This window comes from Lissotriton vulgaris, chromosome 3_1, assembly GCF_964263255.1.
Source record: "Lissotriton vulgaris chromosome 3_1, aLisVul1.2, whole genome shotgun sequence".
Classification (NCBI taxonomy): domain Eukaryota; kingdom Metazoa; phylum Chordata; class Amphibia; order Caudata; family Salamandridae; genus Lissotriton; species Lissotriton vulgaris.
This window is the reverse complement of record NC_141689.1, coordinates 1,328,988,476-1,329,132,654: the sequence shown is the minus strand read 5'-3', so window position 1 is coordinate 1,329,132,654 and position 144,179 is coordinate 1,328,988,476.

The window sequence follows — 144,179 nt, the reverse complement described above, 5'->3', positions numbered from 1 at the left end:
TGCGAGTAAATATTTTGTTATAAATGAATCCTTATTGATAAACATTGTCTGCGCCATCTTGCGTTTTGTCCAATGCCACAATTTTGTCGTGCACGGCAGCCATTTTAGATGCCTTGACCAGGGCCACTCTCTGCACGCCGCCGATTCTCAGCATGGCTCCCCACCCTCGCACGCATCTCCCCCACGCAATGGTCACCCCCGCTCTCTCTCTCATGCATGGGCCATATACTTCCCCCCATCTGCGCTGCTCTTCTCTGAGAATCACACCCTGTGCCCGCCCAACACCTCCCTTTCACCCTATTCACTACCGCACCCTCTGACACTCCTCTTCCTCTGTGTCCGATTGTCCAGGCCGGACCTAGGCTATCACCTAGCCCTGCGAATGTAGTTTATGGCCCCAGCTGTAGAGTATCCAGACATGCCAACCCTCCCGATTCAGGCGTGAGACTACTGATTTCAGTGCTAGTCTTTCGCTTCCCGATTCCTGCAAGGAAAAACCCGGGGGCATATTACCAACAACTAGCGGTAATTTTTGTCTCTAACTTGTTTAGAGACAAAAATTATCGCCGCACATCGGCGAATTTTATCGCACATAAACCTTGCTATTAGCAAGGTTTTTCGCAAATGCGATAAAAAACGGCCGCAATGCATGAATATCGTTGAAAAGTCAGCGATATTCATGCATTATCCAGCAAATGCTCTTAGCCATGTTATCCACTTCCCATTGAACAAGCGCATGGTCTTTTAAAGATTTGTGAAAGTACTCGGGGCGGCGGTGTGTGTGTGCCCTCTTTCAGGAGTGGGCGGGGGGGCACTGCCAGCAATTTGCAGGCCAGGCAGTGTTCAACACGTGCATCACCCTTTCTCTGCCTGCTATTGCGCTCCATGCTTCGGAAAGGTAAGAAAAAGAACGTGCATTTGAGTTTGAAATGTCCGATCTTGTAGCAGTACACTTGCAAAGCCCACACATGACAATAACCCGATTCAAGGCCCCATTCACCCGATTTTTAAAAAAAATATAGTACTCCAAGACAGTTACATTTTAAAGCTTTATTAACATTTAAATATAACGAACGCAACAAAAACTGTAAATATATTTAACCATTTTTTGAAATTAACCAGAACTATAACGATAACAACAACAATAATATAACTTTTATGCCTAAATTACGCAAACATTTAGCTAATCTGCTAAAGGGGGGAGTCGCAATTTCTTTACAATAATCAATAATGAAAAATCCACATCAATAGGGTTGCCCGTTTTCTCGATGCAGCACTATAGTGCAATATACACAGCACCTGGGGTGTCAAGAGTGAACAGGTCTTTCTTTGTTCCTTAAGATGTTATCTCCGAGAATGCTGATGCATTGGTGTCTGTACACTTCTTTGTCAATTCTGTCAAGATGATAACTGCTTTATAAACAGACGATATCTTTGTTTAGTCATTAGTGTTAAGTGTGTCTGAAACTACAGTGCCCTTCTGGTTTTTTTTCTTCAGGCTCTACAGAGTTTTGTGTGTTGTTCTTTTGAGCGACAATTATTCCAGAGGTTTCAGGTTCACTTGTTTTGTCCTGCAGTGAGTTAACAGCTTTAGAGAGTTCATGTTTATTTGCTATGTCCTGCTGTTCGTCAAGTGCTTCAGAGACGTCAGCCTCATTTTTTATGTTTCAGTAGATCCTGGACCTGCACGGCCGCGCCCAAAATGGCGCCGGTGTAAATGGGACTCGTAACTGCTTGTTCTGTACTGGTTGCCCAACCTTGATATCACGAGATACATATGCAGTTTTGAAGCACATGGCGGAGGCTTGTCTGCTGTAGTGGGGCGCCCCTTTATCGTTTCAGTCGCCATTCCGCCCGCTTTTGCTACACTGTGCCTTTTCCGCCATTCAGCTGTTTAGCGTCCGCTCTTACGGCTACAGCGTCTCGCTCACCATGTAGTTGAGTTGCTCCCACTCTTGCGGTGCAGCGATAGGCGGCTGCCACAGGACTCTTAAAATGGCGGCCGGCTCTTCGGATTTGGGCCTGGTCCAGTAAAATGGCCCTGGGACACCTTGGAACTCGGACGCTTGTCTGCCAGGGCTTGGGTTCCATTCTCGAAAGCGTCCCCTCAGCCTTGAAGATTGTACAAAAGTCTTGGGGGCCCTCGACTCCCGCAGGCTTCCGGTGGGGAGCGGCTGCCATGATTGCTTGCGGAATGGCCACGACGGAGCTACGAGATGGTGGTGCTCTCATGGTGACGCCAGCTTCAGTCTGAAACATCCAGAAACAAGGTGGGGCTTTCATCGTTTGGGGAAAAAAAAATGTTTTAATCCAATGAAAAGTGTTATTTTTAGGTCACATGACCTAGTCTTACATAATTAGGAAAAGAAAAGTAAAATGAATCAATGAAAAGTTTTATTAACAAGTCACATGACCTGTTATGCTTACGTTACGCGCTGCGCGGCGTGCTCTGGATCGTTTCCGGGAAGCTGCGCCTTGCGCACCGGAGCACTTCCGGGTGCGCTAACGCGTCGCGTCATATGACGCATTACGCGACAATGCAGGTGCAGAATATAGTCAAAATGTCTCCACCAACCAGTGGTCGGAATACAACCCCTTTCAGCAGTCCAAAAAGTTCGGTCAAATCTTAAGAGCGGGAGCAACTCAACTACATGGTGAGCGAGACGTTGTAGTCGCAAGAGCGAGCGGTAAACAGCTGAATGGCGGAAGAGGCACAGAGTACCAAAAGCGGGCGGAATGGCAACTAAAACGGTAAAGGGGCGCCCTACGACAGCGTGTCTTCAGGTGAAATGGATTGTGGGACAAGGTCCAGAATGAAAGATTCTTCAAAAGGGAAAAAATTCCGCCGGACCCCGGGAGCCGGCCGCCTATGCCGGGGGCGATCTCAGGCCTCACCAGGGCAACACGACTTGGGGAGGGGGCAGGAGCCAAGCGCCCCCTCTCAGTCCGCGCCATCTCACCGCCCCTCGGGGGCCTCCGTCAAGCGGTTTAGGGAGGCACCGTATCACATTGTTTTCCAATGCAGTCAGGTCCACAAATGGACCCCACTTACTTTGAATAGTGAAGCTGCAGCAGGTGCAAATAAGGTTTAAACAGTGTTACAAGAGCTGCTTAGAACTCTGAAGTATGGCACTCTACAACCAGGACTTATGCCATGTATGTAAGGCAGTGACATGGAAGCAAGTCAGGGACAAAAAGCATGAACGAACATTCACGTATGAAAATCTTATTTGGAGAAGGGGTAGAATCCAAACGCCCCCTGCCAGTTCGCGCCACTACACCGTATGTGGAAAATCTGAAGCCATCATTCTACAAACTCTCAACGCTTGTTATCAGTGCATGAGTTTCATGCTCGATCGATTGAGCTAGCCGGATCGGGCAATAAAAAGTATAAAATAGTTATGTAAATAGTTATTTAATAAAATGTTTTACTCTGTTTCTTTGCTGGTGTGTTGTGTATATTTATAATATTTGCATAGGGTTTGCCGTTATTTTGGGCGGTGTGGGTGGCGGAGTCGAGCTGTTTTGCAGCCCTCATGGTGTGGAGCTCAGTTCATTTCACTATTTTCGTATTTCTCATGAAGGGTTATTCCTAATGTTTGTATTTTACCGAGGTCAAAAAGAGATCGAATTAGTGGTCTACTGATTTTGCTCGATTACTTTTATTTTTTTACACGATTTTTCACTATCTGCAAAGACTAAACAGAGTATTGCGACTTTGTGCTTGTTTGTAAATAGAGAATGATCCAAAGAGAACCAATTGTAAAACAGTAAATGCTTGGATAATAATCAATCAAATGGAGAGACAAGCAGGTACGACGGATTACAACAGGGGTAAAGGTCTGAGTTAATTACCGTTCACTATCTGCAAAGAGAGAGTACTACTAAGAGAAAAGAGGGGAAAGGGGGGGGGGGCAGCGTTCAAAGCACATCAGCGTGCATAAACACGAAAACGTTTTTACCTATCACGTACTTGACATTTGACAGCTTTTGATATTTGCTATTAAAAAACCATTGAAATTCACAGAAAAAACCATAGGTTATACTCCATATATAGTTAGGAATTTGCATTTACAAAACCTTGAAAATTCAATGAAAAAACCATTGGTTGTAGGCCATATTTAGTTAGGGATTTGCATTTAGAAAACCTTATTTTACTCGCATAAAATCATTGAAATTCCATATATAGTTATAAGCGCTAACTATATATCGCGCACCCGCAATCCACTGCTGATGATGTCACATATTACATCATTCATGACATGGTTAGTGACATCACTGATGACATCACTGATGACATCTCAAATGACATCACTGATGACATCACTGATAACATCTCATTTGACATGACTGATCACATCACTGATGATATCATTCATGTGATAATACCATGAACCTCTTCAGACTCTAATATAACCTTAGATACAATCAGTGTAAACAGACAGTCACTCATCCATGGAGTTACTCACACACCTAGTCAGTTATGCCAAAAATTAATCACACCTCCATTTTCTCAACTATACAGTTATACACACCTTACTTATTCAAACATATACTAACACATATTTACTTTACTCTCTTATACAATCTCTGATACATGTTCACAATGATCCATACAGCCACTCACACATTCACTAGCTCTTATGCACAGTTATTTATAGATGTCAACTCTCACATGTACTGTGTTTTACATATGTACTTAATTTGACATGTAGCACTGAGATATCCATTCACTCACTAATACACTCATGCACAGTCAACCGCCCATACAGCTGTTTCCACATGCAGTTTTGAATCTATACATATAGTGAATCAACTACTCACACATCTATGTACAGAGTCACACACCTCCCAGCCACCCATATACACACACTCAGTTTCCCATACAAATACTTGGACAACCAATCAATAACCCATACAGTTACTCATATAGCTACTGATCAACATATGCAGCAGTTTGTAGAACAACAGATATAATGATGCACAAATTAAAACAGTTTAGTCACTAACCCATGCACTCAGTGAGACACATTTAATCACTCACTCAATCAGTCAGTCATGCACCTAGTAAATCCTTCATCCAGACACTTATACATGCACTCATTCTTCAATATGTAAAACATGTTTTAACTTTACAGTGATGTCATCAGTGATGTCATTTGAGATGTCATCAGTGATGTCATCAGTGATGTCACTAACCATGTCATGAATGATGTAATATGTGACATCATCAGCAGTGGATTGCGGGTGCGCGATATATAGTTAGCGCTTATAACTATATATGGAATTTCAATGGTTTTATGCGAGTAAAATAAGGTTTTCTAAATGCAAATCCCTAACTATATATGGCCTACAACCAATGTTTTTTTCATTGAATTTTCAAGGTTTTGTAAATGCAAATTCCTAACTATATATGGAGTATAACCTATGGTTTTTTCTGTGAATATATATATATATATTACCTACTGGCGGTCGCCAGTAGGTATATATAGTTAGGATTTTTTCCCTATGGGATTTCTGAAAATTCTATGCCTAATAACTTTTGCGTTTGTGGACGGAATTGGCTGAAATTTTCAGGAAAATGGCACATTTTGTTTCTGAGCAGCCCTTGAAAATTTGGGGGGGTTTTGTGGAGGGGGGGCCGAGAAAAAAGGGGGGTCCCAAAACGCCTTTTTCCCATGTTAATTTCCATAGGGCGGTTGGACTCACTTTTAGCCCGAACGGCTGAATGGATTTTCACGAAACTTGGCAAAATTGTAGGGACTGTTAGCCCGATGTGCCTTTGCTAGGTCTCAATATATGTGCTTCAGTGGATTTTGAGAAATTAACGTTTAAATCAAGATATATATCTGTAACAGCGCTCCGGGCAGCGATCCGGTCCGCTTACTTTTCGCGTATCGGAACTTTGCGATGCGAAGCTGATTGGCCCTCCGGTGTCTGTCAACATTCTAAACAGTCCGGAGCGGCCGCCATCTTGTCTCTCGGTAGGATCGAGAGACAAGAGGAGGCCAAAACAAAGGGGGAAATTACCATAAGGGGGCATAGTAGATCCTCGTTGACCCCCTAGGTTTTATGTGGAGGTTTTAAAAGGGCCTAGGAGGGTCCAAAAAAAAAAAAAAAATTTTTTTTTTGCGTGGTAAGCGCCAAGTTCGCGAACCGGAAAGCGTTCTGGGCAGCGAACTTTATGGATAAAAGAATGAAAGACTTTTCTAATACTGTATGTTAATTGTTTGTTGTTTTTCTTGTTTTTTTTTGTTTTCTTTTTTTTAAAGTGTTTTTTTTATTTTGATTCTTTTTCATAATTTATTAAACTTTCTAACATTTCAGTGTCTGAAATGTCATTATTTTCTTGAAATATTGTTTGCAATCTGCGAGGTTGCAAAATGTCCTCATTTGCAAGGAGGACATCTACTGCTTGGACACATTGCAGCAGTTCATTATCCAAGCTTTCATCCATAAATTCCATGTCAATTTGTTCAATTAATTCCTGGCTGCTCTCTTGCAGGTCCATCTCAAAAGAAACTTGCTGCTCGCCTTCCATTTTGCCTGAAATTTGGATTAAAAAAATATATATTAGTAGAGATAGGGCACTGTTGGGATTAATTTTAGATAGGCAGTTTTTATCAGTGAATTTATCTTTGGGCAGTGTATAGTATCAGAGTGGAAATAGGACTATAAAAAAGTGTATGTGATTTAACCAAGACAAGCCTTACTCCATTCATAACTATAACAGAGAAGTCTATCTAAATACATTACTACTACAGAGGGATAGTGTATATCTAGCAGAAAAAGTCTACTATATTAAGTTATAGTGCACAATATATTAAATTATAACTTACCTTCACAAAGAAGTTGAAGTTTTTTGAAGCTATTGAAATAGGAGGTACAACAAGAAGTAGTAGTCAAAATGGCTGTGTTTCCTTCTCTCCCTTTATATATATACAGGTATATAACCAATCAAATGTCAGGTAATAAAAGTAGAAAATGAAAGTAACATTTTCATTGGTTGTCAATTCCAACAATTCAGATGTGTTTTGTGAAGTAATTTACCTCACGGTACTTGGAGAGGTCTACAGGCTAAATGGCTAAATGAAATTTCAATGAAATTTGTGAGAATGGAAGGGTTTGTTATGTAGTATGAGCTAATCTATATTTGGTGAGAGTGTCTCTAGTCGTTTTTCTGTAAATTACTTTCCCACCTTTTTTTAGGACCGCTTTCCGGAAAGCGGCCCGGTTAGCGAACCTTAAGCGTCACGGGAGTCCACCATTTTGTGTTTCGGTCGCATTAAGATACAAGATGGAGGGCAAATAATGTTTAGAATGGGTAGAAGGGGTCATGGTAGACTTATCTTGACCCCCTAGGTTTTCTGAGCGTGGCTGAGGAGGCTTATATGTGCGGAAAAAAAACATTTTTTTAAAAAATCCGCGAGGTTAGCTTTCGGTTAGCGAACCGGGTAGCGCTCCGGGGAGCGAATTTTGTGGAAAATTAGTGAAAAAAGTTAGAGAAAAATAATAATTGTGAGTGATCAGATGTAGGGTAGCTCTGAGAAGAGCTTTTGGGTTTATGGTACATTTAGGTACTTATAAGTAGGTACCAATGCAAAGTCTTAAATTCAGAATGAAAATTCTGTTGCCCTCATCTGAGAAGTGAACTCCATCTCCTCTGTAGATATCTTGCATGTAGTAACGCAAGTTATTGTTGTACAGAGAGCCCATTCCATGGTCTCTCATGTAAGCTGAAACAGATTTGTTTACATGCTTCCTCGCTTTCTCAATTTGTGGACAAAATTGGTTGGACCACCTCCATTTCTGTCTTTGGCATATATTGGAATATACCAAGGCAGTTTGAGGAAAAAGTGCCATTAATTGCTCAAAGGTGTCCTTTAAAAGCATTTCCAGACCTACCCCTGTCAAAGTGCCCAAATCATTACCTCCACAGTGCACTATTAACAGGTCAGGTTTTGGCAAATGCATAAAGGTTTTCACCAATGGTATCAATTGGTGACATTTTAATCCTCTTTGGCCCAACCGCTTAATTTTCACATCTTGTAAATTGAGGTTAGGTAAATTTCTGTTCTCAGCATACCTTTGAGCCCAGTGGATGTAACTATGTCCAACAATCCAGACCTTAAACATGGTGGGAGAAGGTTGTTCTGCAGTCAGATGAAGTGTGGTAATGAAAGGGCAGTTGAAACAGTAGGAGTTTCTAAAGAAAAAAAACTGTGGATTTACAATGCTAATGATTCATTAGCAGTGATTGGTGCATTTCCATTTCTGAAAACAGAAAGTTAGGGTGCATGGATGTGTTCTTTGAAACATGTAATTTGAATGGTCAAGGAAGAAACATTTAATGAAAGATTGCTCTGGATACGCAGGTGCACTGAGAGTTCAGAGTTCAATTGAAACATTGTTGTGTGAATTTGCAAACATGAGAGGTCTTCCAGGAGGTGGTTGCTATGGAAACAAGGCAGAGAGGGCAGAGGGGGGAAGGGTTTTGATTTGAAAAAAGTGAGGGAAGAGGTATGATTGGCTAATATGAGAGATATGTGAAATGAATATCTGTATTTCTGTGCTTTCAATAGCTGCAGCCTTTGGAGTGCATCCTTTTTCTTCTGCTGAAGACAATTTGGTGTATTTCTGAGACTGTTTTCAAAACTCAAAAAATATTTGCTAAGGTGAGAAAAGATTTATTTAATTTAGATAGAGAATAGTATGATTTAAGGAGAAAATGATGAAGAAAGCTGTGTTTTTAAAATGTGGTTTTGTCTCTAGTGATATACTAATAGAATTAGTTTCATAGAGAAATTGTAATTGCATATTTGGTGTAACATTCTGGCATGCAGTAACACAAGTTATTGTGGTACATGGAGCCCATTCCATGGTCTGTTATGTAAGCTGAAACAGATATGTTGTTTTTAAAAACGATTTAAGAAATCAATTACATTTCTGGATATGTACTGCTAGAGCTTCATAGGTTGTTTTGAGCCATATTTATAAGGTATTTGAGTGTCTAAGATGTTATGTTTTCCTTTTAAAATGTAAAGTGTTCCTCATGGGGCAAGTGTCTTGTAAATACGCTCCCACTTGTGCTTGGCAAATTTAGATTTTGATTATGGGAGTTACCTAGCCATGTTAATAGTGTCCCAAAAATGGTGCTAGGGCATTCCAGAAAACACTTTCATGTGTCTCAAGGACATTTTTAGTCATTTCTTCATGAATGCAGGTATACAATTGATTTATATGCTGTGTTTAAAAACGAATTTTGAAATCAATTAAATTTCAGGATATGTACTGTTAGAGCTTCATAGGTTGTTTGGGGTCATATTTAGAAGGCATTTTAGTGTCTTTGATGTTATTTTTCCCTTTTTAAATGGAAAGCGTTCCTCATGGGGCCCTGAGCAGTTCTTACCCATGTTATTTAATAGGAAGTGGATAACATGGCTAAGAGCATTTGCTGGAAAATGCATGAATATCGCTGACTTTTCTGCGATATTCATGCATTGCGGCCGTTTTTTTTCGCATTTGCGAGCAGTTCTTAGCCATGTTATCCAATGGGAGGTGGATAACATGGCTAAGAGCATTTGCTGGATAATGCATGAATATCGTTGACTTTTCAGCGATATTCATGCATTGCGGCTGTTTTTAATCGCATTTGTGATAAACAATTACATTTCTTGATATGTACTTTTAGAGCTTCATAGGTTGTTTGGGGTCATATTTAGAAGGCATTTTAGTGTTTTTGATGTTATGTTTACCTTTTTAAATGGAAAGCATTCCTCTTGGGGCAAGTGTCTTGTAAATACGCTCCCACTTGCGCTTGGCAAATTTAGATTTTGATTATGGGAGTTACCTAGCCATGTTAATAGTGTCCCAAAAATTGGGTTAGGGCATTCCAGAAAACACTTTCATGTGTCTCAAGGACATTTTTAGTCATTTCTTCATGAATGCAGGTATACAATTGATTTATATGCTGTGTTTAAAAACGAATTTTGAAATCAATTAAATTTCAGGATATGTACTGTTAGAGCTTCATAGGTTGTTTGGGGTCATATTTAGAAGGCATTTTAGTGTCTTTGATGTTATTTTTCCCTTTTTAAATGGAAAGCGTTCCTCATGGGGCCCTGAGCAGTTCTTAGCCATGTTATTTAATAGGAAGTGGATAACATGGCTAAGAGCATTTGCTGGAAAATGCATGAATATCGCTGATTTTTCAGCGATATTCATGCATTGCAGCCGTTTTTTTTCACATTTGCAAGCACTTCTTAGCCATGTTATCCAATGGGAGGTGGATAACATGGCTAAGAGCATTTGCTTCAAAGGTTGTTTGGGGTTATACACCATTTTTGGGAAATTATTAACATGCCTATCTAACTTCCATAATCAAAATCTAAATTTGCCAACCGCAGGTGGGAGCGTATTTACAATAAATTTGCACCATGAAGAACGTAAAATAGCATACTAGACACTCAAATGCCTTATAAATATGACCCAAAACATCTTATGAAGCACTAGTAGTGCATATTTCCAGAAATGTATTGGTTTTCATTTAATGATTTACTTCATTGGTAGGCCTTCACATGTTTTTTTACCTTGGTTTTTTTCAGTGAAAATGTTATCTGCAACCATGTGTTGGCCTCACCTCAAATAAACAAAACAGGTGATGGACTGAATGTGGATCAATGACACACATTCACCCCAGTCTAAAGATCTGGGCCTAAACAAATCTTTCGATAGGCTACATCTTATCGTCATCCTGAATTAATGATTTAAAATATTAGGGAGTGATTTATGAGTGTTGTATGCCTGTTTTGTACCATTGAGTGTCATTTTTGTGATGCAGTGCTGGTGGAAAACATTTGCTATGTTAAATAATTAGTAGGGCATTAAGTTTTAGATGACTGTTATTTATTTACTGTTTGGTAATAGTGGTTAATAACATTTTATATTATATTTTTCCACAGATTCAACTGCAGATTCTTTCATAGTTTGGAAAATGCCTACAAAAAACAGAATGAGAAAGGCGAGAAAACGTCAAAGACAGCAGGATGATGTTTAATTGCAGCAGTCCTCTTCCCCAAATACTTGTCAAAACAGCAAGAAAGGTCCGGGTAAGAGCACGAAATCATTCTTAAGAAATATTTGTAGTAAAAAAAGTTTTGCTCAAAAAAATGTTTCAGTTCACAAAAAGAAAAGTAATTTAAATGGAAAGGAGAGACCCATCACAAATGTTACTGGTAGAGGAAGAGATAACTCTGTGCATGATAGTAGAAGGAAACAACAGTTTAGGGACATTCGAAATCGAATGTTCCGTATTAGGATATTAGTTAATTTATTGAAAAATATTAAAAAGAAAGGCCAACAGAAAGCGGCATTTTATAAGAAGAAGAAAAATGTAGAGAAAATTATTGATCATGCTTTTGAAATTAAGCGAAAGTTGTTTATTTTGGTAATCAATAGAATTAGGAAACTAAGCAAGGTAATTTCTGATTTCAAAACAAAAAGTAGATGGAAGAGAGTAGTAAATCGTACTAACTTTTGTGAAGTTTTTTCCGGAGAATGGATGCATAGTTCAAGTTCTGAGGCATTTTTTAATGAGGAGACTTATTTTCAGGATAATGATTTGGTGCATGCAGTTGACATCAGTGGTCGAGCTTATGAAGTGAAGGATGGTTGTCCAGTTGAAAAAGAACAACTTGTGACAACAGAGACAGAAGAGGCGCTAAGTGATGAGGTTTTAGGAAGACGTCCTAAGGGTCCTGTGTACATTTGGAAGTGTAGTTCTATTTGCAGTGTGCAAAAGGTTTCCATCAATTTGCTTTGTGATTTTATACGGACATTTAATAAGAAAAGTTTGAAGCAGAAAATGAAGTTGTTGCAAGATTTAGATCCTTGCAGAGTGAGACAAATGACAGGTTTGCGTGGTCATTCACTGGCTTGTCTTTCCAGGAGAGTATGCCAGAGTGTTTTTCATCATTTCAGGATGCTAGCAGTGCATCATAATAAAGTGAGAAAATTAGTGAGAATGTTGTATTATGCTAAGAGTCCAGCAATTATGCTTAAACAATTATGTGCTGCTCTTTTGCATGGTTCTGAAATAGATGTGAAGAATATTTGTGAAGAAATTGAGTTTTGTTACTTTGGTAGTAAAGATGAGAATGTTCAAATTGACCCTGAAGTAGAGGGTAATGTGGAAGATAATGTACAGGTTTCCAGTACAGATAATTTTGAGAAGGAAATTGCCACGTTTCAGATGAAATCAAGTGAGAGGCCTAATTTCACTTGTGTATGTTGTCGACGCACTTATTATAAGAATCAGACTAAGGTAGTGGATTTATATGCAAAAAGTGAAAGGGAAAATAATAGTGAATGGAAGGATTTTGCCACATACTTGATGGTAGAAAATTATTTTGATTTGGGATCGGATCAACGTGTGTGTACTTATTGTTGTAATAAATTAAACCAAAACCAGATGCCTGCTAGGGCAGTTCATAATAATCTGGAATTGGTTGAGATTCCTTCTGAATTGAAGGATTTAAATACTTATGAATCTATTTTGATTCAAAGTATCCATCCCTTTCAGGCTATTGTAAGAATGGAGCCAAAGACAGGGAAGTTGCCTCCAGCAGATTTACAGAGAGGATTAAAGGGAAGAGTTGTTTATTTGCCTCTAGATTTGAACAAAAACATTAACACAATTGGAATAGAAAAAGTGGAAGAGGAACCTCTGGTTATCTTGGTTAATGGGGTTCCGACAAAGAATAAGAAAATATGGCAAGATTTAGTGGATGTTAGGAAAGTCAAAAAGGCAACAGTGTATTTGAAGAAAAATAATAAGTACTATAAGAATGTATATGTTGCAGAAGAGGAAGTAAGTGATGAAGAGGATAGCGATTTGTGTGCTGGCCAAATTGAGAAAGTAGAGGCCTCTAAAAGTGAAGAAATATATGAACATTATAGTGTTCATCCTTTGCATTCCAAGGAAGTCATGGGGAATGCTATTGAGTTGTTTCAAATGAAACAAGCCAAAGGGAGTCCCATTAGTGTTTGGGAGGAAAGTTTGGAAGCTCGGTGTTTCCCACAGCTATTTCCCACAGGTCAAGGAGGAAGATATGATGAGCGACCTCATCAAATTCCTGCGTCTGAATACCGGACTTTACGATTGTATGCAGAAGATCCTAGGTTTCGGCAATGCATTCCCTATTTGTTTCATCTCCTGTTTGAAAGCGATCTGTCTGGACTGTCATATGCAGTGAACCACATCTTAAAAAGTGGTATACAGATGCGAAACATCTCGGCAAGTGACTTTATGCATAAAGTCAATGTCCAAGACAGTATTTTGGATTCTCACTTAATTAATCTCATGGCGTGTCAGCGTGGTACTAATGAGTACTGGTACTGTCGTCATGGTGATTTAAAATGTATGCTGAGGAACTTAGGAACTCCAACATGGTTCCTCACTCTGAGCTGTGCCGAGTATGGCTGGGAAGACTTACTTGAATTTCTACGAGAGGCAAATGGAAATATTGAAAACATTGAATTCAAGACACCTGGAGAACTGTGTTCTTTGGATCCAGTGAATGTATGCAGGTACTTTAATCATAGATTTGAAGCTATGATGTCTTTCATCACAAATAAAAAGAATCCACCTCTTGGAGAGGTGTTGGATTTCTTCTGGAGAAAGGAGTACCAAGCAAGAGGTGCCCCTCATATACATATGTTGTTGTGGATCAAGGATGCACCTAAATTTGGAACAGATCCGGATGACTTAGTGATGAATTTCATCGAACAGTATTCTACGTGTGCTGTTCCAAACGCAACGGAGAAGAAAAGTCTAAGAGAACAAGTTCTACATTTCCAAAGCCATCGTTGTGGAAAGTACTGTCGTCGTAAATTCAGAAACAAGGACAAATTCTACACCAAATGTCGTTTCAACTTTCCACGACCGGTGATTTCTAAAGGAAGAGTGAACAGTTTGATGTCTTCGCTGCGACATAATGTGACGAGGAAATCACCCAAGAATACATACAATTTGAAAAGGAACGAAGAGTCCAAGTACATCAATGACTACAACCCAGTGATTTTGTCCATGTGGAATGCTAACATGGATATACAGTTTGTGGCTGACAACTGTATGGCTGTGGCTCGGTATGTGACATCTTACATCACCAAAAAAGAAAAGACCGAACTGAAGGATATGTGGGAGGACATTTCCCATGAAAAGAGCCTCAGCAAGAAGTTGTACAGTTTCAGTCTGAAGATGTTGTCGCATCGAGAAATCGGAGCTTACGAATGTTCTGATCGATTGTCTTCAGCAAGTCTCTATGCCAAATCCAGGAGTCTCGTTTGGGCGAGTCTTGGTCTTGCTGCAACGCGAAATCGAGTTCTAAAACCTGTCCGGGAAATTGAGTATTTGGCAGAAAAGGAACCAAACAGTACCGACATTTTGAAGACCAACATGTTGGATACATATTATCCAAATCGAAGCAGTCACCTTGAGAATGTTTGTCTATATGAGGTTCTCCAAAATTATATATTCAAGAGGAACATCAAAGAAGATATTGAGAAAGGAGTGTATGCTAATTTGAACAAATAAAACACCCCTTATCTTGAAAGAGAATTTTTTTTTTTTTCTTATTTTATTTATTTATTTATTTATTTATTTATTTATATATTTTTTTTTTTTTTTTTTTCTCTTTTACATTATTACCCTCTTTTAATTTTACCTTCTTTACCAACTTCCTGATTTACTTTACCATTTTATTTCCTTATTTTGGAATCTACTCGCACCCTGAGACCCAGTGACTCTACACACACCATTTATCACCTTAAAACACGTGTTGCTTAGATTCCAAGCTAAAGGTCTAACTAGATTTACTCCACACCCCAGGGGCTTTTTCAGAGGCTTATATACTTTCCTCAAATGTATTTTCGCGCATCAAGATGAGGAAGGAGTCGACCTCTTGTACTGAATTAAAGTTATGGGTTTTATTTTTCCAAACCACTCTCAAAAAGGCAGGAAACTTCATCTGTACCTGAGCCCCTAAACTCCTCAGATCGGGCATTCGACTCCCCAACTCCCACTGCCTTTGTGCTGTTATCTTCCCCACATCAGAACGAATCAGGTAGTTAGCTGAACCTAATTGTAGAGATTTTTCCTTCAGGGCTTTACTCAAAATCAACTCTTTAACCGAAAAGGATAAAAAATTCACCAAAATTTTTCTGGGCTCTGACCTCCCTGTGCGCTGCCTAAAAGGATCTCTATGGGCTCTTTGTATCTCTCTTTCAAGATCTATTTCTGGACTGTCTTTTAGGACGCCCTCTCTAAGGATTTTACATATAAAGGCTTTGACATCCCCATTTTCCAGCCCTTCCGGAATTTTTAAAAATTTCAGGTTGTTCCTTCTTGAGTGGATTTCTAATCTTTCCACATCCATCTGAAGGTCTCTATTTCGCGCTCTTAGTGTCTCAATGTCTCTTTGGTGTCTTTGTGAGGCTCCTTTTAAGAAACTGACGTCTTCCTCCAGCACCTCAGTGCGTTTGCTGATATCCACCAGTTTTTGCTCCAGACTGGCGCACTGATCATGAATGATTTTTTGGTTAGCCTCGGAAGTGTCAAATTTCTGATCCAGTTTTGTCAACAAATCCTCTCTAATACTTAAAAGAAGGGCCCCCACCTGTGACAAACCTGCGTCCGGGGTTGCCTCTAACGAACTTGCAGAAGATAGGTGACTGGCCTGGGTGGCCTGCGCTGACGTCTGACCAGAAGATCCTCCCTCTATTCTGATTTCATCTTCTTGCACTAGGCCTTCCTCAGACCTCTCCTGACTCTCTTGATTAGTCTCTTGATTTGTCGCATCCTCTAACTCTCCCAGTACCGTGTAGCTGTTTTTTAGAGTCACTGCGAAAGAAACACCTGGTATATCAGGAGAAGTATGATCCGATCCATCTCGGACACTTTGAGGGTCTATGGCTTTTGAGCCCTTTGATGTAGAATGACTAGAAGGCCCCGATGATCCTGATGAGCTGGGGCAGGGGGCACTCCCTCCCCCTAATGGGATGTCGACCACCTTCTCCATTATTTTAAAGTAAGCCTTTAAAGAGGGGGCAGGCTTAGGGACAGTCCCGCCGGTCTTTAATGACTTTAATGACTTCGACTTCTGCTTCTGCCTTTGTTTTTGCCTAGTCACTTCCCCCACGCTATTACTCCTACTACCCCTCTTTCTTCTTCCTATCGGGGAGATTGGGATGACACCTGTGGAGACAGCGACGGGTAGCTCAGCTCCCAACTTCTGTATTGTGGACCTTAACTGATACCTGTTCCGTACTGGAGGTTTGGAAGGGGGAAGCGGTGGTTGGGGAGGGGGAGGAGAGGAAAGAACTTTGAGGGATACGTTTGAGGGTATGTTTAAAGGCACCTAACTCTTTCCCTTATTATCTTTGATGGCAGTCTTGTGAGCGAGAGTGAGCTGATTCACAGGTATTGTGCTGACTTCAGTCTTGTTCTTCTTACCAGCCTCCCCCACCAAATTCTCTGGAAATGTAACTTCCTCCTCGTCTTGCCTGAGGAGAGTGAGCTGATTCACAGGTATTGTGCTGACTTCAGAGTCCATGCCCTTATCCTGTAGCAACCGCCGGAACTTACATACTGTCCCTCCACTGCTAAGTTTCAACACCACAATGCTCCTCTGGTGCCTCAGTATCTGTCCTCCCCTCTCTTCACTCCCCTCCTCCTCACCCTCCTCCTTTAAAGTGGCGCAATACACAAAGTTATTAGTTAATGGCGAGCCGAGGCTTACTCTTGCCAACAGCCGCCTAGCTTGCCTCCAAGCGTGAGCCCAATCCCTTGAGCCCTGCGCTGCCCCGCCGAAATACCTCCTCTCCTTTTGCGCTGAAAGATGAATACAGGGATCTCCAACTTCGCTGCCCGTCGGTCCAGAGTCCCAACGCCTGATCAAGCTCATTACAAACCTCGGTCGCCTTCACTTCCTGGTCCCGTCCCGTCACCGCCCCCGTCTTCGTTCTCACCGATCTCACCGCCCTCTGCTCCCCTGGGTCCTAGTGCCGGACGCTCTCTGGGCTGGTGTAAACGCCGCCGCTCTTCTTACTTGGTTTTTTTCCGTGAAATGGGGAGAAACAGAGAAGAACGTCCTCAAAAAAACCGCTCACCTTCATTTATACCTAATCCGCTCTGCTCTCACCGTTTTTTACGCCGCAGTCGCAGCCTTATTCCACAGGGAAACCACCTCCGAACCGGAGCTCCCACGGCAGACGTCAGCCTGCCGCCATGTTCCCCCGAGAGGTGTTTTATTTGTTCAAATTGGAAATAGTGGGGAACAGAGGGTAAGAGGGGATGATTTGACTAAACTATCTAGCCGTTGTCGCATATATATAGAAAAATATTTGTATATGGGATTCCACCCGGAAGTCTGGTGAGCTCCCGACTGGCGACAAGATCGCCATAGGAGTAAAGGGGGGGGTTCCTCAGGGGAGGGGGGGGAGAGGGAGGGGAGCAGGGGAAAAAAGTAAAATTAATCCTCATATTGGTTTGAAATCAATTCATGTTCAGGGAGGGACCCGGCTCAAACGCTTAAAGGGATCATAGAGAATTATGGCCGATACCATAAATAGCATAAAACTTATAAGCTGGAATGTTAACGGGTTAAGGGACAGGTCTAAAGCAAGAAGGGTTATAGATTTTTTGTTCAGATCAGGGGCACATATTTGTTTATTAGAAGAGACGCATGTAGAGAGGGAAGAATGTAGTCAAATATTCGGGAGATGTGGATGGGTCCAGGATATTATTTCCTCGGGACAGAGCGGCAGTACGCGGGGGTTGGCCGTGATTATTAGAGCAGGCTCAGGGATCAGGCTGATAAAACACGACACGGACATTTCAGGCAGATGGTTGATAGCCTCTCTGATGGTGGGAGGTTCCCCTTTGGTCTGTGCAGTATACTATGGCCCGAATCTAGATGCCCCGGGGGCTTTGATAAAACTCAAAACTAACTTAATAGAGACAACTGGCCCTATAATTGTAGGGGGAGATTTTAATCTTATTTTTGATAGAGATCTGGATAGAACATCGAGGGTGAAGTTTTCTCCCCCCAAAAAAAATAGCTTAGAACTTAAGAACATCATGAGGGATTTTAATTTGATGGACATTTGGAGATTTAAAAACCCAGGGGGAAGAGATTACTCTTTCTATAGTAGAAGATATGGGCACCATTCGAGGATAGACTTTTTCCTGGTAGATAAGAACCTCTCATCGGCAGTCGACTCTGTATCCTATGTCCCTGCAATTCTGTCAGACCACTCAATGGTGGAAATGGTAGTCAACATGACACAGAAAAAACTGCATAGGAGATGGACACTGGATCGGACGTTGCTGCTGGATGAAGGAGTGCGACAGGATTTAGTTACCCAGTCTGAAGAATTTTTCAGGGTCAATATAGGGTCAGCAAATAACCAAATTGTCTGGGAATCCTATAAAGCTTTCTCCCGAGGCTTATTAACAACCTGGATGATCAGGAGGAATAGACTGAGGAAAGAAAGAAGGGAAGCAAGGATCTCAAGAATCAAGCTTAAGGAACTGGAGTTACAGAGGGCAGCGGCAGAGGAGTCGGACAATAGGCAAATACTTCAGAGAGAGCTCGATTGTCTCCGAGCAGAATTTCAAGCAGAGTTGGACAAAGATCTAAAGGAAAAGTGGGACACTAGTAAATTACAACAGTTTGCTTATGGCGAGAAGTGTGGACGTCTCCTGGCATGGAAGGCCCGAGCCGATAGAACAAGAAACCAGATAGAAAGCTTGGTTTTATCGGGTACAGGGGAAAAAACTAACAAGGATGACTGTATCAGAGAAGAAGCAAAGAGATATATGCAGTCTCTTTATGGATCTAACTCCTCTGGGGATAAGCAACAAGCAGAATCCTGGTTTGCAAATGTCCAGCTCCCTAAGCTATCTGAAACTGATTGTTCTTATCTTGGCTCAGAAATCAAAGAAGGGGAAGTCAGGGCTCAGGTGTCGAAAATGGCTAAGGGCAAAGCCGCAGGCCCAGACGGGCTCCCAGTGGAGCTGTTTAAGACCGTTTTAGAGCAGATCATAGGGATTCTGACCTTATTATTTAACGAAGTCCTACTCAGGGGAGGACAGGTCCCCAGGTCATGGGCGGAGGCAACGGTTACATTATTGTTGAAGCCAAATAAGGATCCGAGCAGGATTGAGTCATACAGGTCCATTTCACTTCTTAATGTTGATTATAAAATATTCGCGGGGGTATTGGCCACGAGATTAGCAAAGGTAGTAAAAACTGTAGTACATTGCGACCAAAGGGGCTTCATCCCAGATAGGCAGCTCAATGAACTGACCTTTCAAGTGGTGGCTGCAATCGATGTAGCTCAAGAAAAGAAACTGCCTCTGACCATAGTAGCTGTAGACGCGGCGAAGGCATTCGACCAAGTTGACTGGAACTATTTGTGGTTGGCAATGGAAAAATTCGGCTTTCCGACGAACTATATAACAGCTATTAAGCTTTTATACTCAGACCCAACAGCAAAGGTCCTAGTAAATGGTTCTTTGACAGAGCAGTTTCATATTTCCCTAGGTACTCGTCAGGGATGTCCCTTATCCCCCCTTTTGTTTGACTTGTATATAGAGCCTTTCGTTTGTTTATTAAGAGCCGATCCTATAATTAAACCTTTTAAGATTGCGGAAGTGGAGTTTAAGTTAGCTTTGTACGCAGATGACCTGTTAATGTACACTATAAATCCGGATGTGGCAATCCCTAGACTATTAGATCTTGCAATGGGGTTTGGTAACATTTCGGGGTACGCTATCAATGCTGAAAAGACGGAAATAATGGAATGGAACCAGCAGTCTAGCTCGTTAGGGAAGAAGAATAAAATGAGGTACCTGGGAATCCACTTGGTTAATGAGATAGATGAAATCCCCAAAGCTAATCTAGAAAGGATCATCAAGGATACAATAGCTTTATTGCAACGCTGGTCGTCTCTGCCTTTAAACATATACGGGAGAGTGAATCTCCTGAAAATGATAGTGCTCCCTAAGGTCACTTTTCTATTTAATGCCATCCCATTATCCTTTCCAGCACCCTTAATTAAAAAGCTACAGGGAAAACTGGGCTCATTCATTTGGAATGCCAAAGGCCCTCGCATAGCGTGGAAGAAATTAAGAAGGGGTCTCAAGATGGGAGGACTCGCCTTTCCAGATTTAATGCTGTATTGCCACGCTTTTCATTTTAAGCATTTTAGAATTATGGCGGGTCATATGGACCAATCATCAATGGGGCTGCTATTTTCTGTACTGTTAAAGGAGGTTCCTCAGGGTTCCAGTTTTTTTCTTTATAAGTTTGGAGACCCAAAATTTTTTTAAAAAGTGAGGTTGAAGATCTTAAGGTCAGCCTTGAAAAATTGGGTATTCGTAAGGACTAAATTAAACATCACCTATTACGCACCACAGGCACCCATATGGGACTCACCAGGCCTCCCAGCCTGCCTTAATGATCAACTGTCACTACCTTTGAAACAGGCAGGGCTGCAGAGGTGGGGAGATCTGCAGGGAGATGGCCAACTCTTAAGCTGGGACGCATTGTACAATCTAACTAGGGGGGCCCTGACGCGGTTTAAATACTATCAATTGTCAGGCTGGTGGACAACGAGATCTTGGACACCTAATGATAATAACCCCCCTAACCCTAAATTTGATGCGGTAGCTAGAAGGGGTAAGTGGAAAAGCCAAATATCTTTTTGGTATTCGGCTATGTTAGAAGGGGATGATGTGACGGAGATTGAAATCAGTAAATTATGGTGTAACACTCTCACCCCGACTAATGGGCCTCTTTTGGATTCTTGGCGCGATTCCTTCAGGGTGTTGAATGCCATAATAAAGCTGGCTGCGTTGAAAAGGAATCATCTATTCACAATGTACAGGGTCTATATAACTCCGAAGAAATTGGCAAAATTTTCAAATATGAATTACAACTGCCCAAGGTGTGGCCTCTTGAAGGCCGACGATGTTCATATGTTTATGGATTGTCCTGATTTAACGGAATATTGGGGGAAGATAAAGGAATTTCTGGAAGAAGTCCTCTTAATGCCTATAGCACTCCCAAGGTTCACAGTCATGTTTGGGCTAGTGATGAACTATCAAGTTAATGATCTTTCCACCAAATTTGTATTTTTCATCATCCTTTTAGCAAGGCGCGAGATTTGCAGGGCTTGGAAAGATCCAATTCCCCCAACCTTTGCTAATTGCCTGAAGCAGATTATGTTGACTTGTAAATCAGATGTGGCATGCGATCCCAGAAGCTTGACGAATGTGTGGGCAGCCTTGGTGGCATGGCAAGATCGATGATTGGTTTTCCAATGATTTGTCTAGAGCCCTGCTGGTTCCCCGTACTCCTAAGTAGCAAAGGGCGCACACGGATCGGCGAAAGAAAAGGAGTTTGGAGGGGAAGGGAGTGGCTACTTGAGGGTGCGGGCAAACCAACTTGCATCAGGCCAAAACCAACGAGGGTCAGTACAGAATGGCCAGCAGTGCATGGAGGAGCCAGTGTCCCATCAAGAGTTCCATCTGTGATATATGAGGATTACCAAAAAAATTTAAAAAAAAAAAAAAAAAAGAGAAAGGAGTGTATGCTGTAATTGGAAGTGAGGGATGCCTGGTCAAGCAAAGAAAATGCCAATTAGTAAACCATCGAAAATTGAGTGGTGAATCTCCAGAAAAAAAGGAGTTTTTTTATTTAGCACTTTTGCAACTTTTCAAGCCTTGGCGTGCAGAAGAGGAACTGCTTGGAGATTTCCTCTGTTACGAAGACTCTTTCAATGCAGCCAAGGAGTCCATAGAATGTCCTGCTTTTTCTAAATATCAAGAAATGCTAACTTTGGAAATTGAGCAGGAAGCAACGATTGCAGCCGAGATTGCCAGAGACAGTTCTCAGGACAGTCAGAGTTCTGTTTCATTGAGTCAAGATCCACTTGGAGGACCTATTATCGAAAATGAAGCTGCCACTGCTATGAATGAAGTAGAAAGAGCCATGGCACATGCTCAGGAGGATTCAGTTAACTTAGAAGACTTGGAAAAACAACTCAACGTTGAGCAGAGGAAAATATATGATGAAGTTACCAAGGAAATTGAGCACGGATTAAGTCATGAGAAGAACAAGTGCTCATGTACATCGTTGAAGCCTGTCCGACTGTACGTGAGTGGAGAAGCGGGAACTGGAAAAAGTTTCCTCATTAAAGCAATCTCTTGTTATTTGCAGGAAAGGAGTGAGTCATCGCTGTCTTGTGTTGTCACCGCTCCTACTGGACTGGCAGCACATAACATTAAAGGTATTACTTTGCATCGTCTACTGATGCTGCCGGTGGAGCATGACAACAAATTACAATACAACAAGTTATCTGGAGATGCTTGCTGTGAAGTTTCAAGAGTCTTGAGGAAAATGAAACTACTTATCATTGACGAAGTAAGCATGGTTTCCAATGTCATGCTTGCCTTTGTGCATTTGAGAATGCAAGAAGTACTTAAAACTGAATATGATGTATTATTTGGTGGGAAACACATCATTGTTTTCGGAGATCTTCTGCAGCTGACACCAGTAAAAGGTCAACCTGTGTTCAAAATACTCACGCATGAAGATACCAGGAAGTGCCTAGGGAGCATTGGCAACGTCAATATATGGTTAAACTTCAATTATGCAGAACTGCATCAAAATATGCGTCAGGCAAAGGATGAAGATTACAAGAATATTCTACAAGATATTAGAATTGGAAAAGTGACTGAGCATGGGAAAGAAGCTTTAAATGCACGATTACTGTCAAATTTATATCCCAAACAAGAGATTGTGCCTGAGAATATTTTTCAGAAAATTACTGAGAAGAAATCCGGGATATGTCTCATGCCAACTCTTGCAGAATGTGCCATCTTCAACAACAAAATGTTGAATTTAGAAAAGCAAGAGATTGTGAAACTTGAAGCTATCGACAAATTAGAGCATATGGGATCAACAATTATTTTGTCAGACAATTTGAAATCAAAATTGGATTCATTAGAGAAGACTATATCTAAAACAGCGGGTTTTGAAAAGACTTTGAATGTGTGTTTAAATTGCCGAATCATTTTGAGAAGGAATTTACATGTAGAAAGAGGTCTGGTAAATGGATCAATGGGTAATGTTGTTGATTTTGAGAAATACAGAAATAGAGATGGAATAGAATTTTTAAGAATTACATTTGATGGCATTGAGGAAGTACAGCTAATTGGTCGTTGTTCTGCTAGGTTTTTGCTTGTTAAAGACTTATATGTTCGCCGTAAACAGTTTCCTGTTTGCTTGGCATATGCGGTGACAATCCATAAATCGCAAGGTTTAAGTGTAGACTGTGCATTGGTGAATATTGGCAGTTCTGTGTTCAAGGAGGGTATGGCATATGTGGCATTGTCACGAGTTAGAACTTTATCGGGATTGTACTTAATTGACTGTGATGTCACAAACATTTGTGCGGATCTAGATTGTGTTAAGGAATACAATAGGTTAAGAAGAGAGTATGCGCCACATTTGCCTCAATATCCTTTGTTTGAGAAACGTGTGGTAGGCCGCAAACGTAGAAATAGCAGTAATAGTAGGGAGGTTGTTGCAAAAAGACTAAAAGTCAATGAACCGAAAATTGTTAGCAGAAAGAAAGTGGATTCTGTTGAAGATGTTGTCGGTTTTCAATTTGAAAACAGTTCTGGTGTCAACTGCTATGCAAATGTAGTGGTTAATGTTCTCTTTTCACTAGAGAGTTTAAAAGAACAGATTCTGTTGAATTCAGAACAAATTTTATGCTGTTTGTTGAATTCTGTTTTCGAGAAATGTAGCACTGATCGAACAAAAGTAGAAAGTGTGTCTGAAGTTCGTTATCTGTTAGATGAATGTTCAGGTCAAACAGACTTCTCTGAAAATAATCAGCAAGATTGTCAGGAGTTTTTAATGTATATGCTTGATATATTGCAAGTTGAGGGTGTACATGTAGATCAACTGTTTGGGCTTTCTTATCAATGGCAGCATGACTGCGAGAATTGTAGGGTATCAAGTACTACTAGTGTAGACTCAGAAAGATTTATATATTTAACTTTGCCAGACAGTAAATCAGTCTCCTTTAATAAGCTAGTAAATGCAGCGGATCACAACATGGAGTGTAGCCAATGTAAATCTGAAATGATGTCAACATTACTTATACGTAGATATGGACAGTATGTCATTTTAATGATGCAACGATGTAGGCCTGATGGATCAAAATTGTCAACTTTAATAAAAAAATTTGTGGCTTCTCAGCTTTCAATATCAGGAAGGACTTTTGTAACTGTAGCAATTATCTATCACGATGGTCCTTCAACCTACTTCAGGACATTATACAGCTTATTTAAAGTCTCGAAACGGCTGGTCATTCTGCAATGATTCCATTGTAAGTTTAAAAAAAAAATTGCCGTTTGACCTTAAAAATTCTTACCTGGTGTTTTTAAAACCAAAATTTTAAAGAAAGAATCTCGAGATTTCCTGTGAAGAATTGGAAAAGGTTCATCAAGTTGAGGGAATGTAAGTCTGCAATGCTGTCTAGATTATTGGTCCAAAACTTTTAATTATAATGTTATTTTGTCAAATCCGACTATATAAACCTGATGCAAGTCAGTCTGCTTCATAGTAAGCAGTATCAGTGTCATAGGAAAAGGAGAACATGAGTGACAAAGAAGGGTAAGATATTAGTAGTCCAGGATTGTGAAAATTATCTTAAATGTTTTCTTTTTGAAAGTTGCGAATATAGAAAATGACGGGATTTGATTGGAAGAATTACAAGACTTGTGAATAGCTGCAACATGATTTGGCCAAGTGGAAACATGTGGTAGAATGTGAGAAGTCTTTTCTTGTATGTAGCATATTTTTCGAATCGTTGGAGGTTTTCTTTCAGAAAGTGGCGGGCTGACAATATTTATAGCACAACACAGTGGACGCTGTTCATAGGACATCCTTCGACGTCATTGAAAGTAAGTTAATTTTAAGGAGTTTTGAATTCAGATTTCTTATGTTGAATGGGTTTTTTAAACACAATCATTTTGATTGTGTTTTTTTTTCCCCGCTGTTACATGATGAATACCTTCAAGTCACTGATTTAAGTGAAATTTGATACATTCTGAGAACAGCAAAAATAAACCATTTAACATGTATAATTAATGTTTTGCTTTTTGTACTTATGATATACATTTAGAAATGTGAAGTAGATATGGAGAAACTGAGTCTTCTGTAAGTGTCAATTTTAATGCTTACAGTGCTGTATTTCTGGGTACTGTTTTTAAAAAAAAAAAAATGAATAGGCCTCACCTCAAAGAAAGCTCTTGAAAGCACACATCTTATTTGCATCCTGAAACAATCATTTAAAATGTTAGACACAATTTTATGATGGCTTTACATCTTTTTTGCGCTGCAATTGCATCACTATTGTGAGACATTAGCAGTGCAAAAAAAGCACCATGTTCCAAAATAGGCCTCAGTTCATCAACATCAAGATACAGTTTCTTTAAAATATATATCTTTAGGATTGTGTAGGGGACGTAGAGAAGCAGAGACTTCTGTAAATGTCCAAGTTGTTGAAAAACTGTTTGTTCTTGAACCTTTTCCCTTGTCTTTTCTAATTTTTAAATACATGTTTTAATATTTTTGGAAATGTTTGTTCTCTGTTTTACAGATTGAAAGTATGAAAAAATATTTTAAAAAGGTAACAAGAATTATAAGGTAAATGTTTTCTACTCTTTTTACCCGCAATGCACTGCTGATGATGTCACTGACACTATCTCTCATTTACTCTCTATAGCTGTCTTTCTTTTTACATTATTCTCTGTTTACTTCCCTTATACTAACTCTTCTTTTTTTTAAAAAAATATTTTTTTGGTTCGCTTCCAGTTCGCGAACCGGTCAGCGAACTTGAAGCGAACCAAAAGAAATAGAGCTTGCCAGAGTGATAAACATTCTAGCAATTTTATTTGAAAGGGGAGGTAGTTCTGAAAAGAACTTTTTTTTTTCTTCTTTTTGTTGTTTTATTTTTATTTTTTTTTTTCTGAACATTTTTTGATTTTTTTGTATTTTTAGAACAGTTTTATGTTTTTTTTGTGTTTTTTATGGAGGGGAAACAACAAAAAAACAGGCATTGAAAAGGGCTCAACAGGAGCAAAAAAAAAATTACTGCTTGGGTGCATTAGGGCACTTATGGTTTTCGAACACCATATTAATCAAGTTGACGCTCATGTTCCCGTACGACAGCATAGCACCACAATATATACAGGTAAACCTCATATGTTTAAAATTTGGTTGAATGTTTGGCACAGTTTCCTGTGCCTCTCTTCCTGTCAAAGACATTGTTGAGGTAGATCTGGCCACAGGAGTTGTCGGGGGATTGTCTTGTAGGTCCCTTAACTCAGCCCGGCTGTAGTTTAAGGGATGCCACCTGGTCATATGTCGATGCATAGTATAGTTGCCCATACTATATTTTTTCTCTGTGCCTCTAGACAATCTGTAATCACAGATGAGGCAGGTGGCATATTTAGCATTCACCTTCTTCTCCCCTGGAGGGATGGAAAAAAACTGCCAGATGAAACTTGTTTTTCTCTTAGAAACACGGGGCAACTCCGGGATAAATTCTGGTTGATCTCTATCCTCTTCTTCTTCTTCCTCCTCTTCCTCCTCTCTGTTGGAGGTAAATTGACTTGGTGGTCCTCTCTTCTTATGAGGAGGTGGAGGTGGTGGTGGGGGTGCACCAGCTGCAGCAAGTATGGAAGCCATTGCTGAACTCCAGGAAAATGGTCTTTCTCTCACCAAGATGAAAGTCAGAGTGAGGAAAGAAGGAGGGGTTTACATGATTTGGGAAAAGCAAAAGTTCTGAACCAATGAAAAGTGTTATTTTTAGGTCACATGACCTAGTCATACATCATTTGGAAACCAAAAGTGAAATGAACCAATGAAAAGTTTGATAAACAAGTCACATGACCTGTTCCGCTTACGTTACGCGGTGCGCGCCGCGTCCCGGATCGTTTCCGGTTCGCGGTCCGGAGCACTTCCGGGAGCGCTAACGCAGCGCGTCATTAGACGCATTACGCGACAACGTGATACGTCGCGCTTCCGCGACGCGTCACAGTTCCGCTAACGTAACGTTGACCGGTTCGCGGACTAGGTCGCGGCATCAAAATGAGCTAACGGAAAGCTTCCCGGTTCGCGAACTAGAAGCGAAGAAAAAAAATATTAAAAAAAAAATTATTAATAAACATCTAAAATATATTTTAAGATTTAAAGAAGAATACATTTTACAGCTACAGATGTTAGCTTTTAAAAAACCAATGAAATTCACAGAAAAAACCGTAGGTTATAGACCATATATAGTTAGGAATTTGCATTTACAAAACCTTGAAAATTCACTGAAAAAACCATAGGTTATAGACCATATATAGTTAGGGATTTGCATTTACAAAACCTTATTTTACTCGCATAAAACCATTGAAATTCCATATATAGTTAGTTGCGCTAGCTATATATCGCGCACCCGCAATCCACTGCTGATGATGTCACATATTACATCATTCATGACATGGTCAGTGACATCACTGATGACATCACTGATGACAACATCCAGTGACTGTATGTTTCTGTAAAGTGTAAATATGTCTTACATATTGAAGAATGAGTGGATGTATAAGTGTCTGGATGAAGGATTTAGTAGGTGCATGACTGACTGTATGAGTGAGTGATTAAATATGTCTCACTGAGTGCATGGGTTAGTGACTAAACTGTCTTAATTTGTGCATTATTATGTCTGTTGTTCTGTAAACTGCTGCATGTGTTGATAAGTAGCTATATGAGTAACTATATGGGTTATTGATTGGTAGCCCAGGTATTTGTATGGGAGACTGAGTGTGTGTGTGGGTGGCTGGGAGGTGTATGACTCTGTGCATAGATGTGTGAGCAGTTGATTCCCTAGGTGTATGGTTTCAAAAGTGCATGTGGAAACAGCTGTATGGGCGGTTGACTGTGTGCATGAGTGTATTGGTGAGTGAATGGATATCTCAGTGCTACATGTCAAAGTAAGTACATATGTAAAACACAGTACATGTGAGAGTTGACATATATAAATAACTGTGCATAAGAGCCAGTGAATGTGTGAGTGGCTGTATGGATCATTGTAAACTTGTATCAGGGATTGTATAAGAGAGTAAATATGTGTTAGTATATGTTTGAATAAGTAAAGTTTGTATAACTGTATAGTTGAGGAAATGGAGGTGCGATTGATTCTTTGCATGACTGACTAGGTGTGTGAGTAACTCCATGGATGAGTGACAGTCTGTGAGTGTCTGTTTACACTGATTGTATCTAAGGTTATATTAGAGTCTGAAGAGGTTCATCGTATTATCATATGAATGATATCATCAGTGATGTGATCAGTAATGTCAAATGAGATGTCATCAGTGATGTCATCAGTGATGTCATTTGAGATGTCATCAGTGATGTCATCAGTGATGTCACTGACCATGTCATGAATGATGTAATATGTGACATCATCAGCAGTGGATTGCGGGTGCGCGATATATAGTTAGCGCAACTAACTATATATGGAATTTCAATGGTTTTATGCGAGTAAAATAAGGTTTTGTAAATGCAAATCCCTAACTATATATGGTCTATAACCTATGGTTTTTTCAGTGAATATATATATATTTAAAAAATAGTGTAGGTGTTTAAAAATAAAATTCTAACTCCGGGGGGAGTAATAGTAGGGTAAGTGCTGGATAATGTAGGGGTAAAAATTACCATTCTAACTCCAGGGGGGTGTAATAGTAGGGTAAGTGCTGGATAGTTTAGGGGTAAAAATTACTATTCTAACTCCAGGGGGGTGTAATAGTAGGGTAAGTGCTGGATAGTGTAGGGGTAAAAAATACTATTCTAACTCCATGGGTGTGTAATAGTAGGGTAAGTGCTGGATAGTGTAGGGGTAAAAATTACTATTCTAACTCCAGGGGGGTGTAATAGTAGGGTAAGTGCTGGATAGTGTAGGGGTAAAATTACTATTCTAACTCCAGGGGGGTGTAATAGTAGGGTAAGTGTTGGATAGTGTAGGGTTAAAAATTACTATTCTAACTCCAGGGGGGTGTAATAGTAGATTAAGTGTTGCATAGTGTAGGGGTAAAAATTACTATTCTAACTCCAGGGGGTGTAATAGTAGGGTAGGTGCTGGATAGTGTAGGGGTAAAAATTACTATTCTAACTCCAGGGGGGTGTAATAGTAGGGTAAGTGTTGGATAGTGTAGGGGTAAAATTTACTTTTCTAACTCCAGGGGGGTGTAATAGTAGGGTAAGTGCTGGAAGTATAGGGGTAAAAATTACTTATATTTTTTATATTTATACCTTTTTTCAATAAATATTAAAATGACTTAAATTAATTTAATTAATTTATTTAAAGTACTTTTTTTATTAATAATTATTTTATCTTTAATATTTAATAAATTATTATTTTTTAAATAATTAAATAATTTTTTATAATTAAATAAATGTTTTAATATAATGACATACTTACCTATACTTACGTTGTAATGGCATGCGTTGTAATAGCATCTGCGATGTAATGTCATGCGTTGTAAAGGCATTCGTTGTAAAGGATCCTGCGTTGTAGTAGTTGTGTTGGAAAAGTAGTCCGTTGTAATAGTTGCGTTGTAACTTTTTTTCCCGAAACAAGCATCCTGGGACCGGTTTTGAGGTCATAACCCTCATCAGCCAGGCTATCTTGAATCCAGTGACAGAGTGAGCAAGGGACCCACATCTGGGCATACCCTGCCAACTTAGGGCGAACAAAGCGATACCAAAGGGGATGATGGATGAAGCGTTTGAGCAAATTAAACACTCACCCCCAGTCAACTGATCTGGGTTTAATCCATCATCATTCTTTAGCTCACTCCACCACACCAATTTAGACATGGCCATATGCAAATCATTCTGACCCTTTGCCTCATGGTTCGAGGACCACATAAAGAAACTTACGGGGGTTTGTTTTGCTACCCTAAAAACTCTACGTAGGTTCTTTCCTTTCCTACCGAAAGAAGCTAAAGAGACTGTCATTCGTGCCTTAGTTCTCTCTAGGTTGGATTACTCGAATGGACTGTTCTGCGGATTGCCGGCATACCTGATTCACCGCCTTCAGGTCATTCAGAACGCCGCCGCCAGACTTTTGTTTAATGCTCCTAGGCGTTCCAGTGCCCGTCCCCTGCTATGTGCTCTCCACTGGCTCCCGGTTGCCCACAGGATTTTGTTTAAAATTCTAGTGCTGGCCTACCGAGCTATTCATCAAACAGGCCCTGTCTATTTGAGGAAAAGGTTCTGTTTGTATGTCCCTAATCGCCCTCTGCGATCGGCCAACTTGTGCCAGATGTCCGTTCCCAAATTTAAATATTGCAGACTTGGCGGCCAATCAATCTCAGTAAGAGCAGCAAAATCCTGGAACGCCCTTCCTCTCCACTTAAAAACTGCATCGTCTCTCAGTGCTTTTAAGAAAGGACTAAAAACTCACCTTTTTAATATTAAAGTCTAAATTTTCTTTTTCTATTTCTGTTTCTAGATATTTGTCCTCTCCCATACTGTTCTGCCTTCATCGCACCAGGATACTATTTTTTTAGTAATAGAGCGCGCTATAAAAGCCTTTAATAATAATAATAATAATAATGGTAACAGTCCAGCCAGAACTGCCAAGCCATGTCTTTCCTGGACTGGAAAGAAGCATCCTGGGACCGGTTTCGGGTTCATAACCTTCATCCGCCAGGCTATCTTGAATCCAGTGGCAGAGTGAGCAAGGAGCCCACGTCTGGGCATACCCTGCCAATTTAGGGCGAACAAAGCAATGCCAGAGAGGATAATGGACGGAGCTTTTGACCAAATCAAACACTCACCCCAGGCAACTGTTCTGGGTTTAATCCATCATCATTCTTTAGCTCACTCTAACACCCCAGTTCAGACATGGCCATATGCAAATCAGGCTGAGCCTGTGCTCATGGGAACAGTCCAGCCCGAAATGCCAAGACATGTCTTCCCTGGACCAGAAACAAGCATCCTGAGACTGGTTTCGGGTTCATAACCCTCATCAGCCAGGCTATCTTGAATACAGTAGCAGAGTGAACAAGGGATCCACTTCTGGGCATACCCTGCAAACTTAGGGCGAACAAAGCAATACCAAAGGGGATGATGGACGGAACGTTTGAGCCAATCAAACACTCACCCCCAGTCAACTGATCTGGGTTTAATCCATCATCTTTCTTTAGCCCACTCCACCGAACCAGTTCAGACATGGCCATGTGCAAATCAGTCTGACCCTGTGCCTCATGGAAACAGTCCAGACCGAACTGCCAAGCCATGTCTTCCCTGGACCGGAAAGAAGCATCTTGGGACTGAATTCAGTTTCATAACCCTCATCAGCCAGTCTATCTTGAATTCAGTGGCAGAGTGAGCAAGGGATCCACTTCTGGGCATACCCTGCCAACTTAGGGCGAACAAAGCGATACCAAAGGGGATGATGGATGAAGCTTTTGAGCAAATTAAACACTCACCCCAAGTCAACTGATCTGAGTTTAATCCATTATCATTCTTTAGCTCACTCAACCACACCAATTTGGACATGGCCATATGCAAATCAGAATGACCCTGTGCCTCATGGGAACAGTCCAGCCCAAACTGCCAAGCCATGTCTTTCCTGGACCGGAAAGAAGCATCCTGGGACCGGTTTCGGGTTCATAACCCTCATCAGCCAGGCTATCTTGAATCCAGTGGCAGAGTGAGCAAGGGACCCACATCTGGGCATACACTGCCAACTTAGGGTGAACAAAGCGATACCAAATGGGATGATGGATGAAGCGTTTGAGCAAACCAAACACTCACGCCCAGTCAACTGTTCTGGGTTTAATCTATAATCATTCTTTAGATCACTCTACCACCCCAATTTAGACATGGCCATATGCAAATCAGTCTGACCTTGTGCCTCATGGGAACAGTCCAGCCCGAACTGCCAAGCCATGTCTGCCCTGGACCGGAAACAAGAATCCTGGGACCGGTTTCGGGTTCATAACCCTCATCGACCAGGCTATCTTGAATCCAGTGGCAGAGTGAGCAAGGGACCCACATCTGGGCATACCCTGCCAACTTAGGGCAAACAAAGCGATACCATAGGGGATGATGGACAGAGCGTTTGAGCATATCAAACACTCACCTCCAGTCAACTGATCTTGGTATAATCCATCATCATTATTTAGCTCACTCCACTATCCCAGTTCAGACATGGCCATATGCAAATCAGTCTGACCCTGTGCCTCATGGGAACAGTCCAGCCCTACCTGCCATGCCATGTCTTCCCTGGACCGGAAACAAGCGAAGAGGTAGCCCTGGCTCAAGCTAAACTTGCTTTAGGAAGAGAACAAAAATTGTGTGGCTTAGATGCCACTGGTGGCAGCAATATTCCTAGAGAGAAAGACAGGGCCTATGACAATAGCAACCTGACAAAGATTGTGCCCCCTACAAGGAAGGGGATGACATCCAGAAGTGGATAACTGCTCTTGAGAGAGCCTGCATGGTACAGCAGGTTCCTGAGGAACAGTGGGCAGCAATCTTATGGTACTCCTTTTCTGAGAAAGGGAGAGATAAGCTCCTCGCTGTCAGACATGAGGATGCTAAAAACTACAAAGTCCTTAAGAGTGCTCTAATAGATGGGTTTGGCGTAACCACTGAACAATACAGGTTAAGGTTCAGAGATACCCAGAAGACACAGACACAGGACTGGACTGATTTTGTAGATTGTGCTACTAAGGCTCTGGAGGGTTGGCTACATGGCAGCAAAGTACATAACTTCACAAGATTGTATAAGTTGATTATGAGGGAGCAGATCCTAAGTAATTGTCAGAACCAGCTCTTACACCAGCACCTGGTGGACTCAGATTTGACCTCTCCCCAAGAATTGGGAAAGAGGGCAGATAAATGGGTCAGAACCAGGATTAGGCCTAAGAATCAGGGCAATGACCAGAAGAAGGAGTCTACCAAGCCTCAAGATAACGGTGGGGATAAAAATAAAGAAAAGACTTCCCCAGGGCCCCAAAACTCCAAGGATGGGGGTGGGTCCCAAGACACTTCATCTATTCAGAAAAAGCCATACTGTCATGTTTGTAAACAGACTGGCCATTGGAAATCAGACAGCTGTTGTCAAAAGAATGGCAATAAAGAAAATATACCTCCAAAGCCAGCTCCAACACCTCCTGTTACTGTCAGCAGTAATCCCCCAGGAAGTGGGAGCACACCCAGGAATCTGGGTGGGTTTACTTTTGGAGCACAGGTTGACCCTGGCCTATCCAGGTCCCCATCCCCAAAAGATCTTGTTTATGAGACTGGCATGGGGTTTGCCAATTTCTCTGATTGCCCAAATACCTTGAGCAAATATAGACAAGAACCCATCATCAATGGTTTGAAAGTTGAGGCCTTTAGAGACACAGGGGCTAGCATCACCATGGTGGCTGACTATATAGTCCCCTCTAAGCAACTTTTACCTGGTGCCACATACCAGGTAACAAACATTGATGGAATACAAACCAATCATCCCATGGCAGTAGTAAGTCTCAGCTGGGGAGGTGTCACTGGCCCAAAGAGAGTGGCAGTGTCACCAAACTTGCCTGTAGACTGTCTACTAGGTAATGATTTGGAAATCTCAGCCTTTCTAGAATGGTAAATGCCAATGGAAAGGTTAGTGGGGCTGTAATGGCTACAGCCCCAATTCAAGATGTCCTTCCTGAAAAGGTTGGTAGGGCTGTGCAAGACTCAGCCCCATCTTTAGCTAACTCCCTTCCTGAAAAGATTAGCAGAGCTGTTATGATAACAGCACATACCCAAACTGAGTCTCCTCCTGAAAAGGTCGGTGGGGCTGTGATGGCCACAGCCCAAACTAAAACAGATATGTGTGTTGTGAAGCCTGAAATGATGGATCACTCCACCCAAACTGAGAGCATGGAGGAGGAAGAGAAATCTCCCCCTCACCAGACATTAGGACAGGATCAGCCTCCTCAGGGAACTGATCTTACCCCTGATGAAGAAACTGCCCCAGAGGTTGTTAGGCCTGGCCTGACAGAGACTCTAATGGCAGTGGACCCTTCGCAGGTGGGACCCAGTCTGGAGCAGGTAACCTACCCCTCTCTACCTTGCCTTAGTCAGCCCAGGGCTGCAGAGGACAAGAAGGACAGTGAGACCCCACAGGTCCCCTGTCAAATAAATCACCCCCATCAGCAGATTAGGGGCACTGAAACTAGTAGCCCTAGTAAGGTGAAAACTTTAAAAACTCCTGAGGGAGCCCCCTTAAAAGTAGTTAGGGACCTCCCACAGATGGATTCTGTTGGGCACAGCCAAACCTGGGACCCAAAGGGCCCAAACCTGAACTGTCCCTCCAGTAAGCCAAAACAAGGGACCCAGCCTCCAGCTTTAGGTAGCCAGAGGTTGACCCTGAGAGCACAGTGCAACTCAGTTGAAGAAAGAAAGGCACACATGGTGGAAGATAAGTGGAGGATGCTGAGCCCTAAATTAGTGGAGCCTCACTTCAATACTCCATATCAAAACCAGCCTTTTTCCTTGAATAAACACACCCAAGGTAGTGATTCCATATGGTGGAGACCCTCTAATACCCCAAGGGTGAGGGACTGCTTAGTGGACCATGAGAAGGGGGGTACCCATGCTAGTGAAGGTACTTCCTTATAAGGCCACTCAGGCAATATAGGCTTGCCTGGCCAAGGATAGCCTTATCTCCTTTCGTTTGGGGGGGTGTGTAGGAAGGTGGCTACCTGACTATGGTTACCCCAGATTTTTTGCCCTGTGTTTAGCTGGTTTTCGACTTAGTTGGCCTGGTTCCCTGCTAATCAGGGCCCCAGGCTATCTGCTCTCTCTGTAAAATGGATTCCATGTACCCTAGGTGCATAACTAGATTGGCTTGGGTCACCTTATCAGCCCCTGTACAGAGCACTATAGGTGCCCAGGGCATAGGTGCATCCAAGGCCTACCAGGGGCTGCAGCATATCTTTTGCCCCCCCTGGCTGGCTATCTAAAATTGACACAACTGGCTGATCACTCAGCTGGGGCAAGGTGGTGTAATCACCCCTTGCTTAGATATAGTATGCCTATATCTAAACCTATCTGGACACATATAAACCTATAAGCCACTCCTATGGCAGGCCTTAACAATCCTGGAGGCAGAGTGCTTGGTTTTATGTGAGATGGTGCTCTAGCATGAGCTGAGCCTGTCTGCAGCTGTCGGGACCAATTCCCTAAGCTGTTCCGGGATAATGCCATACCATATACTATTAAGTGCATTATAATCCTCGCGGTTATATGTTAACTTTGGTTTGGCTTTATCAAAACATGTTGTGTAAGGTGTCATACGATTTAGAATACTATCCCCTCGACAGTCCTGTCGACGGGGATAGCATTCCACCCCTCTAGAGGGAGACAACATGTTACTTTGCTAAAACGCGGTTGATTTTAAAAGAGCCTCAGATCCACAAAATGGATGCTTCTGCCACAGACAGGAGTCTGACCTCCTGCTGCTGACCGAAACTCAGCCGAGGAGGCCTGGACAAAGGCTTTCCTGTTGCAGGGAGGTGTCACTCCACCCCAGACAGGAGATAGTGGATTGTAGCAGGGAGGTTTGAAAGAAACCAGACACTGCCTGGGGAGCACAAGGCTTCCCCTTGCATAATCCGGTCAAACCGGTTCTGGGGCTCACCAGCCCCAGTCCCATCTCGACCTGGACAAAGGGAAAGGGGTGTAACCACACCCTTCCTGGGTCCTACCCATAGGAGGGGACCTAGCAGGTAATCCAGCCCCCTAGATTGGTATAAGAATGGGAGCTGTGCCAACGCACTCAGATTATCCTGATGAAACATAAGAAACAAAACTCTGAACCCTTCGACATCCTACTCGATGTAGAAGACTTAAGAATCTCCCTTGTGGTCAAGGAGTGACCACCCTGTGCATACAGGCACCATCCAGCACCTCGACATTTACTTTGTTGCATGTCCCGCCAGAACTCGAGCGACAGAGTCCTACAAGACCAAGTGAGCCTGCCTTGTAACAGCCCGATCCACAGTCCCTGCAAAGCTAAGACCCGTGGAGGTGACCAGAAGCGGGGACCCACCATCTTGGAAAGACCACGAGACGCTGACCGTGCAGCCCACGAGTGACCCTTGAAGCTGTACATCGGGTTTTGAGAAGCCCCAGCCCTGAGCCACTTTTGTACCGAAGCTCACCCCTCTACACTCACCGAGTACTGCGTGTGGCCCTTCTGCTTCTTTTGGCTCAACGCGTTGGCCCGGTCACTTGCCTGCTGGCTTGTGGCCCCTGTGCCGACAAACTACGAAATCTAACTTGTGATTCTGGTTGCTCCAGACTTGCAACCGCTCCTCTGAAAAGGAGCACCCACTCTGACCCTCCTGGTCCGAGTGAGAAGCAATCTTCCAGTCCTGCGTGGATTGCTCTTGCCAAGTGTTGTTTGCTCCAATCCTGAAGCCGACAGCGCTGACGGCGAGAGCTTTTGTGGGACAGCTCGTGATCTACTCCTGGAGGTCGCAGATGCCCTAGAGCCCACGTGGCAGTGGAGAGAAGCTCCTCAACAACCACCTGATTGCGCCCGACATTGCCTGGTTCCGTCCTGGTTCCACCCTGGTCACTGCTGAGTGACCCAGACTCTGTCCCCTATGCTTTCAGGTACTCTACAACTCTGATCCACCCTTGGATCACACCGGACACTTCTCCTTCACATCGCCTGCAGCATTTTCAGCTTCAAGCACCAACAACCTGCGTGACGAAACCCGACACAACTTCGACCCTATGCACCCGCTTCCTGTGGGTGAGGTAACTCAACAACGCCGGTGTTCCCACACTGGTACACACCTCTAGTGTATGTGTCTTAAATTTCTTCCTTCTAGGTTAAGCGGAAGTCTCCTTAATTAGTAACTTTAACTTTTACGCACCATTGACTTTGCATTGGTGCATGCTTGTGCTTTAAGCGCTGCACCCGAATCCCGCGGGCTTTTCCCGACTTCAGCATTGCTAGTCCCGACTGCTCCCAGAGATTCCCTAGGCCCTAGGCCTAACCACTGTTCAATTTGTATCTCTTATACCACTTTCTTAATATATGGTTTGAGTGGCCACCTGCCCTCATCCATAATTGTGCAACTTTCACATGTTATACTGTGCTTTTGTTTAAACGCTTGTGCCCCTTTTCTCATAAAGAGTACTGGGGATTATTCTAGTAATAAATACATATATTTTTATAATATATACTTGTGTGGTGTCCTTTCATTTGTTATTACAGGATTGGGATTGGTAAAACAGCTCGCTTAACACGTCCTCTTGAGTTTAGATTTTAAGGCTGCTTAGTCCATGCTACCTCTAGGATAGCTTGTCTATAAGGTTGACTTACAACCAGACACCATAAGGGATTGTTTGGACTGATACAAGGTGGTTCCAGAATTGGAAACATCATATATCAGGCCAACTTCTCACACATGTATTATGAACTTGGCAGATATTGATTTACTGATGGGAAATGTAGTCCCACAAGCTTTGTGGGCTAAAATTCGTTAGGAAGACCATGATCAAGCTTTAGGCGGTAATTGGGCTGCTATTACAGCCGCAGATGAAGGACAAATAGTTGGTGCAAAACCTGATGATTTGATTACGAAATTGCCCGGTAGAATAATAGCTCTTATGAAAAATATGATGCCCGCTGTACTGGGATAAGTTAGCAGCGTGCAAACAGAAGACAGATGAAAGTGTCTCCGATTTCTTTACTCGTTTTGAAGAAACTTTTATCGACCATAGTGGTCAGGATATGAGTACTGAAGGTGGACAACGATTATTCATAGATAAATTTGTCTTTAATCTGCTTCCAGAATTATCGCATAAATTGAAACAATCAGAGAGTTCATGGGCCGTTTCGTCCACTGCCCAGATATTAGCTACTGCTCAGTATTACGAGCATAGGGATAAAGAAGAAAAAGAAAAAGTGGAGAAGAAGACTAAAGACTTGAAAATGAAAATTATTCTCCAACAGGCTTATCCCCCTCGTTCTGCTCAGCCCCAATTACAACAGCCTCCACAGTTTCAGAGGTTGTCACAGAAGCCTATATCTTCAGTTCCGCGATTTCCATTGGGTCCTAATCAATGCGCCTATTGTAAAGAGGAAGGTCATTTTAAGAATAATTGTCTGGTTTTGTTGCAGCGTTATGGTGGATCATTACCACCACGGGGTCGTGGTGATTCTCGGTCAGTGCCCAGAGGTAGAGGGCGTGGTGCATTGTCTCAGGAACGACGTTCCTCTCCCCCTCAGGACACTACAAATTATTTTGATCACCGGAATTCCCAGTCTGCACAATATTACAATGATGACTATTTCACAGACAATGAAAATGCTGATTTTCATACTAGTTAGGACAGCCATAGGCAGAGTAAGGGAGTCGTATCAGTTCCAGTGGATCAGAATAGACCTTATGTTAATGTTGTAACATTAGGTATTACAGAACCATTTCTTTTGGATACTGGTGCAATGAGAAGTTCTATTATGCATTCCAAACTCCCTGGGGCACCTTTGTCTGGCTTAACGAATGTTTCTGTACGATTCTCTGGCGCCCCAGTTAGTAACCCTGTTTCCTGTCCTTTGCCTATTTCCATTGGTCCGTATGATTTAGAAGCTCCACTTCTTTTTACGACAGGTTGCGGAGAGAATCTATTGGGTTTGGACTGATTAAAACGCGTGCATGCCACATTGTATTGTTCTCCTTCTGGTGTACATCTTACTTTGGGGGATAAATTGACTTCTCCGATGTATGTATCTAAAGACCAACTACCGCTCGAATTGCGTTCACTTCCTGCTACGCTTTGGGCTATGGGTCCGAATGATGTTGGTTTGCTTCAAATTCCGCCTTATGTGATTACTGTTAAGTTGCCACGCATCCCTCAATACAAGATCTCTAATGATGGTGAGAGAGCTGTATTGGCTTTTGTTTATGACTTGGTTCAGAAGGGTGTGGTCGAAGAGACCAGAGAGAATATTTGCAATAGTCCTGTTCTGCCTGTTCTTAAGCGTACTGATCCCTCTCAGCCACCTGTGTATCGCTTTGTGATTGATCTCCGAGAGGTCAACAAAATTGTTGTCCCTCAGTTTCCTGTTGTCCCGGATATTACTGCTCTGCTCACTATGATTCCTGCTTCGGCAGCTTGGTTTTCGGTTATTGATCTCAAAAATGCTTTCTTTAGCATTCCTATTGCTGAGGAGAGTAGGGATCTCTTTGGCTTCTCTCTCGGAGGCCGAAGTTTCCGATTTAAACGTGCACCTCAAGGCTATTGTGAGAGTCCCTCCATCTATAGTCAGGCTCTAAAATCCCAGCTTGACACTTTGTCTTTACAACCAGGTGCTACTCTTATCCAATATGTGGATGACTTGTTAGTGGCTGCCGATTCAGAAGATGTCTGTAAAAATGAGACTGTGTTACTTCTGCAACATTTGTCTGATTTACACCATAAGGTGTCACCTTCTAAGTTACAATATTGTCGCCAAGAGGTTACCTATTTAGGTCATCTCTTGTCGAAGGAGGAAAGGCGATTGACCCCAGAACGTATCCATGCAATTGCGCGAATGTCTGTACCATCTACACAAAGAGAGGTACTTGCTTTCTTAGGCATTACCTCTTATTGTAGACAGTGGATTCTGAATTTTTCCTTAGTAGCTAAACCCTTGTTGGCACTTACTCTGAAAGATACGCCCCAACCTTTTCCTTGGACTGATGAATGTCTAAAGAGTTTTTCTGACTTACGCACTGCCTGGTGTTTTGCTCCTGTGTTAGGTACTCCAGATTACAGTAAGCCTTTCACACTCTATGTTCATGAAAGGGAAGGTTGTGCATTGTCAGTTTTCACACAACAATTTGGAGACAAACAAAGGCCATACGCCTATTTTTCGGCTACATTAGATCCAGTAGCCAAGGCATTACCTAGTTGTCTCAGAGCAACAGCGGCAGCAGCGATTTCCATTCGTCAATCTGCTGGATTGGTGTTGGATCATACTCTTAATGTTATGGTGCCACATGCAGTAGATACTCTTTTGAACAGGACAAAAACCCAGCACTTAACGAGTGCCCGTTTGTCTGGATATGAGTTGACACTTTTAGCTAGTCACATACATATCAAGAGATGTAATGTTCTGAATATAGCAATTTTGTTACCTATGTTTGGATGAGAAAAATGTACAATATCACCATGATTGTTTTCTTCGTACAGAAGAAGAAACTAAGAGTCAAATTGATTTAAAAGATACACCTCTTACGGATCCGGATGGAATCCTGTGGGTAGATGGGTCTTGTTTTAAGCTTCCTAATGGCGAGACGACAGCAGCTTATGCTGTTACAACTTTGCATACAGTAGTAGAAACCGCACGCATTTCACAGAATTCAGCGCAAGCTGCAGAGTTGATTGCATTAACGAGAGCAAGTGTGTTGGCGAAAGGGAAGAGAGTGACCGTCTATATAGATAGTCAATACGCTTTTGGTGTTGCCCATAGCTTCGGCCGTTTGTGGAAGGAAAGAGGATTCTTTACCTCCCACAGAACTAAAATACAGCATGGTCAGTTGGTTACTGACCTTCTTGAATCACTTGCTTTGCCTACTCAAGTAGCGATTGTGATGTGCAGTGCGCATAAAAAGATTACTGATGACGTGGGTCGAGGGAATGCATTCGCGGATGAAGTAGCGAGAGAAACAGCGAAAGATGTTGAAAGTCATATGTATGTTGCAGGCCCTGCAAGATGGGTCGTAGAGGGAGGTATGTGTGAAAACACAGTAGAACGTGTGAAAATGATTCAGAAGGAGGCAACTGAGAAAGAATTGAGTAAGTGGAGAGAGAGTACGGGAATGTTAGCCTGGACAAAGGCTTTCCTGTTGCAGGGAGGTGTCACTCCACCCCAGACAGGAGATAGTGGATTGTAGCAGGGAGGTTTGAAAGAAACCAGACACTGCCTGGGGAGCACAAGGCTTCCCCTTGCATAATCCGGTCAAACCGGTTCTGGGGCTCACCAGCCCCAGTCCCATCTCGACGTGGACAAAGGGAAAGGGGTGTAACCACACCCTTCCTGGGTCCTACCCATAGGAGGGGACCTAGCAGGTAATCCAGCCCCCTAGATTGGTATAAGAATGGGAGCTGTGCCAACGCACTCAGATTATCCTGATGAAACATAAGAAACGAAACTCTAAACCCTTCAACATCCTACTCGATGTAGAAGACTTAAGAATCTCCCTTGTGGTCAAGGAGTGACCACCCTGTGCATACAGGCACCATCCAGCACCTCGACATTTACTTTGTTGCAGTTCCCGCCAGAACTCGAGCGACAGAGTCCTACAAGACCAAGTGAGCCTGCCTTGTAACAGCCCGATCCACAGTCCCTGCAAAGCTGAGACCCGTGGAGGTGACCAGAAGCGGGGGCCCACCATCTTGGAAAGACCACGAGATGCTGACCGTGCAGCCCACGAGTGACCCTTGAAGCTGTACATCGGGTTTTGAGAAGCCCCAGCCCTGAGCCACTTTTGTACCGAAGCTCACCCCTCTACACTCACCGAGTGCTGCGTGGGGCCCTTCTGCTTCTTTTGGCTCAACGCGTTGGCCCGGTCATTTGCCTGCTGGCTTGTGGCCCCTGTGCCAACGAACTACGAAATCTAACTTGTGATTCTGGTTGCTCCAGACTTGCAACCGCTCCTCTGAAAAGGAGCACCCACTCTGACCCTCCTGGTCCGAGTGAGAAGCAATCTTCCAGTCCTGCGTGGATTGCTCTTGCCAAGTGTTGTTTGCTCCAATCCTGAAGCCGACAGCGCCGACGGCGAGAGTTTTTGTGGGACAGCTCGTGATCTACTCCTGGAGGTCGCAGATGCCCTAGAGCCCACGTGGCAGTGGAGAGAAGCTCCTCAACAACCACCTGATTGCGCCCGACATTGCCTGGTTCCGTCCTGGTTCCACCCTGGTCACTGCTGAGTGACCCAGACTCTGTCCCCTATGCTTTCAGGTACTCTACAACTCTGATCCACCCTTGGATCACACCGGACACTTCTCCTTCACATCGCCTGCAGCATTTTCAGCTTCAAGCACCAACAACCTGCGTGACGAAACCCAACACAACTTCGACCCTATGCACCCGCTTCCTGTGGGTGAGGTAACTCAACAACGCCGGTGTTCCCACACTGGTACACACCTCTAGTGTATGTGTCTTAAATTTCTTCCTTCTAGGTTAAGCGGAAGTCTCCTTAATTAGTAACTTTAACTTTTACGCACCATTGACTTTGCATTGGTGCATGCTTGTGCTTTAAGCGCTGCACCCGAATCCCGCGGGCTTTTCCCGACTTCAGCATTGCTAGTCCCGACTGCTCCCAGAGATTCCCTAGGCCCTAGGCCTAACCACTGTTCAATTTGTATCTCTTATACCACTTTCTTAATATATGGTTTGAGTGGCCACCTGCCCTCATCCATAATTGTGCAACTTTCATATGTTATACTGTGCTTTTGTTTAAACGCTTGTGCCCCTTTTCTCATAAAGAGTACTGGGGATTATTCTAGTAATAAATACATATATTTTTATAATATATACTTGTGTGGTGTCCTTTCATTTGTTATTACAGGATTGGGATTGGTAAAACAGCTCGCTTAACACGACCTCTTGAGTTTAGCTTTTAAGGCTGCTTAGTCCATGCTACCTCTAGGATAGCTTGTCTATAAGGTTGACTTACAACCAGACACCATAAGGGATTGTTTGGACTGATACAAGGTGGTTCCAGAATTGGAAACATCATATATCAGGCCAACTTCTCACACATGTATTATGAACTTGGCAGATATTGATTTACTGATGGGAAATGTAGTCCTACAAGCTTTATGGGCTAAAATTCTTTAGGAAGACCATGATCAAGCTTTAGAAGGTAATTGGGCTGCTATTACAGCCGCAGATGAAGGACAAATAGTTGGTGCAAAACCTGATGATTTGATTACGAAATTGCCTGGTAGAATAATAGCTCTTATGAAAAATATGATGCCCGCTGTACTGGGATAAGTTAGCAGCGTGCAAACAGAAGACGGATGAAAGTGTCTCCGATTTCTTTACTCGTTTTGAAGAAACTTTTATCGACCATAGTGGTCAGGATATGAGTACTGAAGGTGGACAACGATTATTCATAGATAAATTTGTCTTTAATCTGCTTCCAGAATTATCGCATAAATTGAAACAATCAGAGAGTTCATGGGCCGTTTCGTCCACTGCCCAGATATTAGCTACTGCTCAGTATTACGAGAATAGGGATAAAGAAGAAAAAGAAAAAGTGGAGAAGAAGACTAAAGACTTGAAAATGAAAATTCTTCTCCAACAGGCTTATCCCCCTCGATCTGCTCAGCCCCAATTACAAAAGCCTCCACAGTTTCAGAGGTTGTCACAGAAGCCTATATCTTCAGTTCCGCGATTTCCATTGGGTCCTAATCAATGCGCCTATTGTAAAGAGGAAGGTCATTTTAAGAATAATTGTCCGGTTTTGTTGCAGCGTTATGGTGGATCATTACCACCACGGGGTCGTGGTGATTCTAGGTCAGTGCCCAGAGGTAGAGGGCGTGGTGCATTGTCTCAGGAACGACGTTCCTCTCCCCCTCAGGACACTACAAATTATTTTGATCACCGGAATTCCCAGTCTGCACAATATTACAATGATGACTATTTCACAGACAATGAAAATGCTGATTTTCATACTAGTTAGGACAGCCATAGGCAGAGTAAGGGAGTCGTATCAGTTCCAGTGGATCAGAATGGACCTTATGTTAATGTTGTAACATTAGGTATTACAGAACCATTTCTTTTGGATACTGGTGCAATGAGAAGTTCTATTATGCATTCCAAACTCCCTGGGGCACCTTTGTCTGGCTTAACGAATGTTTCTGTACGATTCTCTGGCGCCCCAGTTAGTAACCCTGTTTCCTGTCCTTTGCCTATTTCCATTGGTCCGTATGATTTAGAAGCTCCACTTCTTTTTACGACAGGTTGCGGAGAGAATCTATTGGGTTTGGACTGATTAAGACGCGTGCATGCCACATTGTATTGTTCTCCTTCTGGTGTACATCTTACTTTGGGGGATAAATTGACTTCTCCGATGTATGTATCTAAAGACCAACTACCACTCGAATTGCGTTCACTTCCTGCTACGCTTTGGGCTACGGGTCCGAATGATGTTGGTTTGCTTCAAATTCCGCCTTATGTGATTACTGTTAAGTTGCCACGCATCCCTCAATACAAGATCTCTAATGATGGTGAGAGAGCTGTATTGGCTTTTGTTTATGACTTGGTTCAGAAGGGTGTGGTCGAAGAGACCAGAGAGAATGTTTGCAATAGTCCTGTTCTGCCTGTTCTTAAGCGTACTGATCCCTCTCAGCCACCTGTGTATCGTTTTGTGATTGATCTCCGAGAGGTCAACAAAATTGTTGTCCCTCAGTTTCCTGTTGTCCCGGATATTACTGCTCTGCTCACTATGATTCCTGCTTCGGCAGCTTGGTTTTCGGTTATTGATCTCAAAAATGCTTTCTTTAGCATTCCTATTGCTGAGGAGAGTAGGGATCTCTTTGGCTTCTCTCTCGGAGGCCGAAGTTTCCGATTTAAACATGCACCTCAAGGCTATTGTGAGAGTCCCTCCATCTATAGTCAGGCTCTAAAATCCCAGCTTGACACTTTGTCTTTACAACCAGGTGCTACTCTTATCCAATATGTGGATGACTTGTTAGTGGCTGCCGATTCAGAAGATGTCTGTAAAAATGAGACTGTGTTACTTCTGCAACATTTGTCTGATTTACACCATAAGGTGTCACCTTCTAAGTTACAATATTGTCGCCAAGAGGTTACCTATTTAGGTCATCTCTTGTCGAAGGAGGAAAGTCGATTGACCCCAGAACGTATCCATGCAATTGCGCGAATGTCTGTACCATCTACACAAAGAGAGGTACTTGCTTTCTTAGGCATTACCTCTTATTGTAGACAGTGGATTCTGAATTTTTCCTTACTAGCTAAACCCTTGTTGGCACTTACTCTGAAAGATACGCCCCAACCTTTTCCTTGGACTGATGAATGTCTAAAGAGTTTTTCTGACTTACGCACTGCCTGGTGTTCTGCTCCTGTGTTAGGTACTCCAGATTACAGTAAGCCTTTCACACTCTATGTTCATGAAAGGGAAGGTTGTGCATTGTCAGTTTTGACACAACAATTTGGAGACAAACAAAGGCCATACGCCTATTTTTCGGCTACATTAGATCCAGTAGCCAAGGCATTACCTAGTTGTCTCAGAGCAACAGCGGCAGCAGCGATTTCCATTCGTCAATCTGCTGGATTGGGGTTGGATCATACTCTTAATGTTATGGTGCCACATGCAGTAGATACTCTTTTGAACAGGACAAAAACCCAGCACTTAACGAGTGCCCGTTTGTCTGGATATGAGTTGACACTTTTAGCTAGTCACATACATATCAAGAGATGTAATGTTCTGAATATAGCAATTTTGTTACCTATGTTTGGATGAGAAAAATGTACAATATCACCATGATTGTTTTCTTCGTACAGAAGAAGAAACTAAGAGTCGAATTGATTTAAAAGATAAACCTCTTACGGATCCGGATGGAATCCTGTGGGTAGATGGGTCTTGTTTTAAGCTTCCTAATGGCGAGACGACAGCAGCTTATGCTGTTACAACTTTGCATACAGTAGTAGAAACCGCACGCATTTCACAGAATTCAGCGCAAGCTGCAGAGTTGATTGCATTACGAGAGCATGTGTGTTGGCGAAAGGGAAGAGAGTGACCGTTTATATAGATAGTCAATACGCTTTTGGTGTTGCCCAAAGCTTCGGCCGTTTGTGGAAGGAAAGAGGATTCTTTACCTCCCACGACACTAAAATACAGCATGGTCAGTTGGTTACTGACCTTCTTGAATCACTTGCTTTGCCTACTCAAGTAGCGATTGTGATGTGCAGTGCGCATAAAAAGATTACTGATGACGTGGGTCGAGGGAATGCATTCGCGGATGAAGTAGCGAGAGAAACAGCGAAAGATGTTGAAAGTCATATGTATGTTGCAGGCCCTGCAAGATGGGTCGTAGAGGGAGGTATGTGTGAAAACACAGTAGAACGTGTGAAAATGATTCAGAAGGAGGCAACTGAGAAAGAATTGAGTAAATGGAGAGAGAGTACGGGAATGTTAGACACGAAGGGATGTTGGAGCGATGGTTGTTACCAGATGCGTATGTACTACCTGTAGTTACTATGGCTCATGGACCAGCCCATATCAATGCCAAGGGTATATGTAAACTTCTGGCTCCAGTATGGCAGAATGAAGGTATTACAAAATGTGCAGAAAATGTGGTGAAGCATTGTATTGTTTGTTTGATGCACAATCCAGGAAAGGGAACCCCAACTCCAGCAGGTCATTTTGCTCCCCTTACGTATCCTTTTGAGGTACTGCAAATAGATTAGATCCACATGGAACGTTTCAACAATCTTAAGTATGTCCTGGTGGTGGTTTGCGCCTTTTCCAGATGGGTAGAGGCCTACCTTCTAAAGGACAATACTGCTTTGTCCACTGCCAAAGTTCTTTAAAAAAAAAAAAACCCCGAGGTTTGGTTTGCCGTGCATTGTCTGGAGTGACAATGGGAGTGAATTTGTAGGCCAAATTATGCAAAAGGTGTGTGTAGGTCTTGGTATTAGACAGAAATTCCATGCGGCAAACCATCCTCAGTCAGCGGGTTTGGTAGAGTGTTACAATGGCACTCTTAAGCTCAAGTTAGCAAAGATTCAGGACAGCACAGGCCTTTCCTGGCCTGATGCCTTGCCTTTGGCACTTCTCTCAACAAGAATGATTGTCCATTCTCGTTTGGGGCATAGCCCATATGAAATTGTTTTTGGGCGTCCAGCCAATATTTGGGGAGTCCCTCGACCCAAGAAATACTCGGACATTCCATATCCATTGTTGGTTGATTACCTTCATGACCTCACCGCTAAATTATGTGTTATTCGTCAACAGGTCCAAAACGTTTTGCCGGAGGCCTCCTCAGATCCAGGACACTCCATCCAACCTGGGGATTGGGTGTGTTTGAAGAATTTCCAGAGAAAAAAGAACTTGGAACCTCGTTGGGGCTGCCGAGACAGGTCCTGTTGACTACTCGTACAGCAGTGAAGGTTGTCGGGAGGAAAAACTGGATCCACGGCGTGCACTGCAAAAGAGTACCATTACCTTTACCTTATGACCAGTGGGTTCGAGAAGGTGTTGGTGATGGTGAATGTGAGAAAGTACCCAGATTTGTACCATTCAGTAGTACACGCCTGGATTGGACTAGTTGTGAAAAAGAAGACGACGACATTTTGCAGGAAGCTGTACCATCGAACTTGTGATTGAACACATCAGATCCAGAAACTTTGTTTAAAGATCAAACGATACCTGGCAAGACACGGTACAACCTAAGACGAAGGGTGACCGGGGACAATTGAACTCTGTGTTTTATAATTTTGTTTTTATTAAAAAGAAAACATTCCTTTTCCATTATCCATCAAGTTGCAGGGTCACGGTAGGAGTCTTAGGCTGTGACCTGAATAGTGACTAGGTCAACAGGACTTGCAGTGTCATAGGACGGCTAACAATCACAGCTAAGTGATTAAGGAAGATTATCGTGAGCAACACCTTTAGAGTAATGGATAAAGAAGTGAAAGGGGGTGATATTAAAATGATGAAAAGAAATCATTATAAAAAGTTATTGTTTAGTCGTTGTGGCGTAGCATTATGCATTTCAGTATGTTTATGTAGTTTATTAGCATGTGTAGGATGGATGTACACAGTATGCAGCTAACACCTGTTCCTACTTCTGTCTCTTTGATTTCCTCTACTACTATTTCTCCACACAAAATTTACTCACTCCCAGACCATGAGCAAATGAGGAGAATGGAATATCTCAACAATTCATTTATCCAGTTGTTACATCTGCATCAGTTGGTAGTAAATACTACTGATTGTTGGGTTTGTGGGCTCATGCCGCATAATACAGAGAGAGGAATGCCGTACTTAGTCCTTCCATTTTCATATGAAGGTTCTGCTTGGGCTTATCTGGCTATGTTTTTTAATGCATACCAGAACAAACTCCGATATCCTCCTGGTGGGTCCTATAATGGTGGAGTAGACTTTAGTCAGTCCTTTGATAAAGGGAATAGTAACCTTGGCAAAGATTGCTGATGTTGGTAAGATTCCCAGGGATGAGAAACAAGCATATGATGGGTGGAATGTGACTTGTTATATCACTAGTCTCACTGACAAGATTAAACAGAAACGATCTGCACCGATTTGGACTATACCCCATAAAGGTAATTTGTGTTTACAAATTAATGGCAAGAATACCAAAATTAAACAGACGAAGAGTAATTGCTCCCATACATATGTTTATACACCCTCGATTTCTTCACCGTTAGTGCCATCTCAAGGTACATATTTTATCTGCCACGACAGAGCTTATACATGGCTTCCCACATATTTCTCGGGAACATGTTATTTCGTTTTTCTTCTTCCCCCGACATATACTGCTTCTGCAGACCACCATAGAAAGAGACATGGTAGAGGGGTTGTTGATTCTGAAGACACAGCTGGACAAGAGGGAGGAGATTTTCTGAAAGGGTTTCTTCCCTTTTGGGGTCCAATGGTTAATAGCAGAAACATCAGACGCCTAGTTCGTGTGGTCGATGCTACCATAAATGTGACTTCTGGAGCATTGAATAATTTGACAGCTGAACTTCAGGCGGATCGTCTTATGACTTTACAAAACCGAATGGTTTTGGATATTGTCCTTGCAGATAGAGGAGGAGTCTGTAAATTAATTGGGTCTAGTTGCTGCGTTTACGTTCCTGATAATGCCCCTACAGTATACCAAGCCATCTCTAAGCTACATGTCATCTCTGAGTCTATTCATAAGGATACTGGAGATTGGTCTGTGATGGGATGGTTTTGGGGACGTCCACATGGGGATGGAAAGTGTTAACTTTCCTTGGAGCGGTTCTAGCGATCATCTTTTCTTGTTGCCTCTGTTTACAGTGTGGTCCAGCCATCTGTGGACTTTGTGCCACTGTATGCGTTCCAAAGCCAGTATCACAGAAAACAGAGAATATTAGGATGATGTTACAGCAACAACTCAATGACCTCATGACTATCGACATCGACTCAGACTAGCATGAGTTCTTTGTGCTTTGCCTGAGTATGGCAAAAGGAGGGTCTGAGGTTCTGTAGTTTTCGATTCCACCTCGTATCTAGCTGCCATTTTGTGCTTAGCCGCCAATTTGTGTTGCCTCACTCAGGCAGCATGGTGAACGCGGCGAACGCAGTGTTTTTGCTCTTTCAGCTGCTATGTGTCTCTCCTGTTAAAGAGTAACCCCTGTCCTTGATTACTAAACCAATGTCAGGGACTGGCCGAGTTCGTTAAAACCATGTCTAGACTGATTAATCCTTGTCTTACTCCACTGTTTGAGTCCCACCATTCTTCCTGACTTTATCTTATTTAACTGGCCTTCGCTATTCTCTTCGTGTATTCTCTTGTTACATAAACTATCCTTTGAAGCATTCAAACATGTTCTACCACCTGCAAATTGAATTACGGGTACTAGTGTTGATTAACTTGAGGGGAGGAGAACACACGGGGTCTGAAGACGGGTGTGTTTTAGACATTCGATAGCTTGTTTTCAACCTATTCCTATTCATCAGTTTTGTATGTTTTGGGAGTTGTCATTGTAAACATGTAAACTATAATAGACTGTGTGCCACAGAATTAAGTGGTAGTCTCCTGAGAATATACCAATTTGGTACTTCTTAGACAACTGTGCTTAGCTGCAGCTAATAAACTTGATTTTCTATGCCCAACAGAGTGTCTCGTGTCTCTGTCTGACAAGGCAGGTGAACCCGGAGATCTTAGGCGTGCCCTGCGCCGCACGGCCCATAAGGCCAGGTTCTTCAACCCTCATCAGCCAGGCTATCTTTAATCCAGTGGCAGAGTGAGCAAGGGACACATGTCTGGGCATACCCTGTAAAACTTAGGGCGAACAAAGCGATACCAAAGGGGATGAGGGACGAAGCATTTGAGCAAGTCAAACACTTACCCCCAGTCAACTGATATGGGTTTAATCCATCATCATTCTTTAGCTCATTCCACCACCCCAGTTCAGACATCGCCATATACAAATCAGTCTGACCCTGTGCCTCATGGGAACAGTCCAGCCCGAACTGCCAATCCATGTCTTCCCTGGACCGGAAACAAGCCTCCTGGAACCAGTTTTGGGCTCATAACCCTCATCAGCCAGGCTATCTTGAATCCAGTGGCAGAATGAGCAAGGGACCTACATCTGGGCATACCCTGCCAACTTAGGGCAAACAAAGCGATAACAAAGGGGATGATGGACGGAGCGTTTGAGCAAAACAAACACTCACCCCCAGTCAACTGTACTGGGTTTAATACATCATCATTCTTTAGCTCAATCCACCACCACAGTTCAGACATGGCCATATGCAAATCAGTCTGACCCTGTGCCTCATGGGAACAGTCCAGCCAGAACTGTCAAGCCATGTCTTCCCTGGACCAAAAACAAGCATCCTGGGACCGGTTTCGGGTTCATTACCCTCATCAGCAAGGCTATCTTGAATCTAGTGTCAGAGTGAGCAAGGGACACACGTCTGGGCATACCCTGCCAATTTATGGCTCACAAAGCGATCCCAAAGGGTATGATGGACGAAGTGTTTGAGCATATCAAACACTCACCCCCAGTCAACTGATCAGGGTTTAATCCATCATCATTCTTTAGCTCACTCCACAACCCCAGTTCAGACATAGCCATATGCAAATCAGTCTGACCCTGTGCCTCATGGGAACAGTCCAGCCCGAACTGCCAAGCCATTCATCATTTTTGTAAAGCCCGCTGATATTCTTCGGGATCTTGTTTGTGCTACATAAAACTTTATAAATAAATAAAAATAAATGTCTTCCCTGGACCGGAAACAAGCATCCTGGGACCGGTTTCGGGTTCATAACCCTCATCAGCCAGGATATATTGAATCCAGTGGCAGAGTGAGCAAAGGACTCACGTCTGGGCATACACTGCCATCTTAGGGCAAAGAAAGCAATACCAACGGGGTAGATGGATGGAGCGTTTGAGCAAATCAAACACTTACCCCCAGTCAACTGATCTGGGTTCAATCCATCAACATTCTTTAGCTCACTCTACCACCCAAGTTCAGACATGGCCATATGCAAATCAGTCTGACCCTGTGCCTCATGGGAACAGTCCAGCCCGAACTGCCAAGCCATTCATCATTTTTGTAAAGCCCGCTAATATTCTTCGGGATCTTGTTTGCGCTACATAAAACTTTATAAATAAATAAAAATAAATGTCTTCCCTGGACCGGAAACAAGCATCCTGGGACCGGTTTAGGGTTCATAACCCTCATCAGCCAGGATATCTTGAATCCAGTGGCAGAGTGAGCAAAGGACTCACGTCTGGGCATACACTGCCATCTTAGGGCAAAGAAAGCAATACCAAAGGGGTAGATGGATGGAGCGTTTGAGCAAATCAAACACTCACCCCCAGTCAACTGATCTGGGTTCAATCCATCAACATTCTTTAGCTCACTCTACCACCCAAGTTCAGACATGGCCATATGGAAATCATTCTGACCCTGTGCCTCATGGGAACAGTCCAGCCAGAACTGCCAGGCCATGTGTTCCCTGGCCTGGAAACAAGCATGCTGGGACGGGTTTCGGGTTCGTAACCCTCATCAGCCAGGCTATCTTGAATCCAGTGGCAGAATGAGCAAGGAACCCATTTCTGGGCATACCCTGCAAAACTTAGGGCGAACAAAGCGATACCAAAGGGGATGAGGGACGGAGCGATTGAGCAAGTCAAACACTTACCCCCAGTCAACTGATCTGGGTTTAATCCATCATAATTCTTTAGCTCACTCCACCACCCCAGTTCTGACATGGCCATATGCAAATCAGTGTGACCCTGTGCCTCATGGGAACAGTCCAGCCAACACTGCCAAGCCATGTCTTCCCTGGACCGGAAACAAGCATCCTGGGACCGGTTTTGTGTTCATAAACCTCATCAGCTAGGCTATCTTGAATCCAGTGGCAGAGTTATGTTATGTTATGTTATGTTATATTGGTATTGGTAGCGCGCACAACTACTCTTGAGTATCCTGGCGCAAAGCAGAATTAAACAGATGGTGAGAAAAGTGAATTAATAGGCCTGTTTAAAAAGGTAAGTTTTAATGAGCTTTTTAAAACATCTTAGGTCCTGAGTGTGACGCAGCTCTATGGGGAGGGCATTCCAGAGAATGGCTGCTTTAACTGAAAGAGACTGGCCCCCCATCCTAGCTCGACGGAAGCAGGGGATTACCATTAGTCGCTGGGCAGCTGACAGTAAAGATCGTTGAGGGATGTAGAAGGCCACTCTCTTCTTGATGTAGGAGGGGCCAAAGTCGTGTAAGGCTCTGTGTATTAGGAAAAGAGCCTTAAACTGTACCCTCTGGACCACCGGCAGCCAATGAAGCGAGCACATTTGTGATCTTATGCTGGTTCATTTAGAGATGCCGAGAAGAAGTCTTGCTGCAGCATTCTGAATAAGTTGTAACTTATTGACCAACTATGCCGGAATGCCAAGAAAGAGCACATTGGCATGGTCCAGTCGGGACAAGATGAGTACCCGGGCAACCATCTCCTTGGCTGGTTGAGGGAGCAAAGGAAAGAATCTGCCTAAGGACTTGAGGGTCCCGAAGCAGACGCCCGTGAGTCTTTTTATGTGCTCTGTGAACCTAAGGTCTTCACCAAACCAGATACCTAGATTCTTGGCTGGGCCGCCCTCAGATATAGGGCGGGGAAAATCTGAGGGCCACAAAGCTTCTGTAAATTGAGAGGGAAATTGCCCATATAATAAGATTTCTGATTTCCCCTCATTACATTTTAATTTTGCCTGGGCAAGCCATGTGAATATGGCGGCTAGGCATCTTTGTGCCGCTTCTGTATCAGCATTCAAGTCGTCCCAGGTGAACAGAAGCTGGGTGTCGTCAGCGTAGGACATAATCTTGGTGCCCAGTTCTTCGGCCAGGAAGATCAGGGGGGTCTTGTAGATGTTAAAAAGGAGCGGGCTCAGTGTGGAGCCCTGGGGGACCCCCGTCTGAACCTCTCTGGCCGAAGAAGAATAAAGGAGCACCCAGACTTGCTGGGAGCGGGAATTCAGAAAGGATTCCAGCCATGCCCACACTGACCCGGAGAGGCCGATGTGTGATAGTCTTGCCAGGAGAAGTTGGTGAGGTACCGTATCAAAGGCGGCAGAGAGGTTCAATAAAATCAGAGCCGCTCTGCCCTCCTTGTCCAAACATTCCCTGATGGCCAGAGTGAGCAAGGGACCCACGTCTGGTCATACCCTGCTAACTTACGGCGAACAAAGCGATATCATAGGGGCAGATGGATGGAGCCCATAAGCAAATCAAACACTCACCCCCCAGTCCACTGATCTGGGTTTAATCCATCAACATTTTTTAGCTCATTCCGCCACCCAAGTTCAGACATGGCCTATGCAAATCAGTCTGACCCTGTGCCTCATGGGAACAGTCCAGCCAGAACTGCCAAGCCATGTCTTCCCTGGACCGGAAACAAGCATCCTGGGATGGGTTTCGGGTTTGTAACCCTCATCAGCCAGGCTATCTTGAATCCAGTTGCAGAGTGAGCAAGGGACCCTTGTCTGTGCATACCCTGCAAACCTAGGGCGAACAAAGCGATACCAAAGGGGATGATGGACGGAGCAGTTGAACAAGTCAACACTCACCCCCAGTCAACTGATATGGGTTTAATCCATCATCATTCTTTACCTCACTCCACCACCCGAGTTCAGACATTGCCATATGCAAATCTGTCTGACCCTATGCCTCATGGGAACAGTCGAGCCTGAACTACCAAGCCACACCTTCCCTGGACCGGAAAAAACATCCTGGGACCAGTTTCGGGTTCATAACCCTTATCAGCCAGGATATCTTGAATCCAGTCGCACAGTGAGCAAGGGATCCACGTTTGGGCATACCCTGCCATCTTAGGGCGAACAAAGTGATACCAAAGGGGATAATGAACGGAGCGTTTGAGCAAATCAAACACTCACCCCCAGTCAACTGTTCTGGGTTTAATCCATCATCATTCTTTAGCTCGCTCTAACACCCAAGTTCAGAAATGGCAATATGCAAATCAGTCTGACCCTGTGCTTATGGGAACAGTCCAGCCCGAACTAATCCATATGCAAATCATTCTGACCCTGTGCCTCTTTGGATCAGTCCAGCCAGAACTGCCAAGCCATTTCTTCCCTGGACCAGAAACAAGCATACTGGGATGGGTTTCGGGTTTGTAACCCTCATCAGCCAGGCTATCTTGAATCCAGTGGCATAGTGAGGAAAGGACCCACGTCTGGGCATACCCTGCCAACTTAGGGCGAACAAAGTGTTACCAAAGGGGATAATGGACGGAGCATTTGAGCAAATCAAACACTCACCCCCAGGCAACTGTTCTGGGTTTAAACCATCATCATTCTTTAGCTCACTCTAACACCCCAGTTCAGACACGGCCATATGCGAATCAGTCTGACCCTGTGCTCATGGGAACAGTCCAGCCCGGACTGCCAAGGCATATCATCCCTGGACAAGAAACAAGCTTACAGGGACTAGTTTCGGGTTCATAACCCTCATCAGCAAGGCTATCTTGAATATAGTAGCAGAGTGAACAAGGGACCCACGTCTGGGCATACCTTGCCAACTTAGGGCGAACAAAGCAATTCCAAAGGGGATGATGGACGGAGCATTTGAGCATATCAAACACTCAGCCCAGTCAACTGATCTGGGTTTAATCCATCGTCATTCTTTAGCTCAATCCACCACCCCAGTTCAGACATGGCTTTATGCAATACAGTCTGACCCTGTGCCTAATGGTAACAGTCCAGCCCGAACTGTCAAGCCATTCATCATTTTTGTAAAGCGCCCTGATATTCTTCGGGATCTTGTTCGCGCTATATAAAACTTTATAAATAAATAAATAAATAAAAATAAATGTCTTCCCAGGACCGGAAACTAGCATCCTCGGAACGGTTTCGGGTTCATAACCCTCATCAGTCAGGATATCTTGAATCCAGTGGCAGAGTGAGCAAAGGACCCATGTCTGGGCATACCCTGCCAACTTAGGGCAAAGAAAGCGATACCAAAGGGGTAGATGGATGGAGCGTTTGAGCAAATCAAACACTCACCCTCTGTCAACTGATCTGGGTTTAATCCATCAACATTCTTTAGCTCACTCTACCTCCCAAGTTCAGACATGGCCATATGCAAATCATTCTGACCCCGTGCCTCATGGGAACAGTCCAGCTAGAACTGTGGCCATGTCTTCCCTGGACCGGAATCAAGCATCCTGGGACAGGTTTCGGGTTCGTAACCCTCATCAGCCAGGCTATCTTTAATCCAGTGGCAGAGTGAACAAGGGACCCATGTCTGGGCATACCCTGTAAAACTTAGGGCGAACAAAGCCATACAAAAAGGGGGTGAGGGACGGAGCATTTGAGCAAGTCAAACACTTACCCCCAGTCAACTGATATGGGTTTAATCCATCATCATTCTTTAGCTCACTCTACCACCCCAGTTCAGACATCGCCATTTACAAATCAGTCTGACCCTGTGCCTCAAGGGAACAGTGCCCGAACTGCCAGTCCATGTCTTCCCTGGACCGGAAACAAGCATCCTGGAACCAGTTTCGGGCTCATAACCCTCATCAGCCAGGCTATCTTGAATCCAGTGGCAGACTGAGCAAGGGATCTACGTCTGGGAATACCATGCCAACTTAGGGCGAACAAAGCGATAAGAAAGGAGATGATGGATGGAACTTTTGAGCAAATCAAACACTCACTCCCAGTCAACTGTACTGGGTTTAATCCATCATCATTCTTAACTAAATCTACAGCCCCAGTTCAGACATGGCCATATGCAAATCAGTCTGACCCTGTTCCTCATGGCAACAGTCCAGCCCGAACTGACAAGCCATGTCTTCCCTGGACCGGAAACAAGCATCCTGGGATGGGTTTCGGGTTCGTAACCCTCATCAGCCAGGCTATCTTGAATCCCGTGGCAGAGAGAGCAAGGGACCCACGTCTGGGCATACCATGCCAACTTAGGGCGAAGAAAGCGATACCAAAGGGGATGGTGGATGGAGCATTTCAGCAAATCAAACATTCACTCCCAGTCCACTGATCTGAGTTTAATCTATCTTCATTCTTTAACTCACTCCACCACACCAATTCATACATGGCCTTATGAAAATCAGTCTGAACCTGTGCCTCATGGGAACACTCAAGCCCGAATTGCCAAGCCATGTCTTCCCTGGACCAGAAACCAGGATCCTGGGACCGGTTTAGGGTTCGTATCCCTCATCAGCCAGGTTATCTTGAATCCAGTGGCAGAGTGAGATTGGACCCATGTCTGGGCCTAAACTGCAAAATTTATTGCGATCAAATCGATACCAAAGGGGATGAGGGATGGAGCATTTGAGCCAGTCAAACACTTACCCCCAGTCAACTGATATGGGTTTAATCCATCATCATTCTTTAGCTCACTCCACCACCCCACTTCAGACATCGCCATATACAAATCAGTCTGACCATGTTCCTCATGGGAACAGTCCAGCCCAAATTGCCAATTCATGTCTTCCCTGGACCGGAAACAAGCATCCTAGGACCAGTTTCGGGCTCATAACCCTCATCAGCCAGGCTATCTTGAATCCAGTGGCAGAGTGAGCTAGGGACCCACGTCTGGGCATACCCTGCCAACTTAGGATGAACAAAGCGATACCAAAGGAGATAAGGACAGAGCGTTTGAGCAAATCAAACACTTACATCCAGTCAACTGATCTGGGTTTAATACATCATCATTCTTATCTCCACCACACCAGTTCAGACATTGCAATATGCAAATCAGTCTGACCCTGTACCTCATGGGAACAGTCCAACCCGAACTGCCAAGACATGTCTTCCCTGGACCAGAAACAAGCATCCTGGGACCAGTTTCGGGTTCATAACCCTCATCAGCCAGGTTATCTTGAATCCAGTGGCAAAGTGAGCAAGGGACCCATGCCTGGGCATACCCTGCCAACTTAGGGCGAACAATGCGATACCAAAGGGTATGATGGATGGAGCATTTGAGCAAATCAAACACTCACCCCCAGTCAACTGTTCTGCGTTTAGTCCATCATCATTCTTTAGCACACTCTAACACCCCAGTTTAGACATGGCCATATGCAAATCAGTCTGACCCTGTGCTCATGGGAACAGTCCAGCCCGAACTGCCAAGCCATGTCTTCCCTGGACCAGAAACAAGCATCCTGGGACCAGTTTCGGGTTCATAACCCTCATCAGCCAGGCTATCTTGAAAACAGTAGCAGAGTGAGCAAGGGACCCACGTCTGGGCATACCATGCCAACTTAGGGCGAACAAAGCGATACCAAAGGGGATGATGGACGGAGCGTTTGAGCAAGTCAAACACTCACCCCCAGTCAACTAATATGGGTTTAATCCATCATCATTCTTTAGCTCAATCCACCACCCCAGTTCAGACATTGCCATATGTAAATCAGTCTGACCCTGTGCTCATGGGAACAGTCCAGCCCGAACTGCCAAGCCATGTCTTCCTTGGAGCAGAAACAAGCATACTGGGACCGGTTTTGGGTTCATAACCCTCATCAGCCAGGCTATCTTGAATACAGTAGCAGAGTGAACAAGGGACCCACGTCTGGGCATACCTAGCCCAATTAGGGGGACCAAAGCAATTCCAAAGGGGATGATGGACGGAGCGTTTGAGCATATCAAACACTCAGCCCAGTCAACTGATCTGGGTTTAATCCATCATCATTCTTTAGCTCACTCCACCACCTCAGTTCAGACATGGCTATATGCAAATCAGCCTGACCCTGTGCCTCATGGGAACAGTCCATCCCGAACTGCCATGCCATGTCTTCCCTCGACCAGAAACAAGCATCCTGGGACCAGTTTCGGGTTCATGACCCCGATCAGCCAGGCTATCTTGAATCCAGTGGCAGAGTGAGCAAGGGACCCACGTCTGGGCATACCCTGCCATCTTAGGGCGAACAAAGCGATACCAAAGGGGTAGATGGATGAAGCACTTGAGCAAATCAAACACTCACCCCAGTCAACTGTTCGGGTTTGATCCATCAACATTCTTTAGCTTATTCTACCACCCAAGTTCAAACATGACCATATGCAAATCATTCTGACCCTGTGCCTCATGGGAATAGTCCAGCCAGAACTGCCAAGCCATTTCCTCCCTGGACCGGAAACAAGCATCCTGGGACGGGTTTCAGGTTCATAACCCTCATCAGCCAGGCTACCTTGAATCCAGTGGCAGAGTGAGCAAGGGACACACGTCTGGGCATACCCTGCCAATTTAGGGCAAACAAAGTGTTACCAAAGGGGATAATGGACAGAGCGTTTGAGCAAATCAAACACTCACCCCCAGTCAACTGATATGGGTTTACTCCATCATCATTCTTTAGCTCACTCTAACATCCCAGTTCAGACATGGCCATATGTAAATCAGTCTGACCCTGTGCTCATGCGAACAGTCCAGCCCGAACTGCCAAGCCATGTCTTCCTTGGACCAGAAACAAGCATACTGGGACTGGTTTCGGGTTAATAACCCTCATCAGTCAGGCTATCTTGAATACAGTAGCAGAGTGAACAAGGGACCCACGTCTGGGCATACCTTGTCCAATTAGGGCGACCAAAGCAATTCCAAAGGGGATGTTGGACGGAGCGTTTGAGCATATCAAACACTCAGCCCAGTCAACTGATCTGGGTTTAATCCATCATCATTCTTTAGCTCACTCCACCACCCCAGTTCAGACATGGCCATATGCAAATCAGCCTGACCCTGTGCCTCATGGGAACAGTCCAGCCCGAACTGCCAAGCCATTCATCATTTTTGTAAAGCACGCTGATATTCCTTGGGATCTTGTTCGCGCTATATAAAACTTTATAAATAAATAAATAAAAATAAATGTCTCTCCTCATCCTGGGACCGGTTTCGGGTTCATAACCCTCATCAGCCAGGATGTCTTGAATCCAGTGGCAGAGAGAGCAAAGGACCCACATCTGGGCATACCCTGCCAACTTAGGGCAAAGAAAGCGATACCAAAGGGGATGATGGACGGAGCTTTTGAGCAAATCAAACACTCACCCCCAGTCAACTGATATGGGTTTAATCCATCATCATTCTTTAGCTCACTGCACCACCCCAGTTCAGACATTGCCATATGCAAATCTGTCTGAACCTATGCCTCATGGGAACAGTCCAGCCCAAACTGCCTTGCCATGCTTCTCTGGACCGGAAACAAGCATCCTGGGACCAGTTTCGGGTTCATAACCCTCATCAGCCAGGCTATCTTGAATCCAGTGGCACAGTGAGCAAGGGGCACACGTCTGGGCATACCCAGCCAACTTAGGGCGAACAAAGCGATAACAAAGGGGATGAGGGACGGAGCGTTTGAGCAAATAAAATACTCACCCCAGTCAACTGATCTGAGTTTAATCCATCATCATTCTTTAGCTCAATTCACCACCCCAGTCCAGACATGGCCATATGTAACTCAGTCTGACCCTGTGGCTCATGGGAACAGTCCAGCCCGAACTGCCAAGCCATGTCTACCCTGGACCAGAAACAAGCATCCTGGGAAAGCATCCTGGGACCGGGTTCGGTTTCATAACCCTCATCAGCCAGGCTATCTTAAATCCAGTGGCAGAGTGAGCAAGGGACCCATGTCTGGGCATACACTGCAAAACGTAGGGAGAACAAAGCGATACCAAAGGGGATGAGTGATGGAGCTTTTGAGCAAGTCAAACACTCACCCCCAGTCAACTTATATGGGTGTAATCCATCATCATTCTTTAGCTCACTCCACCACCCCAGTTCAGACATGGCCATATGCAAATCAGTCTGACCCTGTGCCTCATGGGAACAGTCGAGCCCGATATTCCAAGCCATGTTTTCCCTGGACCGGAAACAAGCATCCTGGGACGGGTTTCGGGTTCATAACCCTCATCAGCCAGGATATCTTGAATCCAGTGGCAGAGTGAGCAAGGGACCCTCTTCTGGGCATACCGTGCCAACTTTGGGCGAACAAAGCGATACCAAAGGGGATGATGGACGGAGAGTTTGAGAATATCAAACCCTTACCCCCAGTCAACTGATCTGGGTTTGATCCATCATCATTATTTAGCTCACTCCCCCAATCCAGTTCAGACATTTCTATATGCAAATCAATTTCTCAATGTACGAAAAACGTTGAGGGTTCAAAGACAGCACAGACAATAACTAAATTTACGAACAGTATATAGAAAAAGAATTAAAGTTCAAAAGCCCGCTCAACACCTCATCTGGATCCACCGATAAAATCCAGCAATATCCTTAATACGCACACAAAGAGTTGAGGGAGCGGCGATTCACCATAAAGCCAAAAAGGTTCACTGATGTGATTTCCAAAAATTGTCCTTTTATTAGTTGATTTTCAACAGAGATGATGAAATTCAGATAGATAGAAAATCTTCATACGAATCAAAGTGCAACATAAACAGCCGACGCGTTTCGTCCACAGACGGACATCATCAGGGCTGTAAATTGATAAATAATACATGTCAGATTTGAACAATCAAAAATCATAATACATCAAAAAAAAGGAGACAATAGGACACCTGCCTATATACCAATCTATTACACATAATTACATATTTAAGCAAATTAATAACACAAATATCTATACATTCCCGAGAACTCATCAAACGATAGTCATTATAAATAATCTATCATTATGCCTACCTCCTGTAAGAGCGAGTTTTTCAAAGAAGAAATCTTGACTTTGTATTCACAATATTCCAGTATAATGTAACCTGATTAAGAAATGTATTAATTTATTTATTTGAACATGAACTTGATATAAACATAATATTCAATATTACAAAGCATCGATGCCAAACATTTTGAAGAAAATGTATATATAGGTATATATAGTAATAAATATCTAATGAATCCTAATGAGATATAGGGTGATGTGCAATAATAATCTTCTACCTAAATAAAGTTCCTAGAACCCCTCCAAAATAGAAATGAGCATATATAATCTTCACTGAATAGCAACTCTTAAGAAATTTAACATCTGGTTCAATATTGCTTCTCACCTGCATTTAATACTAAATTAGTATATTGCCTGCGCTCCCCTTGAATCTTATTTCCCTTCTTGTAGACAAGTCCTTATTCTCATTTCACTGTGTGAATGCAGAAGAGAAAAGAGGGAGAGGGGGGTTATCTAATATTAGAATATAGCAAAATATTTTAACAGAAGGAGGCATAATTACAAATTCATCAACAGATGATCATATGAAACACCTAAAGAGAACATAGCAACAGCACAAAGGTAATATATATATAATATCTTCCCGCAAAGCGTGTATATGTATGAGGGCGGACAAATACCTATAGAATCTTATAATCTCACCAAGTTTCATGCTATCAAAAAAAGGGAGAACAGGAACAGAGAGAGGGCTATCCATCGAAACCTATTCACTAGATATGGCCCATAACAAAAAGATACAAACAGAAAATAAATAACCTCACCTAATGGTAATAGAATTTCAAAGACGAAAGTCCTGTTAAAATAAATGAAAAGATAAGATTTAGACATCCTATTAGCAAAAAGTATCTAGTTTAAATCGCCCAAAGACACCCATTAGCAATTATCCATTAGAAATCTATCTGTTCCTGTCAGCGCCTCACCTTGTAAATACGTAAATCCAATATCAAAAAGGGGAGTCTCGGTAGGTGGCGTCCGACGTCTTCGGCGACAACGTGCAATGTGACTGTGCACCTTGGCTGCCTTTAAATTACCATCTCACCAATCAAAACGTCGGAAATGTTCCTGCTCCTTTAAACAAACCTAGTTCCCATACACGTCCGCCCAACTTCGTCAATTAGACTACAGGACGCATCAGAGAAACTCGAATGAAGTTCTCTATTAAGTCCGCATCAACAGAACCGAAAATATATTCCATCCGGTCTGCTGTTACATATCCGGTTTGTCAAGGGAGAAAGCATACTATCCAATGACAAAGTGTTTTCGGCTTAAGAAACCAATCAGATACCCGTGCAAGCGTCAATATTGTTGTTAAACGCCACAAGAGTAAATTAAGATCGAAAAAATCAAGAATAATGAATAACTATGTTATAAAGTGAAGTGTGGCAACATTTAGTCGATATGCGTGTTCCATCTGATTCAATGAAAGCAAATAGCACAATGCCCAGAAGCTGATCGTTACCAGTTCCAAAATTTCATTATAATCCCCAAGTGAACGTCATCTTAAACATAAAGACGTATCATATCCGGATGTAACATATCCGGTAAAAAAAAGGAGAGCAAGTTCTAACCAATGGCTAAGAATTTCCGGCAAAGAACAAAGTATTTCCGGTAATGAAATAACCAATGAGTTACCCTCATTAACGTCACTCTGATGTTGAAAAACACCACACAAATAGTAATCGGGAAATAATGAAGTGAATTACCGAACAAGAAGAAGAATAAATTGTAGTGAGAAGCATTCATATATACATAATATGCCAAGGTCGTTTAAGACAAATAAATAAATAAACAAGTATTAACCAGTAGCCGATCATTCCTGGGTTCGAAATGACAATTTATAACACCCAAATAACAGTCAACCTGATTATAGCTCAAATATATAATTGGAGCAAATGAATTATAACAATATATACGACATATAAATGATGATATATTATGATAATCATATTAGATTATATGATAGTTCAACTTTATAATAAATCTTAAGACTTCTATTCATAATACGATATCTCGAAGGTATCTGATATGTAATATATCTACAGTAATTCATCTGATAAAAGAAGAAAGCGGTTGCAAGGAATTACTGAATTATACCCTATAAAAACAATACAATTATAAGTAATTAAGGAAAAAACAGATCAACATATAAAAGATCCGTTAACCCTTTATATAGAGCTCATCCCCAATTACAAAAAATAATGTAACTCATTCTCAGTATTTAACCCTAATTTCACTAATCTACAGCCGGAAATCCATCTTGCTTCAACCTGTCTCAAACGGAGGATCCAGTCCCCCCCTCTTTTCCAAGGTTGTACCTTTTGTACACTATAGAATGTTAACATAGTCTCCAAGGGATGATGAGTTTTAATATGTTGAAAAATAGGAGACTTCTCATCCTGATTCTGCATAGCCCTTAAATGTTCTTGAATTCTTATCTTGAGTTTCCTCTTGGTACTCCCCATGTAAACCTTGTTGCAATGACATTTGATGGAATAAACTACCCCCTCACTGTTACAATTGATGAATTCCCTAATTACATACAACTGATCAGTATTGTAACAAAAGCTCTTAATCTTATTCAAACCATAATCGCACACATTACAAGAACCACATATGAAAAAACCAGATGGACGTTTAGTTAACCAATTGGAATTATTTCCTTTAACTGGCTCAAGATAATTACTACTGATAAGTTCCTTAACTGTGAGACATCTTTTGAATATGACCTCAGGACGTTCATTGATGAACCCAGAAAGTGCTGGAACTCCCTTCAAAATGTTCCAATGTTTACCCAGTGCCTTAAATATGGCATCCTTCTGGATACAAAATTTAGTAATGAAGGCTACTTGACCCTTGGGACTCTTTTTCTTTTCTTTATGAATCAAAGTGGTTTTCCTATCAAGTTTACAAACTCTGTTCTTAGCTCTAACGAGGTCAGATTCAAGGTACCCCCTTTCCCTGAGCCTATTTTGTAGAGAATTAAGTTCTACCTCAAAATCTTTGTCGTTGCTACAATTTCGTTGAATCCTAACCATCTCACCATAGGGGATGCCTCTAGTTACAGCTTTAGTGTGATGGCTTTCATACCTTAAAATGGAGTTAGTGGCAGTAGGTTTTCTGTATAACCTGCTCATAATTTTGTCATTTTCAATGAATAGCTCCACATCTAAAAACACAATCTTAGAATTGCTTTGCTCAAGTGTCAATGATACATTGAAGTTGTTGTTATTAAGATACTCAAAGTATTCATATAAATCCTTCATCGACCCCCTCCAAATCATGAGGATATCGTCGATGAAACGAGTCCAAAATAAAATATTGTCATGCCATTTACCGGCATTACGGCCCCAGGCATGCTCCCTCTCAAACCAACCCATAAATAGGTTGGCGTAAGAAGGAGCCAACCTGGAGCCCATCGCCGTACCTCTCGTCTGATAATACCAGACGTCCTCAAACAAAAATAAATTATTGTCGAGAATCAGTCTGGCCATTTCTAACAACATGTCTGAATGCTCTCTTAAGCTCACATTTCTGCTTCCCAGGAAGTGTTTTAATGCCACTAAGCCCATATCTGAATGAATACAGGTGTACAACCCTACCACATCCATAGTGACCAGGGTGTACCCTTCCTCCCATGTTACGTCCTCCAATTTGTTGAGGACGTCCATGGTATCCCTGATGTATGCGGGCAGATTGACCACCAGAGGCTTCAAAACATGTCCACAAATTCAGACATGTGTTCAGTGATACTGCCAATTCCTGCTACTATAGGTCTACCCGGAGGTTTATGTCTAGACTTGTGCAATTTATGTAACGCATAAATGAAGGGGAAAACAGGGTTAGAAATGCGAAGATATTTAAATTCTGCCTCCTCTAACATCCCTTCTTCTTTCCAATAATACAATCTGTCATTAATCAAAGAGGATGCCTCAGGAATTGGATTGCGGGTTAACTTGCGATAACAAGAAGGGTCTTGTAGCTGACGTTGCATTTCTGCACTGTAATCAGATCTATTCATAATTACTACATTTCCCCCCTTATCAGAAGATTGTATGACAATATTCTTGTCACTTCTTAAACTTCTTAAGGCCGCCCTTTCTCCATAAGACATATTATCATGAAATCTACTACAATCTTTTTTACAATCACGATCTTGTATCTTATATAGTTCCTCTAGCGTTCTATTGATATATAAATCAATTGCAAAAAATTGTCCACCTTGTGGATTGAATTTAGATTTTGTTTTAAGACCACTAGAACAACTGTAATCAGTCAATATATTCAATGATTCGGCAACATCCTCCTCCCTTACATCATCATCTTCCGAAATAGATAATAACAAACAAGTATTTCTCAAATCATTGATAGACATAGAACAATCTTTATTTGACTGTAGATTAACATTCATAGATCTTTCTTGATCAGAAAAAATGTTTTCAATTTCAATCTTCTCGCAAAGTGAAACAGGTCAATTTCCAAATCAGTATAATTGCATTTATACATAGGGCAAAATGATAAACCTTTCTTCAAAACTGATAGCTCATTCTTATTAAGGCTCCTATCAGATGAGTTAATAACTTGAAGTTCACCTGATTTAGCCTCTAGCGCTTGTGTCATTATTTCCTCTGAGCATCCTGGCTCCTTGTCCCCATCCTCGTACCTCCTGTGTTTCCTGCCCCTCCTGTTCCTACTGGTTCTTTTCTTTTGCCTTTCTTGATACGAGTAATTTCTTCGAAAAAAGTCGAATTAACTGGGGGGAGGGGTAGCAGTAGCTCCCCCTGCACCTCCCAAGTCCTCAACAGATGATACGCTAGAGCTACCATAATTAACAGAGCTCAAATCACTCTGACCTGTGACCTTAGCAGGACCTAGTTATTCATTATTCTTGATTTTTTCGATCTCAATTTAGTCTTGTGGCGTTTAACAACAATATTGACGCTTGCACGGGTATCTGATTGGTTTCTTAAGCCGGAAACACTTTGTCATTGGATAGTAAGCTTTCTCCCTTGACAAACCGGATATGTAACAGCAGACCGGATGGAATATATTTTCGGTTCTGTTGATGCGGACTTAATAGAGAACTTCATTCGAGTTTCTCTGATGCGTCCCGTAGTCTAATTGAAGAAGTTGGGCGGACGTGTATGGGAACTAGGTTTGTTTAAAGGAGCGGGAACATTTCCGACGTTTTGATTTGTGAGATGGTAATTTAAAGGCAGCCAAGGTGCACAGTCACATTGCACGTTGTCGCCGAAGACGTCGGACGCCACCTACCGAGACTCCCCTTTTTGATATTGGATTTACGTATTTACAAGGTGAGGCGCTGACAGGAACAGATAGATTTCTAATGGATAATTGCCAATGGGTGTCTTTGGGCGATTTAAACTAGATACTTTTTGCTAATAGGATGTCTAAATCTTATCTTGTCATTTATTTTAACAGGACTTTCGCCTTTGAAATTCTATTACCATTAGGTGAGGTTATTTTTTTTCTGTTTGTATCTTTTTATTATGGGCCATATCTAGTGAATAGGTTTCGATGGATAGACCTCTCTCTGTTCCTGTTCTTCCCTTTTTTTGATAGCATGAAACTTGGTGAGATTATAAGATTCTATAGGTATTTGTCCGCCCTCATACATATACAGGATTTGCGGGAAGATATTATATATATATATTACCTTTGAGCTGTTGCTATGTTCTCTTTAGGTGTTTCATATGATCATCTGCTGATGAATGTGTAATTATGCCTCCTTCTGTTAAAATTATTTTGCTATATTCTAATATTAGATACCCCCTCTCCCTCTTTTCTCTTCTGCATTCACACAGTGAAATGAGAATAAGAACTTGTCTACAAGAAGGGAAATAAGATTCAAGGGGAGCGCAGGCAATATACTAATTTAGTATTAAATGCAGGTGAGAAGCAATATTGAACCAGATGTTAAATTTCTTAAGAGTTGCTATTCAGTGAAGATTATATATGCTCATTTCTATTTTGGAGGGGTTCTAGGAACTTTATTTAGGTAGAAGATTATTATTGCACATTACCCTATATCTCATTAGGATTCATTAGATATTTATTACTATATATACATTTTCTTCAAAATGTTTGGCATTGATGCTTTGTAATATTGAATATTATGTTTATATCAAGTTCATGTTCAAATAAATAAATTAATACATTTCTTAATCAGGTTACATTATACTGGAATATTGTGAATACAAAGTCAAGATTTCTTCTTTGAAAAACTCGCTCCTATATGCAAATCAGTCTGACCCTGTACCTCATGGGAACAGTCCAGCCCGAACTGCCAAGCCATGTCTTCACTGGACCAGAAACAAGCACCCTGGGACCGGTTTCAGGTTCATAACCCTCATCAGCCAGGCTATATTGAATCCAGTGGCAGAGTGAGCAAGGGCCCCACGTCTGGGCATAACCTGCCAACTTAGGGTGCACAAAGCGATACCAAAGGGGATGATGAACAGAGCGTTTGAGGAAATCAAACAATCACCCCCATTCAACTGTACTGGGTTTAATCCATCATCATTCTTAACTCACTCTACCACCCCAGTTCAGACATGGCCCTATGCAAATCAGTCTGACCCTGTGCCTCATGGGAACAGTACAGCCCGAACTACCAAGCCATTCATCATTTTTGTAAAGCGCGCTGATATTCTTCGGGATCTTGTTCTCGCTATATAAAACTTTATAAATAAATAAAAAAATTAAAATAAATGTCTTCCCTGGACCGGAAACAAGCATCCTGGAACCGGTTTCGGATTCCTAACCCTCATTAGCCAGGATATCTTGAATCCACTGGCAGAGTGAGCAAAAGACCCACGTCTGGGCATACCCTGCCAACTTAGGGCAAAGAAAGCGATACTAAAGGGGTAGCAGGATGGAGCGTTTGAGCAAATCAAACACTCACCCCCTGTCAACTGATCTGGGTTTAATCATCAACATTCTTTAGCTCACTCTACCACCCAAGTTCAGACATGGCCATATATATGCAAATCATTCTGAACCTGTGCCTCATGGGAACAGTCCAGCCCGAACTGCCTAGACATGTCTTCCCTGGACCAGAAACAAGCATCCTGGGACCGGTTTCGGGTTCATAACCCTCTTCAGCCAGTCTATCTTGAATCCAGTGGCAGAGTGAGCAAGGGACCCATGTCTGGGCATACCATGCCAACTGAGGGCGAACAAAGCAATACCAAAGGGGATAATGGACGGAGCGTTTGAGCAAATCAAACACTCATCCCCAGTCAACTGTTCTGGGTTTAATCCATTATCATTCTTTAGCTCACTCTAACACCCCAGTTCAGACATGGCCATATGCAAATCAGTCTGACCCTGTGCTCATGGGAACTGACCAGCCCGAAATGCAAAGACATGTCTTTCCTGGACCGGAAACAAGCATCGTGGGATTGGTTTCGGGTTCATAACCCTCATTCGCCAGGCTATCTTGAATCCAGTGGCAAAGTGAGCAAGGGACGCACGCCTGGGCATACCCTGCCAACTTAGGGCGAACAATGCGATACCAAAGGGTATGATGGATGGAGCGTTTGAGCAAATCAAACACTCACCCCCAGTCAACTGTTATGGGTTTAATCCATCATCATTCTTTCGCTCACACTAACACCCCAGTTCAGACATGGCCATATGCAAATCAGTCTGACCCTGTGCCTCATGGGAACAGGCGAGCCCGAACTGCCAAGCCATGTCTTCCCTGGACCTGAAAAAAGGATCCCGGGACCGGTTTTGGGTTCATATCCCTCATCAGCCTGGCTATCTTGAATTCAGTGGCAAAGTGAGCAAGGGACCCCAGCCTGGCCATACCCTGCCAACTTAGGGCAATAAATGCGATACCAAAGGGAATGATGGATGGAGCGTTTGAGCAAATCAAATACTCACCCCCAGTCAACTGATCTGGTTTAATCCATCATCATTCTTTAGCTCACTCCACCAACCCATTTCAGACATGGCCATATGCAAATCAGTCTGACCCTGTGCCTCATGGAAACAGTCCAGCCAAAACTACCAAGCCATGTCTTCCCTGGATCGGAAACAAGCATCCTGGGACCAGTTTTGGGTTCATAACCCTCATCAGCCAGGCCATCTTGAATCCAGTGGCAGAGTGAACAAGAGACCCACGTCTGTGCATACCCTGCAAAACATAGGGCGAACAAAGCGATACCAAAGGGGATTATGGACGCAGCGTTTGAGCAAGTCAAACACTCACCCCCAGTCAACTGATATGGGTTTAATCCATCATCATTCTTTAGCTCACTGCACCACCCCAGTTCAGACATTGCCATATGCAAATCTGTCTGACCCTATGCCTCATGGGAACAGTCTAGCCCGAACTTCCATGCCATGACTTCCCTAGACCGAAAACAAGCATCCTGGGACCAGTTTCGGGTTCATAACCCTCATCAGCCATGCTATCTTGAATCCAGGGCCAGAGTGAGCAAGGGACCCACGTCTGGGCATACCCTGCCAACTTTGGGTGAACAAAGCGATACCAAAGGGGATGATGGACGAAGCGTTTGACCAAATCAAACACTCACCCCCAGTCAACTGATCTGGGTATAATCCATCATCATTCTTTAGCTCACTCCACCACACCAATTTAGACATGGCCATATGCAAATCATTCTGACCCTATGCCTCATGGGAACAGTCCAGCCCGAACTTCCATGTCATGCCTTCCCTGGACCAGAAACAAGCATCCTGGGACCAGTTTCGGGTTCATAACCCTCATCAGCCACGCTATCTTGAATCCAGTGCCAGAGTGAGCAAGGGACCCACGTCTGGGCATACCCTGCCAACTTAGGGCGAACAAAGCAATAACAAAAGGGGATGATGGACGGAGCGTTTGAGCAAATAAAACACTCACCCCAGTCAACTGATCTGAGTTTAATCCATCATAATTCTTTAGCTCAATTCACCACCCCAGTTCAGACATGGCCATATGCAACTCAGTCTGATCCTGTGGCTCATGCAAGATGGCGGCCGCTACTGCAGCCGTGTGAGGAGCTGCGCGTGTTTCCCCCGGAGATCTGTCCTGGCCTGGCGTGAGAGAGGCGCTTTGCTGCTGCCGACTGTTTTGTGGAGCTGAGAGGCGTGACAAGGTTTTTTCCGCGGCTCCGAGGAGAAAGAAGAAAGGAGAAGGATCGGCTGACCCTTCTGTTTGCTACGTGAGCCGCTGGTCCAGGCTGCCGGATTGTGCTGACCGCTTTCCCTGCCGGCTGGTGGGGGAGCCTGAGTGCTTTTCGAGCGCCCGCGGTGTTCTCAACCGCGGCGCTCGTAGGTTGGAGTCAGCTGTGGGACCGGGCGGACTGAGCCGCGGAACCGCTGTGGAGCTGCTGTGGAGTGTTTGGAGAAAGCAACTCGGGACGTCTATTGCTACATTTGTTACATTGCGGATATTTGTGGATACTTAGTTGACAACACCATTTCAAGGAGGATTCGAAGGATTTGGACGGTGCTTTTGGTTGCCGTATGGACGCGATTAAGGCGTTTAATGACAGTACTTGCTCAAGCAACTGTAGCAGCTCGCAATTGTAGCAACTTTCTTCCTCCTGCTGCATGCTCAATCTTCTACACCTTTGGTGAGTGTGGAACACACTTTTTTTTTTTTTTTGAATTTGCTATACTGTGGAACTAGCTGCACTTAGGAAAATACTTTTTTTGGCAGTTAGCAAAGCCCAGAAAAAGATCGTACTTTTTAGAGTGCACTGGGAAAAAGATTCCTCTTGTATTAAAATACTCAACATGGCTCCCAAAGGCAGAGTTACAAAAAAGAACGCCTCTAATTTAGCCAATTCTACAAATGCTTCGAGTTCTGCAAATGCTGCAAACAGTACCACAGCAGTAGATCTGGAACTTCGTAATTTACAGTCTAATGGGGTTTTAAAAGAGCCCACAATACCTGAGCTATTCAAGAAAAAACCTACGACTACCCTTAATAAAAGCTCTACAACTGAAGCGACCCCTGCAAGGGCTACTGAACGCTCTAACCCTGATAAATCCAACTTGAACCAACCATCTAAAATGGATACTGGCTTAGCTGGAGCTAATTCTAATGTCAATGGAGATGGTGTAAGGGGGGAAGGTAACAACGATGACGCAGTATCAGAGCTTTGCCTTGCGGAAGAGGGAGTTAGAGTCTCACCCAGACCAAATGACTCACAACAACAACACGATGCAGAATCGGTAGAGTCTGGGGGTCAATTCTTTTCTATGTCTGATCTATCTGTTGCTTCAGAAGGTGATATGGAGGAGGAGCTCCTCAGCGAAGAACACTCTCAGGTCAAAGATTGGGCGGAGGAGTGTAATCAAATTACAGAGGAAGATATGCTAGGCCCTGACTTTCTAACCAATGAAGGAGTTTCAAACACAGTCCGCAAGGTCATAGAGGGAAAATCTAAGGAGAAAATAACAGTTATGGATCAACCTCAATGGGATGGGGCCGGTGCTAATAATAATGAAGCTGATTATGAAAGTTCTGAGACTCCTGAGTTACTAGAAGAGTCTGAGGAGATCACCTTAAAATCTATATACAAGCTACAGGCCTCAATGTATCGTATGATATTAACTCATAGAGAGGAAAACAAGGCGAAAGGTCTTCGGACTCAGGGAGCAGTTCGAAAACTTCAAAATGTAGTACGACGTCTGGCCAAGTCTAGCACGGATACTAACTTGAGAGTGCAAGAGACGGAAACGCGTATTTCAGCAGTAGAAGATGAGCTAACGCTACATAAGAACTCAATCAAAGATCTGGATAGCACCAGGCAAGACGTGGACTGGAAGCTAACTGATTTGGAGAATCGCGCTCGACGTAATAACCTGCGCGTCCTGGGAATTGGAGAAAAATCTGAAGGGAAAGACACTCGACGCTTTGTAATAGACTTGTTTGCGGATGCCTTTCAGGATCTCACTGGATGGGATTGGGATAAAGAGATTATAAGAGCTCATCGGTTTCCATTTAACCAAAAGACAGACCAGGAAGGCAGGAACAAATATCCAAGAGCTATTCTCATTTGTGTGCAGAATTATCTTCTCCGTGAGATTCTGTATGACTTGGCAAGACCTTCGAAACCCAGAAAAGGCTTGGGGCATGAATTTTTTGTGAGACCAGATTTTTGTGCTGCAACTGTCCAACAACGTTGGAGACTAAAACAGTTGATGGCACCAATGCAAGCTAAGGGGGGGTCAAACCTTCCTACTTAATCCTGCTAAACTCAAAGTTGTGCATAAAGGAAGAACTATATTTTTTTGTATCAGAGATAAAAGCTCAACAATACTTAGAGACTATGTAGTAAAATGCTATAGGAACAAAGCTATGTTCAATCGGTTGTGATCCAGTTACTCTGAATAGGCAGATCCTCTTAGTAGTATTGGGCTTAGATACTTTTTGATCTTTCTTCGTTTTTTTCTTTGTATTGTATTTTCTTTGGCTACTTTTACCAGGAGGGTCAGATCCGGGGGGAACTCACAGCTGATACTCACATTCCATCAATGAGGGCATTAGCCCTTACGCTTCTGGTGGGGGGGGGTGGTGTGGGAAGGGAGGGGTGGGGGGAACAACGGGGTGGGAGGGTGGGAAGATTTTTTTTTTTTGGGGTGCAAGGTCATACAGCTGGAATGTCTAGTTGACTTTTGTTTAAGGCTTATTTTTGGCAGATATCGAATTTTGGCAGGTGTTGCTCATATGTTTATGTTTAGCGTAGTTTACTCAAAAATACTTTATAATGGCTAAATTATCAATATATTCCATTAATGTATGTGGTTTGAATGATAAAAGAAAAAGAGGTATATTGGCCCAGATGTTATCAACTATGCGGGTGGATGTAGTTTGCATTCAAGAGACCCATATCGCTTGGCCCAATAGAGGGACCCTAAAAGATCTTGGGCTGGAAGTGGTAGGATGCACTCGTCAGGGCTCCACTACACGTGGGGTTGCAATACTTAAGAGACGTGGAATGGGTGAAGTTAAAAGAGTTAAAGAGGATCCAACTGGACGGTGGGTAATTGCAGAACTTAAAGTTGGAGGCTTGATAGTTACTATATGTTCCTTGTATGGATCTATATTGGATGATTCGGGTGCACTGGATTTTTTAAGTATAGAGCTGGCACAATGGTCACCCAACATTATTTTTTGTGGAGACTTTAATCTGCATCTGGTGGAAACTTTTGATATTCAGAGTAGGATTCCATACAAGGGGAGGAAGAAGAAGGTATTTACAGCACTTAAAGGGATCATCGAAGAGTATAGATTAACTGATGTAGGGCATGCGAAGCGAGGAAACATATTTGGGCACACCTTTTTTTTCTGCACCGCATCAAAGATTTTTTAGATTAGATTACTTTTTTGTTTATAAGGGATTATACGATGATTTAGCTCAAATTGAATTTGAGGTTCTTCCGAAAGTCATCTCAGACCACAACCCTCTAATACTTAAGCTTGTCCTAAATATGGTTAATACTACCCGTGCATGGTCTTTCGACCGTAAATTATTGTATGACCCAGGTTATGTTGAACGTATGAATGTTTGGATTCCAGAATTTTTTCACAACAATAAAGATACTACTTCATTAGAAATAGTTTGGGATACTTTTAAATGTGGGGTTCGGGGCGAAACACTTAGCTATTCTTTGAATAAACAAAAAGAGACCCGAAACCAGGTAACTTCTGAACTTAAAAATCTTAGAGCTTTAGAGATTCAACTTATGCAGCTATGTAAGCAAGGGTTATCTACGGAAAATATTACAAAGAAACTAGTAGCTCTAAAAAATACGATTTATCAACGATATGCTATGAAACTTGCACAACAAATCTCTGCATTTAGGACAGAGCTATATGAAGTGGGTGAAAATTCGGGTAAAATTTTGGCAAAGAGGGCAAGGCAGAAGGCAGCTTATGCTAGTATCAATAAAATAGATAACCATTTAGGGATAACAGTTAGCAAAGCTGAAGATATTCTGAGAGTTTTTAGAGATTTTTATTCCCAATTGTATACGGATGAAGTTCGTCCTGAGTGCTCAGACCAGATCAATCAATTTGTCAATCCAGTATTGAATACTATTCTTTCTATTGAAGAGAAGGAGAAACTAGATCTGCCATTTACTTGGGAGGAGATTGAACTCTCTGCAGGACCTGACGCCATTCCGTTAGAATTTTACAAACATTTCAGGAATGTATTAAAAACAGAATTATTAGATTTATGTTTAAACACACAGCAAGGTAACTCCCCTCAATCTTGGCATGATTCTATCATCACGGTGTTTCTTAAAAAAGGTAAACCTCCTTTATTGCCCTCATCTTTTCGCCCTATTTCACTTATAAATTCTGATAGTAAAATCTTTTCTAAAATCCTAGCGGGTAGACTTTCCAATATTATTTCCCCTTTAGTCTCTATTTATTTATTTATTTATTTTTTACACTTATAAAGCGCGCTGTTGCCAATCGGCGTCCTGGCGCTAAAGTGATAATTCCAGAGAAGCGAGAATCAAGGTACTTATTGGGAGAATAGCCATGTTTTTAGATCCTTCCTGAATGCCAGGAGATTTGTATTGAGTTTGAGGGAGAGAGGGAGGGAATTCCACGCCATCGCAGCTCCCCTGACAAAACTCCTTCCGCCCCAGCGTACCCTCTTGATCCGGGTGGTTTTGACCAGCCCCAGACTGGCCGACCTCAGTTGTCTACCTGGTCTATACCACTGAAAAAGATCTTGAAGGAACACTGGGCCAAGGCCATGCAGTGCCTTAAAGACAATGCAGAGGGCCTTGAACCTGATTCGCTTCCGTACCGGAAGCCAGTGCAGTTTATCCAACTCCTTGGAGACTGAGGAAAACCTGGGCAAACCCCAATCAAGCGGGCGGCCGCATTTTGTAAAACTTGAAGCTTGTTGAGCACTCCCTGTTGTGCCTCGAGAAAAAGGCTATTACAATAGTCGATGCGAGATAGAATGAGGGCTGTCACCACCGTCTTTCTACTGCCCTCAGGAAGGTAAGGTAGAACCTTTCTGATAATTCTCAGAATGTAATGTACTGAGGAACTCATCGCATTGACTTGGGGTTTAAAGGTGAGAAGGTTATCAATGACAACCCCCAAATTCTTCACCTTTGTTACAGGGATAGGAGGAGACCCCATATCAGTGGGCCACCAGTTAGGGCTCCAAAGATTAGTACTAGGGCCAAAAATGATCACCTCAGTCTTTGATGAATTCAATTTTAAACAACTTTTTGCCATCCAGGAACTGACTGCAGACATGCAATCCTGGAACCTGCCTGCCACCTCCCTCTTAGTCCCCGGGAGCACCGGGACCACAATCTGGGTGTCGTTGGCGTATGATGTTAACTCGAACCCAAAGGATCTGATTACTGGGGCAAGGGCGGCAACGTAGATGTTGAATAAAGTGGGGCTTAGGGAGGATCCCTGCGGGACCCCCCCCGGGAGCTCGAATGGTCTTGATTCATACTCCCCCATGGCCACCACTTGTACCCGCTCCGTTAAAAATGCCTCCAGGAGCTTGAGTGCTTGGCCTCGAACCCCGCAGCCCTCCAGCCGATCTAATAACAATGCATGGTGGACAGTATCGAAGGCTGCTGACAGGTCTAAAAGAATCAGCACTGCCTGGCCCCCTTCGTCAAGCACCTTCCGGATCTCCTCTGTGGATTTGATCAGAGCAGTCTCGGTGCTATGACCCTCTCTGAAACCATGTTGTGCTGAGTCAAGACCTTTTGAATTGCGCAAAAAGGAGCAGAGTTGGGAGTTCATAATTTTCTCAACCAATTTAGCAGGCAGTGGCAACCTGGATATTGGTCTATAGCTATTGGGGTCCGAAATGTCAAGGGAGGGTTTTTTAAGGAGCGGGCTAATTGAGGCCCGTTTCCAAATCTTAGGGAAGTTGCCTTTCTCAAACATCAAATTGAAAATCCCTGCCAGTTGGTTCGCGATAGGAGCAACCGCCAGTTTTGCAATAGAGGTGGGGCAAGGATCGTAAGGTGAACCTGATTTGGTGGCTAGCAACAGTTTTGCTACTTCCTCTGCCTCCACAGGGTTAAAGGTCGAGAGAGTAGCCCCTGTGGATCCCGCATGGGAGTTCCTATGAGGAGTTTCAAGGAGGCTCTGGGCCACCTGAGGTTCAAGAGAGGTGAATATTACCTGAACTTTATTCTGAAAGAACTTTGCTAAGGACTCACAGAGTTCAGGGTTGGGCGGGACCGTCACCGCCTTCGGAGAGGCAAGACTGGTGACGGTATCGAAGAGTTCTTTTGTTGAGTTCTTAGCCTTCTCAATGCGGTCCGTAAAGTATACCCTCTTAGCTTGCCTGATCTCATCTTTATAGGCCCTTTGGCCGGCTCTAAGCCTTTCCTTGTCATGCTCAGAATAGGTGGACCTCCAGCTCCGTTCTAGTTTTTTGCATGCTAATTTAGCTTCTCTAAGGACGTCCGAGTACCAGGGGGCTGATGGCGCCGACCTAGCGGGTCGACATCGTTTGGGGGGGGCCAGCTTAAGGCAAGCATGATCAATCCAGTCTGTATACTCGGAAGTAGCTGTATTTACGTCTGTCGGTCGGGCCGGGCCAGAGGCCAGGAGCAACTCCTCCAAGTCAGTTCCTTTGATGTTTTTCCAAGGCCTACACATACTGCTAGTTTGACCCTCACCTGTCACTGTTTTAGCCTGAGGAATAAGGATGGTGAACCGCACCACCCCATGGTCTGTCCAGGGTAGAGGTTCGGCTATTTGAAACATAAGATCAGAACTGTTGGTAAAGATTCCATCTAAAGTGTGGCCTGCCTTATGGGTTGGCCCTACTACCGACTGGATCAGGCCCACTACAGACATAATGTCTAATAAGGCCAAGGTATCGGAGTCAGCGGGATCTTCCAAATGGAAGTTAAAATCCCCCAGCACAGTGAAGGAATCAGCCCCAACCGCCTCCTCTAAGATACTGCCCACTGTTTCAAGAAAGCGGGACTTCGCCCCAGGGGGTCTGTAAAGCAGACATCCCTTACAGGAGTAGTGGTTGGAAAGATCCAGCTTAAAACCCAGGGCCTCACACGCCCCGGAGGAAGTAGGAAAAAAATGCCCTTGGATGGATGTGTGGTAAATAATAGCCACCCCACCACCCCTCTTTTTTGGTCTATCCAAGACGAAATTAAGGAAATTAGGCGGTGTTGCTTTTACCAGGTCAGGACCTGAAGCTGCGTCCGTCCAAGTCTCAGTGACAAAGGCAATTTGTGCGTTTGAGTCGAGAATCAAATCGGCGCACTCCATGCTGTGCTTTACCAGCGACCCAGCGTTAATTAATATACAGTTAATGGTAATTTTTCCTCGTCTATTCGTCTGCCTGGGAGTCTGAGAGAGGGCTCTGATTCTATCCCCAGTAATGGGAGGGAACATAGCTTTACAAGAGGTACAGCAGTGTAACCCCACCTGTAGATCTTTATCCGGGGCCATCCTCTGACATCCGCTCATCAGGCTGTTCCCCCCTAATTCCCAGAGCTGCTTATGGTCATAGCACAATCTCTTGCTGGGGTCTGGAGGAAAATTGCCAGGGGTTGTGGCGCTGGGCGCGGGTCCGGCGCGGACGGGCGCAGACGGGCCCGCCTTTGGCGCGCCTTCGGCGCGCCCGCTGCGCCCGCCCGCTGCGCGGGCGAGATCTCAAGATCATTTTATGGGGCGTGAGGAGGGCGTGAGGCTGCGAGAACTAGTCCGCAGACCTTCCCCTCCCTCCAAGATGGCGGTTTCTGTGCCCCCTTCCGCGTCAGCGTCCAATCGGCTGTGCGGAGGGTCGGCAGATGACAACAGGACAGTCCGAGGACCCGAGGCCCCCCGCCTGCGTTTGTGAGTAAGGTTGAAGTGGTAGGTGCAAGATTAAAAATCGTGTTGGTAATTCACAAATTAGCAGCAGTTTTAAAATCGGTAATTCACAATTAGCAGCAGTTTTTTAAAATCCAATATAAATCAGCAAGAACACAAGTGCAAGCGTACAAATCCAAAGTTTAAAACATTGGCTCAAGCTCCGGCCCTAAGCCCCCGGCTTTCCGCCTCAGGGGAATATCATTAGTGGGCGCTGCACGGAGCTGCAAATTTATACCACCGGGAGAGCGGGAGGCTGCGAGAACTAGTCCGCAGACCTTCCCCTCCCTCCAAGATGGCGGTTTCTGTGCCCCCTTCCGCGTCAGCGTCCAATCGGCTGTGCGGAGGGTCGGCAGATGACAACAGGACAGTCCGAGGACCCGAGGCCCCCCGCCTGCGTTTGTGAGTAAGGTTGAAGTGGTAGGTGCAAGATTAAAAATCATGTCGGTAATTCACAAATTAGCAGCAGTTTTAAAATCGGTAATTCACAATTAGCAGCAGTTTTTTAAAATCCAATATAAATCAGCAAGAACACAAGTGCAAGCGTACAAATCCAAAGTTTAAAACATTGGCTCAAGCTCCGGCCCTAAGCCCCCGGCTTTCCGCCTCAGGGGAATATCATTAGTGGGCGCTGCACGGAGCTGCAAATTTATACCAACATGGGTTTATCCCAGCTAGAGACACCGCTGATCACATTCGACGTGTGATTTCTTTTTTGGATTGGTCCCAAGCAACTCGGTCTAATATTGGACTAGTATTTTTAGATGCTGAAAAAGCTTTTGACCGGGTTGCTTGGGATTATCTTTGGGAAATTTTGCTCAGGAAGGGATTAGGTCAGGGGATTGTTAAAGCTTTGAAAACTTAGTATATTACCCCAAAAGCATATATTCGAATTAATGGACAATTATCTTCACCTTTATTAATTTCTAGAGGTACCCGTCAAGGATGTCCCTGTTCTCCTTTACTTTTTGCTTTTTATATTGATCCCTTAATCAATCGTTTTTTTTCGGAAATGGATATTAAACCCATACATTTAGCCAATACTAACTACCGAGTCCTTGCTTATGCCGATGACATTGTGATTTCTACTACAGATGTCCAAACAGCTTTACCCATTATTGATCAAATTGCCAAACAGTTCGGATACTTTTCGGGCTACAAACTTAATCTAGAAAAGACCCAAGTTTTGTGTTCTGGAGAAAACCCACCTGCTAATATCCCCACTTCTTCAGAAGTTACTTATTTAGGAATTAAAATCTCGCTACCTATAGAAAAAATTTCAGAGCGTAACTTAAACCCTATTATTGCTCAAATTAACATCCTATTACAGCGTCTTGATCATCTGCGATTGTCCCTCTTCGGCCGTTCCAACATCTTAAAAATGCTGGTCCTACCGAAGGTTTTATATTTATTTCGCACAATTCCTCTGGATTTCTCACTACATTCTCTCAAAATCTTAGAAAGAACCACATTTCGCTTCCTTTGGGGCTATAAACGCCATAGAAAAGCAGCTAAAAAAATGATTCTTAGCAAGGAATGTGGCGGCTGGAATGTACCGTATTTTCTTTTTTATTACTTTTCTGCTGTTTTACAATATATTGGTCCTCTCATTTTGGGTGAAAGAACTGAACTTGCAGAATGCCAGACCCCATCAATCTATCAATTGCTTCTGGGCGAGAAAGCTAAGGGTAGCTTTCTGAGAATAGTAGAACCCAGTTACTACAAAAAAACTAAATATAAGACTTTGAAATCTGCTTTTGGAGTCTGGCAGAAAATTCGAAAACATATTAAACTAGCGAAATTAAATTTCTATACTCCTCTTATATCAACGGAGCTATTTCCAGAAGTTTTCTTTGATTTAACTATGCACAGGTGGCAGCAGAAAGGAATAAAGCACTTGGGGGATTTATTTTGTAATGGGCAAATGATCTCGTTTCAGGATCTAATGACCAACTTTTCCGTGGGAAGAAATGATTTTTTTAAATACCTACAACTTCGTAGTTTCCTACAGTGCCACCCTGTTACTCCACCGATTAAAAATTCTTTATTAGAGCTTTTACAAAGAAAACCTCGAATAGGTCCTATATATTTAAGCCTAATGCAGGAATTTGGTGACGATCTAGGCCAATGCTAGACTAAATGGGCCAATAGTCTAGGCATAGTAGATGTTGATATTTTATTGTCAATTAGAATGGCTGCAGAATGTCTTATAACCGGGATGATGAAATCCCAACACTTTATGTGTATTCACAACCTTTATTATACTCCTAAAAAAGTAGTTAAATGGAGTACGACGGCAGGCACGAATTGTAGCCGATGTGGATTGTATGCAGCTGATGAATTACATATGGTTTTTTTTTGTCCTAAATTATCATCGCTGTTTCAACAAATTGAAACTTTTTTGTCTATTATTTTGAAATGTAATATTAAGATAACTAATGAATTAGTATTGCTTGGTATAGATCATACTACTACTCGGCCTAGACCAATCTCTTATTTTCTTTTTCTGTGTATGGCCGCAATTAGATCTTGTATCACCAAAGAATGGATTAGCCAGGATCCCCCTACGTTTTTTATGTGGAAGGAAAAATGATTACTTATGTTTAATATGGAATCGGCTATCTATAAGCTCAAGGGGGTTAAAAAAAGAATTATGGGGGAAAAAATATGGGCACCAATTGCCGAGTGGATTTGATTTAAATCTATGTATTTTATAGTCGCTATCCTAATTTTTTTTGTCTATGTTGTTTAGTATAACGCCTTGCTGTATTTCCTTGCAATAAAACAATAAAACTTATTAAAAAAAAAATTTAAAAAAAGATCCTGTGGCTCATGGAAACATTCCAGCCCGAACTGCCAAGCCATGTCTACCCTGGACCAGAAACAAGCATCCTGTGACCGGTTTCGGATTCGTAACCCTCATCAGCCAGGATATCTTGAATCCACTGGCAGAGTGAGCAAAGGAACCACGTCTGGGCATACCCTGCCAACTTAGGGCAAAGAAAGTGACACCAAAGGGGTAGCAGGATGGAGCGTTTGAGCAAATCAAACACTCACCCCCTGTCAACTGATCTGGGTTTAATCCATCATAATTCTTTAGCTCAATTCACCACCCCAGTTCAGACATGGCCATATGCAACTCAGTCTGAACCTGTGCCTCATGGGAACAGTCCAGCCAGAAGTGCCAGGCCATGTCTTTCCTGGATCGGAAATAAGCATCCTGGGACGGGTCCGGGTTCGTATCCCTCATCAGCCAGGCTATCTTGAATCCAGTGGCAGAGTGAGCAAGGGACCCATGTCTGGGCATACCCTGCAAAACCTATGACGAACAAAGCGATACTGAAGGGGATGAGGGATGGAGCATTTGAGCGAGTCAAACACTTTTCCCAGTCAACTGATATGGGTTTAATCCATCATCATTCTTTAGCTCACTCCAATACCCCAGTTCAGACATCGCCATATACAAATCAGTCTTACCCTGTGCCTCATGGGAACAGTCCAGCCCGAACTGCCAATCCATGTCTTCCCTGGACCGGAAAAAAGCATCCTGGGACCAGTTTCGGGCTCATAACCCTCATCAGCCAGGCTATCTTGAATCCAGTGGCAGAGTGAGCAAGGGACCCACGTCTGGGCATACCCTGCCAACTTAGGGAGAACAAAGCGATGCCAAAGGGGATGATGGACAGAGCGTTTGAGCAAATCAAACACTTACCCCCAGTCAACTGATCTGGGTATAATCCTGTAGGAAGGTGAATATCTGACTATGGTTACCCCCAAACTTTTTGCCTGGTGTTTAGCTGGTTTTGACTTAGTTGGCCTGGGATCCTGCTATTCAGGCCCCAGGCTAATTGCTCTCTCCTTAAAATGGACTCCATGTACCTTAGGTACATACACAATTGGAACTGGTTCACCTTATTGGCCCCTGTAACAGTGTACCCTAGGTACCCAGGGCATAGGTGTAACCAAGGTCTACCAGGAGCTGCAGCATGTATTATGCCACCCCTGGCCCGGCCTCCATATTTGACACAACTGGGGTAAGTTGGTGTAATCACCTCTTACTTAGATATAGTATATCTATATCTAACATACATGGACACATGGTAACCTATAAGTCACTCCTATGGCAGGCCATAACAATCCTGGAGGCAGAGTGCTTGGTTTCGTGTGAGATGGTGCTCTGGCACGAGCTGAGCCTGTCTCCAGCTGTTGGGAACAACTCCCTTAGCTGTTCCGGGATATTGCCATACCATATACTCTTAAGTGCATTATAATCCTTGCAGTTACTTGCTAACTTTGGTTTGGCTTTGTAGGGAGGTGGCTACCTGACTATGGTTACCCCAGATTTTTTGCCTTGTGTTTAGCTGGTTTTCGACTTAGTTGGCCTAGTTCCCTGCTAATCAGGATCCCAGGCTATCTGCTCTCTCTGTAAAATGGATTCCATGTACCCTAGGTGCATAACTAGATTGGCTTGGGTCACCTTATCAGCCCCTGTACAGAGCACTATAGGTGCCCAGAGCATAGGTGCATTCAAGGCCTACCAGGGGCTGCAGCATATCTTTTGCCACCCCTGGCTGGCTATCTAAAATTGGCACAACTGGCTGATCACTCAGCTGGGGCAAGGTGGTGTAATCACCCCTTGCTTAGATATAGTATGCCTATATCTAAACCTATCTGGACACATATAAACCTATAAGTCACTCCTATGGCAGGCCTTAACAATCCTGGAGGCAGACTGCTTGGTTTTATGTGAGATGGTGCTCTAGCATGAGCTGAGCCTGTCTGCAGCTGTCGGGACCAATTCCCTAAGCTGTTCCGGGATAATGCCATACCATATACTCTTAAGTGCATTATAATCCTCGCGGTTATATGTTAACTTTGGTTTGGCTTTATCAAAACATGTCGTGTAAGGTGTCATACGATTTGGAATACTAACCCCTCGACAGTTCTGTCGACGGGGATAGCATTCCACCCCTCTAGAGGGAGACAACATGCTACTTTGCTAAAACGCGGTTGATTTTAAAAGGAGCCTCAGCTCCACAAAATGGATGCTTCTGCCACAGACACGAGTCTGACCTCCTGCTGCTGACCGAAACTCAGCAGAGGAGGCCTGGACAAAGGCTTTCCTGTCGCAGGGAGGTGCCACACCACCCCAGACAGGAGATAGTGGATTGTAGCAGGGAGGTTTGAAAGAAACCAGACACTGCCTGGGGAGCACAAGGCTTCCCCTTGCATAATCCGGTCAAACCGGTTCTGGGGCTCACCAGCCCCAGTCCCAGCGCGACCCTGGACAAAGGGAAAGGGGTGTATCCACCCCCTTCCTGGGTCCCACCCATAGGAGGGGACCTAGCAGGTAATCCAGCCCCCTAGATTGGTATAAGAATGGGAGCAGTGCCAACGCACTCAGATTATCCTGATGAAACATTTGAAATGAAACTCTGGACCCTTCGACATCCTCCTCGACGTAGAAGACTGAAGAATCTCCCTTGTGGTCAAGGAGTGACCACCCTGTGCAAACAGGCACCATCCAGCACCTCGTTGTTTGCTTTGTTGCAGTTCCCGCCGGAACTCGAGCGACAGAGTCTGACAAGACCAAGTGAGCCTGCCTTGTAACAGCCCGATCCACAGTCCCTGCAGAGCTGGGACCCGTGGAGGCGACTGGAAGCGTGGGGCCCGCCATCTTGAAAAGACTACGAGACGCTGACCATGCAGCCCACGAGTGACCCTCGAAGCTGTACATCGAGGTTTGAGAAGCCCCAGCCCTGAGCCACTTTTGCATCGAAGCTCACCCCTCTACAGTCACCGAGTGCTGTGTGGAGCCCTTCTGCTTCTTTTGGCCCAACGCGTTGGCCTGGTCACTTGCCCGCTGGCTTGTGGCCCCTGTGCCGATGAACTATGAAATCTAACTTGTGATTCTGGTTGTTCCAGACTTGCACCCGCTCTTCTGAAAAGGAGCATCCCCTCTGACCCTTCTGGTCCGAGTGAGAAGCAATAATCCAGTCCTGCGTGGATTGCTCTTGCCAAGTGTTGTTTGCTCCAATCCTGAAGCCGACAGCGCCGACGGCGAGAGCTTTGTGGGACAGATCGTGATCCACTCCTGGATGTCGCAGATGCCCTAGAGCCCACGTGGCAGCGGAGAGAAGCTCCTCGACAACCACCTGATTGCGCCCGATATTGCCTGGTTCCGTTCTGGTTCCACCCTGGTCACTGCTGAGTGACCCAGACTCTGTCCCCTCTGCTTTCAGGTACTCTACAACTCTGATCCACCCTTGGATCACACCGGACACTTCTCCTTCACAGCGCCTGCAGCCTCTGCAGCTTCAAGCACCATCAACCTGCGTGACGAAACCCGACGCTACTTCGACCCTATGCACCCGCTTTCTGTGGGTGAGGTAACTCAGCAACGCCGGTGTTCCCACACTGGTACACACCTCTAGGGTCTGTGTCTAAAGTTTTATCCTTCTAGGTTGAGCGGAAGTATCCTTAAACTATAACTTTGTAACTTTTACGCACCATTGACTTTACATTGGTGCATGCGTGTGCTTTAAGCGCTGTACCCGAATCCCGCGGGCTTTTCCAGACTTCAGCATTGCTAGTCCCGACTGCTCCCAGCTATTCCCTAGGCACTAGGCCTAACCACTGTTCAATTGGTATCTCTTATACCACTTTCTTAATATATGGTTTGAGTGGCCACCCGCCCTCATCCATAATTGTGCAACTTTCATATGTTATACTGGGCTTTTGTTTAAACGCTTGTGCCCCTTTGCTCATAAAGAGTACTGGGGATTATTCTAGTAATAAATACATATATTTTTATAATATATACTTGTGTGGTGTCCTTTCATTTGATATTACAGGATTGTGATTGGTAAAACAGCTCGCTTAACACGACCTCTTGAGTTTAGCCTTTCAGGCTGCTTAGTCCATGCTACCATTAGGATAGCTTGTCTATAAGGTTGACTTACAACCAGACACCATAAGGGATTGTTTGGACTGATACAAGGTGGTTCCAGAATTGGAAACATCATATATCAGGCCAACTTCTCACAGGCTTTATCAAAACAAGTCGAGTAAGGTGTCATACGAATTGGGATACTACCCCCTCGCCAATTCTGGCAACGGGAGTAGCATTCCACCCTTCTAGAGGGACACGACATGTATATAACCTGAACCCCGGTTAAAGTTAACTCGAGCCTCAGCATCACAAAATGGATGCTGCCACCACAGACACAAGTCTGACCTCCTACTGCTGGGAGTCCTTCCAGCGAGGGAGGCTTGGACAAAGGGTTTCCTGCCTTGGGAGGTGCGAGCACCACCCCAGACAAGATTTTGTGTATTGGGTAGGACACGGCTGAATAAAATGAAACATGCCTGGGGCACACAAGGTGTCCCTGTGCATAAGCCAGTCCAAAGCGGTGCTGGGGCTTTCCAGCCCCAGTCCTGGCGCGGAGCTGGACAAAGGGGGGGGTGTAACCACCCCCCTTCCTGGTCCCACCCAGAGGAGGGACCTAGTAGTTGATCCGGCCCCTAGATTTGGAATAAGAGTAGGAGCTGTGTCCCAAGACTTCAGATCATCCTGAACTCGACTTGAAACTAAGAAGAAAACTGGACTTCGACATTCTGCTGCACAGAAGACTGAAGAGCATCTCCCTTGTGGCCAAGGAGTGACCACCCTGTGAACACAGGCACCATCCAGCAACTCGACATCTGCTGTGCCGCCGCCTCCCGCCGGAGCCCGAGCCCAGAGCCCAAAAAGACCTAGATTCCCAGACATCTTAGAGCCCGATCCACAGTCCATGAAACGAAGAGACCTGTGGAGGCACCGAGACACGTGGGACTGGCCATCTTGGAAGATTCACGACAAGCTGACTGGGCAGCACCCGAGGCACCCTCAATGCTGTTCTTTGGGGTTTGAGAAGGCCCAACATCGAGCAGAATCTGCACCGAATATCGGCCCCCCAGCAGCTCCACGATCTGCGTGGGGCCCTTTTGCATTTTGACACTTGACGCGTCATCCCGGTTACTGGCCCGTTGGCTAGTGGCCATCTTGGCGACGAAATCCGAAATCAACACTACTGGTCTGGTTGCTCCAGACTGGCCCTCGCTCCTGTAAAATGGAGCAACCCCTTTGACCTTGCTGGTCCGAGTGAGAAGCTTGCATCGTTTCCTGCATGTCTTGCATTAGTCAAGGCCTGTTTGCTCTGATCAAGAAGCCGACACCGCCATCAGCTAGAGCATTTGTGGGACAGCTTGTGATCGATGCCTGGACGTCCTCGACCTCTTCGTGTCCACGTGGCTGCAGAGACAATCTTCACTTCTTCGCCTGCTTGCACCCGACATCGCCTGGTTCCATCCTGGTTCCACGTTAGTCACTGGCTAGTGACTTTGAACATTGTCCCCTCTGTTTTCAGGTCTTCACCTCTTCAGATCCACCCTTGGATCCACTGGAACTCTCCTCGACGACCCGCCGGCAGCACCTTCATCTACAGGCTCCATAGACCAGCGCGATGAAACCCGACACACTTTGAGACATATGCACCCGCTTCCTGTGGGTGAGGTAACCCTGGCACTCCGGTGCTCCTGTGTAGCAATATACCTCTAGTGTCTATGTTCCAAGTTGCTAGGTTCTAGGTCATCCGGAAGGTTCCCTTTTCAGTAACTTTGTAACTTTTACGCACCATTGACTTTGCATTGGTGCATGCGTGTGCTTTAAGCGCTGCACCCGAGTACCGCAGGCCTTTCCCGACTTAGACACTGCTAGTCCCGAACAGCTCCAGCGATTCCCCAGGCCCTAGGCCTACTTCCTTTTCGATTAGTGATACTTATACCACTATTTTAGTATATGGTTTAGGTGGCCCCTAGGGCTCATCCATATTGTGCAACTTTTGTATATTTATACAGTGTTTTGTTTTAACGCAATTGCTTCTGTACTCATAAAGAGTATAGGGGATATTTGTAGTAAATAAGTATATATATATTTTGAAATATATATCTGTGTGGTGTCCTTTCATTTTGTATTCAAGGGGATTGTATATGGTAAAACAGCTTGCTTCACATGCCTTTACAGAGTTTAGCCTAAGACTGCTTTGTCCACTCTACCTCTAGGATAGCGGGTCTATAAGGTTGACTTACAACCAATCATCATAAGGGTTGCTTGGCATGGTACAAGGTGATCACTAGAACTAGTGGTACAAAAGTGGGTGGTGATGTACGGAGCATCTGAATCAATCAAACACTCACACCCAGTCAAAAGATCTGGGTTTAATCCATCACCGTTCTTTAGCCCACTCTGCCACCCGAGTTCAGACATGGCTATATGCAAATCAGTCTGACCCTGTGCCTCATAGGAACAGTCCAGCCCCAACTGCCAAGCCATGTCTTCCCTGGACCGGAAACAAGCTTCCGAGGACCGGTTTCTGGCATTCCAGCCGTCTTCAGCCCGGCTTGCTTGAATCCAGTCGCAAAGTGAGCAAGGGACTCACGTCTGAGCATACCCTGTCACACTTATGGCGGCCAAAAGCGGTACAAAAGGGGGTGGTGATGGACGGAGCATCTGAATCAATCAAACACTCACACCCAGTCAAAAGATCTGGGTTTAATCCATCACCGTTCTTTAGCCCACTCTGCCACCCGAGTTCAGACATGGCTATATGCAAATCAGTCTGACCCTGTGCCTCATAGGAACAGTCCAGCCTGAACTGCCAAGCCATATCTTCCCTAGACCGGAAACAAGCTTCCGAGGACCGGTTTCTGGCATTCCAGCCGCCGTCAGCCTGACTTGCTTGAATCCAGTGGCAAAGTGAGCAAGGGACTCACGTCTGAGCACACCCTGCCACACTTATGGCGGCCAAAAGCAGTACAAAAGGGGGTGGTGATGAACGGAGCATCTGAATCAATCAAACACTCACAGCCAGTCAAAAGATCTGGGTTTAATCCATCACCGTTCTTTAGCCCACTCTGCCACCCCAGTTCAGACATGGCTATATGCGAATCAGTCTGACCCTGTGCCTCATAGGAACAGTCCAGCCCAAACTGCCAAGCCATGTCTTCCCTGGACCGGAAACAAGCTTCTGAGGACCGGGTTCTGGCATTCCAGCCGTCTTCATCCCGGCTTGCTTGAATCCAGGAAAGCAGGGTATGCTCAGACGTGAGTCCCTTGCTCACTTTGCCACTGGATTCAAGCAAGCCGGGCTGAAGACGGCTGGAATGCCAGAAACCGGTCCTCGGAAGCTTGTTTCCGGTCCAGGGAAGACATGGCTGGGCAGTTCGGGCTAGACTGTTCCCATGAGGCACAGGGTCAGACTGATTTGCATATAGCCATGTCTGAACTGGGGTGGAAGAGTGGGCTAAAGAATGGTGATGGATTAAACCCAGATCTTTTGACTGGGTATGAGTGTTTGATTGATTCAGATGCTAAGTCCATCACCACCCCCTTTTGTACCAATTTTGGCCGCTATACGTGTGGCAGGGTATGCTCAGACGTGAGTCCCTTGCTCTTTTTGCCACTGGATTCAAGCAAGCCGGGCTGAAGACGGCTGGAATGCCAGAAGCCGGTCCTCGGAAGCTTCTGGTCCAGGGAAGACATGGCTTGGCAGTTCGGGCTGGACTGTTCCCATGAGGCACAGGGTCAGACTGATTTGCATATAGCCATGTCTGAACTGGGGTGGCAGAGTGGGCTAAAGAATGGTGATGGATTAAACCCAGATCTTTTGACTGGGTATGAGTGTTTGATTGATTCAGATGCTAAGTCCATCACCACCCCCTTTTGTACCAATTTTGGCCGCTATACGTGTGGCAGGGTATGCTCAGACGTGAGTCCCTTGCTCACTTTGCCACTGGATTCAAGCAAGCCGGGCTGAAGACGGCTGGAATGCCAGAAACCGGTCCTCGGAAGCTTGTTTCCTGTCCAGGGAAGACATGGCTTGGCAGTTCGGGCTGGACTGTTCCCATGAGGCACAGGGTCAGACTGATTTGCATATAGCCATGTCTGAACTTGGGTGGCAGAGTGCGCTAAAGAACGGTGATGGATTAAACCCAGATCTTTTGACTGGGTGTGAGTGTTTGATTGATTCAGATGCTCTGTCCATCACCACCCCCTATTGTACCGCTTTTGGCCGCCATAAGTGTGGCAGGGTATGCTCAGACGTGAGTCCCTTGCTCTCTTTGCCACTGGATTCAAGCAAGCTGGGATGAAGACGGCTGGAATGCCAGAAACCGGTCCTCGGAAGCTTGTTTCCGGTCCAGGGAAAACATGGCTTGGCAGTTCGGGCTGGACTGTTCCCATGAGGCACAGGGTCAGACTGATTTGCATAAAGCCATGTCTGAACTGTGGTGGCAGAGTATGCTAAAGAACGGTGATGGATTAAACTCAGATCATTTGACTGGGTGTGAGTGTTTGATTGATTCAGATGCTCTGTCCATCACCACCCCCTTTTGTACCGCTTTTGGCCGCCATAAGTGTGGCAGGGTATGCTCAGACGTGAGTCCCTTGCTCACTTTGCCACTGTATTCAAGCAAGCCGGGCTGAAGACGGCTGGAATGCCAGAAACCGGTCCTCGGAAGCTTGCTTCCGGTCCAGGGAAGACATGGCTTGGCAGTTCGGGCTGGACTGTTCCCATGAGGCACAGGGTCAGGCTGATTTGCATATAGCCATGTCTGAACTGGGGTGGCAGAGTGGGCTAAAGAACGGTGATGGATTAAACCCAGATCTTTTGACTGGGTGTGAGTGTTTAATTGATTCAGATGCTCCGTCCATCACCACCCCCTTTTGTACCGCTTTTGGCCGCCATAGGTGTGGCAGGGTATGCTCAGACGTGAGTCCCTTGCTCTCTTTGCCACTGGATTCAAGCAAGCCGGGCTGAAGACGGCTGGAATGCCAGAAACCGGTCCTCGGAAGCTTGTTTTCGGTCCAGGGAAGACATGGCTTGGCAGTTCGGGCTAGACTGTTCCCATAAGGCACAGGGTCAGACTGATTTGCATATAGCCATGTCTGAACTGGGGTGGCAGAGTGGGCTAAAGAACAGTGATGGATTAAACCCAGATCTTTTGACTGGGTGTGAGTGTTTGATTGATTCAGATGCTCCGTCCATCGCCTCCCCCTTTTGTACCACTTTTGGCCTCCATAAGTGTGGCAGGGTATGCTCAGACGTGAGTGCCTTGCTCACTTTGCCACTGGATTCAAGCAAGCCGGGCTGAAGACGGCTGGAATGCCAGAAACCGGTCCTCGGAAGCTTGTTTCCGGTCCAGGGAAGACATGGCTTGGCAGTTCGGGCTGAACTGCTCCCATGAGGCGCAGGGTCAGACTGATTTGCATGTGGCCATGTCTGAACTGGGGTGGCAGAGTGGGCTAAAGAACGGTGATGGATTAAACCCAGATCTTTTGACTGGGTGTGAGTGTTTGATTGATTCAGATGCTCCGTCCATCACCACCCCCTTTTGTACCGCTTTTGGACGCCATAAGTGTGGCAGGGTATGCTCAGACGTGAGTCCCTTGCTCACTTTGCCACTGGATTAAAGCAAGCCGGGATGAAGACGGCTGGAATGCCAGAAACCGGTCCTCGGAAGCTTGTTTCCGGTCCAGGGAAAACATGGCTTGGCAGTTCGGGCTGGACTGTTCCAATGAGGCACAGGGTCAGACTGATTTGCATAAAGCCATGTCTGAACTGTGGTGGCAGAGTATGCTAAAGAACGGTGATGGATTAAACTCAGATCATTTGACTGGGTGTGAGTGTTTGATTGATTCAGATGCTCTGTCCATCACCACCCCCTTTTGTACCGCTTTTGGCCGCCATAAGTGTGGCAGGGTATGCTCAGACGTGAGTCCCTTGCTCACTTTGCCACTGTATTCAAGCAAGCCGGGCTGAAGACGGCTGGAATGCCAGAAACCGGTCCTCGGAAGCTTGTTTCCGGTCCAGGGAAGACATGGCTTGGCAGTTCGGGCTGGACTGTTCCCATGAGGCACAGGGTCAGGCTGATTTGCATATAGCCATGTCTGAACTGGGGTGGCAGAGTGGGCTAAAGAACGGTGATGGATTAAACCCAGATCTTTTGACTGGGTGTGACTGTTTGATTGATTCAGATGCTCCGTCCATCACCACCCCCTTTTGTACCGCTTTTGGCTGCATAAGTGTGGCAGGGTATGCTCAGACGTGAGTCCCTTGCTCACTTTGCGACTGGAGTCAAGCAAGCCGGGATGAAGACGGCTGGAATGCCAGAAACCGGTCCTCGGAAGCTTGTTTCCGGTCCAGGGAAGACATGGCTTGGCAGTTCGGGCTGGACTGTTCCCATGAGACACAGGGTCAGACTGATTTGCATATAGCCATGTCTGAAGTGGGGTGGCAGAGTGGGCTAAAGAACGGTGATGGATTAAACCCAGATCTTTTGACTGGGTGTGAGTGTTTGATTGATTCAGATGATTCGTCCATCACCACCCCCTTTTGTACCGCTTTTGGCCGCCATAAGTGTGGCAGGGTATGCTCAGACGTGAGTCCCTTGCTCACTTTGCAACTGGATTCAAGCAAGCTGGGCTGAAGACGGCTGGAATGCCAGAAACCGGTCCTTGGAAGCTTGTTTCCGGTCCAGGGAAGACATTGCTTGGCAGTTCGGGCTGGACTGTTCCCATGAGGCAAAGGGTCAGACAGAATTGCATATAGCCATGTCTGAACTGGGGTGGCAGAGTGGGCTAAAGAACGGTGATGGATTAAACCCAGATCTTTTGACTGGGTGTGAGTGTTTGATTGATTCAGATGCTCCGTCCATCACCACCCCCTTTTGTACCGCTTTTGGCCGCCATAAGTGTGGCAGGGTATGGTCAGACGTGAGTCCCTTGCTCACTTTGCCACTGGATTCAAGCAAGCCGGGCTGACGACGGCTGGAATGCCAGAAACCGGTCATCGGAAGCTTGTTTCCGGTCCAGGGAAGACATGGCTTGGCAGTTCGGGCTGGACTGTTCCCATGAGGCACAGGGTCAGACTGATTTGCATATAGCCATGTCTGAACTGGGGTGGCCGAGTGGGCTAAAGAACGGTGATGGATTAAACCCAGATCTTTTGACTGGGTGTGAGTGTTTGATTGATTCAGATGCTCCGTCCATCACCACCCCCTTTTGTACCACTTTTGGCCGCCATAAGTGTGGCAGGGTATGCTCAGACGTGAGTCCCTTGCTCACTTTGCCACTGTATTCAAGCAAGCCGGGCTGAAGACGGCTGGAATGCCAGAAACCGGTCCTCGGAAGCTTGCTTCCGGTCCAGGGAAGACATGGCTTGGCAGTTCGGGCTGGACTGTTCCCATGAGGCACAGGGTCAGGCTGATTTGCATATAGCCATGTCTGAACTGGGGTGGCAGAGTGGGCTAAAGAACGGTGATGGATTAAACCCAGATCTTTTGACTGGGTGTGAGTGTTTGATTGATTCAGATGCTCCGTCCATCACCACCCCCTTTTGTACCGCTTTTGGCCGCCATAGGTGTGGCAGGGTATGCTCAGACGTGAGTCCCTTGCTCTCTTTGCCACTGGATTCAAGCAAGCCGGGCTGAAGACGGCTGGAATGCCAGAAACCGGTCCTCGGAAGCTTGTTTTCGGTCCAGGGAAGACATGGCTTGGCAGTTCGGGCTAGACTGTTCCCATAAGGCACAGGGTCAGACTGATTTGCATATAGCCATGTCTGAACTGGGGTGGCAGAGTGGGCTAAAGAACAGTGATGGATTAAACCCAGATCTTTTGACTGGGTGTGAGTGTTTGACTGATTCAGATGCTCCGTCCATCGCCACCCCCTTTTGTACCACTTTTGGCCTCCATAAGTGTGGCAGGGTATGCTCAGACGTGAGTGCCTTGCTCACTTTGCCACTGGATTCAAGCAAGCCGGGCTGAAGACGGCTGGAATGCCAGAAACCGGTCCTCGGAAGCTTGTTTCCGGTCCAGGGAAGACATGGCTTGGCAGTTCGGGCTGAACTGCTCCCATGAGGCGCAGGGTCAGACTGATTTGCATGTGGCCATGTCTGAACTGGGGTGGCAGAGTGGGCTAAAGAACGGTGATGGATTAAACCCAGATCTTTTGACTGGGTGTGAGTGTTTGATTGATTCAGATGCTCCGTCCATCACCACCTCCTTTTGTACCGCTTTTGGACGCCATAAGTGTGGCAGGGTATGCTCAGACGTGAGTCCCTTGCTCACTTTGCCACTGGATTAAAGCAAGCCGGGATGAAGACGGCTGGAATGCCAGAAACCGGTCCTCGGAAGCTTGTTTCCGGTCCAGGGAAAACATGGCTTGGCAGTTCGGGCTGGACTGTTCCCATGAGGCACAGGGTCAGACTGATTTGCATAAAGCCATGTCTGAACTGTGGTGGCAGAGTATGCTAAAGAACGGTGATGGATTAAACTCAGATCATTTGATTGGGTGTGAGTGTTTGATTGATTCAGATGCTCTGTCCATCACCACCCCCTTTTGTACCGCTTTTGGCCGCCATAAGTGTGGCAGGGTATGCTCAGACGTGAGTCCCTTGCTCACTTTGCCACTGTATTCAAGCAAGCCGGGCTGAAGAAGGCTGGAATGCCAGAAACCGGTCCTCGGAAGCTTGTTTCCCGTCCAGGGAAGACATGGCTTGGCAGTTCGGGCTGGACTGTTCCCATGAGGCACAGGGTCAGGCTGATTTGCATATAGCCATGTCTGAACTGGGGTGGCAGAGTGGGCTAAAGAACGGTGATGGATTAAACCCAGATCTTTTGACTGGGTGTGACTGTTTGATTGATTCAGATGCTCCGTCCATCACCACCCCCTTTTGTACCGCTTTTGGCTGCATAAGTGTGGCAGGGTATGCTCAGACGTGAGTCCCTTGCTTACTTTGCGACTGGAGTCAAGCAAGCCGGGATGAAGACGGCTGGAATGCCAGAAACCGGTCCTCGGAAGCTTGTTTCCGGTCCAGGGAAGACATGGCTTGGCAGTTCGGGCTGGACTGTTCCCATGAGACACAGGGTCAGACTGATTTGCATATAGCCATGTCTGAAGTGGGGTGGCAGAGTGGGCTAAAGAACGGTGATGGATTAAACCCAGATCTTTTGACTGGGTGTGAGTGTTTGATTGATTCAGATGATCCGTCCATCACCACCCCCTTTTGTACCGCTTTTGGCCGCCATAAGTGTGGCAGGGTATGCTCAGACGTGAGTCCCTTGCTCACTTTGCAACTGGATTCAAGCAAGCTGGGCTGAAGACGGCTGGAATGCCAGAAACCGGTCCTTGGAAGCTTGTTTCCGGTCCAGGGAAGACATTGCTTGGCAGTTCGGGCTGGACTGTTCCCATGAGGCAAAGGGTCAGACAGAATTGCATATAGCCATGTCTGAACTGGGGTGGCAGAGTTGGCTAAAGAACGGTGATGGATTAAACCCAGATCTTTTGACTGGGTGTGGGTGTTTGATTGATTCAGATGCTCCGTCCATCACCACCCCCTTTTGTACCGCTTTTGGCCGCCATAAGTGTGGCAGGGTATGGTCAGACGTGAGTCCCTTGCTCACTTTGCCACTGGATTCAAGCAAGCCGGGCTGACGACGGCTGGAATGCCAGAAACCGGTCATCGGAAGCTTGTTTCCGGTCCAGGGAAGACATGGCTTGGCAGTTCGGGCTGGACTGTTCCCATGAGGCACAGGGTCAGACTGATTTGCATATAGCCATGTCTGAACTGGGGTGGCAGAGTGGGCTAAAGAACGGTGATGGATTAAACCCAGATCTTTTGACTGGGTGTGAGTGTTTGATTGATTCAGATGCTCCGTCCATCACCACCCCCTTTTGTACCACTTTTGGCCGCCATAAGTGTGGCAGGGTATGCTCAGACGTGAGTCCCTTGCTCACTTTGCCACTGGATTAAAGCAAGCAGGGCTGAAGACGGCTGGAATGCCAGAAACCGGTTCTCGGAAGCTTGTTTCCGGTCCAGGGAAGACATGGCTTGGCAGTTCGGGCTGGACTGTTCCCATGAGGCACAGGGTGAGACTGATTTGCATATAGCCATGTCTGAACTGGGGTGGCAGAGTATGCTAAAGAACGGTGATGGATTAAACTCAGATCTTTTGACTGGGTGTGAGTGTTTGATTGATTCAGATGCTCCGTCCATCACCACCCCCTTTTGTACCGCTTTTGGCCGCCATAAGTGTGGCAGGGTATGCTCAGACGTGAGTCCCTTGCTCACTTTGCCACTGGATTCAAGCAAGCCGGGCTGAAGACGGCTGGAATGCCAGAAACCTGTCCTCGGAAGCTTGTTTCCGGTCCAGGGAAGACATGGCTTGGCAGTTCGGGCTGGACTTTTCCCATGAGGCACAGGGTCAGACTGATTTGCATATAGGCATGTCTGAACTGGGGTGGCAGAGTGGGCTAAAGAACGGTGATGGATTAAACCCCGATCTTTTGACTGGGTGTGAGTGTTTGATTGATTCAGATGCTCCATCCATCACCACCCCCTTTTGTACCGCTTTTGGCTCCATAAGTGCGGCAGGGTATGCTCAGACGCGAGTCCCTTGCTCACTTTGCCACTGGATTCAAGCAAGCCGGGCTGAAGACGGCTGGAATGCCAGAAACCGGTCCTCGGAAGCTTGTTTCCGGTCCAGGGAAGACATGGCTTGGCAGTTCGGGCTGGACTGTTCCCATGAGACACAGGGTCAGACTGATTTTCATATAGCCATGTCTGAACTAAGGTGGCAGAGTGGGCTAAAGAACGGTGACGGATTAAACTCAGATCTTTTGACTGGGTGTGAGTGCTTGATTGATTCAGATGCTCCATCCATCACCACCCCCTTTTGTACCGCTTTTGGCTGCCATAAGTGTGGCAGGGTATGCTCAGACCTGAGTCCCTTGCTCACTTTGCCACTGGATTCAAGCAAGCCGGGCTGAAGACGGCTGGAATGCCAGAAACCGGTCCTCAGAAGCTTGTTTCTGGTCCAGGGAAGACATTGCTTGGCAGTTCGGGCTGGACTGTTCCTATGAGGCACAGGGTCAGACTGATTTGCATATAGCCATGTCTGAACTGGGGTGACAAAGTGGGCTAAAGAACGGTGATGGATTAAACCCAGATCTTTTGACTGGGTGTGAGTGTTTGATTGATTCAGATGCTCCGTCCATCACCACCCCTTTTGTACCGTTTTTGGCCGCCATAAGTGTGGCAGGGTATGGTCAGACGTGAGTCCCTTGCTCACTTTGCCACTGGATTCAAGCAAGCCGGGCTGAAGACGGCTGGAATGCCAGAAACCGGTCCTCAGAAGCTTGTTTCCGGTCCAGGGAAGACATGGCTTGGCAGTTCGGGCTGGACTGTTCTCATGAGGCACAGGGTCAGACTGATTTGCATATAGCCATGTCTGAACTGGGGTGGCAAAGTGGGCTAAAGAACGGTGATGGATTAAATCCAGATCTTTTGACTGGGTGTGAGTGTTTGATTGATTCAGATGCTCCGTCCATCACCACTCCCTTTTGTACCGCTTTTGGCCTCCATAAGTGTGGCAGGGTATGCTCAGGCGTGAGTCCCTTGCTTACTTTGCCACTGGATTCAAGCAAGCCGGGCTGAAGACGGCTGGAATGCCAGAAACCGGTCCTCGGAAGCTTGTTTCCGGTCCAGGGAAGACATGGCTTGGCAGTTCGGGCTGGACTATTCCCATGAGGCACAGGGTCAGACTGATTTGCATATAGCCATGTCTGAACTGGGGTGGCAGAGTGGGCTAAAGAACAGTGATGGATTAAACCCAGATCTTTTGACTGGGTGTGAGTGTTTGATTGATTCAGATGCTCCCTCCATCACCAACCCATTTCTTTTGTACCGCTTTTGGCCGCCTTAAGTGTGGCAGGGTATGGTCAGACGTGAGTCCCTTGCTCACTTTGCCACTGGATTCAAGCAAGCCGGGCTGAAGACGGCTGGAATGCCAGAAACCGGTCCTCAGAAGCTTGTTTCCGGTCCAGGGAAGACATGGCTTGGCAGTTCGGGCTGGACTGTTCCCATGAGGCACAGGGTCAGACTGATTTGCATATAGCCATGTCTGAACTGGGGTGGCAGAATGGGCTAAAGAAGGGTGATGGATTAAACCCAGATCTTTTGACTGGGTGTGAGTGTTTGATTGATTCAGATGCTCCGTCCATCACCACCCCCTTTTGTACCGCACTAGAACTAGTGAGCATCATATACCAGGCCAACTTCTCACAAATCCATCATCATTCTTATCTCCACCACACCAGTTCAGACATTGCCATATGCAAATCATTCTGACCCTGTACCTCATGGGAACAGTCCAGCCTGAACTGCAAAGACATGTCTTACCTGGACCAGAAACAAGCATCCTTGGACCGGTTTCAGGTTCATAACCCTCATCAGCCAGGCTATCTTGAATCCAGTGGCAAAGTGAGCAAGGGACCCACGCCTGGGCATACCCTGCCAACTTAGGGCGAACAATGCGATACCAAAGGGTATGATGGATGGAGCGTTTGAGCAAATCAAACACTCACCCCCAGTCAACTGTTATGGGTTTAATCCATCATTATTCTTTAGCTCACTCTAACACCCCAATTCAGACATGGCCATATGCAAATCAGTCTGAACCTGTGCTCATGGGAACAGGCCTGCCCGAACTGCCAAGCCATGTCTTCCCTGGACCAGAAACAAGCATCCTGGGGCAGGTTTCGGGTTCATAACCCTCATCAGCCAGGCTATCTTGAATCCAGAGGTAGAGTGAGCAAGGGACCCATGTCTGTGCATACCCTGCAAAACTTAGGGCGAACAAAGCGATACCAAAGGGGATGATGGACAGAGCATTTGAGCAAATCAAACACTCACCCAAGTCAACTGATCTGGGTTTAATCCATCATCATTATTAACTCACTCTACCACCCCAGTTCAGACATGGCCATTTGCAAATCAGTCTGACCCTGTGCCTCATGGGAACAATCCAGCCCAAACTGCCAAGCCATTCAGCATTTTTCTAAAGTACGCTGATATCCTTCGGGATCTTGTTCGCACTATATAAAACTTTATAAATAAATAAAAATAAATGTCTTCCCTGGACCGGAAACAAGCATCCTGGGACCGGTTTCGGTTCATAACCCTCATCAGCCAGGATATCTTGAATCCACTGGCAGAGTGAGCAAAGGACCCATGTCTGGGCATACCCTGAAAAACTTATTGCGATCAAAGCGATACCAAAGGGGATGAGGAATGGAGCATTTGAGCAAGTCAAACACCTACCCACAGTCAACTGATATGGGTTTAATCCATCATCATTCTTTAGCTCACGCCACCACCCCAGTTCAGACATCGCCATATACAAAGCAGTCTGGCCCTGTGCCTCATGGGAACATTCCAGCCCGAACTGCCAATCCATGTCTTCCCTTGACCGGAAACAAGCATCCTGGGACCAGTTTCGGGCTCATAACCCTCATCAGCCAGGCTATCTTGAATCCAGTGGCAGAGTGAGCAAGGGACCCACGTCTGGGCATACCCTGCCAAATTAGGGCGAACAAAGCGATACCAAAGGGGATGATGGACAGAGCATTTGAGCAAATCAAACACTTACACCCAGTCAACGGATCTGGGTTTAATCCATCATCATTCTTAACTCCACCACACCAGTTCAGACATTGCCATATGCAAATCAGTCTGACCCTGTACCTCATAGGAACAGTCCAGCCCAAACTGCCAAGCCATGTCTTTCCTGGACCGGAAACAAGCATCCTTGGACCGGTTTTGGGTTCATAACCCTCATCAGCCAGGCTATCTTGAATCCAGTGGCAGAGAGAGCAAGGGACCCACGTCTGGGCATACCATGCCCACTTAGGGCGAACAAAGCGATACCAAAAGGGATGATGGACGGAGCATTTAAGCAAATCAAACACTCACTCCCAGTCCACTGATCTCGGTTTAATCTATCATCATTCTTTAACTCACTCCACCACACCAGTTCATACATGGCCATATGCAAATCAGTCTGACCCTGTGCTCATGGGAACAGTCAAGCTCGAACTGCCAAGCCATGTCTTCCCTGGACCAGAAACAAGCATCCTGGGACAGGTTTCGGGTTCATAACCCTCTTTAGCCAGTCTATCTTGAATCCAGTGCCAAAGTGAGCAAGGGACCCATGTCTGGGTATACCCTGCCAACTTAGGGCGAACAAAGCAATACTAAAGGGGATAAGGAATGGAGCATTTGAGCAAATCAAACACACACCCCCAGTCAACTGATCTGGGTTTAATCCATCAACATCCTTTAGCTCACTCTACCACCCAAGTTCAGACATGGCCAGCTGCAAATCATTCTGACCCTGTGCCTCATGGGAACAGTCCAGCCCGAACTGCCAAGACATGCCTTCCCTGGAGCAGAAACAAGCATCCTGGGACTGGTTTCGGGTTCATAACCCTCTTTAGCCAGTCTATCTGGAATCCAGTGGAAAAGTGAGCAAGGGACCCATGTCTGGGCATACCCTGCCAACTTAGGGCGAACAATGCGATACCAAAGGGTATGATGGATGGAGCGTTTGAGCAAATCAAACACTCACCCCCAGTCAACTGTTATGGGTTTAATCCATCATTATTCTTTAGCTCACTCTAACACCCCAGTTCAGACATAGCCATATGCACATCAGTCTGAACCTGTGCTCATGGGAACAGGCCTGCCCGAACTGCCAAGCCATGTCTTCCCTGGACCAGAAACAAGCATCCTGGGACCGGTTTCGGGTTCATAACCCTCATCAGCTAGGCTATCTTGAATCCAGTGGCAGAGTGAGCAAGGGACCCATGTCTGTGCATACCCTGCAAAACTTAGGGCGAACAAAGCGATACCAAAGGGGATGATGGACGGAGCATTTGAGCAAATCAAACACTCACCCCAGTACACTGATCTGGGTTTAATCCATCATCATTCTTAACTAACTCTACCACCCCAGTTCAGACATGGCCATATGCAAATCAGTCTGACCCTGTGCCTCATGGGAACAGTCCAGCCCGAACTGCCAAGCCATTCATCATTTTTGTAAAGCGCGCTGATATTCTTCGGGATCTTGTTCGCACTATATAAAACTTTATAGATAAATAAAAATAAATGTCTTCCCTGGACCGGAAACAAGCATCCTGGGAAGGGTTTCGGGTTTGTATCCCTCATCAGCCAGGCTATCTTGAATCCAGTGTCAGAGTGAGCAAGGGACCCATGTCTGGGCATACCCTGCAAAACTTATGGCGAACAAAGTGATACCAAAGGGGATGAGGGATGGAGCATTTGAGCAAGTCAAACACTTACTCCCAGTCAACTGATATGGGTTTAATCCATCATCATTCTTTAGCTCACTCCACCACCCCAGCTTAGACATTGCCATATTCAAATCAATCTGGCCCTGTGCCTCATGGGAACAGTCCAGCCGAACTGCAGTTCCATGTCTTCCCTTGACCGGAAACAAGCATCCTGGGACCAGTTTCGGGCTCATAACCCTCATCAGCCAGGCAATCTTGAATCCAGTGGCGGGTTTAGTCCATCATCATTCTTTATCTGACTCCACCATCCCAGTTCAGACATGGCCATATGCAAATCAGTCAGACTCTATGCCTCTTGGGAACAGTCCAGCCCGAACTGCCAAGAAATGCCTTCCCTGGACCAGAAACAAGCACCCTTGGACCAGTTTCGGGTTCATAACCCTCTTCAGCTACTTTATCTTGAATCCAGTGGCAGAGTGAGCAAGGGACCCATGTCTGGGCATACCCTGCCAACTTAGGGTGAACAAAGCAATACCAAAGGGGATAATGGACGGAACGTTTGAGCAAATCAAACACTCACCCCCAGTCAACTGTTCTGGGTTTAATCCATCATCATTCTTTAGCTCACTGTAACACCCCTGTTCAGACATGGCCATATGCAAATCAGTCTGACCCTGTGCTCATGGGAACAGGCCAGCACGAACTGCCAAGCCATGTCTTCCCTGGATCGAAAAAAAGGATCCTGGGACCGGTTTGGGGTTCATATCCCTCATCAGCCTGGCTATCTTGAACTCAGTGGCAGAGTGAGCAAGGGACCCCCACCTAGGCATACCCTGCCAACTTAGGGCGAACAATGCGATACCAAAGGGGATGATGGACGGAGCGTTTGAGCAAGTCAAACACTCACCCCCAGTCAATTGATATGGGTTTAATCCATCGTCATTTGTTAGCTCACTCCACTACCCCAGTTCAGACATTGCCATATGCAAATCTGACTGACCCTATGCCTCATGGGAACAGTCCAGCCCGAACTCCGATGCCATGTCTTCCCTGGACCGGAAACAAGCATCCTGGCATTACTTTCGGGTTCATAACCCTCATCAGCCAGGCTATCTTGAATCCGGTGGCAGGGTGAGCAAGGGACCAACGTCTGGGCATTCCCTGCCAACTTAGGGCGAACAAAGCGATAACAAAGGGGATGATGGACGGAGCGTTTGAGCAAATCAAACACTCACCCCAGTCAACTGATCAGGGTTTAATGGATCATCATTCTTTAGCTCAATTCACCACTCCAGTTCAGACATGGCCATATGCAAATCAGTCTGACCCTGTGTTCATGGGAAGAGGCCAGCCCGAACTGCCAAGCCATGTCGTCACTGGACCGGAAACAAGGATCCTGGGACCAGTTTTGGGTTCATAACCCTCATCAGCCAGGCTGTATTGAATCCAGTGGCAAAGTGAGCAAGGGACCCACGCCTAGACATACCTTGCCAACTTAGGGCGAACAATGGGATACCAAAGGGTATGATGGATGGAGCATTGAGCAAATCAAACACTCACCCCAGTCAACTGATCTGGGTTTAATCCATCATCATTCTTAACTCACTCTACCACCCCAGTTCAGACATGGCCATATGCAAATCAGTCTGAACCTGTGCCTCATGGGAACAGTCCAGCCCGAACTGCCAAGCCATTCATCATTTTTGTAAAGCGCGCTGATATTCTTCGGGATCTTGTTCGCACTATATAAAACTTAAAAAATAAATGAATAAATAAAAATGAATGTCTTCCCTGGACCGGAAACAAGAATCCTGGGACCGGTTTCGGGTTCATAACCCTCATCAGCCAGGATATCTTGACTCCACTGGCAGAGTGAGCAAAGGACCCACGTCTGGGCATACCCTGCCAACTTAGGGCAAAGAAAGCGATCCCAAAGGGGTAGCAGGATGGAGCGTTTGAGCGAATCAAACACTCACCCCCTGTCAACTGATCTGGGTTTAATACATCAACATTCTTTAGCTCACTCTACCACCCAAGTTCAGACATGGCCATATGCAAATCATTCTGAACCTGTGCTCATGGGAACAGTCCAGTCAGAAGCGCCAGGCCATGTCTTTCCTGGACCGGGAACAAGCATCCTGGGACGGGTTTCGGGTTCGTAACCCTCATCAGCCAGGCTATCTTGAATCCAGTGTCAGAGTGAGCAAGGGACCCATGTCTGGGCCTACCCTGCAAAACGTATGGCGAACAAAGCGATACCAAAGGGGATGAGGGATGGAGCATTTGAGCAAGTCAAACACTTACCCCGTCAACTGATATGGGTTTAATCCATCATCATTCTTTAGCTCACTCCACCACCCCAGTTCAGACGTTGCCATATGCAAATCTGTCTGACCCTGTGCCTCATGGGAACAGTCCAGCCCGAACTGCCATGCCATGTCTTCCCTGAACCAAAAACAAGCATCCTGGGACTGGTTTCGGGTTTATAACCCTCATCAGCCAGGCTATCTTGAATCCAGTGGCAGAATAAGAAAGGGACCCACGTCTGGGCATACCCTGCCAACTTAGGGCAAACAAAGCAATACCAAAGGGGATAATGGACGGAGCGTTTGAGCAAATCAAACACTCACCCCCAGTCAACTGTTCTGGGTTTAATCCATCATCATTCTTTAGTTCACTCTAACACCCCAGTTCAGACATGGCCAATTGCAAATCAGTCTGACCCTGTGCCTCATGGGAACAGTCCAGCGAGAACTGCCAAGTCATTCTTCATTTTCGTAAAGCGCATTGATATTCTTCGGGATCTTGTTCGCGCTATATAAAACTTTATAAATAAATAAATAAATAAAAATAAATGTCTTCCCTGGACCGGAAAAAAGCATCCTGGGACCAGTTTCGGGTTCATAACCCTCATCAGCCAGGATATCTTGAATCCAGTGGCAGAGTGAGCAAAGGACACACGTCTGGGCATAACCTGCCGACTTAGGGCAAAGAAAGCGATACCAAAGGGATAGATGGATGAAGCGTTTGAGCAAATCAAACACTCACCCCCTGTCAACTGATCTGGGTTTAATCCATCAACATTCTTTAGCTTACTCTACCACCCAAGTTCAGACATGGCCATAGGAAAATCATTCTGACCCTGGGCCTCATGGGAATAATCCAGCCAGAACTGCCAGGCGATGTCTTCCCTGGACCGGAAACAAGCATCCTTGGACGGGTTTCGGGTTCGTAATCCTCATCAGTCAGGCTATCTTGAATCCAGTGGCAGTGTGAGCAAGGGACCCATGTCTGGGCATACCCTGCAAAACTTAGGGTGAACAAAGCGATACCAAAGGGGATGAGGGACAGTGCATTTAGGCAAGTTAAACACTTACCCCCAGTCAACTGATATAGGTTTATTCCATCATCATTCGTTAGCTCACTTCACCACCCCAGTTCAGACATGGCCATATGCAAATCAGTCTGACCCTATGCCTCATGGGAACAGCCCAGCCAAAACTGCCAGCCAGGCTATATTGAATCCAGTGGCAGAGTGAGCAAGGGACCCACGTCTGGGCATATCCTGCCAACTTAGGGCGAACAAAGCAATACCAAAGAGGATGATGGACAGAGCGTTTGAGCATATCAAGCACTCACCCCCTGTCAACTGATCTGGGTTTAATCCATCATCATTCTTTAGCTCACTCCACCATCCCAGTTCAGACATGGCCATATGCAAATCAGTCTCACCCTGGGGCTCATGGGATCAGTCCAGCCCGTACTGCCAAGCTATGTCTTCCCTGGACCAGAAACAATCATCCTGGGACCAGTTTCGGGTTCATAACCCTCATCAGACAGGCTATCTTGAATCCAGTGGCAGAGTGAGGAAGGGACCCACGTCTGGGCATACCCTGCCAACTTAGGGCAAACAAAGCAATACCAAAGGGGATAATGGATGGAGCGTTTGAGCAAATCAAACACTCACCCCCAGTCAACTGTTCTGGGTTTAATCCATCATCATTCTTTAGTTCACTCTAACACCCCAGTTCAGACATTGCCATATGCAAATCAGTCTGACCCTGTGCCTCATGGGAACAGTCCAGCGAGAACTGCCAAGCCATTCATCATTTTTTTAAAGCGCGATGATATTCTTCGGGATCTTGTTCGCCCTATATAAAAATGTATAAATAAATAATTAAATAAAAATAAATGTCTTCCCTGGACCGGAAAAAAGCTTCCTGGGACCGGTTTCGGGTTCATAACCCACATCAGCCAGGATATCTTGAATCCAGTGGCAGAGTGAGCAAAGGACCCACATCTGGGCATAACCTGCCAACTTAGGGCAAAGAAAGCGATACCAAAGGGATAGATGGATGAAGCGTTTGAGCAAATCAAACACTCACCCCCTGTCAACTGATCTGAGTTTAATCCATCAACATTCTTTAGCTCACTTTACCACCCAAGTTCAGACATGGCCATAGGAAAATCATTCTGACCCTGGGCCTCATGGGAATAATCCAGCCAGAACTGACATGCGGTGTCTTCCCTGGACCGGAAACAAGCATCCTTGGACGGGTTTCGGTTCGTAATCCTCATCAGCCAGGCTATCTTGAATCCAGTGGCAGAGTGAGCAAGGGACCCATGTCTGGGCATACCCTTCAAAACTTAGGGTGAACAAAGCGATACCAAAGGGGATGAGGGACAGTGCATTTAGGCAAGTTAAACACTTACCCCCAGTCAACTGATATAGGTTTATTCCATCATCATTCTTTAGCTCACTACACCACCCCAGTTCAGACATGGCCATATTCAAATCAGTCTGACCCTATGCCTCATGGGAACAGTCCAGCCAAAACTGCCAGCCAGGCTATATTGAATCCAGTGGCAGAGTGAGCAAGGGACCCACATCTGGGCATATCCTGCCAACTTAGGGCGAACAAAGCAACACCAAAGGGGATGATGGACAGAGCGTTTGAGCATATCAAGCACTCACCCCCCGTCAAGAGATCTGGGTTTAATCCATCATCATTCTTTAGCTCACTCCACCACCCCAGTTCAGACATGGCCATATGCAAATCAGTCTGACTCTGAGCCTCATGGGAACAGTCCAGCGAGAACTGGCAAGTCATTCCTCATTTTCGTAAAGCGCGCTGATATTCTTCGGGATCTTGTTCGCGCTATATAAAACTTTATAAATAAATAAATAAATAAAAATTAAATGTCTTCCCTGGACTGGAAAAAAGCATCCTGGGACCAGTTTCGCGTTCATAACCCTCATCATCCAGGATATCTTGAATCCAGTGACAGAGTGAGCAAAGGACCCACGTCTGGGCATGAACTACCAACTTAGGGCAAAGAAAGCGATACCAAAGGGGTAGATGGATGGAGCGTTTGAGCAAATCAAACACTCACCCCCTTTCAACTGATCTGGGTTTAATCCATCAGCATTCTTTAGCTCACTCCACCATCCCAGTTCAGACATGGCCATATGCAAATCAGTCTCACCCTGGGGCTCATGGGATCAGTCCAGCCCGTAGTGCCAAGCTATGTCTTCCCTGGACCAGAAACAATCATCCTGGGACCAGTTTCGGGTTCATAACCCTCATCAGCCAGGCTATCTTGAATCCAGTGGCAGAGTGAGCAAGGGACCCACGTCTGGGCATACCCTGCCAACTTAGGGCGAACAAAGCAATACCAAAGGGGATAATGGACGGAGCATTGAGCAAATCAAACACTCACCCCAGTCAACTGTTCTGGGTTTAATCCATCAACATTTTTAGCTCACTCTAACACCCCAGTTCAGACATGGCCATATGCAAATCAGTCTGACCCTGTGCCTCATGGGAATAGTCCAGCCAGAACTGCCAGGCCATGTCTTCCGTGGACCGGAATCTAGCATCCTTGGATGGGTTTCGGGTTCGTAACCCTCATCAGCCAGGCTATCTTGAATTCAGTGGCAGAGTGAGCAAGGGACCAACGTCTGGGCATTCCCTGCCAACTTAGGGCGAACAAAGCGATAACAAAGGGGATGATGGACGGAGCGTTTGAGCAAATCAAACACTCACCCCAGTCAACTGATCAGGGTTTAATCCATCATCATTCTTTAGCTCAATTCACCACTCCAGTTCAGACATGGCCATATGCAAATCAGTCTGACCCTGTGTTCATGGGAACAGGCCAGCCCGAACTGCCAAGCCATGTCTTCACTGGACCGGAAACAAGGATCCTGCGACCAGTTTTGGGTTCATAACCCTCATCAGCCAGGCTATATTGAATCCAGTGGCAAAGTGAGCAAGGGACCCACGCCTAGGCATACCTTGCCAACTTAGGGCGAACAATGGGATACCAAAGGGTATGATGGATGGAGCATTGAGCAAATCAAACACTCACCCCAGTCAACTGATCTGGGTTTAATCCATCATCATTCTTAACTCACTCTACCACCCCAGTTCAGACATGGCCATATGCAAATCAGTATGACCCTATGCCTCGTGGGAACACTCCAGCCCGAACTGCCAAGCCATTCATCATTTTTGTGAAGCGCGCTGATATTCTTCGGGATCTTGTTCGCACTATATAAAACTTTAAAAATAAATGAATAAATAAAAATAAATGTCTTTCCTGGACCGGAAACAAGAATCCTGGGACCGGTTTCGGGTTCATAACCCTCATCAGCCAGGATATCTTGAATCCACTGGCAGAGTGAGCAAAGGACCCACGTCTGGGCATACCCTGCCAACTTAGGGCAAAGAAAGCGATACCAAAGGGGTAGCAGGATGGAGCGTTTGAACGAATCAAACACTCACCCCCTGTCAACTGAGCTGGGTTTAATCCATCAACATTCTTTAGCTCACTCTACCACCCAAGTTCAGACATGGCCATATGCAAATCATTCTGAACCTGTGCTCATGGGAACAGTCCAGTCAGAAGCGCCAGGCCATGTCTTTCCTGGACCGGGAACAAGCATCCTGGGACGGGTTTCGGGTTCGTAACCCTCATCAGCAAGGCTATCTTGCACCAATGTGTCAGAGTGAGCAAGGGACCCATGTCTGGGCCTACCCTGCAAAACTTATGGCGAACAAAGCGATACCAAAGGGGATGAGGGATAGAGCATTTGAGCAAGTCAAACACTTACCCCGTCAACTGATATGGGTTTAATCCATCATCATTCTTTAGCTCACTCCACCACCCCAGTTCAGACGTTGCCATATGCAAATCTGTCTGACCCTATGCCTCATGGGAACAGTCCAGCCCGAACAGCCATGCCATGTCTTCCCTGGACCGGAAACAAGCATCCTTGCATTACTTTCGGGTTCATAACCCTCATCAGCTAGGCTATCTTGAATCCGGTGGCAGAGTGAGCAAGGGACCCACGTCTGGGCATTCCCTGCCAACTTAGGGGGTACAAAGGGATAACAAAGGGGATGATGGACACAGCGTTTGAGCAAATCAAACACTCACCCCAGTCAACTGATCAGGGTTTAATCCATCATCATTCTTTAGCTCAATTCACCACTCCAGTTCAGACATGGCCATATGCAAATCGGTCTGACCCTGTGCCTCTTGGGAACAGTCGAGCCCAAACTGCCAAGCCATGTCTTCCCTGGACCAAAAAAAAGCATCCTGGGACCGGTTTCAGGTTTATAACCCTCATCAGCCAGGCTATCTTGAATCCAGTGGCAGAATGAGAAAGGGACCCATGTCTGGGCATACCCTGCCAACTTAGGGCAAACAAAGCAATACCAAAGGGGATAATGGATGGAGCGTTTGAGCAAAACAAACACTCACCCCCAGTCAACTGTTCTGGGTTTAATCCATTATCATTCTTTAGTTCACTCTAACTAACACCCCAGTTCAGACATGGCCATATGCAAATCAGTCTGACCCTGTGCCTCATGGGAACAGTTCAGCGAGAACTGCCAAGCCATTCATCATTTTTTTTTAAAGCGCGATGATATTCTTCGGGATCTTGTTCGCGCTATATAAAAATGTATAAATAAATAATTAAATAAAAATAAATGTCTTCCCTGGACCGGAAAAATGCATCCTGGGACCGGTTTCGGGTTCATAACCCTCATCAGCCAGGATATCTGGAATCCAGTGGCAAAGGACCCACGTCTGGGCATACCCTGGCAACTTAGGGCGAACAAAGCGATACCAAAGGGTATGATGGATGGAGCGTTTGAGCAAATCAAACACTCACCCCCAGTCAACTGTTCTGGGTTTAATCCATCATCATTCTTTAGCTCACTCTAACACCCCAGTTTAGACATGGCCATATGCAAATCAGTCTGACCCTGTGCTCATGGGAACAGGCCAGACCGAACTGTCAAGCCATGTCTTCCCTGGACCGGAAACAAGGATCCTGGGACCGGTTTTGGGTTCATAACCCTCATCAGCCAGGCTATCTTGAATCCAGTGGCAAAGTGAGCAAGGGACCCACGCCTTGGCATACCCTGCCAACTTATGGCAGACAATGCGATACCAAAGGGTATGATGGATGGAGCGTTTGAGCAAATCAAACACTCACCCCCAGTCAACTGATCTGGTTTAATCCTTCATCATTGTTTAGCTCACTCCACCATCCCAGTTCAGACATGGCCATATGCAAATCAGTCAGACCCTGTGCCTCTTGGGTACAGTCCAGCCCGAACTGCCAAGACATGTCTTCCCTGGACCAGAAACAAGCACCCTGGGACCGGATTCGGGTTCATAACCCTCTTCAGCTAGTCTATCTTGAATCCAGTGGCAGAGTGAGCAAGGGACCCATGTCTGGGCATACCCTGCCAACTTAGCGCGAACAAAGCAATACCAAAGGGGATAATGGACGGAGCATTTTAGAAAATCAAACACTCACCCCCAGGCAACTGATCTGGGTTTAATCCATCATCATTCTTTAGCTCACTCCACCATCCCAGTTCAGACATGGCCATATGCAAATCAGTCAGACCCTATGCCTCTTGGGAACAGTCCAGCCCGAACTGCCAAGCCATGTCTTCCCTGGATCTGAAAAAAGGATCCTGGGACCGGTTTTGGGTTCATATCCCTCATCAGCCTGGCTATCTTGAATCCGGTGGCAGAGTGAGCAAGGGACCCACGTCTGGGCATTCCCTGCCAACTTAGTGCGTACAAAGCGATAACAAAGGGGATGATGGACAGAGCGTTTGAGCAAATCAAACACTCACCCCAGTCAACTGATCAGGGTTTAATCCATCATCATTCTTTAGCTCACTCCACCACCCCAGTTCAGACGTTGCCATATGCAAATCTGTCTGACCCTATGCCTCATGGGAACAGTCCAGCCCGAACAGCCATGCCATGTCTTCCCTGGACGGAAACAAGCATCCTGGCATTACTTTCGGGTTCATAACCCTCATCAGCCAGGCTATCTTGAATCCGGTGGCAGAGTGAGCAAGGGACCCACGTCCGGGCATTCCCTGCCAACTTAGGGCGTACAAACCGATAACAAAGGGGATGATGGACAGAGCGATTGAGCAAATCAAACACTCACCCCAGTCAACTGATCAGGGTTTAATCCATCATCATTCTTTAGCTCAATTCACCACTCCAGTTCAGACATGGCCATATGCAAATCAGTCTGACCCTGTGCCTCTTGGGAACAGTCGAGCCCAAACTGCCAAGCCATGTCTACCCTGGACGGGATCAAGCATCCTGGGACTGGTTTCGGTTTCATAACCCTCATCAGCCAGGCTATCTGGAATCCAGTGGCAGAGTGAGCAAAGGCCCCACGTCTGGGCATACCCTGCCAACTTAGGGCGAGCAAAGCGATACCAAAGGGTATGATGGACGGAGAGTTTGAGCAAATCAAACACTCACCCCCAGTCAACTGTTCTGGGTTTAATCCATCATCATTCTCTAGCTCACTCTAACACCCCAGTTCAGACATTGCCATGTGCAAATCAGTCTGACCCTATGCCTCATGGGAACTGTCCAGCCCGAACTCCGATGCCATGTCTTCCCTGGACCGGAAACAAGCATCCTGGCATTACTTTCGGGTTCATAACCCTCATCAGCCAGGCTATCTTGAATCCGGTGGCAGAGTGAGCAAGGGACCAACTTCTGGGCATTCCCTGCCAACTTAGGGCGAACAAAGCGATAACAAAGGGGATGATGGACGGAGCGTTTGAGCAAAACAAACACTCACCCCAGTCAACTGATCAGGGTTTAATCCATCATCATTCTTTAGCTCAATTCACCACTCCAGTTCAGACATGGCCATATGCAAATCAGTCTGACCCTGTGCCTCTTGGGAACAGTCCAGCCCGAACTGCCAAGCCATGTCTTCCCTGGCCAAAAACAGGCATCCTGGGACCGGTTTCAGGTTTATAACCTTCATCAGCCAGGCTATCTTGAATCCAGTGGCAGAATGAGAAAGGGACCCATGTCTGGGCATACCCTGCCAACTTAGGGCAAACAAAGCAATACCAAAGGGGATAATGGATGGAGCGTTTGAGCAAAACAAACACTCACCCCCAGTCAACTGTTCTGGGTTTAATCCATCATCATTCTTTAGTTCACTCTAACACCCCAGTTCAGACATGGCCATATGCAAATCAGTCTGACCCTGTGCCTCATGGGAACAGTCCAGCGAGAACTGCCAAGCCATTCATCATTTTTTTTAAAGCACGATGATATTCTTCGGGATCTTGTTCGCGCTACATAAAAATGTATAAATAAATAATTAAATAAAAATAAATGTCTTCCCTGGACCGGAAAAATGCATCCTGGGACCCGTTTCGGGTTCATAACCCTCATCAGCCAGGATATCTGGAATCCAGTGGCAAAGGACCCACGTCTGGGCATACCCTGCCAACTTAGGGCGAACAAAGCGATACCAAAGGGTATGATGGATGGAGCGATTGAGCAAATTAAACACTCACCCCCAGTTAACTGTTCTGGGTTTAATCCATCATCATTCTTTAACTCACTCTAACACCCCAGTTCAGACATGGCCATATGCAAATCAGTCTGACCCTGTGCTCATGGGAACAGGCCCGACCGAACTGCCAAGCCATGTCTTCCCTGGACCGGAAACAAGGATCCTGGGACCGGTTTTGGGTTCATATCCCTCATCAGCCTGGCTATCTTGAATTCAGTGGCAGAGTGATCAAGGGACCCCCGCCTGGGCATACCCTGCCAACTTAGGGCGAACAATGCAATACCAAAGGGGATAATGGACGGAGCGCTTGAGCAAATCAAACACTCACCCCCAGTCAACTGTTCTGGGTTTAATCCATCATCATTCTTTAGTTCACTCTAAGACCCCAGTTCAGACATGGCCATATGCAAATCAGTCTGACCCTGTGCCTCATGGGAACAGTCCAGCCAAAACTGCCAAGCCATTCATCATTTTTTTTAAAGCGCGATGATATTCTTCGGGATCTTGTTCGCGCTATATAAAAATGTATAAATAAATAATTAAATAGAAATAAATGTCTTCCCTGGAACGAAAAAAAGCATCCTGGGACCGGTTTCGGGTTCATAACCCTCATCAGCCAGGATATCTTGAATCCAGTGGCAGAGTGAGCAAAGGACCCACATCTGGGCATACCCTGCCAACTTAGGGCTAACAAAGCGATACCAGAGGGCATGATGGATGGAGCGTTTGAGCAAATCAAACACTTACCCCCAGTCAACTGTTCTGGGTTTAATCCATCATCATTCTTTAGCTCACTCTAGCACCCCAGTTCAGACATGGCCATATGCAAATCAGTCTGACCCTGTGCTCATGGGAACAGGCCAGCCCGAACTGCCAAGCCATGTCTTCCCTGGACTGGAAACAAGGATCCTGGGACCGGTTTTGGGTTCATAACCCTCATCAGCCCGGCTATCTTGAATCCAGTGGCAAAGTGAGCAAGGGACCCACGCCTTGGCATACCCTGCCAACGTATGGCGAACAATGCGATACCAAAGGGTATGATGGATGGAGCGTTTGAGCAAATCAAACACTCACCCCCAGTCAACTGATCTGGTTTAATCCTTCATCATTGTTTAGCTTACTCCACTACCCCAGTTCAGACATGGCCATGTGCAAATCAGTCTGACTCCGTGCCTCATGGGAACAGTCCAGCCAAAACTGCCAAGCCATTTCTTCCCTGGATCGGAAACAAGCATCCTGGGACTAGTTTCAGGTTCATAACCCTCATCAACAAGGCTATCTTGAATCCAGTGGTAGAGTGAGCAAGGGACCTATATCTGGGGATACCCTGTTAAATTAGGGCAAACAAAATGATACCAAAGGGGATGATAGACGGAGCGTTTTAGAAAATCAAACACTCACCCCCAGGCAACTGATCTGGGTTTAATCCATCATCATTCTTTAGCTCACTCCACCATCCCAGTTCAGACATGGCTATATGCAAATGAGTCAGACCCTGTGCCTCTTGGGAACAGTCCAGCCCGAGCTGCCAAGACATGTCTTCCGTGGACCAGAAAAAAAACACCCTGGGACCGGTTTTGAGTTCATAACCCTCTTCAGCTAGTCTATCTTGAATCCAGTGGCAGAGTGAGCAAGGGACCCATGTCTGGGCATACCCTGCCAACTTAGGGCGAAAAAAGCAATACCAAAGGGGATGATGGACGGAGCGTTTGAGCATATCAAACACTCACACCCAGTCAACTTATCTGGGTTTAATCCATCATCATTCTTTAGCTCACTCCAGCACCCCAGTTCAGACAAGGCCATATGCAGATCAGTCTGACCCTGTGCTTCATGGGAACAGTCCAGGGAGAACTGCCAAGCAATTCATCATTTTTGTAAAGCGCGCTGACATTCTTCGGGATCTTGTTTGCACTATATAAAACTTTATAAATAAATAAATAAATAAAAATAAATGTCTTCCCTGAACCAGAAAAAAGCATCCTGGGACGGGCTTCGGGTTCGTAACCCTCATCAGCCAGGCTATCTTGAATCCAGTGGCAGAGTGAGCAAGGGACCCATGGCTGGGCATACCCTGCCAACTTAGGGCGAACAAAGCAATACCAAAGGGGATAATGGACGGAGCGTTTGAGCAAATCAAACACTCACCCCCAGTCAACTGTTCTGGGTTTAATCCATCATCATTCTTTAGCTCACTCTAACACCCCAGTTCAGACATGGCCATATGCAAATCAGTCTGACCCTGTGCTCATGGGAACAGGCCAGCCCGAACTGCCAAGCCATGTCTTCCCTGGATCTAAAAAAAGGATCCTGGGACCGGTTTTGGGTTCATATCCCTCATCAGCCTGGCTATCTTGAATTCAGTGGCAGAGTGAGCAAGGGACCCCCGCCTAGGCATACCCTGCCAACTTAGGGTAAACAATGCGATACCAAAGGGAATGATGGATGGAGCGTTTGAGCAAATCAAACACTCACCCCCAGTCAACTGATCTGGTTTAATCCATCATCATTCTTTAGCTCACTCCAGCACCCCAGTTCAGACAAGGCCATATGCAAATCAGTCTGACCCTGTGCCTCATGGGAACAGTCCAGCGAGAACTGCCAAGCCATTCATCATTTTTTTTAAAGCGCGCTGATATTCTTCGGGATCTTGTTCGCGCTATATAAAACTTTTTAAATAAATAAAAATAAATGTCTTCCCTGGACCGGAAAAAAGCATCCTGGGACCGGTTTCGGGTTCATAACCCTCATCAGCTAGGATATCTTGAATCCAGTGGCAGAGTGAGCAAAGGACCCACGTCTGGGCATGCCCTACCAACTTAGGGCAAAGAAAGCGATACCAAAGGGGTAGATGGATGGAGCGTTTGAGCAAATCAAACACTCACCCCCTGTCAACTGATCTGGGTTTAATCCATCAGCATTCTTTAGCTCACTCCACCATCCCAGTTCAGACATGGCCATATGCAAATCAGTCTGACCCTGGGGCTCATGGGATCAGTCCAGCCCGTACTGCCAAGCCATGTCTTCCCTGGACCAGAAACAATCATCCTGGGACCACTTTCGGGTTCATAACCCTCATCAGCCAGACTATCTTGAATCCAGTGGCAGAGTGAGCAAGGGACCCACGTCTAGGCATACCCTGCCAACTTAGGGAGAACAATGCGATACTAAAGGGGATAATGGATGGAGCGTTTGAGTAAATCAAACACTCACCTCCAGTCAACTGTTCTGAGTTTAATCCATCATCATTCTTTAGCTTACTCTAACACCCCAGTTCAGACATGGCCATATGCAAATCAGTCTGACCCTGTGCTCATGGGAACGGTCCAGCCCGAACTGTCAAGCCATGTCTTCCCTGTACCAGAAACAATCATCCTGGGATCAGTTTCGGGTTCATAAACCTCATCACCCAGGCTATCTTGAATACAGTAGCAGAGTGAACAAGGGACCCACGTCTGGGCATACCCTGCCAACTTAGGGCGAAAAAAGCAATTACCAAAGGGGATGATGGACGAAGCGTTTGAGCATATCAAACACTCACACCCAGTCAACTTATCTGGGTTTAATCCATCATCATTCTTTAGCTCACTCCAGCACCCCAGTTCAGACAAGGCCACATGCAAATCAGTCTGACCCTGTGCCTCATGGGAACAGTCCAGCGAGAACTGCCAAGCCATTCATCATTTTTGTAAAGCGCGCTGATATTCTTCGGGATCTTGTTTGCACTATATAAAACTTTATAAATAAATAAATAAATAAAAATAAATGTCTTCCCTACAAAGGAAAAAAGCATCCTGGGACCGGTTTCGGGTTCATAACCCCCATCAGCCAGAATATCTTGAATGCAGTGGCAGAGTGAGCAAAGGACCCACGTCTGGGCATACCCTGCCAACTTAGGGCAAAGACAGCGATACCAAAGGGGTAGATGGATGGAGCGTTTGAGCAAATCAAACACTCACCCCAGCCAACTGATCTGGGTTTAATCCATCAACATTCTTTAGCTCACTCTACCGCCCAAGTTCAGACATGGCCATATGCAAATCATTCTGACCCTGTGCCTCATGGGAATAGTCCAGCCAGAACTGCCAGGCCATGTCTTCCCTGGACTGGAAACTAGCATCCTTGGACGGGCTTCGGGTTCGTAACCCTCATCAGCCAGGCTATCTTGAATCCAGTGGCAGAGTGAGCAAGGACCCATGTCCGTGCATACCCTGCAAAACTTAAGGCGAACAAAGCGATACCAAAGGGGATGATGGACGGAGAGTTTGAGCAAGTCAAACACTCACCCCCAGTCAACTGATATGGGTTTAATCCATCATCATTCTTTGCTCACTCCACCACCCCAGTTCAGACATTGCCATATGCAAATCTGTCTGACCCTATGCCTCATGGGAACAGTCCAGCCCGAACTCCAATGCCATGTCTTCCCTGGACCTGAAACAAGCATCCTGACATTACTTTCTGGTTCATAACCCTCATCAGCCAGGCTATCTTGAATCCGGTGGCAGAGTGAGCAAGGGACCAACGTCTGGGCATTCCCTGCCAACTTAGGGCGAACAAAGCGATAACAAAGGGGATGATGGACGGAGCGTTTGAGCAAATCAAACACTCACCCCTGTCAACTGATCAGGGTTTAATCCATCATCATTCTTTAGCTCAATTCACCACTCCAGTTCAGACATGGCCATATGCAAATCAGTCTGACCCTGTGCCTCATGGGAACAGTCCAGCCCGAACTGCCAAGCCATGTCTTTCCTGGACCAAAAACAAGCATCCTGGGACCGGTTTCGGGTTTATAACCCTCATCAGCCAGGCTATCTTGAATCCAGTGGCAGAATGAGAAAGGGACCCACGTCTGGGCATACCCTGCCAACTTAGGGCAAACAAAGCAATACCAAAGGGGATAATGGACGGAGCGTTTGAGCAAATCAAACACTCACCCCCAGTCAACTGTTCTGGGTTTAATCCATCATCATTCTTTAGTTCACTCTAAGACCCCAGTTCAGACATGGCCATATGCAAATCAGTCTGACCCTGTGCCTCATGGGAACAGTCCAGCGAGAACTACCAAGCCATTCATCATTTTTTTTAAAGCGCGATGATATTCTTCGGGATCTTGTTCGTGCTATATAAAAATTTATAAATAAGTAATTAAATAGAAATAAATGTCTTCCCTGGAACGAAAAAAAGCATCCTGGGACCGGTTTCGGGTTCAAAACCCTCATCAGCCAGGATATATTGAATCCAGTGGCAGAGTGAGCAAAGGACCCACATCTGGGCATCCCCTGCCAACTTAGGGCGAACAAAGCGATACCAAAGGGCATGATGGATGGAGCGTTTGTGCAAATCAAACACTCACCCCCAGTCAACTGTTCTGGGTTTAATCCATCATCATTCTTTAGCTCACTCTAACACCCCAGTTCAGACATGGCCATATGCAAATCAGTCTGACCCTGTGCTCATGGGAACAGGCCAGCCCGAACTGCCAAGCCATGTCTTCCCTGGACCGGAAACAAGGATCCTGGGACCGGTTTTGGGTTCATAACCCTCATCAGCCAGGCTATCTTGAATCCAGTGGCAAAGTGAGCAAGGGACCCACGCCTTGGCATACCCTGCCAACGTATGGCGAACAATGCGATACCAAAGGGTATGACGGAAGGAGCGTTTGAGCAAATCAAACACTCACCCCCAGCCAACTGATCTGGTTTAATCCTTCATCATTGTTTAGCTCACTCCACCACCCCAGTTCAGACATGGCCATGTGCATATCAGTCTGACTCTGTGCCTCATGGGAACAGTCCAGCCAAAACTGCCAAGCCATTTCTTCCCTGGATCGGAAACAAGCATCCTGGGACTAGTTTCAGGTTCATAACCCTCATCAACAAGGCTATCTTGAATCCAGTGGTAGAGTGAGCAAGGGACCTACATCTGGGCATACCCTGTTAAATTAGGGCGAACAAAATGATACCAAAGTGGATGATAGACGGAGCGTTTTAGAAAATCAAACACTCACCCCCAGGCAACTGATCTGGGTTTAATCCATCATCATTCTTTAGCTCACTCCACCATCCCAGTTCAGACATGGCCATATGCAAATCAGTCAGACCCTGTGCCTCTTGGGAACAGTCCAGCCCGAACTGCCAAGACATGTCTTCCGTGGACCAGAAAAAAGCACCCTGGGACCGGTTTTGGGTTCATAACCCTCTTCAGCTAGTCTATCTTGAATCCAGTGGCAGAGTGAGCAAGAGACCCATGTCTGGGCATACCCTGCCAACTTAGGGCGAAAAAAGCAATACCAAAGGGGATGATGGACGGAGCGTTTGAGCATATCAAACACTCACACCCAGTCAACTTATCTGGGTTTAATCCATCATCATTCTTTAGCTCACTCCAGCACCCCAGTTCAGACAAGGCCATATGCAAATCAATCTGACCCTGTGCCTCATGGGAACAGTCCAGCGAGAATTGCCAAGCCATTCATCATTTTTGTAAAGCGCGCTGACATTTTCCGGGATCTTGTTTGCACTATATAAAACTTTATAAATAAATAAATAAATAAAAATAAATGTCTTCCCTGGACCAGAAAAAAAGATCCTGGGACGGGCTTCGGGTTCGTAACCCTCATCAGCCAGGCTATCTTGAATCCAGTGGCAGAGTGAGCAAGGGACCCATGGCTGGGCATACCCTGCCAACTTAGGGCGAACAAAGCAATACCAAAGGGGATAATGGACGGAGCGTTTGAGCAAATCAAACACTCACCCCCAGTCAACTGTTCTGGGTTTAATCCATCATCATTCTTTAGCTCACTCTAACACCCCAGTTCAGACATGGCCATATGCAAATCAGTCTGACCCTGTGCTCATGGGAACAGGCCAGCCCGAACTGCCAAGCCATGTCTTCCCTGGATCTAAAAAAAGGATCCTGGGACCGGTTTTGGGTTCATATACCTCATCAGCCTGGCTATCTTGAATTCAGTGGCAGAGTGAGCAAGGGACCCCCGCCTAGGCATACCCTGCCAACTTAGGGTAAACAATGCGATACCAAAGGGAATGATGGATGGAGCGTTTGAGCAAATCAAACACTCACCCCCAGTCAACTGATCTGGTTTAATCCATCATCATTCTTTAGCTCACTCCAGCACCCCAGTTCAGACAAGGCCATATGCAAATCAGTCTGACCCTATGCCTCATGGGAACAGTCCAGCGAGAACTGCCAAGCCATTCATCATTTTTTTAAAAGCACGCTGATATTCTTCGGGATCTTGTTCGCGCTATATAAAACTTTTTAAATAAATAAAAATAAATGTCTTCCCTGGACCGGAAAAAAGCATCCTGGGACCGGTTTCGGGTTCATAACCCTCATCAGCTAGGATATCTTGAATCCAGTGGCAGAGTGAGCAAAGGACCCACGTCTGGGCATGCCCTACCAACTTAGGGCAAAGAAAGCGATACCAAAGGGGTAGATGGATGGAGCGTTTGAGCAAATCAAACACTCACCCCCTGTCAACTGATCTGGGTTTAATCCATCAGCATTCTTTAGCTCACTCCACCATCCCAGTTCAGACATGGCCATATGCAAATCAGTCTGACCCTGGGGCTCATGGGATCAGTCCAGCCCGTACTGCCAAGCCATGTCTTCCCTGGACCAGAAACAATCATCCTGGGACCAGTTTCGGGTTCATAACCCTCATCAGCCAGACTATCTTGAATCCAGTGGCAGAGTGAGCAAGGGACCCACGTCTGGGCATACCCTGCCAACTTAGGGCGAACAATGCGATACTAAAGGGGATAATGGATGGAGCGTTTGAGTAAATCAAACACTCACCCCCAGTCAACTGTTCTGAGTTTAATCCATCATCATTCTTTAGCTTACTCTAACACCCCAGTTCAGACATGGCCATATGCAAATCAGTCTGACCCTGTGCTCATGGGAACGGTCCAGCCCGAACTGTCAAGCCATGTCTTCCCTGTACCAGAAACAATCATCCTGGGATCAGTTTCGGGTTCATAAACCTCATCACCCAGGCTATCTTGAATACAGTAGCAGAGTGAACAAGGGACCCACGTCTGGGCATACCCTGCCAACTTAGGGCGAAAAAAGCAATTACCAAAGGGGATGATGGACGAAGCGTTTGAGCATATCAAACACTCACACCCAGTCAACTTATCTGGGTTTAATCCATCATCATTCTTTAGCTCACTCCAGCACCCCAGTTCAGACAAGGCCACATGCAAATCAGTCTGACCCTGTGCCTCATGGGAACAGTCCAGCGAGAACTGCCAAGCCATTCATCATTTTTGTGAGGCGCTCTGATATTCTTCGGGATCTTGTTTGCACTATATAAAACTTTATAAATAAACAAAGAAATAAAAATAAATGTCTTCCCTACAAAGGAAAAAAGCATCCTGGGACCGGTTTCGGGTTCATAACCCCCATCAGCCAGAATATCTTGAATGCAGTGGCAGAGTGAGCAAAGGACCCACGTCTGGGCATACCCTGCCAACTTAGGGCAAAGACAGCGATACCAAAGGGGTAGATGGATGGAGCGTTTGAGCAAATCAAACACTCACCCCAGTCAACTGATCTGGGTTTAATCCATCAACATTCTTTAGCTCACTCTACCGCCCAAGTTCAGACATGGCCATATGCAAATCATTCTGACCCTGTGCCTCATGGGAATAGTCCAGCCAGAACTGCCAGGCCATGTCTTCCCTGGACTGGAAACTAGCATCCTTGGACGGGCTTCGGGTTCGTAACCCTCATCAGCCAGGCTATCTTGAATCCAGTGGCAGAGTGAGCAAGGACCCATGTCCGTGCATACCCTGCAAAACTTAGGGCGAACAAAGCGATACCAAAGGAGATGATGGACGGAGAGTTTGAGCAAGTCAAACACTCACCCCCAGTCAACTGATATGGGTTTAATCCATCATCATTCTTTGCTCACTCCACCACCCCAGTTCAGACATTGCCATATGCAAATCTGTCTGACCCTATGCCTCATGGGAACAGTCCAGCCCGAACTCCGATGCCAAGTCTTCCCTGGACCTGAAACAAGCATCCTGGCATTACTTTCTGGTTCATAACCCTCATCAGCCAGGCTATCTTGAATCCGGTGGCAGAGTGAGCAAGGGACCAACGTCTGGGCATTCCCTGCCAACTTAGGGCGAACAAAGCGATAACAAAGGGGATGATGGACGGAGCGTTTGAGCAAATCAAACACTCACCCCTGTCAACTGATCAGGGTTTAATCCATCATCATTCTTTAGCTCAATTCACCACTCCAGTTCAGACATGGCCATATGCAAATCAGTCTGACCCTGTGCCTCATGGGAACAGTCCAGCCCGAACTGCCAAGCCATGTTTTTCCTGGACCAAAAACAAGCATCCTGGGACCGGTTTCGGGTTTATAACCCTCATCAGCCAGGCTATCTTGAATCCAGTGGCAGAATGAGAAAGGGACCCATGTCTGGGCATACCCTGCCAACTTAGGGCAAACAAAGCAATACCAAAGGGGATAATGGACGGAGCGTTTGAGCAAATCAAACACTCACCCCCAGTCAACTGTTCTGGGTTTAATCCATCATCATTCTTTAGTTCACTCTAAGACCCCAGTTCAGACATGGCCATATGCAAATCAGTCTGACCCTGTGCCTCATGGGAACAGTCCAGCGAGAACTACCAAGCCATTCATCATTTTTTTTAAAGCGCGATGATATTCTTCGGGATCTTGTTTGTGCTATATAAAAATTTATAAATAAGTAATTAAATAGAAATAAATGTCTTCCCTGGAACAAAAAAAAGCATCCTGGGACCGGTTTCGGGTTCATAACCCTCATCAGCCAGGATATCTTGAATCCAGTGGCAGAGTGAGCAAAGGGCCCACATCTGGGCATCCCCTGCCAACTTAGGGCGAACAAAGCGATACCAAAGGGCATGATGGATGGAGCGTTTGAGCAAATCAAACACTCACCCCCAGTCAACTGTTCTGGGTTTAATCCATCATCATTCTTTAGCTCACTCTAACACCCCAGTTCAGACATGGCCATATGCAAATCAGTCTGACCCTGTGCTCATGGGAACAGGCCAGCCCGAACTGCCAAGCCATGTCTTCCCTGGACCGGAAACAAGGATCCTGGGACCGGTTTTGGGTTCATAACCCTCATCAGCCAGGCTATCTTGAATCCAGTGGCAAAGTGAGCAAGGGACCCACGCCTTGGCATACCCTGCCAACGTATGGCGAACAATGCGATACCAAAGGGTATGACGGATGGAGCGTTTGAGCAAATCAAACACTCACCCCCAGCCAACTGATCTGGTTTAATCCTTCATCATTGTTTAGCTCACTCCACCACCCCAGTTCAGACATGGCCATGTGCATATCAGTCTGACTCTGTGCCTCATGGGAACAGTCCAGCCAAAACTGCCAAGCCATTTCTTCCCTGGATCGGAAACAAGCATCCTGGGACTAGTTTCAGGTTCATAACCCTCATCAACAAGGCTATCTTGAATCCAGTGGTAGAGTGAGCAAGGGACCTACATCTGGGCATACCCTGTTAAATTAGGGCGAACAAAATGATGCCAAAGGGGATGATAGACGGAGAGTTTTAGAAAATCAAACACTCACCCCCAGGCAACTGATCTGGGTTTAATCCATCATCATTCTTTAGCTCACTCCACCATCCCAGTTCAGACATGGCCATATGCAAATCAGTCAGACCCTGTGCCTCTTGGGAACAGTCCAGCCCGAACTGCCAAGACATGTCTTCCGTGGACCAGAAAAAAGCACCCTGGGACCGGTTTTGGGTTCATAACCCTCTTCAGCTAGTCTATCTTGAATCCAGTGGCAGAGTGAGCAAGAGACCCATGTCTGGGCATACCCTGCCAACTTAGGGCGAAAAAAGCAATACCAAAGGGGATGATGGACGGAGCGTTTGAGCATATCAAACACTCACACCCAGTCAACTTATCTGGGTTTAATCCATCATCATTCTTTAGCTCACTCCAGCACCCCAGTTCAGACAAGGCCATATGCAAATCAGTCTGATCCTGGGCCTCATGGGAACAGTCCAGCGAGAATTGCCAAGCCATTCATCATTTTTGTAAAGCGCGCTGACATTCTTCGGGATCTTGTTTGCACTATATAAAACTTTATAAATAAATAAATAAATAAAAATAAATGTCTTCCCTGGACCAGAAAAAAGCATCCTGGGACGGGCTTCGGGTTCGTAACCCTCATCAGCCAGGCTATCTTGAATCCACTGGCAGAGTGAGCAAGGGACCCATGGCTGGGCATACCCTGCCAACTTAGGGCGAACAAGGCAATACCAAAGGGGATAATGGACGGAGCGTTTGAGCAAATCAAACACTCACCCCCAGTCAACTGTTCTGGGTTTAATCCATCATCATTCTTTAGCTCACTCTAACACCCCAGTTCAGACATGGCCATATGCAAATCAGTCTGACCATGTGCTCATGGGAACAGGCCAGCCCGAACTGCCAAGCCATGTCTTCCCTGGATCTAAAAAAAGAATCCTGGGACCGGTTTTGGGTTCATATCCCTCATCAGCCTGGCTATCTTGAATTCAGTGGCAGAGTGAGCAAGGGACCCCCGCCTAGGCATACCCTGCCAACTTAGGGTAAACAATGCGATACCAAAGGGAATGATGGATGGAGCGTTTGAGCAAATCAAACACTCACCCCCAGTCAACTGATCTGGTTTAATCCATCATCATTCTTTAGCTCACTCCAGCACCCCAGTTCAGACAAGGCCATATGCAAATCAGTCTGACCCTGTGCCTCATGGGAACAGTCCAGCGAGAACTGCCAAGCCATTCATCATTTTTTTTAAAGCGCGCTGATATTCTTCGGGATCTTGTTCGTGCTATATAAAACTTTTTAAATAAATAAAAATAAATGTCTTCCCTGGACCGGAAAAAAGCATCCTGGGACCGGTTTCGGGTTCATAACCCTTATCAGCCAGGATATCTTGAATCCCGTGGCAGAGTGAGCAAAGGACCCACGTCTGGGCATGCCCTACCAACTTAGGGCAAAGAAAGCGATACCAAAGGGGTAGATGAATGGAGCGTTTGAGCAAATCAAACACTCACCCCCTGTCAACTGATCTGGGTTTAATCCATCAGCATTCTTTAGCTCACTCCACCATCCCAGTTCAGACATGGCCATATGCAAATCAGTCTGACCCTGGGGCTCATGGGATCAGTCCAGCCAGAACTGCCAAGCCATGTCTTCCCTGGACCAGAAACAATCATCCTGGGACCAGTTTCGGGTTCATAACCCTCATCAGCCAGGCTATCTTGAATCCAGTGGCAGAGTGAGCAAGGGACCCACGTCTGGGCATACCCTGCCAACTTAGGGCGAACAATGCGAAACTAAAGGGGATAATGGATGGAGCGTTTGAGTAAATCAAACACTCACCCCCAGTCAACTGTTCTGAGTTTAATCCATCATCATTCTTTAGCTTACTCTAACACCCCAGTTCAGACATGGCCATATGCAAATCAGTCTGACCCTGTGCTCATGGGAATGGTCCAGCCCGAACTGTCAAGCCATGTCTTCCCTGTACCAGAAACAATCATCCTGGGATCAGTTTCGGGTTCATAAACCTCATCACCCAGGCTATCTTGAATACAGTAGCAGAGTGAACAAGGGACCCACGTCTGGGCATACCCTGCCAACTTAGGGCAAAAAAAGCAATTACCAAAGGGGATGATGGACGAAGCGTTTGAGCATATCAAACACTCACACCCAGTCAACTTATCTTGGTTTAATCCATCATCATTCTTTAGCTCACTCCAGCACCCCAGTTCAGACAAGGCCACATGCAAATCAGTCTGACCCTGTGCCTCATGGGAACAGTCCAGCGAGAACTGCCAAGCCATTCATCATTTTTGTAAAGCGCGCTGATATTCTTCGGGATCTTGTTTGCACTATATAAAACTTTATAAATAAATAAATAAATAAAAATAAATGTCTTCCCTACAAAGGAAAAAAGCATCCTGGGACCGGTTTTGGGTTCATAACCCCCATCAGCCAGAATATCTTGAATGCAGTGGCAGTGTGAGCAAAGGACCCACGTCTGGGCATACCTTGCCAACTTAGGGCAAAGACAGCGATACCAAAGGGGTAGATGGATGGAGCGTTTGAGCAAATCAAACACTCACCCCAGTCAACTGATCTGGGTTTAATCCATCAACATTCTTTAGCTCACTCTACCGCCCAAGTTCAGACATGGCCATATGCAAATCATTCTGACCCTGTGCCTCATGGGAATAGTCCAGCCAGAACTGCCAGGCCATGTCTTCCCTGGACTGGAAACTAGCATCCTTGGACGGGCTTCGGGTTCGTAACCCTCATCAGCCAGGCTATCTTGAATCCAGTGGCAGAGTGAGCAAGGACCCATGTCCGTGCATACCCTGCAAAACTTAGGGCGAACAAAGCGATACCAAAGGGGATGATGGACGGAGAGTTTGAGCAAGTCAAACACTCACCCCCAGTCAACTCATATGGGTTTAATCCATCATCATTCTTTGCTCACTCCACCACCCCAGTTCAGACATTGCCATATGCAAATCTGTCTGACCCTATGCCTCATGGGAACAGTCCAGCCCGAACTCCGATGCCATGTCTTCCCTGGACCTGAAACAAGCATCCTGGCATTACTTTCTGGTTCATAACCCTCATCAGCCAGGCTATCTTGAATCCGGTGGCAGAGTGAGCAAGGGACCAACGTCTGGGCATTCCTTGCCAACTTAGGGCGAACAAAGCGATAACAAAGGGGATGATGGACGGAGCGTTTGAGCAAATCAAACACTCACCCCTGTCAACTGATCAGGGTTTAATCCATCATCATTCTTTAGCTCAATTCACCACTCCAGTTCAGACATGGCCATATGCAAATCAGTCTGACCCTGTGCCTCATGGGAACAGTCCAGCCCGAACTGCCAAGCCATGTCTTTCCTGGACCAAAAACAAGCATCCTGGGACCGGTTTCGGGTTTATAACCCTCATCAGCCAGGCTATCTTGAATCCAGTGGCAGAATGAGAAAGGGACCCACGTCTGGGCATACCCTGCCAACTTAGGGCAAACAAAGCAATACCAAAGGGGATAATGGACGGAGCGTTTGAGCAAATCAAACACTCACCCCCAGTCAACTGTTCTGGGTTTAATCCATCATCATTCTTTAGTTCACTCTAAGACCCCAGTTCAGACATGGCCATATGCAAATCAGTCTGACCCTGTGCCTTATGGGAACAGTCCAGCGAGAACTACCAAGCCATTCATCATTTTTTTTAAAGCACGATGATATTCTTCGTGATCTTGTTCGTGCTATATAAAAAATTATAAATAAGTAATTAAATAGAAATAAATGTCTTCCCTGGAACGAAAAAAAGCATCCTGGGACCGGTTTCGGGTTCATAACCCTCATCAGCCAGGATATCTTGAATCCAGTGGCAGAGTGAGCAAAGGACCCACGCCTTGGCATACCCTGCCAACGTATGGCGAACAATGCGATACCAAAGGGTATGATGGATGGAGCGTTTGAGCAAATCAAACACTCACCCCCAGCCAACTGATCTGGTTTAATCCTTCATCATTGTTTAGCTCACTCCACCACCCCAGTTCAGACATGGCCATGTGCATATCAGTCTGACTCTGTGCCTCATGGGAACAGTCCAGCCAAAACTGCCAAGCCATTTCTTCCCTGGATCGGAAACAAGCATCCTGGGACTAGTTTCAGGTTCATAACCCTCATCAACAAGGCTATCTTGAATCCAGTGGTAGAGTGAGCAAGGGACCTACATCTGGGCATACCCTGTTAAATTAGGGCGAACAAAATGATACCAAAGAGGATGATAGATGGAGCGTTTTAGAAAATCAAACACTCACCCCCAGGCAACTGATCTGGGTTTAATCCATCATCATTCTTTAGCTCACTCCACCATCCCAGTTCAGACATGGCCATATGCAAATCAATCAGACCCTGTGCCTCTTGGGAACAGTCCAGCCCGAACTGCCAAGACATGTCTTCCGTGGACCAGAAAAAAGCACCCTGGGACCGGTTTTGGGTTCATAACCCTCTTCAGCTAGTCTATCTTGAATCCAGTGGCAGAGTGAGCAAGAGACCCATGTCTGGACATACCCTGCCAACTTAGGGCGAAAAAAGCAATACCAAAGGGGATGCTGGACGGAGCGTTTGAGGATATCAAACACTCACACCCAGTCTACTTATCTGGGTTTAATCCATCATCATTCTTTAGCTCACTCCAGCACCCCAGTTCAGACAAGGCCATATGCAAATCAGTCTGACCCTGTGCCTCATGGGAACAGTCCAGCGAGAATTGCCAAGCCATTCATCATTTTTGTAAAGCGCGCTGACATTCTTCGGGATCTTGTTTGCACTATATAAAACTTTATAAATAAATAAATAAATAAAAATAAATGTCTTCCCTGGACCAGAAAAAAGCATCCTGGGACCGGTTTCGGGTTCATAACCCCCATCAGCCAGAATATCTTGAATCCAGTGGCAGAGTGAGCAAAGGACCCACGTCTGGGCATACCCTGCCAACTTAGGGCAAAGAAAGCGATACCAAAGGGGTAGATGGATGGAGCGTTTGAGCAAATCAAACACTCACCCCAGTCAACTGATCTCGGTTTAATCCATCAACATTCTTTAGCTCACTCTACCACCCAAGTTTAGACATGGCCATATGCAAATCATTCTGACCCTGTGCCTCATGGGAATAGTCCAGCCAGAACTTCCAGGCCATGTCTTCCCTGGACCGGAAACTAGCATCCTTGGACGGGCTTCGGGTTCGTAACCCTCATCAGCCAGGCTATCTTGAATCCAGTGGCAGAGTGAGCAAGGGACCCATGGCTGGGCATACCCTGCCAACTAAGGGCGAACAAAGCAATACCAAAGGGGATAATGGACGGAGCGTTTGAGCAAATCAAACACTCACCCCCAGTCAACTGTTTTGGGTTTAATCCATCATCATTCTTTAGCTCACTCTAACACCCCAGTTCAGACATGGTGTTATGGCTGGATTTTCTGATTAGATGGGATCAGCCCCTAGGGGCCCCTCCAACCCAGCCAGAACGTAATCACATCCCTCCTCAGGACCAACTATCCAGGCACCTGGGTACCTACCTGAGGATGGGGAACTCGCAATATACAAGCTCATATTATTAAAAACACCACTAAATCTATAGGGATACTAAAAATACTCACTGATTACTAAGGATAACTTATAGTCTCGCGGCCACTCAGACCCAGACTAATCTACCCTGGGGCAGATATGACACACAATCCGGTGCGTCTACACACGTGGGTCTGCAGCCCCAGTGCTCTCCCTTATTTCCAAACGGTTCGCAATCCGGCAAACCTAAACGCCAGTATCCCCCCTGACGCTCTCACTTACGCAAGCCACAATCCTGTGGGTATCCACGCTGGTCATCCACCCCAGCGCTCTCACTAACGCCGTATATCAACGACGACCACATTCCTATGAACACCTCCAGATATATGTCTCTTCACTAAGAATCTGCTACTACAATAATATTATGGGATAGCCGAATTACTTAGTGTCAACAATTCCCTAGCTCAAGGGCTCCCTGTTCTCCCTATTCATTCAGACTTACCGGATCAGGGGCAGCATCTGTTCTGGCTATAACATCTGACTAGGAGGAAAAAGGTTACCTATGCTTTGGAACAGAAGACGCTGTTTACAGGATTATGGGAGGGTGTACTAACTTAGTCCCTTAGTTGCAGGTCTCCTCTCTCCCTCACTATTACTTACCTGATCAGGGGTAGCATCTGTTCAAACAGTAATACCACTAGGAAAGGGGATTACCCTCACTGTATGGGGACAAAGATATACACACTATGTGATTGAGTTATTTCTTGATTTAAGCGCTCCTACTCCCTTCTGATCCATCAGTGGCTCAACAGCAACTGGCTAGAAGCCAAGATAGCTTTATCATAAAAAAACTCATGCACACTATTAATAGGGATGTTTATTGTAACAATAATAAAGTATACATATACAAAACTATGGGGTCTCTATAACTAGCAGTAACTTTAACACACCGCTGAAAGAGAAGGATTAAACATAACAGGAACACTCCGCTGAAAGGGAAAAGATTAGACATACAATAGCCTAGGGAATAAGAACAAGGTTAAAGTGTAAGTGTAAGTGTAACTAATTCAGACTACCTCACCTATTAGAAGGAAGATTTCTCTCTCTGCCTCTGGTGGGATTAGGGCTCTCTCTGCCTCTGGTGGGATTAGGGCTCTCTCTGTCTCTCCCTCCTTCACCACATCACCACGCCTCTGGTTCAGTTGCTCCAGCTGACAGCCTTCTTTGATGCCCTCTGCACTGCTCTCTCTCTCTCCTCATCTTCAGCAATCGTCTGCCTTCTTTCTCCATTTAAGAACTGCACTCTATTCTGCAGCTCCAGCAGACATTCTCTCTCTCTCTCCAAGCTGAATTGAGCTCCAAGCTGAACTGAGCTCCCAGCTGTTCTGAGCTCCAAGCTGTTCTGAGCTCCAGGCTGAACTGCACACCACGCTGAACTGAACTCCAAACTGAACTGAACACTCCTCCTCTCCTGTAGCTCGCTAATATGGAAGCTTGTCCTTTCATGGAAAGTTACGGCCAGTAACCTGCCGCCCACCAAATTCTTGTACCTCCCCGTACCAAGGACACGTTCCCAGCTGGCCAGCCTGAAGTTGTGTCTTCGGAGTGGAGAAAAATACATTCCTTCGATAAGGGCCAGCCTGAGCCGGTTCTCTCCAAGCGAACAACAGCCTTAACTATAAACTTTGCCTTTACCCTGAAAAGCCTCTCAGCTTCATCAAGATGGAGTCCCTCTAGCTCTAGGCCTGTAGGCCTGAAAGGGATGAAATGCCCCTTAGCTCTGTCAGAATACCTACATAAACCATACCAATGTGTCTAGTATGTCAAAGCCAATAGGCAATAGACAGGTTAAAGTCAAGAATAAAGGATCTATCATCATATTAAGCAGCTATCCTCTTCTAGGTCTGGAAGAAAGGGCTTAAAAGGGCCAACACAGGCTAAGTATACCTATACTAGATGTGAGCAAGACTAAGGTCTATATCAATGCTAAATAGAGCCAAAAACTCTGCCATAACACATGGCCATATGCAAATCAGTCTGACCCTGTGCTCATGGGAACAGGCCAGCCCGAACTGCCAAGCCATGTCTTTCCTGGATCTAAAAAAAGGATCCTGGGACCGGTTTTGGGTTCATATCCCTCATCAGCCTGGCTATCTTGAATTCAGTGGCAGAGTGAGCAAGGGACCCCCGCCTAGGCATACCCTGCCAACTTAGGGTAAACAATGCGATACCAAAGGGAATGATGGATGGAGCGTTTGAGCAAATCAAACACTCACCCCCAGTCAACTGATCTGGTTTAATCCATCATCATTCTTTAGCTCACTCCACCACCCCAGTTCAGACATGGCCATATGCAAATCAGTCTGACCCTGTGCCTCATGGGAACAGTCCAGCCAAAACTGCCAAGCTATGTCTTCCCTGGATCGGAAACAAGCATCCTGGGACCAGTTTTGCGTTCATAACCCTCATCAGCCATGCTATCTTGAATCCAGTTGAAGTACTGGGTTTTTAGAACCCAGCGGTGCCAGGGAACACACACAAAAAGACCTCGAGTCCTTCCTGTTTCAGACTACAGAAACACAGAGTCTTCTTGGTGAAGTCAAAGATCGTATTTATTGGCTGCAGCCAGTAACAGGTCTCCTAGAAGTACAACACAGTGTATATTCTCAGGAGACTGCTCAAACTTACAAAGCCAGCCTTCTCTTTTATACAAAATATTATGCTTTAGGCAAACATTCCTTATTTTACAGTTGACCATTCACATATTTTCACTACAAAGAAAAAGCAGAGTCATGATGACAAGCCCATATTACAGTTTGTCCAGCCCACGATCGATTACCCGGCAAGGCTCAGTATTTTCATCAGATATCGACAGACCCCCAATAAAAACGGGCCCCTCCTCCTCGTAAAGCAAGTCATAAAGAAAGAAACAGGGACAGGTGTGTGTAAGATTAGGCATGGTTTGTGTGCGATGAAAGGTTTATGATATGTTGTGCCTTGATACTAATCTTATTCGGCCACTGGGAAAGGAACTGGCCGAACAGGTTTGGCTTCAGGCAGTAGAGTTAGCTTGCCCAGGTCACAGAGGAGTCAGCAAAGGTGAACGTGTCCTTCAGACTCGTTTTTGGCTTTAGTCATTTGCCTATGTGAGGGCAATCACAAAATGTCTGCCGTTCACAAAATGGATCCCAAGGGTTCGGGACGGAACTCTGATTTCAGGGTGATTTCGCCACTCGAATATGACGAAAATGCTTGTGTATAGTATTCTAATCATTCTCGGTCTGCTGATACCAAAATCGGCATGATAGGACGATGTTTATAACACGGGTCCAGAATTTTCAGTACCACACAGTGGCAGAGTGAGCAAGGGACCCATGTCTGTGCATACCCTGCAAAACTTAGGGCGAACAAAGCGATACCAAAGGGGATGATGGACGGAGCATTTGAGCAAGTCAAACACTCACCCCCAGTCTACTGATATGGGTATAATCCATCATCATTCTTTAGCTCACTCCACCACCCCAGTTCAGACATTGCCATATGCAAATCAGTCTGACCCTGTGCCTCATGGGAACAGTCCAGCCCGAACTCCGATGCCATGTCTTCCCTGGACCGTAAACAAGCATCCTCGCATTACTTTCTGGTTCATAACCCTCATCAGCCAGGCTATCTTGAATCCGGCGGCAGAGTGAGTAAGGGACCAACTTCTGGGCATTCCCTGCCAACTTAGGGCGAACAAAGCGATAACAAAGGGGATGATGGCGGAGCGTTTGAGCAAATCAAACACTCACCCCAGTCAACTGATCAGGGTTTAATCCATCATCATTCTTTAGCTCAATTCACCACTCCAGTTCAGACATGGCCATATGCAAATCAGTCTGACCCTGTACCTCATGGGAACAGTCCAGCCCGAACTGCCAAGCCATGTCTTCCCTGAACCAGAAACAAGCATCCTGGGACGAGTTTCGGGTTCATAACCCCCATCAGCCAGTCTATCTTGAATCCAGTGGCAAAGTGAGCAAGGGACCCATGTCTGGGCATACCCTGCCAACTTAGGGCGAACAAAGCAATACTAAAGGGGATAATGAACGGAGCGTTTGAGCAAATCAAACACTCACCCCCAGTCAACTGTTCTGGGTTTAATCCATCATCATTCTTTAGTTCACTCTAACACCCCAGTTCAGACATGGCCATATGCAAATCATTCTGACCCTGTGCCTCATGGGAACAGTCCAGCGAGAACTGCCAAGCCATGTCTTCCCTGAACCAGAAACAAGCATCCTGGGACCGGTTTCGGGTTCATAACCCTCATCAGCCAGGCTATCTTGAATCCAGTGGCAGAATGAGAAAGGGACCCACGTCTGGGCATACCTTGTCAACTTAGAGCAAACAAAGCGATACTAAAGGGGATGATGTACAAAACTTTTGAGCAAATTAAACACTCACCCCCAGTCAACTGATCTGGGTTTAATCCATCATCATTCTTTAGCTCACTCCACCAACCCAGTTTAGACATGGGCATATGCAAATCAGTCTGACCCTGTGCCTCATGGGAACAGTCCAGCCCAAACTGCAAAGCCATGTCTTTCCTGGACCAGAAACAAGCATCCTGGGACCGGTTTCGAGTTCATAACCCTCATCAGCAAGGCTATCTTGAATCCAGTGGCAGAGAGAGCAAGGACCCACGTCTGGGCATACCATGCCAACTTAGGGCGAACAAAGCGATACCAAAGGGGATGATGGACGGAACATTTAAGCAAATGAAACACTCACTCCCAGTCCACTGATCTGGGTTTAATCTATCATCATTCTTTAACTCACTCCACCACACCAGTTCATACATGGCCATATGAAAACCAGTCCGACCCTGTGCCTCATGGGAACAGTCAAGCCCGAGCAGCCAAGCCATTTCTTCCCTGGACCGGAAACATGGATCCTTGGACCGGTTTCGGGTTCATAACCCTCTTCAGCCAGTCTATCCTGAATCCAGTGGCAGAGTGAGCAAGGGACCCATGTCTGGGCATACCCTGCCAACTTAAGGCGAACAAAGCAATACCAAAGGGGATAATGGACGGAGCGTTTGAGCAAATCAAACTCACCCCCAGTGAACTGGTCTGGGTTTAATCCATCATCATTCTTTAGCTCACTCTAACACCCCAGTTCAGACATGGCCATATGCAAATCAGTCTGACCCTGTACCTCATGGGAACAGTCCAGCCCAAACTGCCATGCCATGTCTACCCTGGACGGGAAGCAAGCATCCTGGGACCGGTTTCGGTTTTATAACCTTCATCAGCCAGGCTATCCGGAATCCAGTGGCAAAGTGAGCAAGGGACCTACGTCTGGGCATACCCTGCCATCTTAGGGCAAACAAAGCTATACCAAAGGGGATGATGGACAGAGCGTTTGAGCAAATCAAACCCTTACCCCCAGTCAACTGATCTGGGTTTAATCCATCATCATTCCTAACTCACTCCACCACCCCAGTTCAGACATGGCCATATGTAAATCAGTCTGACCCTGTGCCTCATGGGAACAGTCCAGCCCGAACTGCCAAGCCATGTCTTCCCTGGACCAGAAACAAGCATCCTGGGACCGGTTCCGGGTTTATAACCCTCATCAGCCAGGCTATCTTGAATCCAGTGGCAGAATGAGAAGGGGACCCACGTCTGGGCAGACCCTGCCAACTTAGGGCAAACAAAGCAATACCAAAGGGGATAATGGACGGAGCGTTTGAGCAAATCAAACACGCACCCCTAGTCAACTGTTCTGGGTTTAATCCATCATCATTCTTTAGTTCACTCTAACACCCCAGTTCAGACATGGCCATATGCAAATCAGTCTGACTCTGTGCCTCATGGGAACAGTCCAGCGAGTACTGCCAAGACATTCATCAATTTTTTTTAAAGCGCGCTGTAATTCTTCGGGATCTTGTTCGCGCTATATAAAACTTTATAAATAAATAAATAAAAATAAATGTCTTCCCTGGACCGGAAAAAAGCATCCTGGGACCAGTTTCGGGTTCATAACCCTCATCAGCCAGGATATCTTGAATCCAGTGGGAGAGTGAGCAAAGGACCCACGTCTGGGCATACCCTGCCAACTTAGGGCAAAGAAACCGATACCAAAGGGGTAGATGGATGGACCGTTTGAGCAAATCAAACACTCACCCTCTGTCAACTGATCTGGGTTTAATCCATCAACATTCTTTAGCTCACTCTACCACCCAATTTCAGACATGGCCATAGGCTATCATTCTCACCCTGTGCCTCATGGGAATAGTCCAGCCAGAATTGCCAGGCCATGTCTTCCCTGGACCGGAAACAAGCATCCTTGGGTGGGTTTCGGGTTTGTAACCCTCATCAGCCAGGCTATCTTGAATCCAGTGGCAGAGTGAGCAAGGGACCCATGTCTGGGCATACCCTGCAAAAAGTAGGGCGAACAAAGCGATACCAAAAGGGATGAGGGACGGAGTGTTTGAGCAAGTTAAACACTCACCACCAGTCAACTGATCTGGGTTTAATCCATCATCATTCTTTAGTTCACTCCACTACCCCAGTTCAGACATGGCCATATACAATTCAGTCTGACCCTGTGCCACATTGGAACAGTCCAGCCCGCTGACAATCCATGTCTTCCCTGGACCGGAAACAAGCATCCTGGGACCGGTTTCGGTTTCATAACCCTCATCAGCCAGGCTATCTTTAATCCAGTGGCAGAGTGAGCAAGGGACCCATGTCTGGGCATACCCTGCAAAAAGTAGGGCGAACAAAGCGATACCAAAAGGAATGAGGGACGGAGCGTTTGAGCAAGTTAAACACTCACCCCCAGTCAACTGATCTGGGTTTAATCCATCATCATTCTTTATTTCACTCCACTACCCCGGTTCAGACATGGCCATATACAAATCAGTATGACCCTGTGCCTCATGGGAACAGTGCAGCCCGAACTGCCAAGCCATGTCTTCCCTGGACCGGAAACAAGCATCCTGGGACCGGTTTTGGTTTCATAACCCTCATCAGCCAGGCTATCTTTAATCCAGTGGCAGAGTGAGCAAGGGACCCACGTCTGGGCATAACCTGCCAACTTAAGGCGAACAACGCAATTCCAAAGGGGATGATGGACGGAGCGTTTGAGCAAATCAAACAGTTACCCCCAGTCATCTCATTTGGGTTTAATCCATCATTATTCTTAACTCCACCACCCCAGTTCACACATTGACATATGCAAATCAGTCTGACCCTTGCCTCATGGGAACAGTCCAGCCCGAACTGCCAAGACATGTCTTCCCTAGACCAGAAAAAAGCATCCTGGGACCGGTTTCGGGTTCATAACCCTCTTCAGCCAGGCTATCTTCAATCCAGTGGCAGAGTGAGCAAGGGACCCATGTCTGGGCATACCCTGCCAACTTAGGGCGAACAAAGCGTTACCAAAGGGTATGATGATGGAGCGTTTGAGCAAATCAAACATTCACCCCAGTCAACTGATCAGGGTTTAATCCATCATCATTCTTTAGCTCACTCCACCACCCCAGTTCAGACATGGCCATATGCAAATCAGTCTGACCCTGTGCCTCATGGGAACAGTCCAGTCAAAACTGCCAAGCCATGTTTTCCCTGGACCGGAAACAAGCATCCTGGGACCGGTTTCGGGTTCATAACCCTCATCAACAAGGCTATCTTGAATCCAGTGTCAAAGTGAGCAAGAGACCCACGTCTGGGCATTCCCTGCCAAATTAGGGCGAACAAAGCGATACCAAAGGGGATGATAGACGAAGCGTTTGACCAAATCAAACACTCACCCCCAGTCAACTAATCTGGGTTTAATCCATCATTATTTTTTTTAGCTTACTCCACCATCCCAGTTCAGACATGGCCATATGCAAATCAGTCTGAACCTGTCCCTCATGGGATCAGTCCAGCCCGAACTGCCAAGACATGTTTTCCCTGGACCGGAAACAAGCGTCCTGGGGCCGGTTTCGGGTTCATAACCCTCATCAACAAGGCTATCTTGAATCCAGTGTCAGAGTGAGCAAGAGACCCACGTCTGGGCATACCCTGCCAAATTAGGGCGAACAAAGCGATACCAAAGGGGAGGATAGACGGAGCGTTTGACCAAATCAAACACTCACCCCCAGTCAACTAATCTGGGTTTAATCCATCATCATTCTTAAGCGCACTCCACCACCCCAGTTCAGACATGGCCATATGCTAATCAGTAAGACCCTGTGCCTCATGGGAACAGTGCAGCCCGAACTGCCAAGCCATGTCTTCCCTGGACCGGAAACAAGCATCCTGGGACCGGTTTCGGTTTCATAACCCTCATCAGCCAGGCTATCTTTCATCCAGTGGCAGAGTGAGCAAGGGACCCACGTCTGGGCATAACCTGCCAACTTAAGGCGAACAACGCAATTCCAAAGGGGATGATGGACGGAGCATTTGAGCAAATCAAACAGTTACCCCCAGTCATCTCATTTGGGTTTAATCCATCATTATTCTTAACTCCACCACCCCAGTTCACACATTGACATATGCAAATCAGTCTGACCCTTGCCTCATGGGAACAGTCCAGCCCGAACTGCCAAGACTTGTCTTCCCTAAACCAGAAAAAAGCATCCTGGGACCGGTTTCGGGTTCATAACCCTCTTCAGCCAGGCTATCTTCAATCCAGTGGCAGAGTGAGCAAGGGACCCATGTCTGGGCATACCCTGCCAACTTAGGGCGAACAAAGCGTTACCAAAAGGTATGATGATGGAGCGTTTGAGCAAATCAAACATTCACCCCAGTCAACTGATCAGGGTTTATTCCATCATCATTCTTTAGCTCACTCCACCACCCCAGTTCAGACATGGCCATATGCAAATCAGTCTGACCCTGTGCCTCATGGGAACAGTCCAGTCAAAACTGCCAAGCCATGTTTTCCCTGGACCGGAAACAAGCATCCTGGGACCGGTTTCGGGTTCATAACCCTCATCAACAAGGCTATCTTGAATCCAGTGTCAAAGTGAGCAAGAAACCCACGTCTGGGCATTCCCTGCCAAATTAGGGCGAACAAAGCGATACCAAAGGGGATGATAGACGAAGCGTTTGACCAAATCAAACACTCACCCCCAGTCAACTAATCTGGGTTTAATCCATCATTATCTTTTTTGCTTACTCCACCATCCCAGTTCAGACATGGCCATATGCAAATCAGTCTGAACCTGTCCCTCATGGGATCAGTCCAGCCCGAACTGCCAAGACATGTTTTCCCTGGACCGGAAACAAGCGTCCTGGGACCGGTTTCGGGTTCATAACCCTCATCAACAAGGCTATCTTGAATCCAGTGTCAGAGTGAGCAAGAGACCCACGTCTGGGCATACCCTGCCAAATTAGGGCGAACAAAGCGATACCAAAGGGGATGATAGACGGAGCGTTTGACCAAATCAAACACTCACCCCCAGTCAACTAATCTGGGTTTAATCCATCATCATTCTTAAGCGCACTCCACCACCCCAGTTCAGACATGGCCATATGCTAATCAGTAAGACCCTGTGCCTCATGGGAACAGTGCAGCCCGAACTGCCAAGCCATGTCTTCCCTGGACCGGAAACAAGCATCCTGGGACCGGTTTCGGTTTCATAACCCTCATCAGCCAGGCTATCTTTCATCCAGTGGCAGAGTGAGCAAGGGACCCACGTCTGGGCATAACCTGCCAACTTAAGGCGAACAACGCAATTCCAAAGGGGATGATGGACGGAGCATTTGAGCAAATCAAACAGTTACCCCCAGTCATCTCATTTGGGTTTAATCCATCATTATTCTTAACTCCACCACCCCAGTTCACACATTGACATATGCAAATCAGTCTGACCCTTGCCTCATGGGAACAGTCCAGCCCGAACTGCCAAGACATGTCTTCCCTAGACCAGAAAAAAGCATCCTGGGACCGGTTTCGGGTTCATAACCCTCTTCAGCCAGGCTATCTTCAATCCAGTGGCAGAGTGAGCAAGGGACCCATGTCTGGGCATACCCTGCCAACTTAGGGCGAACAAAGCGTTACCAAAAGGTATGATGATGGAGCGTTTGAGCAAATCAAACATTCACCCCAGTCAACTGATCAGGGTTTAATCCATCATCATTCTTTAGCTCACTCCACCACCCCAGTTCAGACATGGCCATATGCAAATCAGTCTGACCCTGTGCCTCATGGGAACAGTCCAGTCAAAACTGCCAAGCCATGTTTTCCCTGGACCGGAAACAAGCATCCTGGGACCGGTTTCGGGTTCATAACCCTCATCAACAAGGCTATCTTGAATCCAGTGTCAAAGTGAGCAAGAGACCCACGTCTGGGCATTCCCTGCCAAATTAGGGCGAACAAAGCGATACCAAAGGGGATGATAGACGAAGCGTTTGACCAAATCAAACACTCACCCCCAGTCAACTAATCTGGGTTTAATCCATCATTATTTTTTTTAGCTTACTCCACCATCCCAGTTCAGACATGGCCATATGCAAATCAGTCTGAACCTGTCCCTCATGGGATCAGTCCAGCCCGAACTGCCAAGACATGTTTTCCCTGGACCGGAAACAAGCCTCCTGGGACCGGTTTCGGGTTCATAACCCTCATCAACAAGGCTATCTTGAATCCAGTGTCAGAGTGAGCAAGAGACCCACGTCTGGGCATACCCTGCCAAATTAGGGCGAACAAAGCGATACCAAAGGGGATGATAGACGGAGCGTTTGACCAAATCAAACACTCACCCCCAGTCAACTAATCTGGGTTTAATCCATCATCATTCTTAAGCGCACTCCACCACCCCAGTTCAGACATGGCCATATGCTAATCAGTAAGACCCTGTGCCTCAATGGAACAGTCCAGCCCGAACTGCCAAGCCACGTCTTCCCTGGACCGGAAACAAGCATCCTGGGACCTGTTTCGGGTTCATAACTCTCATCAGCCAAGCTATCTTGAATCCAGTGGCAGAGTGAGCAAGGGACCCACGTCTGGGCATACCCTGCCAACTTAGGGTGAACAACGCGATACTAAAGGGAATAATGGACGGAGCGTTTGAGTAAATCAAACACTCACCCCCCAGTCAATTGTTCTGAGTTTAATACATCATCATTCTGTAGCTCACTCTAACACCCTAGTTCAGACATGGCCATATGCAAATCAGTCTGACCCAGTGCTCATGGGAACAGTCCAGCCGGAACTGCCAAGCCATGTCTTCCCTGGACCAGAAACAATCATCCTGGAATCGGTTTCGGGTTCATAACCCTCATTAGCCAGGCTATATTGAATACAGTAGCAGAGTGAACAAGGGACCCACGTCTGGGTATACCCTGCCAACTTAGGGCGAAGAACGCGATAACAAAGGGGATGATGGACGGAGCGTTTGAGCATTTGAAACACTCACCCCCAGTCAACTGATCTGGGTTTAATCCATCATCATTCTTTAGTTCATTCCACTACCCCAGTTCAGACATGGCTGTATACAAATCATGGGATTTGTATATTTGTAATCGACGGGCGCGTCGATTGCGCGCCAAAGGCGCGCCTAAGGCAAGCCCGTTTGCGCCCGTCCGCGACTGGCCGGGTCTAGGGGCGCCTCACTCTGCCCCACTCATTACCTACACCCCGGACCTACTTCGTAGCTACCAGGGCCCTTGGCCCATCTCGGCCACAACAAACTCTCGCATCTCTGCTCTTGGCATAACTCCCCCCACCCCCCTTCCTTGCCCTTTTCCCACAGTCGACACTTCTCCCACGATCTGTAAGTCTGCTCCTTTGCCAATCCCTAAAAACTTCACTGCCTTCTACCTTAATACCCGGTCTGCTGTTGCCCACGCGCACGAACTTTCAGTCCTACTGGACCTTCATGCTCCTGATCTCCTCTTCTTAACCGAGACCTGGTTCTGCGACGACTCCCTCCCTGCCCTTCTATCCACCTTACCGGCCTCCTACTATGCCCTCAGGGCGGACCGTTCTTTAGGCAGAGCCGGGGGCGGCGTGGCGGTCATTGCACGTACCGATCTCCCCTTTCAAATTCTATCCCTACCTACCATTGCCACCACCGAATTTCTGGTGATTCGCACAGTCTCCACCTCTCCCCCCCTAACCTGTTTCCTCATCTACCATCCCCCCCAGTCCCCCCTACAGTTTCTCCCCGACTTTTTGGAGGTCCTGGCCACCATTACAGTCAACAATTCTTCCATCTTGCTCCTTGGCGATTTTAATTTCTGGCCCTCTGATCCCGCCGAATGTCCGTCATCAAAGGAATTTTCCCGAAACTCTTCACTCCCTCAACTTTATATCTCATGTTCACTCCCCCACCCACATTAAAGGTCATCGGCTTGACCAGATCTGGTCCCTGAACTGCCCTGTGGAATCACTTTCTATTTCCCCTTGCCCTTGGTCTGACCACCACCTGATTTCTTTTCTCCTCCCTATTCTTCCCCCAGCTAAGCCCCTTCGGCCCAAAAACACCTGGGTCCGATCATGGGGCCGTGTCAACCTTGAGAATCTCTCCTCCCTCCTTACCTGCTCTCTTCCCTCTCTTCAGGGCCTTACCACCGCCTCCCAGGTTGATGCCATAGATCAGTGGCTCTCCTATAGCCGCGACTCCGTTGCCCCGCTCAAGCGCATTACTTCCAAACGCGACAAAGACGCCAATCGGTGGTTTAATAATGAGCTTAAAACCACCAAACTAACAGTTCACCGCGCGGAGCGGGCTTGGAGGAGAAACTATTGCCCCACTTTGAAACTGGAATACACCAACATCCTGAGCCAGTACAAAAAAGGCATCTTGGAGGCTAAAACATCCTATTTCTCCTCCAAAATTTTAGTAGCAGAGAACCAGTCCAAGGAGATATTTACCATCGTCCATAACCTGGCGTTCTCGGACAGAACTACTCTAAAACCAGCCCCGTCCGAAGATCTCTGCCTCTCTCTCAATAATTATTTTATTCACAACATTTCTACCATCAAGGCCAACATCCCTCCTCCTTCCCCATCTTTTGTTGATCCTCAATGTCCTCCCCCTAAAGGCGCACTGACCACCTTTCCCCCTATCACTCGGGAAAGTCTGACCTCTTTAGTGCCCCTGATCAAATCTGGCTCCCCGCTCGACCCCTGCCCTGCCCACATCCTCCGTCACATCTTTGTTTCTTGCCCAGACCCTCCCCTTCACCTCCTCAACAGTTCCCTTTCTCAAGGCATAGTCCCCAGCTCCCTGAAATCCGCGGTAATTGTGCCCATTCTTAAAAAACCTGGGGCAGATCCTTCTGTCCCGGCCAATTTCCGCCCCATCTCCCTTCTGCCATTTTTGGCTAAGGTGCTCGAGCGCCATGTCACCTGCGCTCTGAGTTCCTTTGTGGAGAAGCACGGAGCCCTTGCCCCCCGCCAAGCCGGTTTCCGCCCCGCACACTCTACGGAGTCCGTTGTCATGTCGGTTCTTGACACCCTCAGGGAGGGTATGGACACCAATCAGCACCAGGCCCTTGTGCTCCTCGATCTCTCAGCCGCCTTTGATACGGTGGATTATAACATCTTACTTTCCCGTATCAGGGCGGCGGGGATCGGGGGGCCTGCCCTGGTCTGGTTATCCTCCTTCCTGAGCGACCGCACCCAGGCTGTCCGCCTGGGTGACTTCACAGCGGACATCCGGAAAGTTCAGTGCGGGGTCCCTCAAGGTTCCTCTCTCTCTCCCCTCTTGTTTAATTTGTATATTGCCCCTCTGATTTTCTCTCTTCAACAGATGGAGGTCGCCGTATTTAACTATGCGGATGACCTCCAGCTAGTCTTCAATCTTTCTTCTCCCTCTGCTGTCCTTAATTTTCAAACTGTCATGCTTCATATCAGGGACTGGATGAACCACAACCACCTTAAACTCAACCCTGATAAAACCGAGCTGGTGTTGACGGGTGGTTCATCCAGTCCCTGGTCCCCTCTTTTTTGGCCCCCCTCTCTTGGTCCTTCTCCTGTCCCCTCCTCCTTAGTCAAAACTTTAGGCATAAAACTTAACTCTCAACTCACCCTTCACTCCCAGGTTAGCTCTGTGGTATCTTCTTCCTTCCTCTCACTGCGTACCATACGCAGGGTGTCCCGCTTCTTCACTTTCTCTGCCCTCAAACTTATCATCTTGGCCATGGTGGTGTCCCGCCTGGACTATGGGAACGCCCTGTATGCCGGCATCCCTGCATACAGTTTGCGTCGCCTACAACAGATTCAAAACCAGGCGGCTCGCCTGGCCTTCAATCTCCCTAAATTTCACCACTCTACCCCACTTCTGAAATCACTTCATTGGCTCCCCGTGAGAGCTAGAATTCAATTCAAGCTCGCATCCATCACTTTCCTGGCCCGATCGGGTTTGGCACCAGCCTTCATCTCCTCCGAAATTGTCTCATACGTCCCCACCAGGGCTCTACGTTCCTCCTCCCAGTCCCTTCTCACCATCCCACGCTTCCGGAGAAAGAAGTGGGGTGGATCCAAATTTGCTATCCTTGCCCCCACCCTCTGGAATTCCCTTCCCCTCGAACTTCGCTCCATCACCCTCTACTCACAATTCCGCAAATCCCTTAAAACCCACTTATTCACAAAGTCCTTTGAATAAATGCTCCCTCTGTCCTCCCTATTTCTAACCTCAGTTCCCGTTAGCTATAGCGCCAAGAAACCGCTGGTATACGTGCGCTCTAAAAGTATTTTCAAACTCAAACTCAAATCAGTCTGACCCTGTGCCTCATGGAACAGTCCAGCCCGAACTGCCAAGCCATGTCTTCCCTGGACCGGAAACAAACATCCTGGGACCGGATTCGGTTTCATAACCCTCATCAGCCAGGCTATCTTGAATCCAGTGGCAGAGTGAGCAAGGGACCCACGTCTGGGCATACTCTGTCAACTTAGGGCGAACAAAGCGATACCAAAGGGGATGATGGATGGAGCATTTGAGCAAATCAAACACTTACCCCCAGTCAACCGATCCGGGTTTAATTCCTCATCATTCTTTCCTCCACCACCCCAGTTCAGACATTGCCATATGCAAATCAGTCTGACACTGTGCCTCATGGGAACAGTCCAGCCTGAACTGCCAAGACATGTCTTCCCTGGACCGGAAACAAGCATCTTGGGACCGGTTTCGGGTTCATAACCCTCATCAACAAGGCTATCTTGAATCCAGTGTCAGAGTTAACAAGGGACCCACGTCTGGGCATTCCCTGCCAACTTAGGGTGAACAAAGCGATACTAAAGGGGTATATGGATGGAGCGCTTGAGCAAATCAAACACTCACCCCCAGTCAACTGTTCTGGGTTTAATCCATCATCTTTCTTTAGCTCACTCTAACACCCCAAAACAGACATGACCATATGCAAATCAGTCTGACACTGTGCCTCATGGGAACAGTCCAGCCTGAACTGCCAAGCCATGTCTTCCCTGGACCAGAAACAAGCGTCCTGGGACCGGTTTCGGGTTCATAACCCTCATCAACAAGGCTATCTTGAATCCAGTGTCAGAGTGAGCAAGAGACCCACGTCTGGGCATACCCTGCCAAATTAGGGCGAACAAAGCGATACCAAAGGGGATGATAGACGGAGCGTTTGACCAAATCAAACACTCACCCCCAGTCAACTAATCTGGGTTTAATCCATCATCATTCTTAAGCGCACTCCACCACCCCAGTTCAGACATGGCCATATGCTAATCAGTAAGACCCTGTGCCTCATGGGAACAGTGCAGCCCGAACTGCCAAGCCATGTCTTCCCTGGACCGGAAACAAGCATCCTGGGACCGGTTTCGGTTTCATAACCCTCATCAGCCAGGCTATCTTTCATCCAGTGGCAGAGTGAGCAAGGGACCCACGTCTGGGCATAACCTGCCAACTTAAGGCGAACAACGCAATTCCAAAGGGGATGATGGACGGAGCATTTGAGCAAATCAAACAGTTACCCCCAGTCATCTCATTTGGGTTTAATCCATCATTATTCTTAACTCCACCACCCCAGTTCACACATTGACATATGCAAATCAGTCTGACCCTTGCCTCATGGGAACAGTCCAGCCCGAACTGCCAAGACATGTCTTCCCTAGACCAGAAAAAAGCATCCTGGGACCGGTTTCGGGTTCATAACCCTCTTCAGCCAGGCTATCTTCAATCCAGTGGCAGAGTGAGCAAGGGACCCATGTCTGGGCATACCCTGCCAACTTAGGGCGAACAAAGCGTTACCAAAAGGTATGATGATGGAGCGTTTGAGCAAATCAAACATTCACCCCAGTCAACTGATCAGGGTTTAATCCATCATCATTCTTTAGCTCACTCCACCACCCCAGTTCAGACATGGCCATATGCAAATCAGTCTGACCCTGTGCCTCATGGGAACAGTCCAGTCAAAACTGCCAAGCCATGTTTTCCCTGGACCGGAAACAAGCATCCTGGGACCGGTTTCGGGTTCATAACCCTCATCAACAAGGCTATCTTGAATCCAGTGTCAAAGTGAGCAAGAGACCCACGTCTGGGCATTCCCTGCCAAATTAGGGCGAACAAAGCGATACCAAAGGGGATGATAGACGAAGCGTTTGACCAAATCAAACACTCACCCCCAGTCAACTAATCTGGGTTTAATCCATCATTATTTTTTTTAGCTTACTCCACCATCCCAGTTCAGACATGGCCATATGCAAATCAGTCTGAACCTGTCCCTCATGGGATCAGTCCAGCCCGAACTGCCAAGACATGTTTTCCCTGGACCGGAAACAAGCCTCCTGGGACCGGTTTCGGGTTCATAACCCTCATCAACAAGGCTATCTTGAATCCAGTGTCAGAGTGAGCAAGAGACCCACGTCTGGGCATACCCTGCCTAATTAGGGCGAACAAAGCGATACCAAAGGGGATGATAGACGGAGCGTTTGACCAAATCAAACACTCACCCCCAGTCAACTAATCTGGGTTTAATCCATCATCATTCTTAAGCGCACTCCACCACCCCAGTTCA